Genomic DNA, 141318 nt, shown 5'->3' with positions numbered 1-141318 from the left:
AGTCATTTTGCCAAATAACTGTGGTTTCCTTTATTGGGAAATAATATTCATAAACTAGAATTTGGATGATAGGAGCACTCACTGTTACTGGGCTGTCTCTGTTTTGAAATATTTTCTATTTATGTATTTATTTAAGATTTCATTTATTTATTTGATAGACAGAGATCACAAGTAGGCAGAGAGGCAGGCAGAGAGAGAGAGATGGGGAAGCAGGCTTCCCACCGAGCAGAGAGCCTGATATGGGGCTCAATCCCAGGACCCTGGGATCATGGCCTGAGCCGAAGGCAGAGGCTTTAACCAACTGAGTTACCCAGGTGCCCCTTGAAATATTTTCAATGGACAGAACTAGGAAAGATGTAAGAATATATTTAAAAACAAATCAAAAGTTTGTAGTAATATTTTCAATTCAAACAGAAATTTACAGGATGATTCTATACCTGTATTTATTGTTTCTCACCCTAAAATCTTTGTCCTGAATGACATAAACATATTATTTATTTGCTTTGTTCTGCGCCATACTTAAGATAGTATAAAAGTAACATTATCAATGTTATGATTAAAAATAAATCTACTGAATGCAGCTTGTGATTTCTCTAGGCCTACTTTCTCCAAGTACTACAAAGAAAAACAAATTAGGTAAAGGGAATGGAGAGAGAGAAAGAGGTGAAAGAAAACTTTCTTGAGCATCCAAATTCTAGGCTGGTGGTTTCAGAAAGAAGCAGGAACGTAAGGTCTTTCATTACCACAACTGATGGAACAGAGTTTCTTCAATGAGAGGAGTACAGACACAGATGACAGTAGCCTTAAAGAAGTGGCCTGCTAAAAGAGCATGAAGAGGTTGGGGACTGTAAAATGGTTGGGAGAAATGGAGCCTTTGAGTGGGCATGCCTCCAAGACCTAAAGAGGAATCTTTTCCTGCCCCATCCCTACTCTAGTAAGTGAAAACGTTGAGAAGGGACTGCCCGACAGGAGTCATGGTCAAAAGGGTACAGCTACTTCAGAGATACTTCAACCCTTTGTCATCCCATCCTTGGATCAACTGCCAGCTTTTCATAAAGTCAAATACGATGAATAGGTAGTTAGCAAGGAAATCTGTAGGGATTGCCTCCTGGAGCAGGGAGCAGGGCAGAGAAGAGCAGCCTGCTCTTAAACCCTTTCTGAAGCGTTCCCTCCCCTGATTATGCTGCAGCCTTCCCTGCTATGAGATGTGATTCCACGCATAGGGATGTGCTCAGGATTCTACCTAAGTGCAGCTGGAATCTACATTGGACTGCCCACTCTCAATCATGCTGAACCACAGAGGATGCAGGTATGGTAGACTTTGGGTATGCTGTCTAACAAGCTAAAAGTTCTTCTACTTGAGAGTGTTATTAAAAAGATGTGTTTTCTATCTTTTCCAGATAATTGGACTCTGTACTGAAGAAGGCAACTGGTTAGGCTTCTTAGGAACCAAATCTAGTATCTAATCACCATTGGTTCTGAGGGCTCAATCCTTGCCTCAAGAACAAGTCTTTGTTGTTGCAAAAGAAATCCATTCCCTCTTATTCAGTTCTCAGTGGGGGAAAGGAATAAAATCCAATATTTTCTTCACAAGGGCTTTAAATCAAGATTTAAATAAATCTTTTCTCCCTTTGTACCAAAAAGCATAACCACATTTAATCTCAGATCTCCTATAATTAGGACATCATTGGCAGACACTTTCTTTTTCCTTTTTTGAAATATGTTTCAATGATGAAAAGGATATATGTTCAACATTTAAATATTCAGAAAGTACACAACTTAAAATTAATGCAGGTTATTTAGGTTTATACCAACTTGAGATAATCAGTATTATTGTTTTAGCATATGTCCTTCAATTATTTCTCTGCTTCTGTCTCTCTCTCCCCACCTTATTTGTATTGTAATTTTGCTTACAAATTTGGCATTAGTTAAAAATACTTTGAGCCCCACACCTTAAGCACATTTGTAATAAACTTTTTACTTTAAAACAATTTTAGATTTATTAAAAAATTGTGAAGATAATACAGAGAGGTCCTGTAGACCCCACACACCCAATTTCCCAATTATTAATACCTCACATTAGTATGGTGCATTTGTCACATTGAAGGAATGTATATTTTATTATTATTATTAACTAGTCCATACTTTATTTGGATTTCTTTAGCTTTTACCTGATGTCCTTTTTTCTATTATAGGATCTCATCCAGGATACTCCATTACATTTAGTCATTATGTCTCCTTAACTCTTGTCTGAGACTGTTTGTCAGGCTTTCCTTGTTTTGATGACCTTGAAAGTTTTGAGGAGCAGTGGCCAGATATTTAGATTAGATTTCCACATTTGGCCATTGGGCTTTGTCTCCTGTTTTTTCATGATAACCCTGATGTTATGGTATTTTGAGAGGAAGATGTTTTTGGCAATGAGAATTGCCATTCTCATCACATATTATCAAGGGTACATGCTATTGACATGATTTATCACTGTTGATGTTAACCTTGATCATCTGGCTGAGGAAGTGTTTCTCAGATTTTTGTAAGGTCGTTATGAAGTTATTCTTTCACCCCTTTCCTTCATACTCTTTGGAACAAAAGCATGCAGAGCTCACACTCGGGAGGGGCGGAGTTACTCACTCTCTGCTGGAAGGGAGGCACCTATGTAAATAATTGGGAATTCTGCACCAGAGTAGTCTATCTTCCCTCATTAATTAATTAATTTAATCATTTATTTGTATCCGTATGGGCTCATGATTATTTATTTTATATTTTCATTACAATCAGATATTTCTTCCTCCCTCTCTTCCTTCCTTCCTTCCTTCCTCCCTTCCTTTCTGGTAGAAAAACTGTTCCAGTTTGACCATTAGGAGCTCTTTCAGTGGGCTTTTTTATTATTTCCTAAATTTTTGGCACTGAAAGATGCTTTAGAGTTATTTTGTGTATTTCTTATCCCAGTCCTAGAATCCATCATTTCTCCAGGGAGCCTTCTTTAATCTTAATGGTGTTAGTCAGGGTTTTCCAAAGAAACAGAGCCAAGCAGATACACACGCGCATGCATGCGCACACACACGCACACACACACACACACATATACAACATATATATGTACAAAAACACATTATAGATTTATGACATATACAATACAGATAATTATATATAAATACATATAGTTATATATCATTAATCTATAGTAAATGTTTTATATATATAATAAATGCTTTTTATATAATATATAATCACATGAACTAGTTCCTTATAATATATCTTTTTTGCATGTATCTATATCTATATATGATATTTGTATGTGCATATGTTATATATATATTTATATATAAAGTGATTTATTACAAGCCATTCACTTGTGTGATATGGAGGCTGGCAAGTCCAAAATCTGCTTAGTTGCTGTTCAAGTTCAAGTCTGAAGGCTGGCAAGCTGTTGAAGAGCCAGGAAATGCTGATGTCCCTGTTTGAAGGCCCTCAAAGCAAGAGAATTGATTCTTTAGGGGAGGGTCAGACTTTTGTTCTCTCCAGACCTTCAGAAGACTGGATAAAGCCCACCCACATTATGAAGGGCATTCAACTCCACACAAACTACAAGTTTAAATGTTAATCTCATCTAAAAACTTTCTGATATAAATACCCAGAATGAATTTTGGCCAAATATCTGGGCACCTTATGGCTTAGTCAGCTTGACGCATAAAATTAACCATCACACTTATATGGGTCATGGTATTAGAAACCAAGATCTGGGTGCTAGATGTGCCACTAGAGTGTCATTGTTTCCAGGTGCCCTTAGGTGGTGGAGGTAAAAAAACCAATGTGTACATTCTAGCATTTCCTGCATATACACATATCTATAAATGTTACCTTATGTAACCATCTGTATCTATGCTAAACTAACCATAAACCCATGCTGATGTCTACATCTTTAATTTTTATCATAAAGATAATTTTAGCTTTTTCCTTTGCTTATATGTAAACTTGCACCAACAGTGAGAAACCTGGCTCTAAGCATACGCCATCCATTTATTTAATTTTTTAATGGCAGTATATGTGTATAGCGGCTTCACAATTATTATACCTTATCCCTATGGAAATCAACCTTATCAACCATAGCATGTATGTATAGTTCCTCTTAGCCTTTAGTCTTACAGATTCCACTCATTTCCAAAGTTGTTTAGGTTAGGCTTTATCTCCAACCCCTTCCGTGAGGTTGTTTCATACATCTGTGATACAGTAGTTCTTTTTTCCACATTTTACATTTCATCTTGGGATTGCTCAATCTTATAATTATTCCTTTTTAATTTGCACACAGAGAGAGAGAGAGCAAGCACAAGCAGGAGGGCCATCAGAGCGAGAGGGAGGAGCAGGCTCCCCATCGAGCAGGGATCCCAACATGGGGCTTGATCCCAGGACCCTGCCTGAGCCAAAGGCATATGCTTAACCAACCAAACTACCCAGGCACCCTCTTTTTAAATATCAAATATTAAATTTCACTCTTTCAATACAAAATTCTGTGAGTTTTTAACAAATTCAGAGTGTTGTTAATTCACCATTACAGTATCACAGAGAAAAGTTTAATGCCCTCAATACGTCATCCTGTGCTTCACTTATTTAACCTTGCAAAAGTCTTTTGCCTTTCCATATGAGACTATGGGCTCTGGAAAACAATCTGAGGGTTTTGAAGAGGCAGGGGGTGGGAGGTTGGGGTACCAGGTGGTGGGTATTATAGAGGGAACAGATTGCATGGAGCACTGGGTGTGGTGCAAAAATAATGAATACTGTTATGCTGAAAATAAATAAAAAATAAATTAAAAAAATGAAAAAAATTTTAGCATCAACTTGTTGATAATCAACAAAAGATCTTGCTAAAATTTCAATTGAAATTGTGTTGAATCTATATAGCAAATTGGGAAGAATTGACATCTGAATAATACTGAATCTTCTAATCCATAAATATACAATGTCTACTCTACACTTACACTTTTGATTTCTTTCATCAGTATTTTATAATTTTCCACACACAGATGCTCTTAATATTTTATTAGATTGATACCTAAGTACTTAATCTTTTGGTACTACTATGAATGATACTTCTTAAATTTTCAACATTCACTTCTTTACTACTGGTATATCAAAAAGCAAATGACTTTTTATTTTATTTATTTTTAAAAAGGTTTTATTTATTTATTTGAAAGAGAGAGAGAGACAGAGTGAGAGAGCATGAGAGAGATGGTCAGAGGGAGAAGAAGACTCCCCATGGAGCTGGGAACCTGATGTGGTACTCAATCCCAGGACTCCGGGATCATCACCTGAGCTGAGCCAAAGGCAGTCACTTAACCAACTGAGCCACCCAGGTGCCCCGCAAATGACTTTTTAAATAGTAACGATGTATACTACAACTTTGTTATACTGGCTTTTATTCCAGGAGATTTTTGACAAAATCTTTCAGATTTATACATTGACTATCATGTCATCTGGGAATAAAGACAGCTTTATTACTTCACTTCTAATCTGTATAATTTTTATTGCTCTCTCTCATCTTACTGCACTGGCTGGAACTTCCAAGACAATGTTGAATAAAAGTGGAGAGAGAACACATGCTTGTCTCATTCTCAACCTCAGAAAAAAAGGGTCCAGTCTCTCACCAGTAAGTGTGATATGCGCTATAAGATTTTTTTTAATGTTCTTTATTAAGATTAGGAACTTGTCCTCTATTCCTTGTTTGGTGAGTTGCCTTTTTTAAAAAAAATCAAGAATGGATGTTACATTATGTTATGTAATTTTTTTCTGCATTTACTAATATAACCATATGATTTTTATTCTTTAGCCTTTTCTATGGTGAATTACACTGATTGATTTTGAATGTTGATTCAGCCTTGCATGTCTATAATAAGCCTCATTCATTGTGGTGTAGAATTCTTTTATACATCATAGGACTCAATTTGATAATATTTTGCTGAACATCTTCATGTCCAAGATCAGAATAAATTTTGGAGTGTACTTCACTTTTCTGGAAACATCTTTATCTGGTTTTGATATTAAAGTAATGCTGTCCTCATAGAATGAGTTAGAAAGTGTTCTTCCTGTTTCTATTTTCTAGAAGAGATTGTCAAGTATTGGTACCATTTCTTTTTTCATTGTTTTGGTAGAATTAACTCATGAAAATATCCAGGCCTGGCACTTTCTTTTTTGGAAGGTTATATATTATTGATTTGATTTCTTCAATAGGTACAAGACTATTATCATTATCTGTTTCTCCTTGTGTAAACTCTGGTAGTTTTGTGTCATTCTAATTTGGCCAATTTCATCTAAATTATCAAATTTGTAAGTATTGAGTTGTTTGTAGTTTTTCTTGATTATAGTTTTGATGTCCCTGCACCATATGATTTTAATTTAAATCCATATATGCATATACAGGTTTTTTTAATTTTAATTTATTTTTCAGCGTACCAGTATTCGTTATTTTTGCATGACACCCAGTGCTCCATGCAATCTGTGTCCTCTGCAATACCCACCACCTGGTTCCCCCAACCTTCCACCCCCCTCTTCAAAACCCTCAGATTGTTTTTCAGAGGCCATAGTCTCTCATGGTTCACCTCCCCTTCCATTTTCCCTCAACTCCCTTCTCCTCTCTGTCTCCCCTTGTCCTCCATGCTCTTTGTTATGCTCCACAAAAAAGGGAAACCATATGATAATTGACTCTCTCTGCTTGGCTTATTTCTCTCAGCATATACAGGTTTTTAACTTCATTTCTGTGTATTGCTATATCCCAGATAAAATTCTTTGCCAATTATTTTTTTAGTTGTTTTTAAAATTTTTTTTAAATAAACATGTAATGTATTTTTATTCCCAAGGGTAAGGGTACAGGTCTGTGAATCGCCAGGTTTACACACTTTACAGCACTCACCATAGCATAGCACATACCCTCTCCAATGTCCATAACCCCACCACCCTCTCCCTCCCCACCGCCCCCCAGCAACTCTCAGTTTGTTTTGTGAGATTAAGAGTCTCTTATGGTTTGTCTCCCTCCCGATCCCATCTTGTTTCATTTATTCTTCTCCTACCCCCCTAACTCCCCATGTTGCATCTCCACTTTCTCATATAAGGGAGATCATATGATAGTTGTCTTTCTCTGATTTACTTTTTTCACTAAGCATGATACCCTCTAGTTCCACCCATGTCATCGCAAATGGCAAGATTTCTTTTGATGGCTGCATAGTATTCCATTGTGTATATATATACCACATCTTCTTTATCCATTCATCTGTTGATGGACATCTAGGTTCTTTCCATAGTTTGACTATTGTGGACATTGTTGCTATAAACATTCGGGTGCATGCGCCCCTTTGGATCACTACGTTTTTATCTTTAGGGTAAATACCCAGTAGTGCAATTGCTGGGTCATAGGATAGTTCTATTTTCAACTTTTTGAGGAACCTCCATGCTGTTTTCCAGAGTAGTTGCACCAGCTTGCATTCCCACCAACAGTGTAGGAGGATTCCCCTTTCCCTGCATCCTCGCCAGCATCTATCATTTCCTGACTTGTTAATTTTAGTCATTCTGCCTGGTGTGAGGTGATATTTCATTGTGGTTTTGATTTGTATTTCCCTGATGCCAAGTGATTTGGAGCACTTTTTCATGTGTCTGTTTTTGCCAATTATTTTACTTTCCATTATTCTTCATGGGAATATTAGTTGTGTGGTGAGTGGGCTTAGATTTTGGAAGCCAAATGTCATAAATCTGGTATTAGATAAATCCTGTGCAGAAAGTGAGTCAGTGCCTAAATGAAAGGCTACCTCTGCTCCCTGCAGGAATGGTTAGAGGAGAACACAGCAAAGTACTGATACAGCGGGATCCAGAAATACCTTAATAAATTAGCCAATCCTTGAGAATTTCTCTTGTACTGAGAGTTGGGGTTAGGGGCGTGGAGAAAACGGACTGGAAACAGTAACTGGCCCTCGGGAAATAGAAGTTAACAGACCATCCTTGCACTGTATCCTGTTTTCCCTTAACCATTCTTAGAAGTCAAAGCGGGCCAGGGCACACCTAGAAGGGATGTGGGACCATCTCGCCAGAGCAACAGGACTTGGCTTCTTTGAGCCACCATGAAAGCCTTATGAGTTAAGGAAGAGGGAATTTCTATTCTCGTTCTGCCTTCACATTTCAAGAAATCCGCATATAAGTTTTGTGCCTGCATTTTTGGACCCTTAATTTGTCCAGCTACAGAGTTTTCAATTTTTTCATATTGTGAAGATCGTTGGAATTCACATCGACATACATACACCCTCCTGCATTTGTACTATTTTCTCAGGATACATTTCTAGAAGTATAATTCCAGTTCAGGGATATACACATTTTAATTATTCTTCATACACCTTATCAGGCAAGTTTCTAGGTCATGAAGGCAATTACAAGCAAAAATCAAATATCTTATTCTCTTGCCAATGGTCTTTTGCTGTAATTGGGAAAATAACATATTTCTTTGGGCATTATGGGTAGCCACTGGGCAAGTGGCAGAGAAGTCTTAGAGACTAAGTTAGAGAAACAAAGCTACTATTACGTAATACAGGCAGTAAAAATAACTTTATAATGATGGTAGGCCAGATCCTTGCCACTCCATTTGCCAAAAATGTATATGGAATCTGATCTGGGAAGGAATTCTGAACATCAGGATACCAAACGGCAGTTTGTTGAAACTGTCTGAAGGAAGAGAGTAAAGTACATGGGTATTGGGAGTATCTATCACATGATAAGACACTTGTGCAATGAAGAAGCTAAAGATTTAAAAGTGATAAAGCAAGACAATACTACACCATAAATTATAATATAAATCTGCTTTATTGCAATTAGAAGAGAGCAAAGAACAGAAAATGTCACAGAGATATAAACCATGTTTATCACACACCTGATTACTTGTGCTTTCATAACCATTGTGAGGGAGGATCTCAATGTTTGAAAGATGGGAATTCCTGGGCCAGTAAAAGCAAGAAGTTGCCTTATTCTGAACCAAGATCCAGGCAGTGACCTTCTGATGGGGAGCAATGGAAGCTCAAGTGGGGCAGGTAAAGACAGTGAGGTGACATGAAGGTGCTCAGCAACTTCAGCTCAAACTCAGAAAGTAAGAGAAATCAGAGACAAGAGAGAAGAGGCCCAAGAGAGGGCAATGCCGCTATAGACGGGGACAACGTGGGACCAAGAGCCAACGGCAGGACTTAGTGCTTGTAGCTCTTCCTGCTGGAAGATGAGGTGGTGGTGTACTTGATGGTGGAACTGCTACCTCCAGAGGAGCTGAAGCCACCCCCCATGCCTCTGCCACTGCTGGAACTGAAGCCAGCTCCAAGGCTGTGGCCACTGCCATAGGAGTAGCCGCTGCCTCCGCCCAGGCCTGAGCCACCGCCCATACCGCTGGCACTGCCATAGCCACCAGCACTGCCATAGCCTCCAGACACGGTGGACTGCACCACAGCTGTGAAGGAGAGAGGGACAAAGACACACAGGACACAGTGAGCTCATTCTGCCAGCTTCAGTCCAGTCAGAGGAGCACAAGGGCAAGGGAAGAAGGTGAGCAAAGGTACTTACAGATGTTGACTTGTCCAACGCCTTCGCCACTCAGCCTAGGAAGGGAGAAGACACGGGGGGACATGAGACCTCAGAGAGCTACCAAGGGACCAGAATGGGAAGCCTTGATGTGAGGATAGCCCATGGGGAAGCTGCCTTGGAAATGGTTCTCTGAGAGTAGCCGCTATGGCCATAACTAGGGTGCCTTCAACTTGTGCTCATGGCCCAACATCCTAAACCTGGATCCAGGATGTTTGAGGGGCTTGTGTGGTAAGTTACCTACCTGCACTCCTCGCCCTCCAGCAGCTTCCTGTAGGTGGCGATCTCCACATCCAGGGCCAGCTTAACATTCATCAGCTCCTGGTACTCCTTCAGCAACCTGGCCATGTCCTGCTTGGCCTTCTGCAGGGCATCCTCCAAATCAGCCAGCTTGTTTTTGGCATCTTTGAGGGCCATCTCCCCACGCTGCTCAGCATCAGCAATGGCGGACTGCAGGTTGGCACACTAGAGGAGGAACATAGGCAGAATGAACTCGAGATTTAGTCCTCCAGAGGAGACTAACCACACTTCTTTCTAGTGAGGAAGAGTTCCAGAGTCCAATATCATAGAAAGGGCCTTCTTCCTCTTTTTGCCCAGTATTTCTCTGTTCTGCACAAATGAGTTAGTCTGGGAGCCACATGAGAAAACCTGTGCCCTTTTTTAACCTCCCTGCACTATACTGGACAAAATGCCAGCAGATTTGGAAGAAATGGTCCTACTCATTTCTTTTGAGTGCCATCTTCAAAGCCAGACAAGGATCTCTTCTGGTGATCTCACGTGGATGCCACACTAACTTATACAAAATTAGGAACATCCTCATTTAAGCAGATGAGCTTCACATCTAGCTGTGGAGATCTTGACTTCCTCACTCCTAACAGATTCTATCACACTTGGGCAACACTGATCTTCACCTTTGGTCCTTGCTCAACTTTCTTTTTACGTTGAATCTTGAGCAGATTTGAAGCAATCTTGCCTCGTCCTGACCTCTTTTCTTTACTGACTTGTTTCATATATTCCTAAAACAACCTTTTGTTTTAACTAATCTCTTTTAAAAGCCCCAAGACTATCTTTTTACATCTGACTGACTGGGATTATTCTTGAGATGTGACTGTATCATTCTGTAGAGTTGGATCGATGTGCCCTGATCTGTGGGAATTCTCAAAGGTGGGAGCTGTGTGTTCTCCGCTCTCTCTGCTGTTCCCTCAATTCCGAGCATTTCCCAAAGGTGGCTGACGACCACCTAGTGGTGTTGCAAGGAAAGGATGTTTTTCCTCTCCAGAGCCGCCCACCATACCTGCTTCTTGACATGGTCGATCTCGGATCTCAGCCTCTGGATCATGCGGTTGATCTCAGAAATCTCCTGCTTGGTGTTGCGCAGGTCATCCCCGTGTCTGCCTGCTGTGAGCTGAAGCTCCTCATACTGAAATCCAGGGAGAGAGAGAGAGAGAGAGAGAGAAAGAGAGAGAAGATGGTGTATATGGGTTTTCACATCCCAACAGTGGCTTGCCTTCCAAACAAGGCATTTAACACATTTGGACCATGAAGCCAGTGGTTTCTCCACAAGGGTTTTTAGGGAAAGTTGACGTGGTCCAAGGTCATTGGATACTGTACATTGATCACAGACCCTCTCTCTAATGGACCACTGTCTGCCTAGTTCATTTGTGGACCAACAATGTTCTGTATCCTGTTTCTGAGAGCCAGGATCAGGGAAAGGACAAAAGCAAAGAACACTAGGTCTTTATCTAGTGACTTGGGTTCTTGACTTATCAAATTTGGACATAAATTCTGTAAATGCCTGGTCTAAGAGGGCAGGGTACACATCTTATGAGAAAATATCAGTTTCATTATAGCAAATTTCCCAGCAAAGTCCATAGCCTCACTAGTGATCAGGTAGGGGACAGGGGCATTCCTGGGCGGCTGTCAACTCAAGGCTCACCTTGCTCTGGTACCAGGACTCAGCCTCAGCCCGACTCCTCTGAGCGATCTCCTCATATTGGGCTTTGACTTCAGCGATGATGCTGTCCAGGTCCAGGTTACGGTTGTTGTCCATGGACAGGACCACGGAAGTGTCTGAGACATGGGTTTGCATCTGAAACAGTTCCTGCAGAACAGAAGATGGTCAGATCATCTTTTCCTGTGGCACTGACTGATGTATCCAGTCCCAAGATTTCCCACCCTTTGCAGAGTCCCATCACAACAAATAAAAGAGGAGTGGTGATGCTTACTGCGTCATACAGGGCTCTGGTGAAGTTGATCTCATCTGTGAGAGCATCTACCTTGGCTTGCAGTTCAACCTTATTCATGTAGGCAGCATCCACATCCTGGGGAATAAGCCAACAACTTGGAGTCAGCTGAGCCCTCCTTCCCAGTCTCCACACCTTTGAGTCTCCCCCTCTATTCCCCTCTTGGATGTGTGCAGAGACCCAGAGTCCTCCCCCTCTACAAAGGAACATGATCCCCTGATCTTCATCAGCTCACCTTCTTCAGAGTCACAAATTCATTCTCTGCTGCTGTGCGCTTGTTGATTTCATCTTCATATCTAGAATTAGAACAAGGTAAGACATAATTGAGCCAGAGATGGAGATAATACAGCAAGATCAGCCTGGGATCCCCACTTTCCACAAAACAGATAGGTCCAAATTGAGTTTTCCTGCCACTGACCCCCCCACACACCTTTTGTGTGTGTGTGTGTGTGTGTGTGTGCGTGTTCCCCCAATTCCTCATATCTTTTCCTCTCCCACCCACCTCTATGGCCCATTTGTTCTTTGGGGGTTGTTTTGGGACAATGATTGTGATTTTCATTTCCATGGACCTGTTTCCATACGGAGCCATGCCCACATCTGGACCTGGTCACCTGGAAGTCTTCAAGCGTCTGCTTCAGGGAACTAAAGCCCCTTTTCTCCTTGAACTCACTTGTTCTTGAAGTCCTCCACTGTGTCCTGCATGTTCCTCAGCTCTGAGTCCAGGCGGCCCCTCTCCCCCAGGATGCTGTCCAGCTGTCTCCTGAGGTTGTTGATGTACTGTTCAAACAAGGGCTCCAGGTTCTGCCTCACAGTCTTGGTGCCCTGCTCCTGGAGCAGAGTCCACTTGGTGTCCAGGACCTTGTTCTGTTGCTCCAAGAACCGCACCTGGAGGAAGACAAGGTGATTATTTGCCGGAGAAAGCAAAGGAGAAAGAGGTAGGCATTGTCAGGTGCCCAGGCACGCCTGGGGTGTCACCCAGCACGCACCTGGGCTACTACACAGCATATACAGAGGCTCAGGCTGACAGTGTTGGACCCAGAAACCTATTGCCTTCCCACTCCAGTGATGCTGTATGAAATTCTTCCATGGACATATGAAGTCTTCTCACTAGGTAAGTTATGCTGCTTATCAATGACGTTTAACAGTTCTTTTCTTTTCATTGAAAAACACAATCATATATTTCCCCATTATGTTGCACAGTTTTTTTAAAATCGTACTTCAGCTAAAAGCATATTAAATGTGTAGAATCTAACAATTAAATCCAATGTAGCTAATGAACGGACTCCAGTAACTTCTGTTTTAGTACATGGTTGCCCTCTACAAGAAACATCTTAATGGTCATGCTCTGGTTCTACACAGTTAGTATTCCTATGGCTATATAAATGTTTCTAGGTCTTTTTCTTCTAAGCCAGGCAGATGTCCTTTTCTTTTTCTTTTTTTTTTTTTTTTCTGACTCTTTCCTCATGCCCAGAGTCCTCGAGGAGATTTCTGCTGGCATTATTTTTTAATCTCTAGGAATCTCCAGAAGGGAAAGCTAACCCATTCCATTCTCTCACTGCCTTCTTTTGCTTCATGCTTATCAAAAGTAGAATATTCTTCCCTGGGAATGATGGATACTTAAGAGACCCAGTGGTTTTAAATGATTTCCATCACCTTCTGCCTGTTGTGAACATGGAGCCCAACTGGCATCTCAGGGGAGAGCGAGTCCCAGTCCCCTTCTCCCTCCCTTCCTCCTGAGTCTCCCCTAGTAGGACACTGGTTGGTTGTCTAGTTTGGGGACTCTGGAATCCCAGTGGAGACAGGTGCTCGTGGCTCACCTTGTCAATGAAGGAGGCAAACTTGTTGTTGAGGGTCTTGATCTGCTCTCGCTCCTCAGTCCTCACCCTCTGGATGGTGGGGTCGATTTGCAGGTTCAGAGGAGTGAGGAGATTCTGGTTGACGGTGACCTCTTGGATGCCTCCAGGAGGGCACACAGGGAAGCCAGAGCCCCCATAGCCACCAGCAAAGCCAGGTCCACCACCGAGCCCAAAGCCACCACCAGCTGCACCACCAAAACCAAATCCACTTGAGGCTCCACCTCCATAGCCAAAGCCGCCTCCAACTCTGCCACCATATCCGCCACTGATGGCACAGCTGCCCCCTCCGATGGAGATCCTCTTGGAGCCACCCAGGCCATAGAGGCTCCTGCTGCCAAAGCCGGCTCCTCCACACGCTCCACCGAAGCCACCACTGCCCCTGGAGCGGGACACGGAGACACTGCTGAAGCCAGAGCGGCAGACCCCTGGGACTCTGGCTGAGCTGGCGCTGAAGCCACGGTGGCTGATGCTTTGGCTCCTCATGGTAGATTTGCTAGACATGGTTTCTGAAGAGGAGAAGGCTGAAGAAAGTGTGAGAGGCTGAAGGGTAGCGCTGAGAAGAGCAGATCTGTGAGATGAACCTCCCGGCAGCAGTTTATATATGGTGGAAATGGGTTGGGCTCCGTCCTGGAAGGTGAGCTTGCAGATTGGGAAGGGCTGATCTTTACAAATAGTGAGATCAGCCCCAGCCTCTTAAAGGTATGAAACATGAAGATTGCTTCTTTGGCTTCCTTTAGTCATGGAGAAATTCTCTTGCCTTCCAGCCTTGATGATCCCAACACAATAAGCCTGGATGTGAATTCACTGAAGTCATGAGTTAGTCATGTTCTGAAACAAAGGAGACAAGGAGCTGATTTGTGATAATTGTCCCTTCCTTCTGCTTACTCAGACACTCCTCTGTGTGCCCCCTTCCCACACAGGTTTTCTCCTCTTCAAGCACCACCCTTCCCATCAGGGTGGGACTGACTCTTGAGTTCTTATAGGCATTTGCCCAAAGGCCTGCACAAGAAGTGGCCTGCAGTGTTTTTCATCATGTTTCTGCCTGTCCTTCTGTAACTCCTGGCTTCTTCCTGGTGGCCTGGGCATGAATATGGGGGCTATACTGGGGACGTAATCTTCCTTTGAAAAACAAAGGGCCAGAAGAGTTGGGTTTTTACCCTGTGTAGTCAGCATTTGTTCTCTGTCCTATGTGATAAGCTCACCAATTGGCAGTTTCCTGAAAGGACAGGAGACATCACCAAAGACAACTCTGTCTAGAGACCTGACTTCTGCACCTCCCTCCCCAATTTTTGCTTCCCAATGACTTGTTATTATGCAAATTTTTTGCCCAACTGGAAACCATAAACACTTTTTTCTCTCCTGTTTTAGAATGATCACTTAGAACTTAAGAAATCTAAAATGAGTATGACAAAAATTATTGAGGAATTTACTGAATTTTGATTCCAACACACTTTGACACTTCTGAGGAATAAAAAAGCAGACACCTTAATGGGGTGTGTACAGAAAGTTGAGGGGCATATGGAAACAGTGAATCATAATAATGTGCCCTTACATGTGTGATTATGTCACATGTAAATTCCAAATTTATATTTCTAATCTCAGCACTTAAAATCTGAAATGGCTATACACCTCAGAGGGAAAGAAGGCTGTGAGTGAGTGTGGTGTTTGGCCTGAAGAGGAATAAAGTCCTTTCCCCCCAGCCCACACATTAGGTGCTGAGCACCAGGAGCACTGAGGGCAGTTTTAGGCATGCTGTTCTGTGAGAACACATGGGTCAATGGCAACTAGCAGAGGAAGGACAAACTCGCACATTGAGATGACCAGAGAAAAGCTCCTGTTACTATCTTAGCAATGTCTCATCTCTCCAGTGTTTTGGGGTGCACAATATCCAGGAGAGCAGGTCATTTCCTGCCCAAACGAGGTGCTATCTAAGCATAGGGAAGAGATACCTTCTCAAGACAACGGAAACAGCTCCCTTCTCTCCACCCTCGTTGCACAATGTGCTTCCACCCATTTCTGGGAAAGAAGTGTTCCTTCCCATGGCATGGTGTTCTGCTCTGTTCTACTGTCTTGAGATGGAAGTTTGGCATCGATGTTGCAGGAAGGGTAGGAAGGATTGGCAAGTCAGGTGGGAGCAGCACACATTTTCCCCAGTATTTATATCTATAGCTGCTTTCACAGTGCAGTGGTGGAGTTGGGTGGTTGCCACTGAGTGTGCATGGCTTACAAAACCTAATAGAGTTACTATGTGGCCCTTTAAAGAAAAAGTATATCAACCCCTGGTTAAGAGCATAGGCTCTGGAGATGGAGTGCTCAGGCTCCTAACTAGGCTCATGTGTGTCTTTGAAAATTATTCATTTTTATAGTTGTAAAGTGGGGTTGAAAATAATATCTACCTCACAGTGGGGACTGGAGGAAATAATGCAGAAGCTTTAGCATAGGGCCTGCACAGAAGTACTCCATTAAGCTGAGTTAATATCACTATTACAATGCAAGTAGGAAGAAGATTGGTGAGTTCAGGGATACATGAGAATCCTCAAGAACTGGAACCACAGGTACAGCTGTGTGTGTGGTGGAGGGGACGGAGACAGAAGAAATGATGCCAGCACCGAAGGTCTGTGTCCTATTGGTAAGGACCTGGAAGCCACATATGGGGGTTTGCACTTGCTCCCAGAAGCAGCACAGCACCATGGAAGTCAGAAGAGCCACAGAAGCAGAAGTATGATTTATAAGTTTGCTGGTGCTCAAAGCAACAGGACAGGGGAAATTTCTGCTCTAGTGCAAATGCAGCTTCCTACCCAAGTGGTTGGAAGGAAGCAGTGGCCAGAAAGAAGGAGGATCTGTGTCTTTGACAGAAGCTGAGCAGACTGCTCTCTCTGTCCTGTGTGGGGTCAGTCTCCCTTGGGCCATCCTCTGCTGGGCCCTCTTCTGTTCTCAGGGCTCTGCATGCAGGGACAAGCTGCCATCAACCAACATGGATGACCAGATCAGTGCCTCCTTTAGTACTAATTTTATATCTACTCTAGGGTGGGAGAAGACTCATCCCTGAATAAGTGTGTAATTCAGTAGTAGCAGCAGAAACTTCACATTCAACCAGTTATCTGGTCAGAGGATGGTTTGTCTTGAACATTTTACCCACTTCCCAGCTTGGCATGTGCACCAGAGAGCACCAGCAATATAAACTATTAAGTTTCATTTCCCCACACAAGTATTTCTCTTATCAATAGATTTCTAAGACACTCTGTAACATATTATTTTATATTATGTTCTCTCTAAGATATATATAAAGATACATTTTTTCCCCAAGATTCGCATCACTACCTGCCAGGGAATGATGCCTTAAAACCAATTCTGGAAATGCTGACCATTAGTGAAGTCAGCTAGGAAGGCTCATGAGAGCGGCTGTAGGCTCCTACGATAGCAGAGGAGGAGTTACAGTGGAGGGGCCCCATGGCAAGTCCATTTCTGATTTCACTCTTTTCTTTGTACTTGATTCATTTGCCCTTGATTTTCTGTATCTTTGACTGCAGGGAGGTGCCCTCTCTTCTGCATTCTAGTTTGACACTGCCGTTCTGGGATAAGCTGTCCTTTTTCCTCCTCTACAGTCCAGTCTTCTGCTCTCTGCTCCTGCTTCCACACTCAGGAGAGGGATGTGCTCACAGGGGACCTGCTGGATGGTTAGAGAATTGATTTCTTCAATGAAATCTCTCCAGCGTTCCTGAATCATGTCCCGTGGTGGTTATATTTTCCCAGAGGAGCAGGGTGGAGAAGGCCAGACCTTCATAACAAGATTGAAACAAAGGGTGATAGTTCAGGCAAATATGTGAGAGAAACTAAAGCAAGCAACGTGAGTAACACCGATGACAGCTAGCCTCCTCCCCAGAAGGCTGCCGAACCCAGCCTCTTTCTTCTGCCAGGACATCCTCCATTCATTGCTGTTGTCTGTTGGTCTTGGAATGAAGAAGGCCTTTGTTCTAGGGCCCAGGGATTCACCTGCGCTCCTTGCATTTTTCCCAACATGGAGGAAGGCAGCAAGGAAGCCCAGAAGCCCGAGTCCATGCAAAATCTGCCTCAAGAGGAATTTGCCTTGTCTTTCTGCCTCCCTGGGTGGAGCTGGCAGATGAGACTAAGGGCTAGGCTATTGTCATTATCCATCAAAAATTTAAGACTCAGTGCCTAACCCTGCCAGCCCCAGCGCAGGATGATGCTGTTCAGAGGGAATCCCACAGACCCAGTCCTGTCCCTAGGGAGCACCCACTGAAAGAAAAACACATGCAGCCACCTGTGTAAAGACTGTAGACAGTAGCACCCAATTGGAGTAGAAAGGCAGCCTTCTATGATCTACAGAGCTGTTCAGACAATATGAAAACTTCCAAAGCTTCACGACTTCGTAACTAAGTAACTGTCGTGAACATATAGTTGCACTAAACTGTAGAAATTCCCTTGTATTTCTCAATTTCCACACACAAGGTGCATCCATTTTTGCAGAGAATACAGTGACAGGGTCATATATCTGGACATGAAATCTGAGTGGCTTTACCCACAGCTGCTGGAAGTTTCTGACAACTCCTGTCTTCCAGTGGGATGAGGCTCTACTTCAGGTTAGTCATGGAGTCCAGAGGTCACTAAAAGAACACCTTCCACAGTGCTCAGTGAGATGTTCAGTTCAGAGCATTGCCTGTCTGTGGAACTGTGGTCCTGGACCCCCTGACACCACCCCATGTGACCTCTAGTATAAGTTGAGAACCTCATATTTGTCCTGCTTCTTCCTCACAGCCTGGAAGTAATGAAGGGAAGCATTGTGGCTATCATTTCAACCACCAAAAGTAATATGCACAAAAGGTCTGGGATGAATTGGGTTACAATTACTAGCATTTAGGATTGATGCATGTCATGTGCTTTGAAGGACACAAATTGAGTGTTTGTACAATTATAGAAAAACTCTGATGTTCCTTTAAACATTGATTTTGGTGCATATTCCTATAAAACCTAGTTACTGCATAACACATTTTTGAAAGTGTTCATTTCTTTTTGACTCACGCTGTACACACTGGTCTTGGGTCGGTAAGGGCATTTGAATGGTTGAATAACTGAAAGGCGCAAAATTAAGCTGGGATTGGGACAGATTCAGATGAAGGGGACAATGCTTGCCTTCCCTGATCAACATGGAGAGACAGTAGCACTCAAGTTGGAGTAGGAACACAGCCCTTTATGACATATAGAGCAATTCAGACAGTATGGAAACTGGAAGAAGTGAAACATTATGAGGCTCTGAGGCAAGAAGCAATTTTGGAGGCAGAAAGATCTTTCAAAAAGATTTGAGAAGCCTTACAGCAGGGCTGGTGTAGATCAGGCCTGGGATGAGCAGGGTGAAAGGGCATGGGTGGGGAGCCTCCTCCTATCATGTGTATGAGGTCCTCCATAACAACCGGGGTTGAGGAGAGCTTAGCCAGCCCTCCCCAGGCACCGACAAAAGTTCTAGGTGGCCTGGCACTGGCAAAATTTCTAGGTAGCCTGGTTTCTGCTTCTCTCCACCATACTCCCTCATGTCCCCCACCTCCTATCTGTATCCTGCCTCCTTAACACTGAAGTGTCCACCTCACTAGCCTCTGTCATAGAAACAACAATGATAGTTAGGTAAAAATACTCCAACAACCCTCCAGCGAGATGCACAAAGACCTGGTTTAAATACTGTAAGTGGTTGGTTGAGATGCAACCTATGGGATGATGTCTTACTACATCTGCCTATTGGTGAGACATCCTTAATGTCAGTATGGGGGGGAAATACATCTAGTTAATGATGGGTACGTTGGGTAAGTCCCCCCAATTCAGGATGATTTGCAGTAATTCCTACTCCCAAAAATGCATCTCAAAATCATCTGGCTCTTATTATGAATATCCTAGAGAGCAAACATGCCTCAGAAGTGCTCCTCTGAGATTTCTTGGCATTTAGTGGCAACTTCCATCTGTTAATCCTCTGCAATCTCACTTTAAGCCTGGGTTTAGGATTAGTGACAGATCTTCAATGATGTGATGTGGGCTGGGAGCAAACAGTCAAGAAAGAATTCTTGAAATGTCTTCGGTGCAAAAAGGTGCTTTTATTACCGCACAGGGACAGGACCCGTGGGCAGAAGGAGCTGTTCTGGGGTCATGAGGAGTGGCTGATTATATCCCTTCTAGTTATTGGTGGCTAAGAATAGTGGAAGTCTCTAAGAAATTTGGAAACAGGGCTTTCAGGACCACAAGGGACTAACCACTGCTAAGATAAGGTTATTTACTATTGTCTAGTAAAAGTCAGTCTTGACACTCTTCAGATGTGTATCAGTGGCACATATGCCCTGGAGGTCATTGACAATAAATTCTCAGGAGCATTTGCAGCAATCCAGAAGAGGGACACTAACAAGAGCAAAGCTACAAGGGTAAAGCAATGAAGCAAGTCCTTGAAAGAGCTGTAGGACTATTGCAATCCATATGCCTCAGGAATTCTGCCTGGAGACTGCCAGCCATGTCTGGCCCTTGCTTCCTTTTTCTCCCCTCAATAGATTCTTTGGCACAAGTCTATGGAACTAATGTGCTGAAGGAAGCCTCGGGGGGTCTGATAAGTTCAACTTCTTTCCCATTTTCCTCTAAACTTTCCTCAGCTGCTTCCAGGAAACAGCCTGGATTTTTCCAAATAGGCATAGAAGAACAGAGCATTTGTACCCTGTGGTAGAATCTGTTGACTGGGTATTCTAGAGTCCATTCCCAGTTCCATACTTTCCTTCCCATCTCCACTATAGAAACTTGGAAAGTGAGACATTCTTTTTCTCAAGATCATTAAGAAGTTTATTAGATATAATTTATGTACAGTGAAATGCACAGATCTTTAGTGGGGGGTTCAATCAATTTTAACAAACCCATGTACTTCTGTAACCCACACAATATCAAGATAGAGAAGATTTCTGTTATGCCAGGAAATCTATGTCCTTTAATCCCACTGCTCCCAGGCAATCACTGTTTTGAATTTTTCCATCTCAGATTAATGTGTTCATTTTAGAACTTTTAAATGGAATCAACAGTATATACTTAAAATACATATTTATTGCTATATATTTATATATTGCTATATATTTATATATTGCTATATATTTATATATTGCTATATATTTATATATAGCATATATATATAGCTATATATTTATATATTATATATTATTTACATGTGTGTGTGTTTGGATTTGTTTACTCAGCAAAATGTTTTTGAGATTCACCCAGATTGTTGTGATAGTTCATTGTTGATTGATAGTTCAGTCTCTTTTATTGCTGAGTGATGTGCCATGATATAAATATACCACAGTTTCTTTACCCATTCTGACTGATGAGTATTTCCAGTTTATTACCTTCCATAAAATGGTTATGAACATACTCGTGAGGCTTTGTGTGGACATATGTTTTTAGTTAAAACAAATAAATACCTGGAAATAGAACTGTTGCATCAAAAGTAAATGTATGACCAGCCCAGCCAGGTACATCTCACCGGTACCATAAACATGTGCGCGCGCATGCGCGTGCACACACACACACGAAACATATTTCAGTCTCCCAAAATGATTGTACCATTTTTAAAAATTGGTAATTTTTTTAGTTTTAATTTTTTAATTTTTAGAGTTTTAAGTTCATAGCAAAATTGAGTGGACAGTACAGAGAGTTCATATATATTGACCCCTCACATATATAGCCTCCCTTACTATCAGCATCCCTTACCAGAGTGGTACGTTTGTTACAGTTGATGAATCTATGCTCTTATCAACATCACATGTAGGTTTTTGTATGGACATAAGTTTTCAGTTCATTTGGGTAAATACTGAGGAGCATAATTGCTGGATAATATGGTAAGAGTATGTTTAATGTTGCAAGAAACTACCAAACTGTTTCCAATGTGGCTGTACCATTTTGTTTTCTCATTAACAAGGAATGGAGTTCCTGTTGCTCTATGGTCCTCATCAGCATTTGGTATTGTCGGGAGTTTTAGATTTTCACTATTCTAAAAGGTGCATAATGGCACCTCATTGTTTTACATTCCCCTAATGACATGTGATGTGGGCGTCTTTTCATATGCTTATTTGCCATCCGTGTATCTTCTTTGGTCAGCTGTCTGTTAAGGTCTTTGGCCTATTTTCTAATTGGGTTCTTTGTTTTCTTCCCCCCCCCCCCCTGCCCCAAGATTTATTTATTTTCTTTAGGAGGGGAGGGGCAGAGGGAGAGTGTCAGGCAGACTCCATGGCAAACACAGAGCCTCACTTGGGGCTCAGACCCCATGACTCTGAGATCACAACCTGAGCTGAAACCAAGAATCTGATGTGTTAACTGAGTGCATCACCCAGGTGCTCCTGGGTTGTTAGTTTTCTTACTGTTGAGTTTTAAGAATTCTTTATATTTCAGACAACAGTCTTTTTATTGGATGTGGTTTTTTTGCAAATATTTTCTCATGGACTGTGGCTTGACTTCTGCCTCTTGACAGTGCCTTTTGCAAAATAGAAGTTTTTAATTTTAATTAATCTATTTTATCAACTATTCCTCTCATGAATCATGCCTTTGATATTGTTTCTAAAAAGTCATTGCCAAACACAAGGTCATCTAAATTTTCTCCTATGTTGTCTTTCAGGGTTTATAGTTTTGCATTTTATGTTAGGTTTATGATGCATTTTGAGTTAACTTTTGTGAAAGGTGAAAGGCGTTTAGAATCATTTTTGCACGTGGATGTCTGGTTGTTTCAGCACCATTTGTTGGAAAGATTGCCTCTCCATTGTATTGCTTTTGTTCCTTTATCAAAGACCTATTGGCTATATTTGTGTAAGTCTACTTCTGGGCTCTCTATTCTATTCCATTGACTTATTTATCTATTCTTTGACCAGTGGCACACTGTCTTAATTACCATAGCATTATAGTAAGTCTTAAAGTTAGATAGTATCAGTCCTTTGACTTTGTTCTTCTCATTCAATATTGTATTAGCTATTATGATTTTTTTGCCTCTCTATGCAAACTTTAGAATCAATTTGTCAATATCCACAAATAACTTGCTGTGAATTTGATTGCAATTTCATTGAATTTATAGATTAAATTGGAGGAAAAACTGGCACCTTAATAATATTGAGTCTTCTTATTAATGAACATGGAATGTCTCTTCATGTGTTTAGTCCTTTGATTTTGTTCATTAGAGTTTTATAGTTTTCCTCATATAGATTTTTTAAATTTCTTTTCAGCGTAACAGAATTCATTGTTTATGCACCACACCCAGTGCTACATGCCATATGTGCCCTCCATAATACCCACCACCTGGCTCCCCCAACCTCCCACCCCCCCGCCTCTTCAAAACACTCAGATTGTTTTTCAGAGTCCATAACATGAACCATGAGAGAGATTTTTTTTTAAGATTTTATTTATTTATTTTACAGACCGAGATCACAAGTAGGCAGAGAGGCAGGTAGAGAGTTAGAGGGAGGGAAGCAGGCTCCCTGTTGAGCAGAGAGCCCGATGTGGGGCTCAATCCCAGGACCCTGAGACCACGACCCAAGCCGAAGGCAGAGGCTTAACCCACTGAGCCACCCAGGTGCCCTGCCTCATACAGATCTTACATATACTTTGTCAGTTTGGGGGCTGCTAATGTAAATGGAATTGGGTTTTTAATTTCAAATTTCAATTTTCATTGATGGTATACAGCACAGCAATTGGCTTATATATTAACTACATACCTTACAGCCTTTCTATAATCACTTATTAATTCTAGGAGTATTTTTTTAATCAATTCTTTTGTGTTTTCTACATAAACAATTAATCTTCTGTGAACAAAGTTTCATTTCTTTCTTCCTGGTCTGTGTACCTTTTATTTCCTTTTCTTGTCCTAATGCATTAGCTAGGAACTCCAGATATTAAAAAGGAGCCATGAGGAGGAAAATCCTTGCCTCGTTCCTGACCTTAGTGGGAAAGCTGCTAGTTTCTTGCCATTAACTGTGATGTTAGCTGTAGAATTTTTGTAGATGTTCTTTAACAAGATGAAGAAGTTGCCCTCTATTTCTAGCTTGCTGAGAGGTTTTTTGTGTTTTTTTTTTTAAATCATAAATGGTATAGGATTCTGACAAATGGTTTTTCTGAGTCTACTGATAAAATTGTGTGATCTTTTTTTCTATAGCCTATTGATGTGATTGTTTATAACCATTGATTTTAGGATGTTGATCCAACCTTATATATACACTTTAAATAAATCTCACTTGCTCATGATGTATAATTCTTTTCAAACATTGTTGGATTCAATTTGTTAACATTTTTCTGAGGATATTTTAATCCATGTTTATGAGAGATTTTGGTTTATAGTTTTCCTTTCTCATAATGTCTTTGTCTGGTTTTTGTATTAGGTCAATGCTGGCCTCATAGAATTAGTTAGGAAGTGTTCTTTCTGTTTCTTTATTTTGAATGACACTGTGCAGAATTGGTATAATTTCTTCCTTAAATGTTTCATAGAATTCACTAGTGAACTCATCTGGGCCTGATATTTTTTTTATTTTGGAAGGCTATGAATTATTGATTTGGTTTCTTCAATAAATAGAGACTTGTCAAGATCGTTTATTCTTATATGAAATTTGGTAGGTTGTGTCTTTCAAGAAATTGCCCCATTTCATCTAGGTTATCAAATTTGTGGTTATAGAGTTTGTCCATAGTATTCCTTTATTATCTTTTTAAGGTGCAGGGGATCCATGGTGATGTTCACTCATTCATTTCAGATATTAGCAACTTACGTCTTTTCTTTTCTTTTTTTTTCTTAGTTAACCTGGCTAGAGGCACATTAATATTTTTGATTTTTTTTTTTCCAAAGAACCAGATTTTGGTTTCATTGATTTTTTCCTATCAATTTCTTGTTTTTATTCCATTTATTTCAGCTCTAGTTTTTATTATTTATTTCCCTTTGCTTACTTTGGAATTAATTTACTCTTCTATTTCTACTTACCAAAGATGGATACATAGAGTATTGATTTTAGGTGGTTCTTCTTTTCTAATGTATGCACTCAGTTCTATAAATCTCTTTCTAAGCACTGCTTTTGCAGGATCCCACAAATTTTGATAAATTATATTTTCATTTTCACTTAGTTCAAAATATTTTAAAATTTTTCCTGGTATTTCTTCTTTGACTCACATGTTACGGGAATGTGTTGTTTAATCTCCTCATAACTGGGGATTTTCCCATTATCTTCCTCTTATTTGGTTCTGATTTACTTCTGTTGTGGTTTGAGAGCATAGATTGTATGACTCCTGTTCTTTCTATCCTGCTGAATGTTCCATGTGAGTTTGAGAAGAATGTGTATTCTGCTCTTGTTAGATGAAGTATTCTATAGATGTCAATTATATCCAGTTGATTGATGATGCTATTGAGTTCAATTATGTCCTTATTGATTTTCTGCCTACTAGATCTCTCCATTAATAATGGAGGGTTGTTAAAGTCTCCAACTATAAGAGTACAGGCATCTATTTCTCTTTGCTATTCTATCAGGTTTTGCCTCATGTATTTTGGTGCTCTGTTGTTGGGTATATATACATTAAGGATTGCTGTATCTTTTTGGAGAATTTATCCCTTTATCATTAGGTAATACCCTCTTTCTCCCTGATTATCTTCCTAGCTCTGAAGTCTGCTTTTTCTGAAATTAATACAAATACACCAACCTTATTTTAATTAGTCTTAGTATAGTATATCTCTCCCCATCTCTTTACTGTTACTCTGGGTATATCTTTGTATTTAAAATGAGTTTGTTGTATTCAATCTTCACTTGGGTCTTGTGGCTTTGATACATTCCAATAATCTCTCTTTTAATTGATGTATTTAGCTTATTGACCTTTAAAGTGATTATTGATATAGTTGGATTAATAGCTACCATATTCGCTACTCTTTTCTAGTCATTGCCCTTGATAGAACTCCCAGAGTTAAAATTCACAAAATGTGGTTGTCCCCAAAAGACTGACCCCCATTTGTATGTCTTCATTGGAGAAGTGTCTGTTCATATCTTCTGCCCATTTTTTTATATGATTGTCTGTTTTGTGTGTGTTGAGTTTGAGGAGTTCTTTATAGATCCTGGATATCAACCTTTTGTCTGTACTGTCATTTGCAAATATCTTCTCCCATTCCGTCAGTTGACTCTTTGTTTACTTGGACTGTTTCCTTTGCTGTGCAGAAGCTTTTGATTTTGATGAAGTCCCAAAAGTTCATTTTTGCTTTTGTTTCCTTTGCCTTTGGAGACATATCTTGAAAGATGTTGCTGTGGCTGATATCCAAGAGATTACTGCCTATGTTCTCCTCTAGGATTCTGATGGATTCCTGTCTCACATTGAGGTCTTTTATCCATTTTGAGTTTATCTTTGTGTACAGTGTAAGAGAATGGTCGAGTTTCATTCTTCTCCATATAGCTGCCCCGTTTTCCCAGCACCATTTATTGAAGAGACTGTCTTTTTTCCACTGTATATTTTTTCCTGTTTTGTCTGTCAAAGATACAGATGTAGTGAAAGGAAGGGCCATCTGTACCCCAATGATTATAGCAGCAATGGCCACAGTCGCCAAACTGTGGAAAGAACCAAGATGCCCTTCAACGGTTGAATGGATAAGGAAGATGAGGTCCATATACACTATGGAGTATTATGCCTCAATCAGAAAGGATGAATACCCAACTTTTGTATCAACATGGATGGGACTGGAAGAGATTATGCTGAGTGAAATAAGTCAAGCAGAGAGAGTCAATTATCATATGGTTTCACTTATTTGTGGAACATAACAAATAGCATGGAGGACATGGGGAGTTAGAGAGGAGAAGGGAGTGGGGGGAAATTGGAAGGGGAGGTGAACCTTGAGAGACTATGGACTCTGAAAAACAATCTGAGGGTTTTGAAGGGGTGGGGGGTGGGAGGTCGGGGTACCAGGTGGTGGGTATTATAGAGGGCACGGATTGCATGGAGCACTGGGTGTGGTGCAAAAATAATGAATACTGTTACGCTGAAAATAAATAAAAAATAAATTAAAAAAAAAGACTGGATCCCACTGAAATTTTTTAACTCTCAAATTTATTCACACTGAGCCTCCAACAATTTTAATTACAGTTCAGATTTTTCCACCCAGTACTAGTTTAAAAATAATTACTAAAATCTCAAAACAGTGTTGGTTAAAGACTTTGTTTTGAAATGCCATTGACTAAAAGATGAAATTGAAAGATGGTCCATGTTGACAGATGACACCCAGATTAGCATCAGGGTGGTTCTGACTGGGGAACATTCTCCTTTTGTGGTAAAATATTTAAAAACCATTTTTAACATAAATTTTATATACATTTTGACAAGCAAGATCAAATCTCCCCAGATATCAGTCTCATGGACATAATTTTGACTTTTAAACAGATATGGTCTTTTTCCCTTTTAAGGCTATGTTTATACAAGTTTACTCTAGAATCTGGATAATCAGACAATCCATACCATGGCTTACCTATATGCCAAATAATAAAATGCAGAAAAAAATTTCACAAGAACAACAATAACCAATTCTGTTATAATAATATTTTGCTAATTTGAAGCCACAGAAAAGGTTTTCTCCCCCACCCCCTGCTCATGAATTATGCTGCAGTCTAGGTTTATTCCATGGTTGTCCACAGGTGGGCAATGGTCTTGCTACTGAACAGGTTAGGTTGCTAGACAGAAGCTTTGGTGTTGAGGGAAACTTTTGAATATTAGTTACCTCCCTATCCTTCTATTATGCAGCTCTAGAAATTTGAGGTCAAGGGTATGGTGGAAGAGGAGCTTAGGAACTGCCATGCTGAACAAAATCCCAAAAGCTGACAGGGAAACTTCTAATGAGTCAGACTTAGACTCTGGTTGTCCTTCCCTGTTTGAGAAGCTCCATAACAGCTGGTTACCCTACAGGCCTCCCTCACATCCTTGAGTAAAGCCCAAATGAGTTCCAATTCTATGGAGGACAACTACTTACCAGCAGGTTTGATACTCAGGGCAGACATTACTATCCCAGTCACCTATGAATTGGGCCATCCTGCCAAAACAGAGGACATATAGTTAAATTTCAATTTCACATAAACAACATAAGAAATTCAGTATGTCCTAAATATTGCACAGAACATACTAACACCAAAAAATTATGTGTCATTTATCTGAAATTCAAATTGAAGAGCACATCTCATATTTTTATTTTCTAATTCTGGCAACCCTGATATACACCAATATAGATCTTCCCTCATGTTGAACTACAGATAAAGGCACTGGTGATTGAGCTGCTGCTCTGGATTTCTATTGTAAAGGAGCAGGCAATAGGTAATGATTGAACTTTAGACCCTTTCCTTTAAACTATTCCCTTATAAACTACCATGGGTTATTTAGCAGTATTTGTTTTGGTATCCAAATAATTAGGATTTTTGAGATATTTCATTGTTTTTTATTTCTAACTTAATGTACCAGTTATAAAACAATCCATATAATTTCATTTTTCATATAATGTCAATCTTATAAAACTGGCTCAGAACATGGTCTATATTTGTGAATGTCCCATGTATACTTGAAAAGAATGTTGTTGTGGATAGTTTTTGAATATCATATAGATATTTTATGTTCTGAATCCAATTACTTGGAGAGATATATGTAATGTAAATATCTTTTCCTGGGTTGTGGCTTTCTTTTTTGCTCTTTTTATGTTGTTTTTTGAGTAGAAGTTTATACCTTTGGTAAGGTAAGCACTTTTTATGATGTTTAGAAATATTGTTTATCCTTAGGTCATCATGAAAAATTTGTTTATTTTACATACATTATCATTTTCTCTTTCACATATAAGACGATTTAATATAGTTAAATTGATTTTTTTTATTTTAATTTTTTATTTTTTATAAACATATATTTTTATCCCCAGGGGTACAGGTCTGTGAATCACCAGGTTTACACACTTCACAGCACTCACCAAATCACATACCCTCCCCAATGTCCATAATCCCACCCCCTTCTCCCAAACCCCCTCCCCCTGGCAACCCTCAGTTTGTTTTGTGAGATTAAGAGTCACTTATGGTTTGTCTCCCTCCCAATCCCATCTTGTTTCATTTATTCTTCTTCTACCCACTTAAGCCTCCATGTTGCATCACCACTTCCTCATATCAGGGAGATCATATGATAGTTGTCTTTCTCTGCTTGACTTATTTCGCTAAGCATGATACGCTCTAGTTCCATCCATGTTGTTGCAAATGGCAAGATTTCATTTCTTTTGATGGCTGCATAGTATTCCATTGTGTATATATACCACATCTTCTTGATCCATTCATCTGTTGATGGACATCTAGGTTCTTTCCATAGTTTGGCTATTGTGGACATTGTTGCTATAAACATTCGGGTGCATGTGCCCCTTTGGATCACTACATTTGTATCTTTAGGGTAAATACCCAATAGTGCAATTGCTGGGTCATAGGGCAGTTCTATTTTCAACATTTTGAGGAACCTCCATGCTGTTTTCCAGAGTGGCTGCACCAGCTTGCATTCCCACCAACAGTGTAGGAGGGTTCCCCTTTCTCCGCATCCTCGCCAGCATCTGTCATTTCCTGACTTGTTGATTTTAGCCATTCTGACTGGTGTGAGGTGATATCTCATTGTGGTTTTGATTTGTATTTCCCTGATGCCGAGTGATATGGAGCACTTTTCATGTGTCTGTTTGCCATCTGGATGTCTTCTTTGCAGAAATGTCTGTTCATGTCCTCTGCCCATTTCTTGATTGGATTATTTGTTCTTTGGGTGTTGAGTTTGCTAAGTTCTTTATAGATTTTGGACACTAGTCCTTTATCTGATATGTCGTTTGCAAATATCTTCTCCCATTCTGTCAGTTGTCTTTTGATTCTGTTAACTGTTTCCTTTGCTGTGCAAAAGCTTTTGATCTTGATGAAATCCCAATAGTTCATTTTTGCCCTTGCTTCCCTTGCCTTTGGTGATGTTCCTAGGAAGATGTTGCTGCAGCTGAGGTCGAAGAGGTTGCTGCCTGTGTTCTCCTCAAGGATTTTGATGGATTCCTTTCACACATTGAGGTCCTTCATCCATTTTGAGTCTATTTTCATTTGTGGTGTAAGGAAATGGTCCAATTTCATTTTTCTGCATGTGGCTGTCCAATTTTCCCAACACCATTTATTGAAGAGGCTGTCTTTTTTCCATTGGACATTCTTTCCTGCTTTGTCGAAGATTAGTTGACCATAGAGTTGAGGGTCTATTTCTGGGCTCTCTATTCTGTTCCATTGATCTATGTGTCTGTTTTTGTGCCAGTACCATGCTGTCTTGATGATGACAGCTTTGTAATAGAGCTTGAAGTCCGGAATTGTGATGCCACCAACTTTGGCTTTCTTTTTCAATATCCCTTTGGCTATTCGAGGTCTTTTCTTGTTCCATATAAATTTTAGAATTATTTGTTCCATTTCTTTGAAAAAGATGGATGGTACTTTGATAGGAATTGCATTAAATGTGTAGATTGCTTAGGTAGCATAGACATTTTCACAATATTTATTCTGATGGAGGCATTTTTGATGCTACTGTTAGAACTAAACTTTCTAATTGTTTCTTGCTAGTATATAGAAATCCAATGATTTTTATATTAATTTTCTACTAACTTTGATAAATTTACTTATTAATTCTAATAGAGAATATTTTCATTTTCAACATACATAATCATGTCATATGTGAATAACTGCAGCTTGTTTTCTTTCTTTCTAATCCTTAAGATGTTTACTTCTTTGTCGTGCCTCATTGCACTAGCATGATCATTCAGTATGATATTTGCTGGTGTGTGTGTGTGTGTGTATGAGAGAGAGAGAGAGAAGGAGAGCATTTGGTTTCTCTCCTTTTATTCTGTTAACATTGTGTATTACATAATTGTGTGCATGTTTTTTTTAACTTTATTTTATTTTTTCAGTGTTCCAAGATTCATTGTTTATGCATCATACCCAGTGCTCCATTAAATATCTGCCCTCCTTGGGGCGCCTGGGTGGCTCAGTGGGTTAGGGCCTCTGCCTTCAGCTCAGGTCATGATCTCAGGTCCTGGGATTGAGCCCCGCATGGGGCTCTCTGCTCAGCAGGGAGCCTGCTTCCTCCTCTCTCTCTGCCTGCCTCTCTGCCCGCTTATGATCTCTCTCTCTATGTCAAATAAATAAATAAAATCTTTAAAAAAAGAGTATCTGCCCTCCTTAATACCCACCACCAGGCTCATCCAACCCCCCACTTCTCTCCCCTCCAAAACCCTCAGTTTGTTTCTCAGAGTCCACAGTCTCTCATGGTTTGTCGCCCCCTCCATTTCCCCCCAACTCACTTCTCCAATCCATCTCCCAACATCCTCTGTGTAATTCCTTATGTTCCACAAGAACCACCCTTACTGTAATGGTATTTGACAACTTCTAAGCCCTATTACTACCTCTACTCCTCTTCCCAAATCTGAGAAAACAGATAAGAAAGCCTGGGTGTTCCCTTTTTTTGATCAGTGAGAGCTTCAAGCCATGTGTGGGAATCCTCAGCCTGGCCTCACACCTAGTTACCATAAAAACCCCACTCCATCTCCATTATCTGCTCTTCCAAGCCACATTTGGATCAGCTTGTGAGGCTTTCCCTTCTCTCCCCGGAAAGCCTTATTATATTAGTGATGTATTTTCATACCATGTTGGGGTGTGTGTGTGTGTGTGTGTGTGTGTGTGTGTGTACTGTCATCAGTCTCAATAGTTGAACCAAATTTTGAGTGGAGATCCATTTTGCCTCTTTAGGGGGGGCCACAGTGATTGGTACTGTGAGCAGGTTGTCTCGAGGATGACTGTTACCATTGAGGTCTTTCTTTTCTTGCTTTGCTTTGTAATGTAGCTCTGCTGTGTACTTGTGAGCATTCAGTTTGAGCTACAGCTTTCTATCTAGTAGGTTCTTTGAGTCGTATTGCTGCATGCTCTCAAACTTGCATTCTGAACTACACTCTTTTATGCTACATTTACTTAGTTCTACCAAGACATCTGTTACAGACTTAACTGACTTATGTCAGAAGTGTCAATAATTGTCATTTAGAGACAAGAGTGTGGGGCTGGGGCCCTCCTTAAAATGGCATTGGGCCATGCACTCAGCCCAGACCTGTCTGTATGTCTTATATAGAATTGTATTTCTCGATCCTCCCATAAACAATGACTGATGCTAAGATCATGAGAATGACTCTTACCCTGTGAATATTAGTGTGTGTCTCAAGCAGATGTTGGTCTCCATCCTGTGAAGTGCTCAAAGGAAAGATCAATAATCTGTGCAATATATTGTCCCATCAGGTGATCACTTATGTGGAGAAAGAGCAGTTCCTATGTGGCATGCTAAGGCTACACTATGAAAAGCAGGTGGTTTACTAGGACCCTGCAAAATGACTTTGATGCTGCTGCTTCTCATTACTTGGTTGCCAAAAAAGGTCCTCACCTTCAGGGCTATAGGGGAAAACACATATGGTACAGCTGTAACACAACTAAGGGGTTAATTCAACTATTTCCATGAAGGAAGCCCTAAACCCTGATGATATCAATTTGAAGTTCTCTGGAGGAAGACAGTCATAGATTTGAGCAAGGTAGGGAATAATCCCTCTCTCCCCCAAGGATATCAAATAAACACAGCAAAGAAAAAAAGAGAGAATGGGAGGGATAAAGGAAGGGAGGGAGGAAGGGAAGGAACAAAGGAAAGAAGGAAAGAAGAGAGAAAAAGAGAAAGAGAAAGGAAGAAAAGGAGATAAAGAGATGAGAAAGAAAGGATTGAAAGAAAAAATCTGGAAACAAGGAGGAAACAAAGAGCTGAAACACAATCTGATGCAACTAGAAATTCAGTTTACTAAAAGAATTTATACATCAAGAAATTTTTTTTAAAGGCATGAATTGGCTTGTGCATCTACCATATAGGTTCTGAATTAACTTTAACATCTGAAATACACTAGCTGGAAAATCTTCATGGTCTTAATTCATACTAGAGGTCAAATTACACTGCTGCTTGGGATCTCACTAAATTTAAACAAGGTACCCGTATAATCTTGGGGGAGTTTTTGAACCCAAAATAGAGAACAGGCAGATATGCCTCACCTTAATTATCAGAGCTATTGATTTGCCTAAATTTCGTTCAGGGACGCTAAAACTTCTCACAGTGGTTATGCACACTTAAAACCAATAAGTAACAAACTAAAATTAAATCAAGTCCTCAACACTTACACATTGGCTTGAAAAAATGGGACTCCATAGACCTTCCCCTAGTTAAAAAAAAAAAAAAACAGTTAATACATCCCAATGTAAATTAGAACAGGGTCTTCAAACAGTAAAACCCATTATATGGGATCTGTGTAGAGAAGGGGGATTATGTTCACTGTTTCTCCATCAACAACCAACTTGGTTTGGTTTCAAATGTGGAAAGAATAAAGGTATCTCACAATGGATTACCACAGCCTTAATCTAATGGTCACATCCATTAAGGCCCCTACCCAATACTAATGAAATTGCTGACTCTACCCAATCAGCAACTGGTAAATACTTTGCTTTTATGGATTTGGCTAACAATATTCTGTTCAGTACCCATTCCCACAGCCTTTCAGCCACAGTTTGCCTTCACCCCTGATGGGGCACTATACATCTTTAACTCAGATGTTCAGGGAAAGCCTCCATAACCCTGCCATTGCACACAATCTTTGCAGGCAAGATCTTAAATGCCTGGACTTTCTCCAGGAGCACAGGTATAATATTACACTGATGAATCCTCCTTGGAAGAGATTCATTGGATACATTCATTCAGAACATGCAAATACAAAGAAGGTCACAAAGAAGGATAGGTCACTTCTCCACACACAGTTCAAATTCTTGCTACCTCAGTTAAAAACCTGGAATTATCTGGTAATCTGAAGGCCACCTGGACACTGTCAAGAAACAGCTACTGACTTGCTTGGCACCCACAATACTAGAACAGGCCTAACATATTTGAGGCCCTTTCTGAGTTGTGAAAGTAACATATTCCTTATTTACAAATTTCACTTAAGCCCATTTAAGCTATTACTTATAAGTCAGCCCACCTTGAATGGGGATCCTCTTCAACAAAAGCTCTAAAATCTGTCCAAATTGCAATATAGTGGACATTACCGTTCATGCCCCCCAGACACTACCTCATTCTAGAGGTTTTAGGAACTTTCTTTCATGCCTCTTGGAGTCTCTGGACCACCCATGTTGGCCACTGGATCTTGAAGGTCATTCTATTCTCCCCATGAATCATCAGAGGAACCAATCACATCTGGACAAATTGACCCTCATGGGGTCTCTAGGCTGGTTGTAGACCTTGAAAAAAACTGATTCTTCACAACAGCTTATATTATAAAAGCATTTTATTGAACACACTCTGGAGGTAGTCAGAACCAAAATAAAATTTGTGATTTGAATGGGGACCCGGTTCTGAAGGTTTAGACACCAGAAAACTTTAGATTCTTCTCTCATCAAGGACCATGCTATAGAGACCCACAGGCTGATTTGAAGCAGAACATAGAATCACAACATGGGAGACTAGAGACCGAGGATTAGATACTGCCAGGAACCAAGAATGTTGCTCTGCAATACAATGGTCTAGACCACACTCCAGAAAAAGAAAACTTGGCTTGGGCAGCCACCTGGAAGAGGCAGTCACCACAGGCTGGGTTGCTGCACTTGGGAGGCAGTGACTTGCAGCAGACTCTTAGCTCTTGAAGCTCTTCCGGGAAGAGGAGGTGGTGGAGACAAACTTGACACTGGAGCTACTGCCCCCACCGCTGCCAAAGCCCATCCCCAGGCTTCGGCCACTGCCTGCACTGAAGCCAGAGCTCCCCACACTGAGCCCACCGCCCATGCCGACACCTCCACTGCTGCTGGAGTAGTAGCTTCCGCTGCCACCTCCTCCAAGGCCACCACCAAGACCTCCACCTAGGCCACCGCCAAAGCCACTGCCGCCGCCATAGGCAGAGGACACGCTGTTTGTGATGACAGCTGCAGAGAAAGGAGGGAGAACTTGGTGAGACCAGCATGCTCGATTGATCATACACATCCAAATTATTTGATCCCACTAGTGTTAGCACTGTACCTGGCCTCTTTCACAGAATAGCAAATGTGGCTCAGGACTATGCCATTTAGTTAAGGTCCCTAACAGAGGCTGGTGAGCATAGAAGGCAAGGGATGGTCCTCAGGAGGTAGGACAGTGAGGGGAGAGGGTACAGGATGTATGGAATACTGGGTCTATGCTTTAAGAAATAAGACATGAGCCATGTTGGTTCATGTCTGAATTTGTGCTCTTTTCCCTCTACTACGTCCCTCTCTCTAATATACTGAATAACTATATACTGAGATGGGAGTTTCTGGTATGTTGTAACAATAGGATTCTGAGTTGTCACCAAATACCCACATATAATCATCATTGTTAAGGTTTATCCAAAGTTACTTACAGATGTTGACTGGTCCAACTCCTTCTCCACTCAGTCTAAAACAGGAAAAATTAAAGTAAGAGTTAAAAACTCCCCAAAAAGACAGTAGTAGTCATGGTTAAAGCTTGTCCTACAAGCTAGAAGCCTGCATACCCCAAAGCTGCTTAAATCAGAGAAAGAGAGCCCTTTAGAGTGACTTCCCAATGAAGAGGAGTATCAGCCTGTTTGACCTGAAAACAGGTTATTGGAAGAAGATTGTAATTCACATTCTCCTCCACCCATTATAAGGAAAACACGAGTAAGAGGTTATGGGAACTATGCATATGTATCGAGCAGTTTTGGCCTGGTAGGAGCTTACATTCTTTGAGGGAATTTGGCATGGACAGAAATATTTCTAACAGGAAGGATGCAATGGGTAGTGTCAGAAGATTGCAGAAAAAGAGTAGTTTGAGAATCCAAAGGCAAGTGAATTTAAGTCAGTAGGAGTGATCATGAAAGATTTCCTGAAGGAAGGGGTACTTGAAGAATGGGGAAGACATTTGTTGAGTTGTTTGAAGGAGAGGAATCTGGTGGTGGGAACAGGGTGAGAAAGAATCCTAGTGGTGGGAACAGGGTCAGAAAAGTGAGTTGGGGTGACCAGGGGTCCCCAGGTCAGCTGTTTGCCTAGGTGTCAGATTGAAACTGGATTAGTGAAGAACAATTATCATGTACAAGATAGTGCTCACTCGTGTGTGTGATTTATACCCTGTAGTGGAGAAGAAGCTCCATTTTGTCAAATGGGGGGCCATCCTGGGCTTGTGAAGTTAGTCATGATGCCCACCTGCACTCCTCGCCCTCCAGCAGCTTCCTGTAGGTGGCGATCTCCACGTCCAGGGCCAGCTTGGTGTTCATCAGCTCCTGGTACTCCCTCAGCAGCCGGGCCATGTCTTGCTTAGCCTTCTGCAGGGCATCCTCCAACTCAGCCAGCTTGTTCTTGGCATCCTTGAGGGCCAGCTCCCCGCGTTGCTCAGCATCAGCAATGGCATTCTGCAGATTGGCACACTACAGAGGGAAAGAAGTGAGTGGAAACCCTTTAGTAGCTGACCTAAGCCTGAAGTGTCTCTTTCTGGGATCCCAGGGAGAAGCCAGCACATTTTTCCTGTGGAACTTTGGTCATGGTGGAACATTGAAATGCTGGTACTTGTTCCAGCTCTGGGGTGTGTGTGTGTGTGTGTGTGTGTGTGCGCGCGCACGCGCGTGTGTGCACGCGCATGTGTGTGTGTTTATAAAAAGTAAAATAAAACAAATGGGTCTCATTTTCAGAGCTCAGGTCCCTTCCTTGCCTTCTTGCAACCTCTCCCTACCTGCTTCTTGACATTGTCGATCTCAGCTCTCAGCCTCTGGATCATCCGGTTCATCTCAGAGATCTCTTGCTTGGTGTTGCGGAGATCATCCCCATGCCGGCCTGCTGTCTGTTGCAGCTCTTCATACTGAAGCCACCAGAAAAGAGGAAAGACCCCATTTGTTTAAGAATGGAAACAATTTATCAACACTCACAAACAGGAGCTACCAAGAAGTGGCAAGTTGTATCCTTATCTGAGGGCTGTGGCTGGTTTCAGCTTTGTCCAGGTGGTCCTGGTCTTAGACACTTTTCCCCTTAGTGCCTTTGCTTTCATGGAGACAGAGGTGTGGGATTCAGAATGAGATTCTTAAGGTTCTTAAATTTATGTGGCAAATGTCATGCATGACTATTCCCGTAAGTCACCCCACAAGGCCTCACTCAGCAGGTTTCAGGAGCCCTATCCTTAACATTTTGTCAATGGCCTGGAATCCTAGACACGTGTCCATCCTTCACTCAGGATGCATTTGCCACAGCACTCACCTTGGTCTGGTACCAGGATTCAGCTTCTGTCCGGCTGCGGTTGGCGATCTCCTCATACTGGGCTTTGACCTCAGAGATGATGCTGTCCAGGTCCAGGGAACGGTTGTTGTCCATGGACAGGACCACAGATGTGTCTGAGACATGCGTCTGCATCTGGGACAACTCCTGTGGGGATATTTGAAGTCAGTCATTTAATGTTGGGTCCACTCAAATCTTCCACTCATTGTGGTATGTCAACTTGAGAAAAGAAATAATAACCACCTACATCAAAAATTAAGATAAGTCAATAAACAATCCAGATTATGACTCAACCTAGTTTTTTAAAAAAACTTAAACAACTTTGAGTTTCCAAGAAACCCCTCTCATGTAACCTCTCAGACTCTCATCTTCTTGGACCATAACATATTTTTAGAATAATCTAGTTGCATGGATTGCATGCTAGGTGAAAACAGAGAAGGGATGCCACTCCAAAAAGGAGAGGTGGCCAGGAAAGCCGTGCCTTTAGTAATGCACTTCAAACCTCACTCTGCACAATGACTGCTGAAGACATCTTTTGCTTTAAATTTAACTTTCTTTTTTTGAACTGTTGGCTTCATAAGTAATAAAGTGTGAGTAGTACCAAAGGGGAAGGAGAGACACTGAAGTCAATCCTGGAGCCCCTAATTCCTGGTGACGTCCCATGTCTCTAGGTCCCAAATAGGAGGCATTTCTTACCGCCTCAAAGAACATCTTCATGAAGTTGATCTCATCCATCAGGGCATCAACCTTGGCCTCTAGCTCCACCTTGTTCATGTAGGCGGCATCCACATCCTAGAGAAACAGGGATTGTTGGCACTGCACCCGATTTTACCCTGCCTTAAATGAATGACCCCTTAAGACAGCATAGCCTTGGGCTGTGGACTGTCTTCTACCCACGCACCTTCTTCAGCATCACAAACTCATTCTCAGCAGTGGTACGCTTGTTGATTTCATCTTCATACCTGATGGTAAAAAGGATGGGAATTGCTGATCAGAGAATGAGGGACAGGTGGGGGTGGGGTTTTTGTTGCATGAAGACCACTGTCAGCCTGCCTTCATGCTCAGAAGGATCTTCTCACACCATACAGCCAGAGAGGGAGAGAGTGCTGGTTGTATGAGCCCCTCAGCATGGTCCTCACCTATAGGGACATCAGTTTTTCTGCGACTGCTTACCAGATCATCATTACGTTATTGCTATCATTCAGTTGGTTCAAGGATATTCCCATAAAGAAGCTGTGTTATTTCCTCCCCAACTCCATATCTAGTCAATTTCCCTAGTGCTTTTTTTCAACTTTCACAGCCTTGTGAAAAAAAAAAAAAACTATCAACCCAGCTGCTGCTCCATAAGGACTAAAGAAATTATTTGAGTCACTAAGTTGGGTTTGGGGAAAATCTATCAGAGCGCCCATGCTGTGGACTTTGGGTATACTGGGGAGAAAAGCCCCCAAAGAATAAGGATTACATTATGGCTCATTTTACCAGGCAGTACCAAGGGCACTGAGCCTCTTGCTCTGACTGGTGGCTAAGTGCTGGTGGTACCAAAGGACTGAGCTTGGGGCTGGTACTTTATAAACATGGGCAGGATTTTTTTCCCCAGTGCTTTAGGTACCCATGAAACATACATGCATCTAGCCCGTGGGGAAGGCATAAGTGGCAGCGTGTTTATAAAGTACATCTGGTGTCAAGAGGATATCACCCGCCCCATCTCTGCTCCCTGCAACCCACTTGTTCTTGAAGTCTTCTACCAGGTCCTGCATGTTCCTCAGCTCCGAGTCCAGGCGGCCCCTCTCCCCTAGGATGCTGTCCAGCTGTCTCCTGAGGTTGTTGATATACTGTTCAAACAAGGGCTCCAGGTTCTGCCTCACGGTCTTGGTGCCCTGCTCCTGGAGCAGAGTCCACTTGGTGTCCAGGACCTTATTCTGCTGCTCCAGGAAACGCACCTGGAGAGGACAGGGTTTGAAGGTGGAGAAACCTGAATTTCATGTTTTGATGATCAGTTCACCAATTTCCCTCCCATTTCATGCTGGTCCCCTACTCCTTCCATGTACAGTGCCAGACCCTGGGCCGCAAGAGTGGAGGTCCAGAGTGAGGTGCTTGGCTTCACTCCTCTATGGGAGACAAGACTCCCAGACTGCACTGGACACAGCTGGGCGGCTGTAAAGACTCTCAAGCTACTGCCGGATGAGCTCATCTATCTTTTTGTTCAATCAGCCCTGTTATAGGGAGCATAGAACTCTTCCCTTTGCCCTATAGTCATCAAGAAGCCCTTATAAGGTCATCTCAGAAGGGGAAGAAATAAGACCCTCTCTCTTAAGCAGCCAAGGAAGCAGTCTAACTAAGAAAATGGGCCACAAATTCAGGACACAGAAAAAACTGTAACGGCCAACTATGGAGGTCTTTGCACAAAGTCAGAAAATCTCCCGTCTTCCCACTTTCTTTGGCATTTACTCCACACGTATGGTGGTTTTTCACAAACAATCCCACTCACCTTGTCGATGAACGAGGCAAACTTGTTGTTGAGGGTCTTGATCTGCTCCCGCTCCTCAGTCCGCACCCGCTGGATGGTGGGGTCGATTTGCAGGTTGAGGGGAGTCAGGAGGCTCTGGTTGACGGTGACCTCTTGGATGCCTCCAGGGGGGCACACGGGGAAGCCAGGACCACCAAAGCCGCCTCCAAAGCCAGCGCCGCCACCAAGCCCAAAACCTCCACCAGCTCCACCGCCAAAACCAAATCCACTCCCGGCTCCACCTCCAAAGCCATAGCCACCTCCAGCACCAGCACCTGCTCCAAATCGGTTCCTGAAGCTGCCACCACTTGTGCTGATGGAGATCCTCTTGGAGCCTCCCAGGTTGTAGAGGCTCCGGCTGCCATAGCCACCAGCTCCACAGGCACCCCCCAGGCTGACCCTGCCAAAGCCGCCACCGCCACCCCCGGACCGGGACACAGAGGTGAAGCTGGTGCGGGAGACAGACGGGGTAATGGCAGAGGCAGCGCTGAAGCTACGGCTGCCTCCGCTCCGGAAGGATACACTTGACTGGCGGGACATGATGGCTCGTTCCTGGTGGAGCAAGAGTACCGGGAACTTGGGGTTGGGAAGTGCTAAAGAGAACAGAGCTCAGCAGGATGCAGAAAGTGGCTCTGTTACCCAGGAACTGCAATCCCCCCTTTTTATTCTCTAGAACTGGGTTGGGCGGGAGAGCTGTCGAGCTGTGAATGATTAAGTGGGCTGGGCATGCCCAGGGGGCAGCTGTGAGCTCACCGGCACACCTGCACAGTGGTACGGGGAGCAAACGCTTGCTTCCTGGCAGGCTGTGCTCAGTTAGGAATAACCTTGCCTTGCAGCGCTGATGTCTTGGCAGAAAGTTGGCGATGTTGCCAGCCAGTCTTTCTCCACCATGGGGGCCTGGGGCTGCAAGCACCCAAGAAGGACACTAGAAAGGCAGGGTACATTTGGCCAATGTCCGGAAGGCTCCTTACAGGACTGGGGATATCGTCAGCCATCTCAACATGGGGCATACTGTCCATGAATTGGAGGCCAAGAGAGTCTCCCACTGCGAGAGATCTGCTCTTTTTACTCTTTTAGGCAGAGGGTTGTTGCAGGGACCTTGGCACTTGGAAAGGCAATGTGACCTGACATCTCAGCTATGTGCTAGAGGGGAGAGTAGACTTCTGTCCTTTACTGCAGAATTCCCTTTCCTAGGGGGAGGTGAAGTTATCATCCCAGAGCCCACTCGGCAGATTCTCTGGCAGGATTTGGGCCAGGAAATCTCCCTAAGCCACAAGCTCCAGAAACAGAGAATGTGGGACATTCTCAGTCCCAGGTCTATAGGTCTACAGGGCCAGGCCAATCCCTCCACATCTCCTCCTGATTCAGTATTTTCCGTGGCTTTGACCTCTCCCCTTGCTCTTCAGCCTCTCCAGGACCCCGCGGGGCCTTAGCAAGCCCGGGGTCCCCATGCAAGCCCTCATAAAAGGTCCTTAGACTCAGCCTGGCAGTTATGTCTCTCTTCAGAGGGAGCTGTTCTGCCCACACCCCCAGCCCCCCAGGTGTGTTCCAGCAAGCCCTCAGTTATTCCACTAGGGAAGAAATGAGTCATCGTATCTGTTGATACAGGCTAAAGGCTGCCACAAACACATACCTGCGGGAGCTCCTAATCTCATCAGGAACATGTTGAGAATCCGCCGGCCTGTTATAACGGAGAACCACCCCGTTGCGAGCAGCGGGGATGGCTATACTCTCTCTGAGCGCCAGCCCAGAGTTTCCTTGAGGGCTGGGGGCATGGGAAGTGGAATTCTGAGACTGTGGATTATCCTGCCAGTTAGGCCCCGTGGAGCCAACTTGGGGGACCGGGCCGTCGGCATCACAGTCTGACACAGCTGCTTTAGGGAGGACTCCTGCTAGTCCCCTCTGCTGTGCTGGTCCCGGTGGGCACCACGTGGTGCTTAGGTTTGAGCATGTGTCTGTCTTAAAGCACGTGGCCCTTTTAGCTGTAGACATGAGTGAGGCCACCTCTCGGCCTCCCTAATACAGAAACAGGACTCTAAGTCCACACAGCACTGGGCCATTAGGAGCTGGGACAGGTCCAGGGGGCTCCTGGGGAAGTAGGGGATGGATCGAGAGCCTTGGGGCCGAGGAAGTACATTCTCAAGAGTAAAGGAATGAGAACCCAGCCCAAACTGGAGAATCTCTAGTCAGGCTTGTGGTTGGCTCCTGGGAAGCCACAGCTGTGGGAAAATGACTCTAGGCTACCGGGGATCAGCTAAGATGTGCTTGTTCACCAGAGGGCTGTGATGAGCAAGCAGTGGACAGGTAAATCCAGACAGACAGACCGATAGCCAGAGTTCACCTCCCAGGTCTTGGGCAATGAGGTCTGGGTTGCCTTGCCACCTGGAGAATTCCTGAAGCTCTCGGAGATTAATTTTACTGAGTTTGCCAATTTCCCACTTTGTTCCTTCTTGGGGGACCAATGTGAGTGTTTAGGGACCCTGACAGGGTCATCTGGTCTGAGAGACCAGATCCAAGCTGAAAGCAGGATCTCCTAGCATGGTTCTCCCTCTCCACTGGAAGATCACCATCAAGCTATGCACCCTGCACCCCCGCACAGGTCCTGGGTTCAGTCCGCTGCCCTCGGGGAAGCCCCACCCCTCCCAAGACACTGGGACATTCTCTTTCCTCCATCCCTCCTCCTCCCAGCTGTGTAGAGGAAAGAGAAGGACTCAGTGGAACAGGAATGCATTCTGGCCAGTCTGAGAATCTCTAGAGTGTGCCAAGCTCAGATGCCAGGGACCAAAGGTGTGTGGGTGGCGAGTAACTGTGGCAGGGAGTGTTTAGGTGCCTGACTTGGGGTGGGGGGGGGGAGGCGGCACTTTTCAGTCCGAGTTTTGTGGGAACCCTCCTCCCAGCAGGTAAGGTGGTCCCTCCTGCAGTGCCAGACCTGGACAGCTATAAATATCGGGGGTGGGGAGCCAGGCACTGGTAACACCGCAGTGTGGGAGAGTCCCACCCCAGCCCGGCATTGGCACTGTGGCAGGAAGGGAGGGATTACAGCGAGCTCACTGAGCTGCTCTGCCGGGCACCCACGGAGGGAGTGACCAAGTCATGGCAGCACACGTTGCCTAGCCTTTCCCATCAGCAAAGACGAGCACAGTGCTAAGTAGGCTGTAGTGGCTGGCGCTGTGGGTCTGCCCACAGAGGGGGCAGGACACCTAACCTCCCTCAGAGAGCAGGCAGTGAGAAGGATAAATCCAGGTGTCCATGGGCAGGGATTGGACTCATCCTGCAATTCCAGCCCAAGGTTCCCTCCTCGGAGCCCCATTGCAATCTTTAAGCCTCTCAGGAAATGTGAGGAGTAGACCCCACAGGTAAACAGAAGATGGTTTTGCACACAGCCTCTGGGTCTCACTGAATAGGACATGCCCCAAGGTTAGGAAACACAGCTGGCTCCCCTTCACATTTACCACCACACGTTCAGCCCAGCCGGACACACTGAAGGTGCTCAGCAAACGTTTGTTGAATTGACCTGGCAGACATAAGGCATTTCCCTCCATTCCTTCCCCAGATCTTGCTGTGAGGCTCTCCCTAGCCCCATGCTGTGTCTCTGAGTCCCATCCATCGGCTTCCTTCCCTGGGTCCATGTCCAGAAGGTGGGCCCTGGTCCGCTTTCGTCTGGGCCCCCTCTGACGGCAGAGCTTATGACTCTTCGTCCTTTGCCCTTCACTCTATTCTCCTTCTACCACCTCTGGCCCTGTGAGCGCTCAGCACCTGAGCTCCCTAGCTGCCCCTATGCCCTGCCCCAGCCCTTCCGTACCCCTCTGAGAGAGGAAAAAAGTGGTAGCGTCCTCGCCTTTGCAGGCTTTCTATCCCATGCGTGTTCAGCACAAAAAGTGGGGAGCAATAGTCAGAGCATGAATCACCCTATTCACTGGGCAGCGGCTGGCAGCCCCGTCTGGGAGTACAGAGCCAGATTCAGCAGGATGGGCAAGGGCAGAGGGACCGTGTGCCAGCCCTGGCGCCTCCTCACACAGCCCTGCCTCGGGGAAGAACCGAAGGAAGATTTTTCCTACCTCCACCCAGAGTCAGTGGCATCCTGCCCCCCACCTCAACTCTGGGTCCCGGCTTTGATCTCGGCTAGATTCTCGGGACTGCAGGGCCATCGAGGAACCCAGCCCCTCTGCAGACTGGGGAGCTGGTGACACCAGCCCACCCTCCTGTGGCCATGTGTGCTGGGGCTCCCCATGCTGCTGAGAGGGCCTCCCTACCTCTCTGCGACTGTCAAACCCCCAACTGGAAACAGACCTGGCTAGGAAGGCAAATGTCCCCAAGCAAAGCAACCACTTTGCCTTGGCGTGGGTGGTTTTCAGAGGTGGTGTCCTGTTGCTGTTACTTGGGTCATGGTCATAAATGGGCCCTTGGAGCTGACTTTTCTGGCACAAGGGCTTCACACAAGCTGTGGGCTACAGTTTAGGTAGGGAAGTTTGTGGGCCTACTCTGGGCTATGTCTAGGTCCACAGGGAGCCCTTGCACTGTTGGGACCCCGGACACATAGCCTGGCCTTGCACTGCCGTTTCCCCCATCACACTGGGAGGAAGCACGGTTTGCAGATGCAGAAGGAAAGGGGCCGTGCAAGTTGGAGTTGTAATTTTGAGCTGGCTGGGGTTGGCAGGAAGGGTGGGGCAAACATTCAGGGGGCCCTGGGAGCAGCCTTGCCCTTCCCCCTCACACTGAGCAGGCGATTGGCGCTTGTGGGACAGAATGCTGAGCTGCCCTCTGACAGGCCTCTGCAAGTCTGGGGAATGCTCATTCCTCATTTGAAGGGTATTTTGCCAATGACATACCAAAGCCTTTGAAAATCCCCCTGGGTTGATTGAAACTATGGACTGGAAATCAACAAATACTTTAATTAGTCAGAGGGACTTAAAAAAGGATATACAGCAAAACCCTCTGTGTTTGGTTTTCTCATGGAGGGTGGTTTTATTTTTTTAATAAACACAGAGTCCTCACCATTTGCAAGGCACTGTCCTACAAACTCCGCATTTGTACATCTAAAATGGTGAAGAAACAAAGAAGGGCTTTTTACCACTTTCTTGGCATTCGCTTTTGTCCTCACACGTGGGTATGAGTGTGCCTGGAACTCTGCAAACTCACGGTACTTTCTCTATGAAGGAGAGGCAGGGACACTACTCACTGATCCCAGGCTTCTATCTGATGGGGTCAGAAGAGGCAAGGAGCCCCACTTGCATCCCTAACCTGCACGTTCTTTTCCTCCCTGATCCTTCCTCCTCCCATCACAGCAGCCACAACTAAGGAAGGGAAGGCGGAGGCAGAGGCTAGAGCTGTCCTCTCCAACGGAGCCTCTGCTAGGTGCACTGCCTCCTAGTCCCGCCCTAGAGCAAGGCCTGGGGACAGAGACAGACTGGTTTCCATTGGCTACCCCCCCACCACCACTGCCAGCTCTGCAAGAGCTATAATCACCTGGGGTGAGCCAGTACAGAAAATGGTGTAGGGGAAGCAGAGAGAAGACCCGGGGCTGGCTCAGGAAATACACTGGGCGTTGGGACAGTCCTGGAGGCACACCAACACCTTCTGAGCCCAGCTGCACCCTCCGCGCGCGCTCCCAGATCCTGTCCTAACACCGTATAGGCATAAACTGCTGGCTTCGCTCACTGGCCACTGGGACTGACAAGCACTGTCAAGGGCCCATGGAAACGGGTCAGCCTTTTCCAAGAGAGACACAGTGTCCAAGGCAACTGCAAAAACACTTGTACCAATTATTTCATCATTTCTTCATTTAACACGAGTGTTTTGAGCTGTTGCGGGGGTTCCATGCAGTGAGCCACCACCGTGGGAGTGCAACAGTGAACAGGACGGGCCTGTGGGGTAGACACAAGGTCTGAGGACAGGATTGGGTCCCCCGATCTCCTTGCCAGGCCCAGGTTGGTGACCCCTATCTGCTGCCTGTGTTCAGTCGTGCAAGGGCTGGGTGGAGACTGGCCTCTGAGCCAATGTCAGCACCAAGGCCCTTTCTCCTGAAATCATCTGCCCCTGCCAGGCCTGGTCCCTCCAGGGGCTGGTGCCAGAGATGATGAGGAACAAGTACTGGAAACCCCTTTGCTCCTGCCCTTCTCCCATCCCTCCTCCCACTGATGGAAGGAGTGAGAATCACACACTGTTCACCTATGTCCAGACCACATTGTGCACTCAGCTAGCTGTCTACTCAAATCCATATCCTCTGGAGTCATTTTCAAGGGCTCCTGTTGTCCCTCATCCCACCCAATCCCTGGATTCCCATGGCCGTCCAGCCAGCCAGGTGGATCCATTCACACCCCTACCCCTGGGCCCACCTTCTCCCTGCCTTTCATGCTAAGAGGGGCAGTTACCCTGAGTGTTGCCTCTGTCTCTCCATCTGTCTCTGTCTTTCTGTGTCTCTCTCTGACTCTTCCTCTGTCTTGGCTTCTCTGCCACAAAACATGAGACAGAGACCCAGAGGCTTCTCAGGCAGTCTGTTCCAAATGGGTGCCTGACAATGGCTAGTTGGGGTGCCTTTCTGACCCTGGACTTGTCCATGATCCCAAACCACTCAGAACATGGGATGGATCATGCTCAGGATGTGTTCTGTGGTATGACAGAAGACAGTAACCATAGGCACACTTAGCACCGGCTGAGGGCCAGGCCCGGGTCTCGATAGTGTAACTCATTTAATCTTTACAACATCATGAGGTGAGCCAGTTATTATCCTTATTTTACAAATGAGGAAATTGAGGCCCAGAGAACATAAGTAGCTGTTAAGTGCCAGAGCCTAGACATGAACATGGGCAAGTGTGACACCAAAAGCCCTTGTCTTCACCGTTGTTGATGTTCAGGTTGTTGGTCGGTGACCCTGACTTGACCTGATGAGGACCTCGGCAGCGTCTCTGGTCTCCAGGCAGCCTGTGAGGGCAGCAAACACAGAGGGCCACTCAGCCGTGAGTGTGTGTCAGCATCTTGCAGCAGCCCTGGTGAGGAGGAGTGTCCATCCTTGAGTGGGGATAGAGGGGTGGTCCTTGGGGAGAACTCTTCCCGCTTGGGACTGCTAGGACCTGGGGTAGGGCAGCTGGGACTCTGGGGCAAGACTCCAGAGGACTGGGGTCATCCTATACAGTGTCCCTGGGATGGAAGCTTGGGGATCACCTACTACCACTCCTCTCCCTACATCCCTGGCACCAGATGCACGGCAAAGGCCCAGATGCCTCTGTAGCTGTCTATTCCGGATGGCCAAGAGGTGTCTTTTCCCAAGACCACATGTGTGACCGAGTGTCTTGGTTTGACCTCCAGCCTTTCCCTCTATTGCTCCTCTTTCCCATCCTTGAAACTCTCTACGCCAAGACACCCGGATAGTGTCCCCCAGAACTTTTACTCTTGTTGAAAAGAGGCCGTGAAGACAAGTGGATAAGAAGGGGTGACCCAGCCTGAGAGTTATTTGGCATTTTTGATTCTTGGGGGTGGATGGGCTACCAAGTGACCTCATAGGGATTAGACTAACTCCTTGAGTTAGGCCACACTACTCAGAAAATAAATGAACCCCATCTTCCCATCTTATTCAGATGTAGCCTCATTTCTTTTGGTGACATTGGACCTGATTTCCTCTCACTCTTCTTTGAAATAAATGGCTATTGAAGCCTCACTGTGTGCCTGAAATTGTGCTAAGATTGAACATACCTTGTCTTATTTACTACTCACATTATCATAGGCAGTAAAGCCATTATTATCCCTGTTTTCTGAACCTCAGAAAGGAATTGTGTCTTCTGTAAGGTCATCAGCTAGTAAGTGGCAAACTTGAGATTTGACCTCAGGTCTGGCTGTTCCTAATGCCTATGCTCTCAACCAGCATCCAAGTGGTGATACCCAGGGGACCCCAAGGAGCCCAGCACAGCCGTAAACTCCATTAGCAGCCCACTTGACCACACACCAACGCCTCCTCAAATCACCATACCACCTTAATGAAAATGGTTTACTGCTCTGCCCACCAGCTCTGAGCCAGCCCTGTCGTCCCATCGCCCCTTTCCAATCAGATCACAGTTCTTAAGCCCCAAGCCCTGCTCATGGAGGCACCCTTAGGACCACCAACACCATGATGCTCCCGCAAGGTGAGACTTACTGACTCCCTGGATCTATGAAGCCTGGTTCTCCATTTACCCATCTGCCTTCCCAGACAGAGTATGTGTTAAGGAGTGAACAAAAGCTTCATTCACAGTGACCCCCCCCCACCCCCACCATGCCTTACTTCCCTCCTCAGTGGCCCAGGAGCCCCAACCGGTTCGAGTCTGCCTCTAGGGCCTGTCCCACCCATCGACCTCCTCACCTTCTAGACCTCCTCAGAAAGGGCAGTCTCACCATTCAGGACCAGGGAGACACTCGGTGGCAATCAATATTTCCCAACCTTCTACCCAGCCTCTCAGGCAGTCCCTAGCTCCCAGCTGACCTAGGCATCCCCGAGGGCTGGGGCCCCTCACTCTGGCACCAGCCATGGCCTCCTGCAGGTTGGCACATTGCCCTCAGCAGAGAACAATAACGTGTTATGGTCTGCAAGACCTCAGACATAACATGGCTTCATTGTTCTGAGTCTGGAAAATGATCTCACATTAACCCTGAGAATTGAAGTTATCCCCCGGTTACTTGGTAAAGCATGGCCTTCCTTTGCTCGAGAATGCACAGTAGCTTCCTACTGGCCTTATACTCACCTCCTCATTGCTCTGGATACCCCTTCCTCACCATCCCTACTACCATCTGGTATAGGCACAGGTCCATGCCCTAATGCCCACAACCTGGACAATGATATGTTACCTGGCAAAGGGAAATTAAGGCTGCAGAAAAAATTAAGGTTGTTAATCAGCTACCCTTAAAATTAGGATAGTTACCCTAGATTATCTAGGTGGATCCAACATAATCCCAAGGGTCTTTAAATGTGGAGGAAGGAGGCAGAGGGGAGGTCAGAGTGACATCAAACCAGAAGACCACTATGGCCATTGTTGAAGAAGGGACAAAGGGACCTGTGAGCCAAGGCAGGTGGGTGACCTCTAGAAGCTGCAAAAGGCAAGAAAATGAATTCTCCCCTAGAGCCTCCAGAAGAAACACAGCCCTGCCCACACCTTGCTTTTAGCCCAGCAGATAGCCCTTTCTGACTCTGACTTCTGCAGCTATGAGATGATAAGTTTGTGTTGTTTCCATCACTGAGTTTCTGATTGTTACTGCAACAGTAGGATACAAATACACTGTCTCTATCCAGATTCTGCTTTGGTCAAAGAACCTACTCTTTATCCTCCACACCACACCCAGTTAACCCTCTCCCAATCTCAAGACCTCACCCCTGCCTCTTCCACCCAGTCCTGCCCCACCTCCCTTCCAGTTCCTCTTCTCACAGCCTTCTTGCAAAAGCTGCTCACAGCAGACGACCACCTTGGGTCTCATTTACTTGCCCATTTCCCATGTTGTGCCACCAGGCACTGGACTAGGTCCATAGAACAGCACCATCCCCTGTAGTTCCTCTGCCAGATACATGTTTTTCTGACCCAGGGACTATATACACTCTGAGTTTTTGTTCACTGATTTCAGTTGGAGAGGTCACTCCAGATGGGTCCCTGAGTCCATCTTCCTCAGTACTGACCTTTCCCTTTTGACCCCTCCACATTGCCTTGCCCCCAAGGTGCAGCAGGAGCAATGCCTGGCACAAACTGACAGTCACAGGTGCTCACTTGTTGGTGGAGGATAGGAAGAACCTGGGCTGGAATTAGACCCATCCCTTGGTTACTATTTGATATCTTGAGCCTTCAAGTTCACATCTGCTCCATCCTGCAGTCTGGCCTCTTGGGCGGGGCCCAGGCTGCTTGGTAAAGATCACTCCACTTTGCCAGGCTTCATCCTGGTTGTCTGGAGGGGAATGGTTTTGACAGCTCAGTGGCCTCATTTCCTGGTCACTTGACTTTGCTCATTCCTGTTTTTGTCCACCTTGGGTTCTCCCCCTGTCACTAGCTATAAGTCTTCAATGCTGGTGTGACCAAGAAAGGCAAGAGGCCAATTTGTAGGGAAGTCTCAGACAGTTGGTGAAGAATGTGTCTTTCCTGGAAAATGACACCACAGCTGGTATCTCCCTGAGGACTTTGGCCTCATAACAAACACTGACATTTCCCAGTGGTCCGGTTCCTTGTGAAGGAGGCAGTGGAAATGGCCCCACCCTTTCCCAGACATCCCCAGAGGGCTTACCCCAAACAGAATGGGCTTTGTTCATCCTCCCAAAGCCCCAGTTTTCTTGGTTGGCCAAAACAGAGACTGCCTTTTCTTTGTATTGGGATTTTTTTTTTAAGATTTTATTTATTTATTTGACAGAGAAAGAGAGAGAGATCACAAGTAGGCAGAGAAGCAGGCAGAGAAAGAGGGGAAAGCAGGCTCCCCACTGAGCAGAGAGCCTGATGCGGGGCTCAATCCCAGGACCCCGGGACCATGACCCGAGCCGAAGGCAGAGGCTTTAACCCACCGAGCCACCCAGGCACCCCTGTATTGGGATCTTGACTGAAGTTCTACTCCTTGAGAAGAATGGGGCATGCCTAATATGAAAATAGCTCTGGATTCCTTGCTAATTCTGCCCTCCCTGTCACCTTGCACCCTCATGAGAACTCCTATATCCTGGTCCTCTCCACATTCCTCCAGGGAAATGAGCATGGCTGGCTCATGGCTCTTCCACTGTTGAAGGATAGCCCCAGATGGAAGTGGAAAGAGTAGAGTAAGTGATGTCTTAGTTTTGCTCCCTGAGGAAACCCAGGCAGCATTGCTGTCCTAACACCCAAACACAGGGTTCAGATTGCCAAATTGGGCCCCACCTCATGAGTCAGTTGGGCAGACACCTCCAAAGGCCTCCAGCACCGACAATTACCTGCCTCAGTGTCGTACGGGGATTCAAGCTGGGCCTCAGGCTGGGCAACAGGTTGGCCACGTTCTTCATTCTGACACGCTCAGCTCCAGGCTGTGGTTGTTTTCCGTGGACCAGAATCTCGAGATGTCTGAGGCAGGGCCTCCATCCGAACATCTCCTGAGAGCTGAGGCAAGAAGCACATTCTGTCAGGTTCCACAGAGTCTCACTCTCCCTGTTCTCATTCATTCCATTCCCAACAATCAAAGTTGGCCTCAACTGGCCATGAGCCTCTTCTCAGCTGCCACTGAGAGCGTGGTGGTCATGTCCCTCCCATTTTGCCTCATTGGAGAGTCACACTGGACTTGCTAGGAGGAACCCGAGGGGAGGAGATGCCCTTCCCCAACCCTACTGGAGGCCAGTGAGAGGACCACTCTTCCCTGGCCCAGGGCCCATTTTCAGACAGTTCCCTTTAGAAGAAAGTCCTTCCTCACTGCATGTTGAAGTCACCTCCCCCCAACATATACTTCTTGGTTGTGGTTCTGCTCAATAGAGAGACACAGATGAGGCTCAAATTTCTCTTTCCCTTTGCCAAATGTTTCTGTATTTGGGGACATTTCTGAGTCTCTATCCCCTCTCTGACTTGGAGGACACTTATTCCCGAGGAGAAAAATGTGGTTCTATCCCAAGCTGTCTACACCGTGGCAGCTTGCCCAGCCCTGAGCTTCTCACAGCCCTCAGGAGCTGGCCCCACCCTGGCAGCCAACCCAGAGCTGTGCTGGGATAGCTGGCCTCTGCCAACTGTGCCTGTTTGCCCCTCTCTAACATGTACATGTCTCCTCCAATATTTCCCCATCTACAGCCATTCAGGTGCCACGTTGGATTTTGCCTGTATCTACAAACCACTTGGACTGTAATTTTCTTAAATATTTTTGCTTTAGATGAGCCTGCAAATTTACTCAATATATTTACTTTTAAGGCAAATTTTTAAACTATTGGTTCACCTCCCCTTCCAATTTCTCCCAACTCCATTCCGAAAAACAATCTGAGGGGTTTGAAGTGGCGGGGTGGGGTGGGAGGTTGGGGTACATGGTGGTGGGCATTATGGAGGGCACGGATTGCATGGAGCACTGGGTGTGGTGAAAAAATAATGAATACTGTTTTTCTGAAAATAAATAAATTAATTTATAAAAAAATTTTTTAAACTATTGAATGACATCTTTCCTAATACACCTCAAAATAATGTCAGGACTATAAAACAGGCGATGGCAGAGCCTGGACTGATTTCGTGTGCCAGCACAAGCTGGCATCTGTGCTTTGGGAAGCAGCCTTTCACCTGTCTGCAGAGAGGGATCTGGGTTCCAGGGTCCCTCCTGCTCATCTCAGCCCCATCCTCAGGCATCTGCCCCGACTCCTTGCTAACATGCCTCCAGGTTCCTCCTGGGGCTCTCCAAAATAGGACTAGACCATCCACTCTATTTCCTGGCTCCCTGCATCTATTCTCCACCACAAGTCCAGGTCTTGCTCTCTGTTCTCAGGCCTCCTCTCCCACCAGGTGAGGAGGAGACCCTTCTGTGGCACTTAGGGCAGGGGCAGGAGGCAATACCTGGGCTGCTTTCTGTCCTCAGAATGTTCAGCTGCAAACCTTGGGCCAACAGGTACACCTGACCCAGAGTCAGGGAGGTGGCAAGTCCATTTCTGTAATTATACCATCGAGTGTCTGGAAACCACAAACGAGCACTTAGAAAGCGCCAAATTACAGTCCTTAGAGGGCGAGAAGGTGAATGTAGCAAGCAGCAGCTTCTGACAGGGCAGTCAAAACAACTGGGGCTGTGGCCGATTCAGCCCTGGTGTGTTTTGGGGAGAGAGGACGGCTTTGGCACCTGGCCCTACCCACCTGGGATAGGTGGTGCCTACCTAGAGATACCGAGAGCCACTGTCACTGACCCCAAGCAGGACCCAAGAGAAATTCCTAAAAAGCTTCTCCTTTGGAAGCATTTGCCCCCTCCCGCACCACCAGGGGACATTACCATGGCCACATTGGCCATCCCCTAAAGATGACCTTGACCATGTGGCACTCGGGCCCTTGCATGTCCTTGAGCATATCTGGCAGTCCTGCCCAGTTTGCAGGACTGGCTCCAGCCTCACCCTTTGCTCTCTCACACCCGTATCTTTGGTCCCAGAGTCCCCAGCTTCATAGTACACCTCTCCCAATACCAGTGTCTCAGACCTGGCTTCTGAAAACAGAACTAAGGCCTGGGGCAGAAACAAGAGGGAAACAGAAATTCCCTCTGCCCAATCTCTAGCACACATGCACCATCCAGGTAGGAGAGTGTGGGGGCCACTTCTGGTTCATGCCCCAAGTGCATTTCATAGTCTCTTTGCCCCTAAGTTTTTTTAGTGTGGGTCCTTATACTAGGTCACGGGGGCCCCTGCTCTGGACCCTTCTTTAGCAGGCCCTGTTTTGGTCCCTCCCAGCTGTCCTCTCCCCACAGAGCTAGGAGTCTGTAGGGTCACTGAGACAAGCTCATCTGCAGCCACTCTCTTCTATTAGGCAATCCAAACCCCAGAATTCCCTGCCCACTACCCCCAGCCCACACCCAGACTTATACAGGCCTCTTCCCTAGGCCCATCAGACTGCTTTGCTGGTGGGCTCTTCTCTGGTCTATCTGCAGCTCTGGTTGGAGCTTGGAATTGAAGGCTAGTGTTTGCATGAGGTCCTTACAGTGAGGACAGAGCCAAGGGTAGAAAGACAAGGGCAGGCTATAGGAGGGGAGTTGGGGGCCCTCTCTGTGCTGCCATATTCAGACTTGGAGCTCTGAGGAGTCTAAGAAGACTCCATTTGAGCCTGACCTGCTGGCCCGTCTGTTGCAGACCCAAAGCCTGGATCAAGAACAACTCCTATACGCTCCTGTTCAGTGTGTAGGGAGGTTGGGGCTATCTGGGGTGCTTGGGGCTCTCAAGAGGTCCGACAGTCAGTCTCCTTGGTACTTCAGCTCTGTGAGGCAAGGATAGGGATGCAAAGAAGACGCTACTGAGGTCTCCCCTTGTGAGAACAGATGCAAGGCCAAGGTGTCCAAATATACAGACCCTTTCTCAGAGAATAATGAAAGCTACTTATTTAATCAGCTGTTCTCATGTTTTTTCCTCAGGAATTTCATAGTATTCTTCCCATTCTCCCTGCCATTTTCTGAAGTTGCCTTTCTGAGAGACCTGGACCACCCCCCACCCCCAACCCCATCAATGCATCTGGAAATAAGTTGCTAAGCAGGATAATTACATGACTGTGTGAGTTTGGGCATGAATGCATAAATTAAAAAACATACTTATCTATATCAAGTCAAGGGGACCTGATTTTTCCAGCTACTAGCTGTGTGACCAAGGGCAAGTTCTTTGACGTCTCTAATCCTCATGCTCCTCATCCACTAGATCTCTAAATAAAATCTAAGAACAAAAACTCTAAACCAACTCTAAAACTCTGGCGCATGCCCTCTTTGCTCTTCCTTCCCCTTTATTCTGCAGTCACACCAAGGTAATCATCTCCTGAGCAAAGTGTCCTTCCCATTCCTGCCCCTAAAGTATGACATCATCTAGGAAGCCACCACTGCTCTTGTCATCTGAGAATACACCTCAGCAGTTGGAAGAGAAACTTCTCATTCAACACAGAGGAAGCTGAGGACAAAGTGAGGCAATGACCTGAAGACAGAGCCAGGCGTCCTTTTACTTCTTCACCTCTGGGGTCCACAGCCCTTCGGGTCACCATTAGAGCTTGCACAAGTTATGGTTTCTGCAACCATATGTGCCTCCCTTAGATCTTAAGACCTCTGAGGGTCAGAATCATATTCCCACCCTCCCTTCCCTACACCAGCCCTCTTACACAATCCCTATGCCAGAAGGAACCTCAATGTTTTTGTCAGAAAGAAACAAACTAAAAAGATATAGGCAGATAGATAGACAGACGGATGGATGGATGGGTGGATAGATAGATAGATAGATAGATAGATAAATAAATACAGACATTCATTATAGGGAATTGGCTCACATGACTGGGAAGGTTGAGAAGTTCCAAGATCTGTAGTCAGTAAGCTAGTGACCCAGGCGAGCTAGTGGTGTTGTTCCAGTGGGTGTTCGAAGATCTGAGAACCAGGAGAGCTGATGTGCAAATTCTAGTCTGAGGGACAAGACCGATGTCCCAGCTCAAATAGTCAAGCCAGCAAAGTTTCTTCTAACTCAGCATTTTTGTTCTATTCGGGTACTCAGTGGATTTGATGAGGCTCACGCTGTTTGGGAGGATCATCTACTTTACCCAGTCTACAGATTCAAATGTTCTCTTCATCTAGAAACACCATCACAGACACACCTGGAATAATGTTTGACCAAATGTCTGGTAGCCCAGTTGAGCTGACACATAAAATTAACCACCACTCTCAATAAATGCCTGTTTAATTCAACAAAGAGAAATCTTATTTTCATTTCTGCCAAAACCCATTGGCCCCTTTGAAGCCTTTCTTTTTTCTTATCTCTCTCCAGTGTTGTGCTGGGGCAAGTTCAGTGGGCTGACGACAGCCAACTGCTAGATTTTTAAGAATTTGTGGGCTGCTTATTATACAGAGCCATAATTTGACTTAAATTATCTAAACTTACAATTAGATAAATTAAACTAAAAACAAAGTTAAGAAACGTTTAAAACTCATAACTTCTTAGTTAAGTTACTATTATCTAAGCTCTTGAGATGACTTACATCTCTTGAATCAGTATGGTGGAAATGCTATGCAACGATGTACACTCTGTAATCAGCAGCATCATATTGGTGATGGAAATCACCATTATGGGAATATTTACAACAAAGGAATCACCAAACACTGCAAATCAAAGCTTCATTCATTTTTTTTATAATTTTAAAAATTGAGATATAACTGACACATAACATTATATTCGTTTTGAGTGTACAACATAACAACTCAATATGTGAACGTATTTTGAAGTGATGTATTGTTCTGTTTATTGTCTAAAGCCATAATGTCTGCTATAATTGCCAGTAGCCCCACCTGGCCACTGAACACTTGAAATGTGGCTAGTCCAGTTTAGATGTATTGTTAACATAATACACACGCCGGATTAGAAAGTCTCAGCCTGGGAAAAGAATGTAAAATATTTCATTTACAATTCTGACATTGATTCCGTGTTAAAATGATAATATTTGTGTTAAGTATAATATATCATGAAAATGAATTTGAGCTTTTTTTTTAATGGGGCTACTAGAAAATTTTAAATGATATATATGGCTTATATTGCACTTGGGTTGGACAGTCCGGGCCTAGATTTAATTATTAGAGAAGATGCGGTGCAGACTAAATTTAAAAGTGTGTCATTTCTGTAGCCATTACATGATAAACAGCAAAAAAATAAAAAAAGAAAGAAAGAAAGAAAGAAGGAAGGAAGGAAAGAAAGAAAAAAAAACCCTGACAGAATAATCTTTCAGTATCCAAAAACTATGCCCTGATTCGCTGACATCATCACTCCCATCTCTGAGGAGCGAGTGAAGTCTCAACATCCATCCTCCTTGCTTTGCTTCCATCTTCAGCATTAGGATGACAATAAGGACCAGCATCTGTACCTATTTACATACATATGTACATATATGCATGTGTATGTATATCCATGTATACACGTAATTTTCAGAGAGCTGACAAAGCTTTTATCAGCACACGGCTGTCGCCAACCCTCCGGCTGCCCCCTGCCCACCCCCCAGGCCCTGTCCTTTGCAGGGTTGGCCAGAATGTCCCTCCCTGTGCTTCATTTCCACATCTGCAGGCATCAGAGGTTAGTTTCCCGAAGGAGGCAGAGTTCAGAAACACGGACTCAAATACAAGAGCCTGGGGTACAAGATGAAGACAGGAGGAGACGGGCACTCTCGCTGGCGGGAGAGCAAATTAGGATCAGAGTTTTCAGGGAAGCCCTAAGCATTACCCAGATTTCCTAGATGGTTACCACTGTCTCAACAGTAGTAGTGAGAATAATAATAATTAATAATAATAGCAGCTCAGATTTACTGTGGGGCTGGCATTTTATGTCTCAGTTGCAATGGTGCCAGGAGGTAACACTTCTTCCCCTTTTTGCAGAAGAGGAAACAGATGGAGAGAGGATTATGAACTTGCCATAGGGCATGGTGCTGCCTTCTGCACCTGGAACCAGAGTGACTGCCCAGCAACCGCTCACAGCCTCGTCTCTGCAGCGTCACACCCGCATCACTGCAAACACTCATGCTGGGTCCCTACCAGCTTCCTTTCGTTATTCCTTCTGACAATTTTGTAAACACTGTGTAGTTGACAGAGTGATTTTATCCTCCTTGTTGAGACGAGGACACAGAGATCACAAAGAGATGGCAGCTTGAAGGGGTTTTCCCTTGTCCTGTGCAAACAGAGGAAAGTTAAGAAGGGGCAGTATGGGTTGTCACGTGGGGCTAACTTGACTTACAGGGTTGGACTTCATTCTGAGAGGCGTCCTTCCCACTGTTAGATTGTCCTTTTCCTTTATGAGATGATGAAAGTAGGGGATGGTAATTGTTGCTTTTTTTTTTTTTTTTTAATGTCCCATTTTGGCAAAATGAAAGGCTGGCCACCATAGTATCTGATTTGAAATCCTAACACAGAGTGGGCTCTCTGCATCCTGCCCTCCGGTCCTGGAGCGCAGGGGTCCCAGAGCTCTCCATGGCATCCCTCTTCCAGTCTGGCCCATTTACCCGGGGGCTCCATTGCTGCTGACAAAGTGTGAAGTATACTCAAAGGGGAGTGCCCAACCTGCCTCCCACGGAGCTGGGAAGACGCCCTCCGTTACCCTGGACTATGAAGGGGCGCATCTCAGAGAGAGCAAGGGGCCTGGGCTGACCGGGCCATAGACGACGTGCAGAGGGAACACTCTGGGCTTTCTGGCTTCAGAGAGTGAGTATCCCCACCAACCCTCTTCAAATCTCCCCCTTTCCCTGCTGCTCCACGTGTTTGTCTGGGGAAGAACGTCCGGCAGGGATCCCCTCACCACCTACCCTTATCCCCTCCCTTCCTTGTCCTTGTCCTTTTCCTATCTGCCCCGAAAGCCATGATTCACCCACCTTGTCTTTCTTTTGAGGATTTTCCACGGCCGCCTGGAGGCCCCTCCCTCCTGATTTGGCTAGATTCCAAGACAATCAAAGAGCCACTCAAACAAACAAACAAACAAACAAACAAAAATCAGGGCCATGTGAGGAGAGCTAGTTCCTAGAGGATAAACATTTTCTGTTTCTTATAAATGGAAAAAATCCTTAGGTCATCGGTGCTTCTGAATGACCTGTTTCATGGCTCATTCTTCATTTTTGGGCGGCTCTTTCCCTCCTCCACTAGCACCCACAAGGACACGGACCGTATTCCAGTCTAGCGTGGGGGGCCGGGAAATAGCCTGGGCAAAGGAAGGTAGAAACTTTGGTTCGAAAGATAATCTTCCTTTCTCCAGCTGTGCTGGGATTAGACCCCACCTGACAGAGTGAGCACAGGAGAACCAGGCCAGCCAGGGTGGGCGGTGGGACCTGGGAATCTCCAGCCCTGAGAAGGGCAGCTGGGGAAGGAGTCAGACAAGGAACAGTGTTTATCGCTGGGCAGGACAGTGCATCCATGCCAGGGAGCCGAGGTCCTGTGTATCTGCAAGACGGTGGTCAGAGGCAAAGCAGAATTTTCCTTATGCCAAGTTTGAGACACGAGGACTCCAGAGCCTCCTCAGAGTGCTCAAGAAAAGCAGAGATGTCTCTGCCAGCAGTGGTGGCTATCTTTGCTGGTTGGGTTGGACACCGTACCATTGTCTGGAGAAAGGAGAGCACCCAGAAGAGCCCACTCCCATGAGCATGGCCACCTCCTTCGTGCTGCTTCAGATTCTTCTTGCTGGTCTGGGATTTTGTTTTGATACTTCTGTTCCCAGAGCCCAGCCATCTTCTCAGGATAAATTGTCCACCCCAGTCAGCTTCAGCCCATTCCCTTCAAAAGCACCCCTCCCCACTCACTAGGTCTGTCCCAGGCCACCTCTACCACCTTCTTGAGGCTCCCTTCTTGTCCCCTCCTGCTCCTACTCCGGATCCAACACCACCCAGCTTTCCTGGTCACCTCTAGCACAGGATACCAGAACTTCAAGGGGGGCCTTGATCTATGTACTGCTTTGAGCACCCCCAACCCCCACCACAGAGGGGATCCACTTCTGTGACTGGCAGGTGGCAATAGGGCCACAGCCTCCGTGGGCAGCCTACAGTGGGGAAATCTGAGATGGGTTATAGGGCAATTGTAGGCATAAAAGGAACACTGCTCAGTGCCCGGGACACAGAGCTATCAGGCTTCAGATGATGGAATGTGTTGGAAGTTCCAACAAACCATGGGCAGGGAACCCTCAGGCCATCAGAAAGCCTGGGAACGCACAGCAGCTGGGTGGGCAGAGGCAGGTGGTTCCCATACCGGGAGGCAGGGCGGCGAAGTGGAAAGAGTGTGGGCTTTGGAGAGGCAGACCTCATGGAATTCTGGCTCCATGTTCTGGCTCTGCAGCCGTGGCTATAGCAGGTGTCTGTCTCAGGAATAATAACTCCCACCTCAGAGAGGTGACACAGGGGACATGCCCAGCTCAGAGATATTCCAGCCCATGGTAGGTGCTCCGTAAACATCAGTCTCCCATTTCTTGGGCCCCCATCTCGTGTGCTGGGCCTAAAATACAGGAAAGGGCCGAGGAGGGTGAGGCTTCACGGATGGAGAGGAGTGAGTAGTGATCAAGGCAGGAGGCCTCAGCCCCCTTGGCAGGCACCCTAGGAACCCTGTGGGACCCCTTTTGTTCCCCTTGCCCTCCAGAGACATCCTGAAGGTGCCAGCTTGACCCACAGCAGTCCCCCAGCTGGACTGATGCTGTGTCTGGCTTGGCCTGTTGCAGGGTGCTATCCAGGCAGTGTCCCCAGGGCCCGCTCCCATCAGTAGCCACAGCAGCAGCCTGGCGCCGGGGTCCCATGGGGGGTGCAGAGGGCTAGTGTGGTCCACCAGCTTGTGCTCAGTGCAAATGGTGTGCCAGACATAAGAGTACAAAGGTGAGGACAGTTTAGGCCCTGTCAATGGCTTTGGGGGAGGGGATACAAAGGACAAATAAGGTGGGCTGGGGACTTGATTCACTGGCACCACCTTTTCCTCCACCTAGATCCTTCCTGAGTGGTCCACAGGCCAGAAGGTTCCTGAGAGCGGGGATTGAAACTTCACTTTCTCTCTTTCCTGCATCCACTCCACAAGCGTCCCTTCACTCTGAGGGGAAGAAGGCAGCCTCGTGCCTCAGACCTGGAGACAGGATGTGGGGCCCGTCACAGCACTCTTACCAGCTGTCCCTCAGCCTCTGTTGGCGCCCCATACCACCTCTCACCCTGTCCCTCAGCACATGGCCTTGCACCTGACTAAAGTCTAGGCTATTAGGCGTAAGTGTTCTCAGTGCCACAACCCCATGTCCCTCTCAGAGCCTGTCCCGCCATCTTAATTCCTTGGCCCATCTCCATTCCATTATTCCAAAACCTTGCTCCATTTGCTAGGGGTTTGGTTCTCTTTCTCCGCTGATTATATTCTCAGCTCTTAATGTTGCTAGAATCCCTTCCCTGACTTTCAAAAGTTCCCCATGAGCACCCAGGCCCTACTCCACTAGACCGCCTTCACTGGTCTGGAGTACTGGCTTAGACCTCTGTATTTTTTTCAAAGTTCCCAGGTTATTTTTGAGCCTGTGTAAAGCACCACAGTTCTTGGCAACTGGGATCAAATGGCCACTTAGACTCATGGGACTTCATGGTCACCATCCCTGTGAGTCCTTGTCCTTACTCTCTCTCCTCAGAGCCCTCTCTTGTCCCCCAAGTCATCCATCAGCTCCTGCCTGGTCTGTAGCCCACAGCCAGCTGAGCCCCCTCACTCTAGCACCTGCCAAGCTCCGAACTCGGTTCTCTGCTGTGGGCTCTCACGATCTCCCACAGGAAACCCGGCTCAGCCTCCAGCACCTTGGTGAACTGTTCAGGAAGAAAAATTCCAAACCCATGATAAGTCTGCCCACCTGGAAAACCCCTGTGAGCTCTAGGGCACAAAGAGATATGAGAGAGTTCTTAACTTCTTCCCCAAATCTGGGTGAGAAAACAGTAGCATCTAGAGAATTAGCCTCCATCCCTCCATTTGAGAAGCCAGTCTTCTTCTAAGCCTTTCTACTTCCTTTTGCTATCCCAGCTCAATTCTTACTGTTGCAAAGGTAGCAGGGGCAGTGGTTTTATGTGGGTCCTTTGCTGAGGGAGTGACAGTGTCTCTACCCAGTTCTGAAAACACACACACACACACACACACACACAGGCTTGGCCTTGTTGACCAGGGAAGCAAACTTGCCACTGAGTCTTGAACTCCTGGCCCTCCTCCACCCACACGGTGATGTTGACATCCAGGTTCAGAACGGTGGGAAGCTCTTGTTAATAGCCACCTCCTGTGGCAGGGGGTTGAGCCTGGTCCTGTGACCTTGGCCTGCACCCCAGCCACTACTCTGAAGTTCTGTCTGCCAACCTAACCTATTCATCCCTTTCTCCAATCCCTGTGCCTCTGATTTTTTAAGCTCCTCAGGCCCCCAGGGACTTCCTGGCTGAGGTTTGCTGGCTCATGCAAGGTCGCTGGGTGATCTGTCTGTCTGTCTTCCTTATATTCCTCCTTACTCCAGGACAGACAGGTATCTGGGCCAGTGACTGACACTCACAGGCTGCCCTGACCCCCGACTAACTTCACCCTCGTCTGGCCTCAGGGTCTCAGAACTTGTTCCCTATCTTAGCATCCCAGCAGGCCCAGCGTGTGGTGTCCCCCTTAACTCCACCCTTCCTGGGTGACACCCCACAAGCCCAGGCCTCTGTGCAGTAAGGAAAGGATTGAAAAATACAGATCCCTGCCTGCCACACCCCCAGCTTTCCTCTAGGAAAGACCCAGTTCTTAGATGGAGGCTAGGGTCCCTGTCAGGAGCAGGACCATTTCTGCCGGTAGACACAGGTACTTCTTTTGTTGAAAGCCACAAACCATGCTACACATTCACCCTTCCCATGTTCTTCCTTTTTTCTCTCCCTCCTCTTCTTCCTCCGTCCTCCCAAACTCGGCCCCACGCTTTGTGCATGCTCTGTTTTTTCGGCTCTACGGAGAAAATTCCCCTAGAAACACAGGTTGCACAGGCAATCCGCAGTGTGTTCGGTGTGTGTGTGTCTGTGTGTGTCTGGGTGGTGCCTGCTCCTGTGGGTTCTGGACTGAGGACGTGTACACACCTTGACTACTCAGAGACCAAGCCGTCAGATCGTGCTGTTTATTGAGGATGCAATGGGAGGACCTCTAAGAAGAAAGGAGATGTGGAGGGCTGCCTCTTCTGTTTCTGGATACAGGAGAGCCAAGAGAGACCTGAGCCGTGAGATGGGGCCAGGTGGTGGGGACTGGCCTCTCTTGTCCTTCGGCCCTCCCAAAATAGGCAGTAGTTGGGACTGAGGGCCCAGTGTGAGAGGGGGCCTGGGTCTGAGACACCAGAGCCGGACAGAGTAGTTAGTGACTGAGCGGGGTGTTGTGTCCAAGGCAGAAGGCCGGGAGCCTGGAGCTGAGCCCATCCCTGGCTGGGGGACCTCAGCCAAGGAGCTGAATGCCAGGCACGTACCAGGAGGAATTTCACCAAGTTTAGCCATCCACACCTGTCCAGGCTCAGGAAAACGCAGGCTGGGAGAAGTGTGGTGGCCAGAGGGACAACGGCAGGGCAGGGGGGAGAGGGGGCTGACAGCAGGCTGGGGGACAGAGCATGTGGAAGACAGCTGCGGATGCAGGGGTGGCGGGAGGGCAGGGAGCAGCCCTCTCTACCTGCTGGCTTTCTTGGAGGAGGTGCTCTGGCTGGAGCCCTTCCCCAGGGTATCTTTGTAGTCACTGCTGCTGCCCCTGCCCCGGACGTCCCCGCCGCGGACGCTGCACACGCCAGAGATGCAGCTGCTGCTACTGGCCACGTAGCCGCCGCTCACGGAGCTGGGCCGGAAGCCATAGCCGCCGCTGCCACTGGTGCTGCTGATGATAGCTGCGGAGGGACAGCGGGGGTTGGTACCCTCAGGGGCGGGGCTAGGGGAGGCCCCAGTACCCCGGGGACTCAGGATCTCTTGGAACAATGGGTTAGGTGCCCGCCCCGCGGCTCCGCCCCCTCCTCTGGGGAAAATAGCCCAAAGACAGCTTCCCCCATGTCCTGCCCTTGCCATGCCCCCCTTAGACCCAATCTAGATGATTCTTAATTCTCAGAAGCCCAACATTTTGGTCTAGGTACCAATCCAACCACCTGTTATTCTGGATACACACCTCCCTCTTCTATTAGCCTTTTTGCCAAACTTCCCCTCCAACCTTTCTTTCCCTCTCACTAGCTGCCCTATAAATGGCATCTTTTAGAGCTCCGGTTAAGTTCCTAGTCCTGCTGAGAAATACAGAGGTCCAACACTGTAAGCTTATGCTCTGAGGTCCCCATTCAACAATTCCCTCAGCCGCCTCTAATTCTCCAGCTCAGGGCTGGTTGCAACTTGTGGCCCTGGTGCTCCAGGCCTCACAGACAACTCATTCTCTACTTCCTCTTCTAGCTTTCCTAGAGGCCATCCCCTGGGAGCAGGGAGACAGAGGAATAGGGAGGAAGAACTCTGCTCTGGGAGTCAGGAGAACTGACTGCTGGCTAGGCCTCTGCTATGTGGCTGTGTGATCTCAGAGTTTTTACTCTCTGGTCCTGAGTTTGCTCAGCTACACACACGGGGTGTGACTAAGACCCTTTCCTGTCTTCAGATTCTATGGTTCTAGGGCCCAGCACACAAGTACTTACAGATGCTGACTGGGGAGGGAAATTCTCCTGACATCCTGTAAGGGAGAGAAATAAAGTAAGAGCAAGCAGTCATCCAACCTGCAGTCTATTAACCTCAAAGCTAGAGTCCCCACCGACCTGTTGTGGGTTTTTGAACCCAATAGGCACCTCTGGAAATGTCCTGGGCTTTTGGTGAAAGCAGAGCTTAGGGAGCTGTGGCTGCAGCCCCTGAATCTTTGGGAGTAAGCAGGCAACAACCTGAATCAAACAGTCGGCACAAGGTACACATGCAGGCTGGCATGCACACGTCCCAAGGACCGGCTTTCTTAGCTGCTGAGAACATTGGGGAAGCTGGAATGGTTGCCCTGGGACACGTCTGATAAGCTCATCTTATTTCTGGACAGGTAAGGATGATGGAACAAGAAGGCCTAACATAGTAATGGGGTGGGGTTTATTTTCTTATTTTTTGGTTGGGGTTGGGGGGGTGGTAGTATGCCGAGGTATACCCAAGAAAATGGAGTAAGATGGAGTGAGCTAATCACTGAGGCGCAGTGCTTGGCATGAGTGAGGGCTCACGCAGGCGTAGGTATTATTTATTACTGTTATTATTCCCATCATCACCACCCCTTCACTCCTCCCAAGGACTCATCTTTTCTGGATGAGTGTGTTAAGCATTCTTTTTTGTCCTTCTCAAGCCCCCCTCACCACTCCCCCGCCTTTCCTGCCAGATCACCGCCCCCACCTGCACTCCTCGCTCTCCAGCAGCTTGCGGTAGGTGGCGATCTCCATGTCCAGGGCCAGCTTCAGGCTCATGAGCTCCTGGTACTCGCGCAGCATCCGGGCCAGCTCCTCCTTGGCCTGGTGCAGGGCGGACTCCAGCTCGTCCAACTTGGCCCGGGCGTCCTTCAGGGCATTGTCACCCCTCTGCTCGGCATCGGCGATGGCCGTCTCCAGGTTGGAAGCCTAAGCAGGGAATCAGAGAAGCTGGAAAACTGGACGGGGTGATTAGAGTCATCCAAATCCCACTAGTGCTTGGAGACTCCTGGGTGGGAATGCCCACTTCTATCTTTCCCACCTCCCACTCCTCTAATAGGCTGGAGCCCCTTCTGGGGCCAGCAAGTCCTTCCTAGCTCTATCTCCACTTGCTTATATTTAGGCATTGGTGGTGATAAACAATAGTGCACCCTGCCCTCCTGCTCTCCTGTGATTGTGGCCAGCTCAGTACCACGTCAGTTCATGAGGAAGACATTTACTTGGCCATCCATGTGCCAAGGATACAGAAGAGCTTTCTGCTCTTGAGTTGTTTCAAGTCTGGGATGAGAGATCGTTAGAATGTTGTGTTGTGGGTACAATGAGAGTGGCCACCCAGGTACATAGGACCACAGACAAGGGGCACAGGGAAGGAGGTTCCCTAGAACTAACTATTACTTCCCAAGTGTTTACCATATGCCTGGCACTACCCTCAGCCCCAACATGCCTTTTGCATGTCTTAGCTCATGTAGTCCTTAAACTCGCCTGTGCAGAGAGGACAACTAACTTGCCCCATGTCATGGAGTCACTAAGTGTTAAAGCCCCTGGAAAGGTGGAAAGAGCACTGGACTAGGAGTCATAGTGGGTTCCAATCACAGCTCTGCCATTCGCCAGCTTGTAACCCACTTAACCTCTCTGAGGTTTCCTCATTTGTAACAATGGGTAGCTCTTGCCTCATAGAATCTTTGAGACACTTCTGGGTGATAAAATTATAGGAGCCACCGCTGTTGTTATTCTATAACCTCATCCTGTCTCCCCATCTACTCAAGCTAAGACTGCGGCCTAGAGCCCTGGGAAGAGTTTGAGCAAGGCCTTACTGATAGTTAAATAGTTACAGAAGGCTCTTGAATGGCGCTCTCTGAGCCCACTTGTCAATCATTTCATTAACAAATGTTTATTAAGCTGCTACTATGTCCTGGCACTGTACTAGATGCTGGAAAAGCAATGGGGAATGGAACAGCCAGCTTCCTGCCTTCCTCCAGCTCCATGGAAGAAGGGACAGGCTGGTGTGGGGCAATCACCAAAGTGTGACAAGGACAAGAGAAGCACAGATGCCAGAATAGCATGCGATTAAGGCAGAAGGCACAGGGGGGTGTGGTCCTACCCCATTCTGGGGAATGAGAGAGACGGCTTCCTGTAGGAAGGACATCAAAGCAGAAGTTCTTGGGAAGAGTGGGAGATGTGATGCCCCAGGGATGTCTGCTCTAAGTATTTGAGGCAGTGACCTCATTGGTTCCTTTCCTTTCATGGGCAGAGATTTGAGAGGCTGATATTCTTGACCAACTCTTTCCCCCTCCAGTTATGCCCTCCTGCCCCAGGCCATGGGTAACCAGTTCCCTCACCTGCTTCTTCACATTCTCAATCTCTGAGCGGATTCTCTGGATGAGCCGGGTGAGCTCTGAGATCTCATTCTTGGTGTTCTTGAGGTCATCCCCATGCCGGCCAGCTGCCAGCTGCAGCTCCTGGAACTGGGACCCCAAAGCACAGAGCATGGTGAGCATGCTGGATGGTCATAGGACCACATGATATCTCGGGATTGTTGATGTCATGGACATCAACATGAAAGGACATGTTGGACACTTAACTAGACATGGCCTCTGTTTTGAGAATGATCAGGCCCAGTCCTCATGCCTGCTGGGGTTGCCCTCCCCAGTCCTGCTTCAGCCCAGCTCACCTTGGTCTGGTACAGCGCCTCGGCCTCGGCCTTGCTTTTCAGGGCGATCTCCTCATACTGGGCACGGACCTCATCAATGATGCTGTCCAAGTTCAGGTCCCGGTTGTTGTCCATGGACAGGATGACGGACATATCGCTGATATGGGACTGGATCTGAGCGATCTCCTATATGGGAAACAAGCCTGGTCTCACGTCTTGACTTTCAGAGGCTAACAGCCCTCCCACCCATTCCTTTAAGCAAGATAAGCAAATCTGGGTGATGCTAACTTAGAGGCTCTGGGCCAAAGCTGTGGCTTCCTGGGCAAATTGAGTTTCCTCCAGGCCGCAGATAGATTCCTGCCACCATGAAGCCAGGACATGGACCATTTCCTTTCTACCCAGAAGGTGGAGACTGGGAGCCTCTAAGGGCTGAAGTGGGAGATGAATGGCTAACCACGGGGTCTCCCTGAGATCAAAGAGCCTCTCTCAGCCCCCAGAACAGAGTTTTACTCACTGACTGCCAGCAGAGGCGGGGGTGGAGACACAGACTTACGGCTTCATAGAGACACTTGAAGAACTTGATCTCCTGGTCCATGGAGTCCACTTTGGCCTGAAGCTCAACCTTATTGGCATAAGCAGCATCCACATCCTGGAAGATGCCCCCAACATTCCTCGGTCACTGCCAGTGCAGCAGAGAAGGAAACACCCACCCCAGCCTGGGTGCCCGGCACACTGAAATAGTTGCCCTTTTCTCTCTGAGAGGCTCATGGGAGAGGAGACAACGGAGCAAAAGGCCCAGCCTTGCCCCATCCTGAGAATCTGCTCCTTCAGCAGGGATGGGGTACCCCTCTAAGGAAGGGAGCCCCAGTCAGGCTGCTGTCAGCCATCCCTTTGTTGTGTAAGTTGGGCCCTGTGGCTACAGGGGAGCCCCTGTGTGTCATCTTCTGCTGTTCTTTACTGTGGACATGAAACACTCAGAAAGGCCATCATCTCTCTGCCTTTTCATTCCCTTTCTGGATAGTACATTGTGTTTTTCTTCAGCCTTTACGTCATTAGTTTGGAATCAGCTCTTTCACTGAGGGCAGAGGATACTGGTAAGCTCAGCTCTTCCTGGTCCCAGGCCAGCCCTGGACTCAAGGCCTGTCTTGCCTCTCACCTTCTTGAGCAACACAAACTCATTCTCTGCAGCTGTTCGCCTGTTGATTTCTTCCTCATACCTGCAAGAATGCCAGAGCTTTGTCAGTGAATATGTCTCACTTAGAACCCTCTCACTGAGAACATCTTTCACTCAAAGAAGATTCTAAGAGGGAGTATGGCCATTTGAGGGACAGATGCTAATGGGCCACAGAGTCCTGGGCTAGTGAGGCCACCAGGCAAAGAAGGCTTCCTGGAGGAGAGGACATGGTAACTAAGTCTGGAGGGGGAAAAAAAGGTGATTATTGAAGATCCAGCTAAAAAACTGAGGTAAGAGCATGTGGAGCAAGTGTTCTATGGGAAATAATACAGGAAGCAAGAAGCAAGCTCTTCCTTGAAAATTTGAATGAAGCCTTACAAATGAATGGGAGTGTTTCTTTAGTTCCTCCTCATAGCCATTCCTCCAGTGAGGACCCAGAAGCTCCAGGAGATTATGAGTAGCTTAATCAAGGTTTCCTTATCCAGGCAGATACGGTCCTTTGACCACTGTTCAGCTCAATGGACATTTGTCCCAAGGGCCAGACCAGAGGCTGGAGGAGCAGAGAGCAGTTTCCAGAGTTGTGTTGGAATGATTCTACCTGGTAAGACGAAGAACAAAGCCCCTCATCTCCAAAAAATTTAAGCTGGGGATAGCTGCCACTCCTGCAGAAGGAGCTCAGAGGGAAAGGGACAACTGTCCAGCTGCAGGGGGATCCCTTCCCCACTCGCCTCTTCTTGTAGTCCTCCACCACGTCCCGCACACTCCTCAGCTCCGAGTCCAGCCGCACCCTGTCCCCGGACAGCGTCTCCAGCTGCTTCCGCAGGTTGCTGATGTAGCCCTCGAGGATGGGCTCCAGGTTGTTCTTGCAGTTGTTCAGGTCCAGCTGCTGCAGAAGCTCCCACTTGGTCTCCAGCACCTGGTTCTGCTGCTCCAGGAACCGTACCTGGGATCCAAAGAGCAGAAACTGTTGAGCCCCCTTGGGAATAGTCATGCCTGTCATTCACAGGGCTCTGTGCAAGGTGCTCTGCCTGCATTTTCTCCTTCACCCCCTCACAACAGCTGCACAAGGTGGGCAAATTGTTAACCTCATTAGATAGGAAGGAAATGGAGCCATAGAGAAGTTGAGCCTCTTTCCAAGGTCTACCAGTTTGTTAAGAGGGGGAGCCCAGAAATAAATCCAGACTTGTGTCGCATAACTCATGCATCCAGTCACTTAGAACCCCATTATGGCCAATCCAGCTCAGGATAGGGGAGTGCCTAAAAACTACCAACATGGGGTCAGGCTGGGTCCATCTTTGGAAAAGTTGACCGTTCTGCAAAAGGGAATCTGCTCTTCATTTTGTAGCCTATCAAACTCAGTGAGGCTCAATGGGCCAAGAGCTTCTGGGTGTTCTAAATTTCTGCATCAGGCTCCAGCTCCATCATTGCTCATGGCCTCCTCCCTCTTCCCTAGTTCAGCCCCTTAGAAACATCTTCCATAGAGCAAGCCTGGAACGTGGGGCAGGATGGATAGATAGGGCTCCCTGTGCCACTGTCACCTCACTGGGCCAGGAAACTGACCAGAGGGAGTGGATCTACATACTCTTCTCTTGTGCATTTTGGGTGGCAGGGCAGGACTTTTAAAATATGACTTAATCCATATGAGCACAGCCATTATCTAAATAAGGTTGTGTTCTCTATTATCATAAGCACAGGACCTCCAAAAACTGGCTGGGATTCAGCGTTGAGATGGGAACAGCTGCCAAACTGCTTGCCCCCTGCAGATCATCCAGTCTTGGTTTGGTTTAATCAGTCCTGACTCTTTCACATATATCCCTAAGACTGAGCGTTAGTCGCAGAGTAAACCCTACACCCAGGACGCCACAACTGGCATCTGGGCTACACGTTGGACTGTCAGGATCACAAATATGTTGTGTCCTCCTTCTGAGGAATAAAATCACAGGGACAGTGCTGGCCTCTGAGGTGAGCAAGGGCTGCTCGGAGCAGGAGTCTAGAGCTGGGGCTTGGGGCAGGGAGATGGTGAGGCTCCAATGGCCAATGACCATTTCAAGCATAGGCTTTGTCCTGGATTGACCCACCCTTGGTGCCTTATTGTCATTTAGTCAACATAGCCCCCAGCACCCAGGACTGGGTCTCAACTTCCTCCCTCCTGCTCCCGCCCCAGATGCCATACCCTGGCAAGGCATGTCCCTCCATGCTTTTGCCGACTCATAGAATGAGAGTAATAATTTCTCATCTATCAAAAGTCAGGGGCATCTCTGGCTTGGATGATGCCTTGAGGCCTCCTCCAGACCCTGGATCCTCCCCTTCTCAACCCTCCTCCCCCGTCTCTCTGAAGATGAAAATGATAGTAACGCTAACCATCCCTTCGGAACACTTCCGTCTGTGGGAGGAGGCACTGTGCCAAGATCTTCGCATGCATTTTCTTTTATCAACCTGACAAAACCCCGGAGAAGCAGGCTATTATCTGCATTACAGAGATAAGGAAACGGAGGCGCAGACAGAATAAATAACTCTCCACACAGCTGCTCCATGGCTGTCTTAGTCAAGACCCAGCTGGTAAGTGATGGGGCCAGAGCGGAAGCCAGGTCTGACTTCAGAGTACTGTGGAGGCGTCCTCCCCACTGCACTCTCTGCTTCTCTCTTGGGTCCTTAGCCAACTGAAAAAAATGCCCATGGCCGAGCCATCTGGCAATGACCCGTCAAATGACTAGTGGATGAGACCTGCTGATAATGGATGAGAGCAAGACTCTGGGGCAGATTCCCTCTCTCTGCTTTTTTTTTTTTTTAATTTTTTTTTAAGACTTTGTTTATTTATTTGACAGAGAGAGATCACAAGTAGGCCGAGAGGCAGACAGAGAGAGAGAGGGGAGAAGCAGGCTCCCTGCTGAGCAGAGAGCCCAATGTGGGGCTCAATCCCAGGACCCTGAGATCATGACCTGAGCTGAAGGCAGAGGCTTAACCCACTGAGCCACCCAGGTGCCCCCTCTCATTGCTTTTTCCACACACAGCCTGCACGGACCCCTGGCTTAGCAATGGCAACAAGCCAACCCTCGAGTAAGAGACAGAGATCTTTCCTTCGGAGGTCCTGCCAGTAACCCCCATCAGCCTCTGCCAGTAGAGACAGACCTCCCTCTGTGTTCTCTTGAAAACGACTGCAGGGAACCATACATAAGTCACCTCGATGAAAGAAAACATCTGCTTTATCCACATTCAGTGCCTCCTCATATCTAACCTGAATCCCTGCTCCTGTAACAGAAGCTCATGCCCTGAGAAGAGAAGGTTAGACCCACCTTGTCAATGAAAGAGGCGAACTTGTTGTTCAGAGCCTTGATCTGCTCCCGCTCCTGGGCTCGCACTTTCTGGATCTCCGGGTCCAGCTCCACATTGAGGGGGGCCAGGAGGCTTTCGTTGACAGTGACCTGATGGATGCCCCCTGGAGGACACACAGATGGACACACGGGTCCCAGGGCCACACTGCCAAACATGCTGCCAGCAAAGCCACTGGCCCGGCCTCGACCAAACCCATAGCCTCCACTCTTTCCGCTGCCACTGGCCATGTTGAAGGAGATATTCCGGATGCCCCCCAGGCTGTAGAGGCTCCGGCTTCCAAAGCCCCCGCTGAGCCCTTTGCCCCCTGCCCGGTAGGAGGATGAGCTGCCCCCTGAGAGCACCGCTGAGCAGCCACTGAAGCCCCCCTTGGTGGCAGCTCCTGACTTGCAGGTGAATTGGCGGCTCATGCTGGTGGTGGAGAGAGGGTTCAGATGCAGGAGGGATGAAGATCAAATCCTACACAGGCTCTACAGGTTGCAGTGAGGACCGGCAGGCTCCCTTCCTTATATGTGCTTGGCGTTGGGGCTTTTGGATGGGCAGTCAAGGGCTTAATTCATGGGTTTGGCTTGCCTGGGAGCAAGAAGTCATTTTCTCTATGCTGAGCTAGAGATCAAGCCCTCCCCACCTCTGAAACAACATGAAACCTTCAAATTGCTGGGCTTGCAAGCTTTGCTCATGTAATTTGGGTTTTATCTAATTAACCTACTGTTATAGGGTAATTTGCCCCAGGCCCCAGCCTCTCCAGAGGGATGTCACTGGACTTCACCATCCCTATCTTGATTAATCTCTGGGTCATGGACTTCCTCCTGGGGGCTCAGGGAGTTAGAAAGGGATAGACCCTCGGACAGGGCAGACTCCTGGGTATAGTATCTGGGGGCTCCATCCATAGGTGTGTCCTCCTTTTTCCTGGAAAGACCCCCTTCATTCAGGCCTCCCAGAGAGATACCCCACTGGTGCCCCCTTCACCTAACCCACAGAGGACAGTGGCCTTGTCTGCTGAGCGGTACGGAGTAGAGTGACCTTCTCCCTGGCACAGGACATGAGCCCATGGGGAGTCATATGCTTTCACCAGTTGTCCAAGAACTGGGATCTCCACACTTGACCTCTCTCAAACTCCTACAAGGCAGGAGGGAGGCCGCACAAGTCACGGTCATTGTCTGGTCCAAATGCTGGACAGAGCGAAGGAGGCTGGGATTGCTGCAGGTGGGTGAAAATTCAGGCAGTCAGCGCAGAGGAGGCAGGGAGATGGCAGAGAGGCTCACCAGGGCCTGGAGGCTTCGAGGGAAGACTTCTGAGGGAAGAATCCTGGACCAGTGGGGGATGACTGCACATTTCTTCCTTCTGATGTGTATCTGTTAGTAAGAGCAGCAGCAGCTGAGGACAGGAAATATTTGTTTGTTTGTTTGTTTGTTTGTTTGGGACCATCTCTTTAGAAAGGTAATGGAGGAGTTGCTGTCCAGGTGACATTGAACCCTGATGCCTCTCTCCAGACGCATGTGAGCCAGAGGTTTAGGCTGGCTGGGAGCCCTCCCGAGAGCAGGCATCTCCACAGTGACTCTGTAGGCTGCTCCCAGGAGTTCCCTCTGAAGGCTGTGTCATATGTCATCTCAGTGTTCCCTTGTAAGGAAAGTAGATGGTCCTTCGGCTCAAAGACCCCCTAGTTACTCCTCCCCACCTTCCTCCATCCCTCCTTTTTCCCTTCGGTCACCTCTATTGAAAGCTTCTGTGTGCCAGGCAGGTGCCCAGTGTAGGGGACATGGGGGCTTGTGGTCTAATGCTAAAGGCTTTTCCTAGCTCTTGGAACCCATCCTAGCCCTATGTCCCCCTCGATGGCTTCGCTGGCTGTATGGCTTCACTGGGACGTGCGTAACAGCTCACCAGCCTAGGCTTCGACATCCCCACAGCTGCCGCCCTGTCCCATCCTGCCCACGACTGTCGTCCTGACTGTTCCCTGCCTCAGCCAGGGACAGCTCACCCACATTCCTTATCTCCAAATATCTCCTTGGTTTTGCCACACTATCCCTATGCGGCCTGAAACACCTTTTCTCCCCAACTCTTCTGATCCAAATCCTCTGCTCTTTGAAAACCCCGCTTCGAACCCTGTTTTAACCCCATCTCCTCCTCTGTGTGCTGAACTCTTCTGTCCACTGAGACCTGAGCTGCTGTGTTCCCTAGGACCTGGGGTCTGGGTGAGGGTCCAATGTCTCCCAGTCAGCTCCTCCCTCTGTACCTTTCCTCGGGGCCCAAGACCAGCCTCTGGACATCCCTTCCCACGTGCCAGAGGACTGCCGGTTGTTGGAGCAGCGACCAAACAGCAGGGACAGTGCACCTTCAGGGAGCCCCTGGGCCAACATCCAGCTAGAAGGCCACCAGGTAGGAGCTCAGACTAGGAGCTGGCTGCAGGGGTCTGAATCCCACTCCACCACCCAGTAACACGTAACCTCTGGAAGCTTCCATTTCCCTGACATAAATGGGATAATATACTCCTCATAGGGTAGTAGTGACAATTGCAGGCACTAATCCGTGTAAAGTGCTTGATATGTGCCTGCTGCTTTTTCAGTGTTTAACAGATATTTCAACGACCAAAAGTAGGGAGTAAAGTGGAAGTTGGGACTCAGCCTGTCCTCTCCTCCTCTGCTCTCTCTCCTTCTTCCTGTCCTCTGGAAGAGGATGTCTGGATCAACACATCTCCATACGGTGTCATCTGCTGTTGGAGGACAAGGAGGGACTGATGCTCCCAGAGACCCCAGGCTTAAGGAATATCTTTCCATGTCTCGTCATGGAAAATTCGCCATTAGAAAGAATCATAATAGTCGCTGTCTAACAAGTGTCCGCCAAGTGCAAAACTCAGTAGGAAACACTTTTCAAACATTAGGCTTCTCACAATTGATCCATTTATCAGATACTTACTGAGCACCTACCAGGTGCTGAGGGGAGCAACACTAAGTTCTTAAAGAACTTCGTTTCTGGATCCATCCAAAGGCAGGTGTCCCTGGGAAAAGCATCTCATCAAGCTATTAACAAGTCATTAACACCTTAGCGTGAAGTAGTTAATCAGATACTGGCCATCGGGAATGAAACACCCAATGTTGTTGATGAGGATGATGATAGGAGAGGAAGGTGGAGGGTTCTGGGCCACCCACAGGAAGGGTGGGCCCATGTAGGTCTCCTAGGGTGCTGTGTTTTTGCTGCAGGAAAAAGGGAGGGACAGAAGGAAACCAGAACAGAGCCACAGTTCAGCAAGGTTATGAAGGCCCTGCCCTAGCTTTAAGTCTCTGGAGAGATTCAGGGGTAGGAGGAAGCAGAGCCTCCTGCCTTGGGATACCTCTGCCACTGGCAGGGGAGACTGGAGACAATTTCCTACCTCCCATGTCCCAGCTTCATCTTCCCTCACACCCTTTGAGGTATCAGGATCACTTGGTTTTCTAGGCGAGAATTAAATTTGGAGCCAGGCACGGACATCTCTGAGTCTCAGTTTTACTCATCTGTGAAATGGTGGGGAAGTATGTCATATTAGAGAATCAAACCCCCAAGTTTCCAGGACCCCATAGTTTTCCTTAGACATTCAAGGAAAATTTAAATTGCTTGTTAAATAAATGACATTTGTATGGTTCTTGATTTTATAGCCAAAATGTTTTATTTTATTTACCTAAATAATTTGTAGCTTTTTTGGGGGGTGGTCTTTGTTTCTACATTGTGGCGATCAGTTGGACATGCTTGTTGTGATCCCATGGCCCCAGTCGAGACCTATTGACTCCTTACTCTCAGCCTTTTGGGTCTGATAAACGACAAGAGAAGGTCTTAGAGGGAGACAGGCAAGAAATCTAGTATAATCCAAGAGAGTAATTGCTGGATGAGAGAAAAAGAAAAAACACAGAGGAGAGGGGACGCTGAATCCACAAGGGCTGCCTGGAGGAGGGGGTTAGCGTTCCAGTCTGTTAGGGAAAAAAGCCTTGGGTAGACTGGCAATGCGGAATGGCAAAAGCAGTCCAGGAAGGGCATTTGTGAGGAAAGGACCCTCCAGCTGCAGCAAGCGCTAGTGATGACAACCACAGGTGATGACTCATAGAGCCCAAGCTCTGTATGTGATAGGATGAGCTATAGGGAGCCATTGAGGGCTCTTGAGCCAGGCAGAACCTAAGCAATACAGTGTAAGGAAGCAGAATGTGGCTGCTGGTGGGTAGGAGTAGCGGGGGTGGGGAGAGGCTGGAGGCACTGAGAGAGGGGCAGGTGGTTCTCTGAGCAAATAATCATCTCCAAAATTAAAGAGAATGAGCTGGGTTATTTGGATGACATCAGCTCTGATCCTGCCAGCTCTGCTCAGCAGACTGACTCAGGAAGGGAACGTGCTGCCGGTGAGCCCCCCGCAGGGGTCCCTCCTCGTACCCTTGTACCCCCTGCAGTTCCAGGCAGGTGAGGCACTGAGCCCCAAGCCAGCTGGATGGAATGCAGTCTCTGGGGGACTTGGCTGCAATCAGAGCCACTCATCTGGGGGCAGGATGGCTGTTCAGCAGGTTTGCAGCTGGCGAGGCTGAAGGTGAGCTCATCCCAGAGGAGCTGGGGTATAAAGGACGGAGAAGGGCTGTCCTGCCAGGCACTCAGCTCCACTCCCACCCACAGTGTGGCTGCCAGAGAAGCTTACTCCTCACTCAGCTCTGGGGCCAGGAGCATCTCCTTTGAGCTTTGCTGACCATCTTCTTCCTCCAGTCCCACCCTAAGCTTCTGGTGAAGGGTGTGGATTACGAGAACCTGAGGACCCAGGTCCAGGTCCTGCCAGGTGACCATGGGCAGGTCTCCCAACTTCCTAAGCCTCTGTTTCCACATCTCTAAAAAGGGGGCTGTTCATACCTACTGCACCTGCTCCCAGGGGTGGATGGGAGACACCACTTAAATAATCATGATGATGCTGATACTACTAATGATAGCTACCACACGCTGTGAGCTCTGTGGGGTACAGCTCTGAGCACTTCCCATGTAGTAACTCATTTAGTCCTCTCGACAGCTGTGTGAGGCAGATACTATTATTACCCTGTTTTGCAGATGGAGATACTGAGGCACCAAGAAATTAAGTAACTCACTGGAGGGCACATGGCCACACGGCTCATGAGCAGAGGGCTCAATCCCAGCAGCCTGGTGATTGTGCATGCTTAGCCTCTACGCTGTTCTGGCTTACTCCTGTGATGTCCAGCACAGGTGCCTGCCCGTTTTCAGGTGCATAGGACCAGCTCTAGTCTCCCTCAAGCTCCAGTTCTGTGACCCTGCTCTCCCTCCATCATCCGAACCTCAGCGTGATGAAATGTGCTCACCAGGACCGACTTCCTCCCACTCCTCTTCCTGCCACCACAGACCCTCCAGACAGTGGGATCTGACCCCAAACTCTCCTTCTCAGCCTTCTCAGCTCTCCTGAAGAAAGTTAATGTAGTGTCAGGACTTGGGTGAAGATGGGTGGCGGGAGCCTATGAGGTGGTTCCGTGTTTCTCACACACAGCAAGGCTTTTCCCTGATGTCCTGCTCTGGGCTGTTCCCCCAGCCTCCTGCCCACTAGGGCAGCTTGTCCCATCCTTTAAGACAAATCAAGACACACCTCCTCTAAGAAGCTCCTCCCCGGTCTCCACATCCTCCTTCTCAGGGTCCGTTGCACCTCTCTGCACACGCCTGATTGCCCAGGTGCTGTGTGCATCCTTCCAAAATGATCGAAGAGGTTCCTCCGAGGTCAGGCAATGCATTTTGCTCCTGTGGCCCCAGGCTCCAGGGCTTGTGCCAGCTGATAGATGTGCTCTAGCACGTGTCAGAGGGCGCGTGTGGGTGCGTAGCGGTGTGGGGGTGGTCATGGATGTGAGCACCGTGGGTATCCGGCCTCTAGGGAGTGGCATGGCGGTCCCAGTGATCTGCGGCTGACAGTTACTGCGATGGGCCAGACGCTAGCTGTATGGGCCTGCGAGCCGCTGGCATGTGTCTGAGCACATATACACTGGCTTCTGGTGACAGCCCACCTGACAGTGGGTCCCTGTCAAATTAGCTCACTGTTCTTCTCCGTTAGTGGCACATGGGGGACAGTTCCACCTTCATCATATCTTTTTTTTTTTTTTTAAGATTTTACATATTTATCTGAGAGAGAGAGAGAGAGTCTGCACAAGTGGGGGGAGAGGCAGAGGGAGAGGCAGGCTCCCTGCTGAGCAGAGAGCCCGACGCCAGGCTCGATCCCGGGAACCCAGGACCATGACCTAAGCTGAAGGCAGATGCTTAACCAACTGAGCTACCCAGGCCCCTTCTTTCTTTTTCAATAATAGCCAAGGGGGGAAGCATGGTGACTCCCAGCTGATGACCAATTGAGGGAATCAAATTCATTTATTCATTCATTCATTCATTCATTCATTCACTCAACATCCCCGAAACCATGAAAATGAGAGGTTCTAGCTAGCTGGGCCTGAAAACTCATCCTTTCCTAGGGGCAACAGGATGGACAAGGGGACTTCTCAAGGTCACAGAGCATCCATTCCACTGAGACCTTCTCTACCAGAGAACACAGATGAATCAGTGAAAGCCTCGCACAATACCAAGTTTGGAAGCCAGGGAGAACACGTCTACAGGTGAGAAAATGAGAAGGTTTGAGGCCAAGGGAAAGGCACAGGGAGGAAAGGCTTGGAAGAGTGGCGGCTCCAAGAGGCAGGGCACATACATTGTGACTGCCCTCTTTCACATTGTGTGATTCATTCTCCAATTACAGAGCAAGCACTCTGGGCCAGAGGAAGAAGGAGGCTGGCAAATTCCCGGGCTTGCCCTTGGCCAATCAAACAGAGCACTAGTTATTTCCATGCCCCTACTAGCCCCAACTGCTCCCCCATCTTTATTCCAGGTTGCTATTCTCCATATGGTGGGAAAGGCCAGGAGCGTGTCCAAGGACATGGTTTCCTGGGTGTCTTCCTTGCTACCCCTCTGCCCCCAAATTTTATTTTTTATTTGCGTGAGATTCACGTAACATATAATTAACCATTTTAAAGTGAACAATTCAGTAGCATTTAGTGTATTCACAAGATGGTATAAGCACCACCTCTATCTATGTCCATACATCTCATCACTCCAAAAGGAAATGCAGTACCCCGTAGCAGGCACTCCCCATGCCCCTATCCCAGTCTCTGCCACTGCATAGTTTCCATGGATTCACCTGTTCTGGACATTTCATATGAATTGAGTCATGCAATATGTGACCTCCATGTCTGCCTTCCCTCACTTAGCATCACGTTTCCAAGATTCATCCATATTACAGCACGTGTCTGCACTTCATTTCTTTTTATGCCTGAATAATACCCTGTTGCAAAGCACATACTACAATTTTTTGTAACCATTCATTGTGGACATTTAGGCTATGTCTCTGTCCTATCAGGCTGCTACAACAAATACCACAGACTGGCCCCTTATAAGCAACAGAAATTTACTTCTCACAATTCTGGAAGCTGGGAAGTCCAAGGTCAAGGCTCTAGCATGGTCACACTGCCGAGGGTGCACAGCCAGCAACTTCTCCTATGTCCGCATGTGGTGGGAGGGGCTAGAGAGCTCTGGGCGGTCTCTTTATTAGAGCACCAGTCCCATTCATGACCTAAAACCTAAGTACTTCCCAAAGGTCCCACCTCCTAATACCACCATCTTTGGGGATTAGGGTTTCAACATGTGAATTTTGTGGAGACACAAACACTTAGAGCATAGCAGTCTGTTTCTACCTTTGGTTATTGTGAACCATGCTGCTGTGAACATGCATGTACAAGAATTTGTTTAAGCACCTGTTTTCAATTCTTTTGGATATATAGACCAAGGAGGGTAACTGCTCACATGCTAGTCCTATGTTTAACTTTATGAGGAAAAGCCTGACTTTTTCACAATGGCTGAACCATTTTACATTCCCACCAGTCACATACAAACGTTCCAATGTCTCCACATTCCTGTCACCACTTTTTATTTTCCTTTTTTTTAAAATTACAACTGTCCTAGTGAGTGTGGGGTAGTACTCCACTATGGTTTGGGTTTGCATTTTCCTCATGATGAGTCACGTTGAGTATCCTTTCATGTGCTTTTTGACCATTTGTATATCTTCTTAGAAATAAAGTCCATTAAAGTCCTTTGCTCATGTTTTAACTGGGTTGTTTGTCCTTTGGTTGTTGAGTGCTATGAGTTCTTTATATGTTCTGGATGCTGGACCCTTAGCAGATAGATGATGGGCAAAGGTTTTCTCTCATTCTTCAGGATTTCTTTTCACTTTCTTGGTAGTGTCCTTGGATGTACCGAAGTTTTTAAATTTTGATGAAGTTCAACTTAATCTATTTTATCATTTGGTGCTTGTGCTTTCGTGTCATATATAAGAATCCTTTGCCAAATCCAGGCTCATGAAGATTTATCCCTTTATTTCTTCAAAGAGCTTTCCAGTTTTAGCTCCTATATTTAGGTTGTTAATTGATTTGACATAATTTTTGTATATAATGATAAGTGGGAGTCCAACTTCATTCTTTTGCGTGTGGCTAACCAGTTGTCCCAGCATATCCAGGAATGGTGTAGGCATCTTTGTCAAAATGGCCATAAATGCATGGGTTTTCTCCCCCAAATCTTTTAAATGTATTTGTGCTAGGTAAGAAGACCCTACAAGCCCTATCCCTAGGTGTCTCTGCTAAGTGGAGCTTCCTTAATTGGAAAGCCCAGCAAAGAATAAAGCCAGTCCTTGCCCTCGAGGCCCCCAAGTCTGGCACTGATGGAATCAGTCACACAGAGAGATCATCTCAACTGCATGTGGAAATGTCATGTTGGATGTAAGCAGTGGGCATAGCAAGGTCCTAGAAAATAGACACTCAGGCCTAAAGATTCAGAAAGATTTCCAAGAAGAGTACCCAAATGGAATATCAAAGGAGCAGTAAGAGTTGTCCACGTAATAAAAGGTGTAAATGGAGGTCTCCATGCCCAAAGACCATGTGAGCACAGACATCACCCAAACAGATGACTCAGCCCCTAAGTGGACATTTGCTGGAGGTCTACAGAGAGCAAATGAATAAGATACTTATGCTCCCAGACAGTGTGGACACTCCTTCACTCTCCATTCCCCTAGACTGCACTCCAACCAAAACTTCCATGCACATATCTTCCTTCCGGTCTCTTTGCCCTGTGTACTGAAGTCAGACCCACAGAATTTAAGTTGGCGACCATGGTCCAATCTCTATGACTTCCTCTCTTGGGCTTCAAAGGAGTCCAACTGAGTCATAAAGCAAGAGCAAAGTCATCCTTGTCCACTTCTCAGGATTTCAATTAGACCCCAGATTACAAAGAATTTCTCCATTTCTCAGGCAGATAAACTGCAACCAGAGGGGTTGCCCCTCTGCCCTCCTCAATACCCCAGCATAGGACATGTTCCCTCAGTTCCCCAAAATCACATCTGCCTAGCCTCTGGGTCCTTCACTGTGCACCCAGCACCAGGCACAGCACTCAGGCCTCGTAACCCAATGGCACACCGGCACTCTGGTCCTGGAGGAGGCAACTCCATGGATGGCTCATGGGTTCCTCTAAAGGCTGTCTCAGGTTGTAGATCCGATCTGCCCATCCCTTCCCCCATAGCCCCTCTTACTGGGTCACTGGGAATTTGGTCTTTGGGGAAAGGCAGAGTATCAGTGCTGGGAAGGACCTTAGGGTTTTCTGGCCCCGGGGTTCATGACCCAGGGAGTCCATGGGCTTTGGAGAGTTTGCAAACCTCTGAACAGGTAGACATCATTCTCTACCTTTTTCAGAGGGAAAATGTCCAAAGCTCATCTCAGTTGGTCTGAGTGTAACAGGTGACTGGTTAGTGTCTGAGCCAGAACAGAACCCTCTTTAAGTCCCAGGGCATTATTCCCCATAGTCACCACAGCAGTGACATCAGAGGGAGGCATTTGGGCAATAAGCCCACCAGACTCTTGGGCTCTTGTGCTTCCCAAGCTTTACTGCATCTTGGCACACAGAGGAGGACCTCCATAATACATGAAAGACACAGTGAGGCTAATGGAGGTGGCAGCTTGGGGCCTCTCGCCCCTGTCTTTGGAAGACCAGCCACTATTACCCTGAGGGATGGAGGAGCAAACAGCTCAGGACACCCATGTTACTAGATGGACCAGAAAGCACGTCCAAGGGCTGAATTCTGCACACCAAAGCTGAGGGACTAGAAATCCCACCCAGCCCCGCTATCCACTTCAGAAAATCTAAGATCTCCCAGCCCTCACCAAAATAAGCACATAAAACCTGTCCCCAAACCTATTGTGACAGTGTGATTTAAGTTCTCTCTCCAGGAATCTATGTGCCCATCTTTCTAGTTATTTGATTACACTTTCCTCCTCCTCCAGGAGGCCTTCCTTGTTTAGCTTCTACATCCTGGTCCCCAATCAGCGATGCCACGTAGGGCTTCCCTTTCCTGATTTGTACCAGGACATGGTTTTATGCATATGTCCATCTCTCCCATCAGCCTTGAGATCACGTCCAGAGCAGCCTGCTCTGATCTGCCTCCAGACTCCCTAAAGGCTTGTACACGTGTGTGGGCCGGAGCCCATTATCATTAGGGGGTGGGCAATTTGGTGAGATTGACACACTGACAAGACTGACACACTGATATCACCAAGGGCAGTTTATTGAATGTACAGCAGAAATCCTGAGTCCTTAACTCAAGTGATGGAGAGACTGGGTGTTGCCATTCTTGGGAATATTTACACCAAGAGTCATGACTTCCAGGCTGGACAGTGCCACCAGAGATGGATCAAGCTCCCCTCACTGAACACAACTCATAGCAACAGGAATTGAGGATCACAAGCACTGCAGGATATGGCCCTAGCAAGAGGACTAAAGATACATCACATACCACAGTCCTTGACAAAAAGGCAACATAATCATGCTACCCTCATAAAAAAAAAAAAAAAAAAACCTAGCGTTTGAAACAATTCCCTCTGTTACAGAGGCAGTGATATGCCATGGAAAGAATATAGACTGTGGAGTCAGTTAGACCTGGGCTCCACTCCCAGCCTGGGGAACTTAGTGGGTGACAGGGACGGGTTCTGCAGCCTCTTTCTTGGAGGCTGGGACTTCTCCTCTGTCCTGAGGTTGCCAATTGCACCCACCTTGCAGGCTGGGTAAGCATGAGGGGCAATGCATGCAAGGAGCCTGGCACATAGCAGCTGCTTATCATAGGGTAGTATCTCTTACCAGTAGTAGAGTGGGTGGGTGACACAAGGTGGCAGGAAACCCCCAGTTCTCTGTCACTTGGCTTTGTGAAGCTGGGTACAGCTGGTGGTCTGAGCATATACATCTTTTCTCTTGAATAAAGGGGTCATTCAGCAAAGAGCTTTTGGAGGGGACAGGCAAAGCCTGGCTGACCGTGCCCCTCCCGGTGTGCCCACACACCTTCATCCTCACCCCCGAAGCTCGGGTTGTTAGGGGGAACTTCCCAGACACCTGCTGATCCAGCCTAAGCCCCAAACAAGACTATTCTTCTTCCCCTCCCTCTCTGCCTCCCTCCTCTTCTCTCCCTCTGGGGAGGACCATAACTTCCCAGAGCCAAGAAGGCAATTATAGCCTGGGTCCCAAAGCCTTCTGCCAGCTGAAGGCAGTAAGGAAAACAAGAAGTCAGTGTCCACACGGGACCTGAGAGGATAGAGAGGCGATGGTGCCAGTCAGAGCTGGACAGCGAGGGGGGCCAAGGCACAGGTGGTCAAGTACACTATGGACAGTCCAGGACTCAGGGGGTGGAGGATGGGGAACAGCAGACATCTCTGGGCGTGGTGGCGGTGGCAAGGGCATCTCTTCTCCCAGATCCGGAGGGGAGTGGGCCCTCGGTCTTATCGGGCGGCTTTCCTGGCTGGGGTACTGGCAGAGGTGCTCTTGCCCTTGAGATCTTGGGAGTCCTTGAGGTCTCCTCCACGGGCCCCTTTGGCCCTGGACTGCCCAGCCCGAGAGCTGCTGTAGCTGCCCACCACGCTGCTGGCCCCGGCGTCAGCACTAGAGGAAGAGCGGGGATGGTAGTAGCCGCTCCCACCGCTGCTGATGACGGCTGAGGAGGAAGGGCCAAGAGCAAAGAAGAAGGGCAGCAAGGATCAGTCAGAAAAGGAGCCATCCTCCCTTGTCCCCAGCAACCCTCAGCAGCCAGGAAACACCATCAATATGAACGAGCACCCTGCAAAGTGCCAGGCTCTGGGTGACGTGAGGACCACATGACACAGACGCGATCTCTGCCCTCCTGGAGTTTCCTGGACCATTTGACACTGACACCCCAAGTGTACATTTGCAACCTTCTCTCTCATTAATAATGCCCCGGGGAGAGACAGAGAGGAAATGCAGTGGGAATGACTTCAGCCACTCTTTCCATGGGTCTAAGGGAAATAGGTTTCCTTTGAAGCCAGAGAAGTTTCAAAAGACAGTAACGGAAACTTCCCAATTGGGGGAGACTATGAGTGGAGGGGGCATCGCCCTATCCTGGGGTCCCCGCCTGCCTACCCAGCCAGAATCCCCACCAGACCTATCTCTCAGGTATACTTACAGATGCTCACAGAGGATGGATTCTCACCAGACATCCTGTAAGACAGAAAGTTAGAGAAGGATAAAACCTCAGTGAAGTGTCTACACTCAGCTACAACCTTGATGGGCACCTGCTTTACCATGTATGTTATTTTTATTCATCCTTAAAACACTCTGTGAGATGGAGATTATAATCCCATTTTATAGGTGAAGAAATAAAGACACAGAGACACTAAAGGATCTGCCAGAACCACAGCTTGTATGTGCCAAAGGAGTGAGGAAATCTGTTCTGTCTGATCCCACTTGCCCTTTGACAGCATCACCTGTGCTGCCTGCTTCATGTTTGAGTTTCCCTCGCAGGGAGCAGGAGCTGAGCTCCCCAGTCAAACCAGCACTCTGTCCTTATATCTTTTATCTTCCACTTCCCAAATGTCCCCCGCCCAGCAGGGAGCCACCCACAGCCCCTTCTCTCCAGAGTTCCCCTCCACATCCCCCTCCAACCTGCACTCCTCGCCCTCCAGCAGCTTGCGGTAGGTGGCGATCTCCATGTCCAGGGCCAGCTTCAGGCTCATGAGCTCCTGGTACTCGCGCAGCATCCGGGCCAGCTCCTCCTTGGCCTGATGCAGGGCGGCCTCCAGCTCATCCAGCTTGGCCCGGGCGTCCTTCAGGGCACAGTCGCCCCGCTGCTCAGCATCGGCGATGGCCGTCTCCAGGTTGGCACACTGAAAACCAAAGAACAGAGAGCTCATCAGAATGCAATATAGTTCTCAGATCTTCTGGGCTCAGTAGCAAAACCCCCTCACTTCCCAGTTGAGACCCAAGGTGAGAGTGAGTAAGGCTCCAGGGACAGGACTATAGCCCAGCCTCCTCTATTTTCTATTGCAGATGGATTTTCTGTGAGAAGCTATTGAAGTAATTGCATTTCACGAATATAGGAAGAAACTTGTGATGTTTGCGAAGTTGACTAGTTCCTGCTCTTGGAGGCCACCAATGGCTCTAGGCTGAAAGGATACCAGGTCCAGGAGAATCATGCTGAGACCCCAGCCAAGTCGCCTCTAGGGATCAGACAGCATGACAAGGCACCACTATAGTCGGATTCCTGTCTGCAGGACAGCTCCCAGTGGGGACCTTTGACCTGTTAGCACCAAGAGTGAGCGTTTCTGGAACACTCCAGGGTTTTGCAGGAGGATCTGGCTAAACACTCCCCTTGTCAGCTTGAATTGGGTGAGGGAGGCTTCCCTTAGAGCTGGAGATTAAAGGCATGAAATCATACCTCAACCTCAGAAACTGGGTTCTGACAAACATCTAGCAGCACTAGGATGCTTTGTACTGATGGAGAGGAAGGCTGTTGCCATGCTCCGAACATTGCCTGGCGTGGAGGTTGTGGGGACACAGGGAGGAAAATGGGCTCCGATCTTTCACCTTGGTGTCCTATCACTAGTAGAGTTGACCTGGTTCTTTGAGGAGGACAAAGAAAGAATTCCCCACCTTTTTAATATTATCTCCCCGCTGCCATGGTGGTTAAGCTTTGCTGCCTTCAGGGAAGACAGGATTCCCTAGATGAAGTGGACATGGTATCATGATACAGGGAAGGGACACCCAGGAGGGCTTCATCTGCTGCTGTCCCCCCTTGGTCACCAGGATGATGCCCCACCTTAAGGGCAGGAACTTAGAATGGCCACAGAAGAGTCTGGGATACATTCCCTCTGCACTCCTCCATATGTATTATGTGTATAGTGGGAAGAGAAGGCATGGGACCTGCCATCAGGGGATACGTCTGAAGGGAATGTAGGACAGGTTTGTTGCTCGCAGAAAAGGTCTGAGTAAAAGGAGGAAAGAAGGAGGAAACCTGACTTCTGTCCTGACTGCTGATAACAGCTGGGCAAGTCACTTCCCCTCTCCTCATCTGCCCATCTTCTTTATCTGCAAACTGGGAGGCAGACAAAGTAAGCTCAAGGCACTTCCCAGCTCTTAGCAGAGTGCCAGCTCTGACCAAAGGTACAGAGGCAGGTAGGAAAGAGAGACATTAGATGGCTGAGGGGCTCCCAAATCCAAATTGGGAGATATGCTTTCTACTAAACTGGGCTCCAGTTTCTCCACCGCAGAGGATGAAATTGAACTTCACAAAGAACCTGACATTCTTGGCGAGGTTGCTGCCCACCTGCTTCTTTACACTCGCAATCTCACACCGGATCCTCTGGATGAGCCGGTTCAGCTCCGACATCTCGTTCTTGGTGTGTTTGAGGTCATCACCATGCCGGCCTACTGCCAGCTGCAGCTCTTGGATCTGGTTTCCGAGAGATAGAAAGTTGGTTATGAGACAGGACTGCACCTCCACCCCCGAATCGAAGTAGTGGAAGAGTCCTAAGCAAACAATTCCATGGCTGAGGCCAAACAGGGGAGGTGTGTCCAGGACAGGGCGTGATGGAGCCGGAGCCTGGGCATCCCTCTGGCTGTGTGGTGGTGGTTCCCACCAGGAAGTCCACCCACTTCTCTAAGTGGAAACTGTGCACTGGACACATCCTTTCTCTTTGCCCTGCCTGCAGTCTTTTCCGAGCTGGCTGAAAGAAAAGTGCAGGTCACATTTATTAAGCACTTTTGAAATGTAAGACGAACTCTCTACTCATTAAGCATCTCTATATAGAGGCCTCTGCTAAAGGCCAGATTGTACTACTCGACGTGCTAAGGATGCAGCAATGAGCAGGATAGGTGAGGTCCCTGCCCTCACAGAACATGAATTCTCCTGAAACCCTTTCTCAGTGGCAAGTGGAGGGCCAGAAGCTGAGGGCAGTGTGTACACTTGGGGTGGTTGGATTGTTAGCTCAGGGTTTGTAGCTCATACCTTCCCCTCTTCCTTGATCAGTCCTCCAGAGAAGAGGGGATGGCATATCCATGGACAGGGGATGAGGAACCTATGATCTTTGCTGTGGGTGGGATTTAACAAATGTGAAAAGGAGTGCCAGAACAGGGCAGGTAGAAAGCCCTGGAGAGCAAACAGTAAAGGGTCTTCTCCAAGCATTACTCCCAGTACCCAGAAGTCAGATAGACTTCCACTTCTTCCTCTTGGAAATCTTTCCATATTGTCCAGAAAAGAGCTCATGGCTTCCTTTTCACTCCTTACCCCACCCTGGATTTCCCATAGCAGCTCTCCATCATATTTGTTACTCTCTTTCCTTCTGCCCCATGATGACAAACCCTAATCCCTGGAAACATATTTGTTCTACAGCAGAAACACCTATCTTCTTTTCTCCATCAGATGATTGCCTGTCCTTTTCTATTGAATGTGCCCATCAATTCATCTTTGATAATAGTCTCTACTGAGAATTCTTTTTGAATAGAATATCATTAAAGCATTGGTTATAACCATTCTTTCATTCAACACATCTACAAAGGTTGCTCTTACATTCCCTGGTGGAGGTATCCCTTCCCAGGAAAGGAGAAGCTGGTGGAGGACAGAGATTCCCCTGGTGCCCACCTTGCTCTGGTACAGTGCCTCGGCCTCAGCCTTGCTCTTCAGGGCGATCTCCTCATACTGAGCTCGGACCTTGGCAATGATGCTATCCAGGTCCAGGTCCCGGTTGTTGTCCATGGACAGGATGACTGAGGTTTCACTGGCATGAGTCTGAATCTGGGCCATCTCCTGAATTGAGAGATGAGGACAGAGTCAGTGTCCCCTAGCCTCCCTTGGTTGCCTATTCATCTTCTGGGCTCAAGTGGTGGGAAGAAGTTCCTGCTCCAGATCTGAATGTTGGAGCCAAAGGAGAAGGCTCACAGCACCAGAATGCATCCTTCATGAGCAGTAGGCAGTGAGAGACATTTCCTATAATTCACAGAGTCAAGAGCCTGTGCTTGTATAGGACCTCAATGGGTCATTGTTTTCTGCCTGAGTGAAAGATCACTGTCAGCCCAGGTGGGATTGTCTCTTGCATGTATCTTTGGGGACCAAGATCCTACAATTCCATGGTCTCCCATGCAGAGTTTTGCACCTTCCTATCAAAACGTCCTTCATTCTGTTATCCTAAATCCCTCTTACTGGCATCTCCCCAGAAGAGCCAAGTGAAGCCCTCAGCTGAAAAGGGGCGGGGTGGGGGAAATTTAGGAGCATCCTCACCGCGTCATACAAACACTTGAGGAACTTGATGTCTTTGTCCAGAGAATCTACTTTGGCCTGGAGCTCCACCTTCACTGTGTAGGCTGCATCGGCATCCTGACAAGAGACACCCCAAACATTCAGTCAATACAACCCTCATCTTGTGAGCTTTCCCTGTCCCTGCTCCCAGAGCCATCTGATTTCCTATTGTTTGCCTGCAAAGGGAAGCATATGGATGAATAAAATTATTCAATATTGCTTTTTCTCATACTCAATGGCTCTTTGAAAATAGAGAAAGGGAAAAGTTGTTCTGTTCCACTGGAGGAAACAAAGCCCAGGGAGGTAGAATGAGTTTCCCCAAGTCACACAGGAAGGCCAAGCTGGACCAGAGTTTCCCTTTTCCCAGAAGAGAATTCTCTCCTGTCTGTTTCTGTCCTTTGCTTGGGTGTGTATCCTGCCTCTAGCTAGAGGCCAGAACCATGACTCCATTCCAACTCAGGCATCTGCCCCTCTCCAGAAGGCCTGAGCTGGAGTCCTGAGCATAGTTAGTTAGGAGGGGGATGCAAAAGAGAGCATAAGCTCTTTGTTCCCTTACCTTCTTGAGCACCACAAAATCGTTCTCAGCTGCTGTGCGCCGATTAATCTCCACCTCATACCTGGGGGCAAAGAGAGAAGTTAGCAGATCCCTACACGATCTCCTAGAGGTGAGTGCCACATAGGCTGCGGGTGGCAGGACTCTGCCCCTGAGTTACCTCATATATATTCCACTCACTGGATCCTAGGAAAATATCCAAATGCCTATTAGGTTCCCCAAACTGGCCACTGAACCAATCACTGGATCAAAGAGCAAGAAACTCCTTCTGATTAACCAGGTAGGAAGTTCTCATCAAACAGGGCAGACTCTTCCCCCACAACCAAGGGAGGGGTGTGAGCCCCTGGCGCTAGCTCTTGCTCTCTCCTCTCCTAAAATGTAGGCACAGAGATCGGGCTTTCCCAGGAATCTCTGGGAACATGACCCACGATCTTGGTGGGGCCTGCTCACCTCTTCTTGTAGTCCTCCACCACGTCTCGCACATTCCTCAGCTCCGAGTCCAGCCGCACCCTGTCCCCAGACAGAGTCTCCAGCTGCTTCCGCAGGTTGCTGATATAGCCCTCAAGGATGGGCTCCAGGTTCTTTCTGCAGTTGCTCAGGTCCAGCTGCTGCAGCAGCTCCCACTTGGTCTCCAGCACCTGGTTCTGCTGCTCTAGGAACCGCACCTGGGACCACAATGGAGGTGACCATGTCCATGGACATAGACTATTGACTCTCAGGTTACATAGATTTTTTAAAGTCATTAGCCTCAGGTGTTGACTCTAGACTCTTGGAATTCCATGCAAACTAGACCTTGTACGAGTGCCCATCCCATAGCTTTCTAGACAAAACCAATCCCTGAAAACTCATGGAGGAAGGAAATACCATAATTTTCTTTCATTGTCTGACTCAGCACGCAGGAGATGCTCCTCCTGATGACTCAGCCAAGTGTTTCTTCTGTACTGTGAGCCCTCCCCTCCCATTGGTGTTGCTCAGGTGGTGTTGTTCCTAGAGTCAACACTACCAGTTCTTCATCTTCTTTAAAGAGCTGGAGATTCATCCAACTGTCCTCCAGAAACCCAGTACTTCTTTCTCAAGGTGGGGCTATACTTTACTCAATTTTCCACCCTTCTCTGCAAAATACCCTGCAGAAGCAACATACTCATTTATTCCTTTGTGCTACCTAGCTTACAGGATGTTATGATGGAGGAGCCCCAGCTGCCACCTTTCCATCCACAGTGCCCTGTCCACTCCCAGGCAGCAGGGAATTGCTCACATCTCACTGAACTCTCTCATCCTCCTCCCGTGAGACCCACCTTATCGATGAAGGAGGCAAACTTGTCATTCAGAGCCTTGATCTGCTCCCGCTCCTGGGTGCGCACTCTCTGGATCTCAGGGTCCAGCTCCACGTTGAGGGGAGCCAGGAGGCTCTTGTTGATGGTGACCCGGTAGATACCCCCAGGTGGGCACATGGATGGGCACACAGGCCCTGAGGCCACACTGCCAAACATGCTTCCAGCAAAGCCAGTGGCCCGGCCTCCTCCATACCCAGAGCCAGGCCCAAAGCTATAACCTCCAATGCGAACACCACCACCTGCCATGTTGAGGGAAATACACCGATTCCCTCCAAGGCTGTAGAGGCTCCGACTGCCAAAGCCAGCCCCAGGTCCTTTGCCAGCTGCGCGGTAAGAAGCCGCACTGCCCACAGCCTTCCTCAACACCACTGCTGAGCGCCCACTGAAGCCACCCTTGTCACCACCAGATTTGATGTTCAGTTGCCGACTCATGGTGGGAAAGATGGAGTTGACAGAGTTGGAGGAAAGCAGTCACTAAGGGATAAAGAATGAACGCTCTGATGACGCACGCAGAGTGTGGCCTCCTTTTATCCTGTCAAGCCCAGGACACCGGAAAAGGGCGTCTCTCCATTATCTTCTTTCCTTGTGCCAAGGGCCAGGAGCCATGGGTAATTTGTAGAACAGAGATCTCCAACCTCTTTATGGCAACAAAGCGTTTCCGATAGCCGGCAGAATATGCTGCACTTGCAGACTGGGGTGGTCTAATCAGGCATTTATCTGTGCTCTTAATTAGGGACCTGGGGACTTATCCCCTTCTGAGATCTCCTAGCTTTCTTTTTCCAGGGCTACCTCCTTCTTGCTTATCTATCAGCAAGGAGCAGGGGAAATGTCTGGCTTTATCGAGAAAGGGCTCCTCCAAAAACCCAAGGTTTCCTTCCAAGATAATCCGTCTCCTAGTATCTGGTCTTGTTGAGGAGTCAAAGTGTTCATGCCAGAGAAAAAGAGACTCGGAAACGTGAGGGGTGTCTTCAAAGATCTAGATCCAAGACAGAATTTCCAGAGTCACTCTTTGGGTCTCTAAGAACCCCAGCTGCCCAGCGGTAGAACAGACCCCAGGAAGATCGTGGAAATGACCCCACAGAGTCTGCATGGTCCTCAGCTCGGGTATTGTCTGGGGATTTCCGTGGGTGAGACCTGGGTGGTGGTGACCTTGAAGTTGCCTTTTCAACAGTGAGAAAGTTTTCAGGCAGCTGGCAGTTCCTTCAGCCACGTTTTTGCTCCTGAACAAGATCTGCCCCATCCTGGGAGCCCAGGCATTAGTTCTTCCCTCCTTGGGGAGAACATCTTCCCAACTCTTATGCTCCCTTGGGAAACATTCCATGCCCAGGGACCAAGAGAGAGGGGTCCCTGAGCTTCATTCATGGGTTCAGTGTGGTCTGTTCTGCCAGTTTCCAGATCACTTCAAGAAGTTACTCAAGTTGGGGACATGAGAAAGCAGTCCCTTGTTAGCTCAGGTAGCCCTGGCAGGTGAAATGTTACAAAATTACTCCAAAAACAGGCATCTGGTAGCTACCATAATGCAGGACTCTGACCACTTCCTATAAGTAAACTGAGCAGCTTTAACCCATTTGGATCAGCCAGATAGTGGTAGACCAGTGTTCCCACTGCTGGGGAGGAGGGTGGAGATGGTGCTGGCCAGCAAGCTGGAGCCTGGACTGCTTCTCAGAGGGTCTTCCCTTCACATGGTGTTCTCCTCACATCCCAGAAAGTGGCAGTGGGAGTTCCTTCTCTAGGAACCCGGTCTCCCCATCTTCCCGGCAGGGCCTAGCCCTAAGGCATAGGAATGCATAATTTAAATGGTTTCTTGGGGCTTTCTAAGCCAAACTGAAAGTGCTGGTGTGTGCATGTCAACAAACGGTGTAATTCCCCAGACCAACATATGGCCCCAGTCCCCAAGGAGGCTCCAGACCAAAGAGAGGGATCTACATAAAGAACTGAATCTGGGGCCCATGCTCCAGACTGACAGAAGAGCTTTGTGAAGCACGGATTTGGAGGTATGCTGGGGAAAACAGGCTGATTTTGATTGGGGTTTTAAAAACGTCCGGAAGGCTGGGCTTGTACCCCCACCAGCACTCATAGCAGGGACTGCTTCCCGGTAGCTTCCCCCTGGGAGTGGGGACTGACATACTACTTGTAGTAGCAGCAATGGTGGCAGCAATAGTACCCACCATAGTGATCATCACAGTCATAACAAAAAGAGTCCACATCCATTGTTCACACTGCATGAGCTAGGCATCGTGCTGAGGACTACTAAGTTGTCTATTTCAACCCTGATGTTACTAACTTCCCTTGACAGGTGAAGAATTGGAGGCCTAGAGATGTTAAAGAACTTGCCCAAGGTCACTCAGCCAGTTCATCAGAGCTAGGACTGGAATCTGAGGGTGTCCGATCGCAAGGTCATGTTCCTAACCAGCACGTTACGTGATAGGATGACAGCTAGAGGGAAGACACAGGGCTTTCTGTGTGGGGGGCCAGGAAGTAAAGGGGGCAGTGATGGTGATGATAGTGACTTGGTGGTAACTGTGACACAGAAGGAAGAGGAAGAGGCAGAGGGGGATTTCCTGACAAGGGTCATCATGGTGGCCACACAAGGTGTCCCTCCTAGATAATGCTAGGGGATGTAACTGCAGGGGATTGTCTCTGCCTACCCAGTAGGATCTCCAGCAGTCCCAACCTTCGTCGCGTTGGTTACCTTCTAATCCGTCACCACACTCCAGACCCCAGTCTTTGGGTTCATTGGGCTAATGGGTGTTCCAAGTTTGGAAGAGATCAGTCATTCAATAGCTATAAAATTAAGCGCCTACTGTGTGGACTGCTCTATGCTGGACAGTGAGAGAGAAACATCTAAGACACTCTCCTTCTCCCCTAAGAAATTGAAATTGGAGTGGACACAAAATACAAGCTTGTGAAAGTTGTTTTGTTGTTTCTCTAGTTGTCATTTTCACTCGACGTGCTTGCATTGGATCATGAGTGACTCAGACAAGCAGTTAATGGAATTCTGATTTCTTAAAAAATCAGAATAAAATACAGGGGACTTTCTGAGGTAGGGTCAGGAACCAGAAGGCAGGCCAGGCTGCACATGGGCAGGAGAGAAAGATGGTGGAGGAGGCCGAGACACCCCCTCCTTGCAGAGAGTATGGAATCATGCGAGGGTAAATCACACGTTAGGTTAATGAACAGGCTCTGTGTTGCATGAGATCATGACAGAGACAGATACCCAGGGAACCCCAAGGAAGCTGAGCCTGTGAGTACCATGATCTCCTGCCGTCTTGGCTAAGGATGCTCCTGGAGGTAAGAGGCTCACTCTGCAGGGCACACCACACTGGTGGTAAATCAAGAGAAGGGCCTTGAATAATCCCAAATGGACATAACCAAAGTCGTGTCTGCTTGGTTTAAGAATGGATACCAAAGGCCATTTTTCTCTAGTCCACTGGCCTTTTGTCTACCTCTCAACACAGTCCAGGAGTGCAGTATTCTGTAGATAAAGGTCATCGATAGAAGAGGGCACCTGAAGGATCCTAGAGGTAACTTTGGGGTGACAAGACCTGGAGACAAACCACAGCACCTTAGAAGCAGGAAGGACCTGAAACCAAATTCTTTGATTTCCCTTTGAAAGTGAGCTCAGAGCAGAAACCTAATACTTTCAACCTGTCTGAACCAGTTTGAAAAGAGGCTGTTTTCCCATCCTCATCCAAATTTAGCTAGCTCAAACAATAGAGTTCATCTGCTTTTCTCCCATGCTCACGACACCCCCTCCTGGCACCCTTCCCCTCCCTGACGTGAAATGCTCTGCCTCCTGGAACATCAAGTCTGACAGCAGATGGGACATGCACCTATGAGTTGGGGCACAGCCCACTGTGGCAGTCTGGGGCTCTAGACGCAGGACTAGATGCAGAGGGGCAGGTGATATGGAGGGAGTAAGGCAGAAAGTTCTGTGTTAGTGAGAAGGGGTCCAGAACATGAGGGACGATTGGGAGTAACCAAAGACCATTTTGTAGGGAGACCAACTATCCCGTTTGCCTGGGACTGAGACGTTTTCCCTCAGGAAAACCTGGATAGCTCTGGACCACCTGGACAGTGGATCACACTAACACCCCCCCGTTTGGCACAGTACAGAGTTGCAAATTCTCCCGTAGTCCATAGGGATCACTGAAGTGACATCTCTCCCAGTCTGTAAAACTTTAAAACCCAAGCAATGCTCTGGTTTCTCTCCATCTGGGCTGGACTCCCTCCCCACCCCACCCCCACACATGTTAGCATGAATTCCCCCAGATTGCTTTTAGCACATCCCGGGCCATGTCTCACTGAACTTCTCCATTCCTGTCGCTTTCTTTCTCCCTGCGTTCTGGCCCCTAAGGCTTTGGTGGCTGGAGAGACCCCCAACCCTTTAGTGTAAATCAGGTACTTTATAGCTCTTGTCTCCCCCTCTTTTTAAAAAAGAAAAGCTCCCTGAACTCGCCACAGCTCCACCCCACCACCTACCTAGTCATCCTAGGGAATTTTCCTCTCAGCCCAAATGCACAGAGGTATGCGCAGACAAGCACCGTCTTGCTCTGGAAAGGACATATTTTCTTCCATTCGCTTGTTTCAAAATACCACCAGGCTCCCATTCCTGTATTTCTTCGTCCATCTCCTTACCTCAGACCCCTCCACCCAAGCCCCTTCCGGAAGAATTTTGGAAAGTATTTCCTGCCCCCTCCCTGCTTATTGCCTGATTCTCTCTCCCTCTCTCCCCCCACCCTTTTTTTCAAAGACAATGGAGAGGCTGGGGGAAATGAAATGCCTTAATCTTTTGATCGTGACTATGAAGTTGGTGCTTGATCCGCCTCTTCCTTTGCCCGTTTCCAAAGCAAACAAGCTGGGCTGTGTGGTGGGCTATAATTAAGCCAGTCATCACTAATGACATGCTCTCTATCTCCCATCGGAGCACAGCACAGCCCTGTCCAAACAGTGGGGGGAGGACCATTCCCTACCCCCATCAGGAGTGGTGGTTTGAGCCTGGGGGGGCACCTGCCTCAGGTGTGAGGGGAATGGCCATCCCCCTTCCCTGTGTCCACATCATAGCTGAGCCTACGGGGTCCTGGGGAAGGGAGTTGGGAAAGGGGCAGGAGAAGAGGAGAAGAATTCAGGCAGGACCAAAGCACTAAGGGGCTTGGGTGACCACAGGCAAGGTAGGAGGTGGGAGGAAAATTGTAAAGGTGGGATGTCCAGAAAGAAATACAAGGAATAAGAAGTCGGTGTTTTAGGAAAAGGAAACTGGAAAAGATTGGGTCAGTGGGGACGGATGGGTGGGTCCTGTGGGCAGGGAGCTAAGGCATAGACAGTGTGAGGAAGAGGCTATAGACAGAAGCTTGAACTGAACCTTCCACCATTCCAGGAAAGGCAAGTCCATCCAGCCCCAGCCTGGGTAGAAGGAGTGAGTTACCTGCTGGCTACTGTGTGGAGGGACCCTAAGCACCACCCTCCAGGATGCAGCCTGCCAGGGACAGAGAGGCTCAGGCAGGTGGGGCTTAGGTGATGTCTAGCGCTGGCACTGAGGTTGGGCTCAGAGCTTTATTCACAGCGGAGACCCAAGTGGAGCCCCCTTGTAAGATTCTGTCAACTTTCCCTTCTAGAGCAGGACATCTAGAGACCAAGTCCCCATCTCTCCAGTGTCACGGGTCCCCACTGAGGCATGTGAGACTTGATGGCCAGGCTACTAGGTGTGACATGCAGCTGTGTGTTCATGAGGCTGGTTGGATCTGCCCTGCAGATCAGAGAGTGGGGGACAGGGACACACAAACCAGGACCCAAACAGTCTGGAAGTGGGAGCCAATAGACACAGGAGACTGGGGCCCAGCGGCCCAGCTGGGCAGCATGAAGCAAGAATGAGGGCTGTATGTCATGACCTAGAACCAGGGAGAGGGTTGGAGATCAGCAGCCTGGTTGCCTGGGCAACACGGAAGCTGAGGCCACCCTGGGCATGCTAGAGAGTGAAAGGGCATTTCCTCCAGCTGGCAGCCCTGTGGTGGGCACAGAACCTGTCCAAGATTATCCCCAACCCCGGCCAAATGTGCACCCACCCCAGGGAAGTCTTTCCTCACCACCTTGGGGACAGGAGGTGCAGTACCTGGGGCTGCTGGCAGAGGGCAGTGTGTGTGCACAAACTACAGGCGCCAGAGAGTTGTTTCTCCCATTTAGAAATTAGCAGTCTGGGGTTAAAGCCTCTCTGCCTTCGGCTCAGGTCATGATCCCGGGGTCCGGGAATCGAGCCCCGCATCGGGCTCTCTGCTCAGCGGAGAACCTGCTTCCTTTCCTCTCTCTCTGCCTCTCTGCCTCCCTGTGATTTCTGTCTGTCAAAATAAATAAAATCTTTAAAAAAAAAAAAAAAAAAGAAAGAAATTAGCAGGCAGTGACTACAGGGGAATGTGTCTCCATAAGAAGATCCAGTGCCCTCCATCCTGCACTCAGCCCGTCAGCCAGGTCCCTGGGCACAGTCCTGCTGTGGATTGATGGGTCTTGAACCAGCACACGGCCGGCAAAGAAGGCCCCTGCACACAGGTTAATAATAATTATTATAATAACGACTAACATCTCTTGGCTCGAAACTGTATTTCAGGCACTGTAGTACTCCCATTATCCCCTACCATAATCTCAACACTCTTCTACGATGAGAACTTTGTCAGTTATGAGGTGTCCTATCTGGAGGTACGGGCTCTGCCATTAGACTGGGATTCAGCTCCCAACTCTGCCATTTACTACACAACATCAGTTGGTTTCTTTTACCCCTCAGAACCTCAATATTCTCATTAGTGAGATGGGCATTAATATAATTGCACCTTATAACAATAATACCCATCAGATTGCTGGAAGAATACATTGAGTTGCTAGCTTTGAAGCGCTCAGAAGTGTCTGTGCCGAGAACAGTGCCTGGGCCAGCTTGTATCAGTCCTATTTTGCAAGGGCAGGATCCCACACTAGGACACAACTAGCCATTGGAAGAGGCAGGATTGGAGGCCAAACATATGACTCAGCCAGTACTAGCAGGTGGGCCCTTTGCCTGAGACTGTCCTGGCTTATGCCGGTCATCTGAGAATCCCGTTCAGCCTGGGTCCAGAATCAGTGTTCCAGTTTGGTCAATAAATTGTATACACTGCATATGCACAGATGTATGTCAAACTCAAATTTATTAACACAGATGTGTTTCATCACGCACAAGCCAAGTCATTGGGACACATGTGTATGCCCCGAGCTCCTTCTTCCCACCCAGGGTGGGCTAGACTAAGCCACGTATTCTTGCAGGAAATGTATATTGCATGCCGTGAGCCAGACTGGGGACCCTGGAACAAGGGGTTGAAGGGGAGTGGGATGAGGGGACAGACGACTCGACACCAGGAAAATAAAGCCCCAAGTATAATGCATATTGGGAACCGGTGTCATGGGTGTTTGGGGCTAAGACCTTGGGCAGGGCGCTGAACCATCCAGGCCTTTGCTTGCTGGCCTATAAAGTGAGGGGACAGGGAAAGGGAGAACAGTCACGCCACCAGTTCTAATGCTTCCTCTCATTTAATGCTCAGTGACTTTACTGGAGTCCACCTGGAGGGACCAGAAAAAGCATGAGCAAGGCAGGTGGCATTTCAGCGGGCCATGAAAGATGAGCCGGCTTGCAGTAAAAGGGGTCTGGGCGGCTCTACAACTGAGGATGCTCGCTGCTCTCGGCGCTGGGCCCAGCTTCCTTCAAAATGTCTACTTTTCACGAAATTCTCTGCAAGCTCAGCTTGGAGGGTGATCACTCCATGCCCCCAAGTGCATATGGGTCGGTCAAAGCATACACCAATTTTGATGCTGAGCGTGATGCTCTGAACATTGAAACGGCCATCAAGACCAAAGGTGTGGATGAGGTCACCATTGTCAACATTTTGACCAACCGCAGCAATGAACAGAGACAGGATATTGCCTTCGCCTACCAGAGAAGGACCAAAAAGGAACTTGCATCAGCGCTGAAATCAGCCTTGTCCGGCCACCTGGAGACAGTGATTTGGGGCCTATTAAAAACACCTGCTCAGTATGACGCTTCTGAGCTGAAAGCCTCCATGAAGGGACTGGGGACTGATGAGGACTCCCTCATTGAGATCATCTGCTCAAGGACCAACCAAGAGCTTCAGGAAATTAACAGAGTCTACAAGGAAATGTACAAGACTGATCTGGAGAAGGACATCGTTTCTGACACATCTGGTGACTTCTGCAAGCTGATGGTTGCCCTTGCAAAGGGTAGAAGAGCAGAGGATGGCTCTGTCATTGATTATGAACTGATTGACCAAGATGCCCGGGATCTCTACGATGCCGGAGTGAAGAGGAAAGGAACTGATGTACCCAAGTGGATCAGCATCATGACTGAGCGGAGTGTGTGTCATCTCCAGAAAGTATTTGATAGGTACAAGAGCTACAGCCCTTATGACATGTTGGAGAGCATCAAGAAGGAGGTCAAAGGAGACCTGGAAAATGCTTTCCTAAACCTGGTCCAGTACATTCAGAATAAGCCCCTGTATTTTGCTGACCAGCTGTACGACTCCATGAAGGGCAAGGGGACTCGTGATAAAGTTCTGATAAGAATCATGGTCTCTCGCAGTGAAGTGGACATGTTGAAAATTAGGTCTGAATTCAAGAGAAAGTATGGCAAGTCCCTGTATTACTACATCCAGCAAGACACGAAGGGCGACTACCAGAAAGCGCTGCTGTACCTGTGTGGTGGGGATGACTGAGGCCCACGACGGTTAAGCATCCAGGAGTGGTGCTCCTTTGTTTCCAGCTAACAATTCTAGAAAGTAACTTATGACTAATAGTCCCCTTGCGCCCGTCCCTGCAGGGATGGCGTATCACCCGCTCCCCATCCTTAATGCAGTTGCCTAAGCATTGCCTGCCTCTCCTGTCTAGTCTCTCCTTTTAGCCAAAGAAATGAATATTCCAAGGAGTTGGAAGTGAAATCTATGATGTGAAACACTTTGCCTCTTGTGTACTGTGTCATAAACAGATGAATAAACTGAATTTTTACTTTAAAAAAAAGGGGGGGGCCTGGGCACCCGCGAGTGAAAAATCCTATTTGTAAAGGTCCTTGGGAGTGAAAAGGCCTGGCCTGCTGGCAGAAAGATCAGAGGATAAGGCTAGGGATGCCGGAGGAGGAGAAAGTGTCACGGGCACCTTGAATGCCCCCCTCAAATGAGGCTCATCCTTGGAAGGTGGTCTCGCCCTTGAGGATTCTCCTGTTGAGCACCTTGAAGAAGTCAAATGTGGAAATGGATTCTGGGAACACAGACACCCTTGTGGAAACACACGCACGCCTCAGAGAGCCCCCTTCTTCACGTAATTTCCCTTCAGAGACGGAATCGCCGCTTGCCCACATGTTACGGATTATCTTTGCTAGTTGCTTATTTTCCCTCTCCGCATGGACTGTAAGTTCTATGAGAGCAACGTCTGTGCCTGTGGGTTTACTCTGCTCCTCCCAGTGCCTGGATCACCTCAGTGTGTAACTACTGTATATACACAGCGGACATGGACGCATTCAGAAGCCTATGCGTGTGCAAGCCTCAGACTCTCAGAATGGGCTAGAAGAAGAAAGCAGGGCCTTTGTGGGGGAACAGGGTTGAGGTGCATTGGCAGGAGAGCCAAGAGGTAAGGAAAAGGAGGGACTGACCACTCTGGAAAAAGAGGTGCTAAGTGTGGGGCTGTGGGTACTTTCGAGAAGTAAAAAAATCCCATGCCTGCTCTCGGCATGCCCCAGCTCCTTGCTCGCTGCGAGTTTACATACACGCCTTGCACTGTGTGGACGGGTGGCCCAGTGCCCAGGAAGCCCCAAGCTGCCCAAAGGCATGTCAGTAACAAACTCAACCGCTGACCAGGAACCACCCTCACCAGTCCCTACTGGGCCAGAACGGGACAATGGAGACTCATGTCCACCCAGAGACCCAGAGGGAGGCAAGAGTCAGATGGAGAAAAGGCAGAGGGGCGCTGTGGATGCTGACAGCCCGGGCAACATATTTGACACTGAGAATCCAATGGCTCTGATTGTTTATTGCAGGAGAAGCAGAGAACTGGACACGACCCAAAGCAGAGGACAAAGAGAGCGCCCTGGCTGCAATGGCCACAGAAAGGCATGGGGACAGAGGAGTTCACACTGGCCACAGGGAGACATCCACATAGCTGTGTTATCTCTGTGTTGGGGGCAGTGACCCAGTGAAAAACAGCCAAGGGGGAGGTCACCCCCTGGGATTTCTCACTTCACAGCATGCACTGCGTGGAGTACCACAGGACTAGGGGATGGCACGGGGATTGCGGCCACAGAGGAAGCACCTCCTGGCCTGGACAGGGCAGGGGCAGGGGGAACAGCTGGACCCTGCGGCTTTCTGCTCACAGAGCCAAGGGTCACCGCCAGCCCTTCACCTCGAGGCCTTCCTGGCTGCACAGCTGCCGCCTGAGCTCTTAGGCAGGGGATCCTTGAACTCGCTGCTACAGCTGCCTTTGGTTTTGACGTCCATGGCTGCTGGCTTGAAGCTGTAACTGCTCGAGGCGCCAAAGCCCACGCTGAAACCAGCCCCTCCTGCCCCTGCACCCGTGTTACTGATGACAGCTGAAACAAGGAGAGAAAATGCAGGATTGGGGGTCTTTCTGGGACATCCCGGCCCACTCCCTCAGTGCCTACCCTGTGGGGACAGAGTCCCTCTGCTAGGCTTTTCAGTGTCCTTGGAGGTTTTTGGCAGTATGGATCATTTCTCAAGGATTTGGCCCCATGTATTTGACCTCCTGTTAGTCTGTGTCCCTCCACCAGCATCAGACTTGGAGCCTTTGTGGGCTCTTTCAGTGAACCTCCCCCACAGGACAGGCCACATGAACCAAGGCCCTCATGGAGGCCTCTGGTGCTGTCCCCGTGGAAGGGGCTGCGGGCCGACACCCCCTCTCCTGGGAGAGTGCCTCCCTCTGCACCTGCACTGTCTCTAGCTTTTCAGTCTGCAGAAGGCTGTTACGGCCCGCCCTCAGTCCCTCTGACTCCCCAGTTCCTTCTTACTACAAGCTGGAGCCTTGATTTCGGCCTGGCCTCAAGAGAAATACAACGTGGCCAGTAAGCCTCATTTTAAAGACTTTGGATTGATACACTGTTAGATATCCTTTGATCTCTCTATAGGCTTTACTTTTGTATTTCATGGTATTATTTTTCTCCATCACTGCTTCTCATCGGTGATTCAAGCCAGCTCCCTCTTGCTGCCCCTGACTCTTTCCTGAACCCCCTCTAGTGTCATGGAGTTGGAGGCTCAGACTTCTGGAAGGTGACCACCCCAAACCTGGTCCTGCAGGTACTTACAGATGCTCACAGAACTTGGATGTTCACCAGACATCCTGGAGAGAGAGAGGAAAGGCAGGTAAATGCTCTGTAAAGCAGGACGGCTTCTCTCCAGGGGGTCACAGAGGTGCCACGGTCCCCCCCTTCCCCCCTCCCTTCCCCCTTCCACACACACCCCAGTGGGACGTCCTCTGGGAAGGCTCACTTCTCTAGCCATCAGAGTGGCTCTGGGTGATCTGATGGGTGGGGTCATTGTGGAGGCCCTGCTCACCTCTATTATGCCAGTGGTCTCACACAATTAAGAGGAATGAGTCCACCTGCTCGCTGGGTCCCAGGCTTTGCCAGAGTGACCTTACACTTAGCTGACTCTTGGAAGCCATCTTGCCCCTCCCCCCACCTCCCTAAGCGTGCAGCACAAAGGGCCAGGGAGGCTCTGTTTCTCCAAAGCTGCTGATGTTCATATTTCCTCTCCCACCTCCTCTTTGGGATTTTGACAATGCAGTCCTTCCTGCAGCCTAACTTTGGTCTTTCCTGTTGTACCATGTCAAACCCATTCCCTATAAGGTGTTACCCAGTAGGACCTGAACAGAACCAAACTGTTTGCCTTCAGTCTTCCTAAGCAAAGAGGTAACTGCTCCAAATAAAAGATATCTGGCCCCTACCTGCACTCCTCGCCCTCCAGCAGCTTGCGGTAGGTGGCAATCTCCATGTCCAGGGCCAGTTTCGTGCTCATGAGCTCCTGGTACTCGCGCAGCATTCGGGCCAGCTCCTCCTTAGCTTGGTGCAGGGCGGCCTCCAGCTCGTCTAGCTTGGCCCGGGCATCCTTCAGGGCGCAGTCGCCCCGCTGCTCAGCATCGGCGATGGACGTCTCCAGGTTGGAGCACTGAGGGGCAAATGCATTTAGCGCTTTGAGTCAGAACACAATTCTGAGATCCTGGCCAGACATCCCCTCTCGTTTGGTACTGACTGATAGTGAATGCATTAAGGTCCTCCTAGTTTCTCCACTTTGGCACATCGCTAGAGATGAATCTGTCCTTCTCCTATCTCCGGGCACAGTTCACCTCCACTCGTGCATTGTCATATGAAGATGGCCCTTCCCTCCCTTGGGAGAGAGACGAAAGGCACCGAGAAGGGGAGCCTCCTGGGCCTGTGGCTCCTGTCCTCTTCCTCCCAGTCTGTAACACTGGCCACAAGATTCCATGCCACCCTTGAAAACTTTTGGGGTAACTAGCTTAATTCTGCACCACAGTTGAGGTTGTCTTGAGAGATCCTGCAAATTGTAAATAAAACAAAAACCAAAAACGAGAGAGAAAGAAAGATAACAAAGGGGGGGATACTAATAAGGTTACTACTAATAAAATTTCTGTCCAATAAACCTGCCACAAGGAGACTAGCTCCCAAAATTCCACAGAGAATCCTGGTATGGGGCAACACTCTCAAAAGATACTTTTGTGAACAACAGGTCTCACTAGCTTACAGACACCCACTGTTAGGTGGGAAGGGAACTTGCAGTATGAAGCTGGGGATATCTATGAGAAGGTGCCAGGGGTTTCTTGAGTCTTTTAGTCTTGGGAGGTTTTTCCCATCACTCGGCCAAGTCTTGGTGGGATCTAAATATGGCTTCTCTTTTCTGGTGTGTCCCCTTCCTGTGGAGTCAAATTTGTTTCACCCCAAGGAGAGCAGCCGGTCCCAAGGCTAGACAGAATTCTAGACTATTGCCCGGCCGGTGCCTCCCCCTCTGCCAGGCAGACCCCCCAACCATGCAAACACCCACAGTGTCTGGATGAGTGGTTCACAGCCTCTGCAGAGATGCCTAGGACCCAGCTGTCTGGCCACAGAAGGCCATGTCCCGTCCTCGGGACCGTGGAGGTCTAATCATTCAGGGGATGGCCAGACACTCTGTGACCTGAATTCTATCAAACTGTGCTCTGCTCCTTTTCACTGACCGAGGTCCTACAGGGTGAATCGGGGAGACTCCTGGGTCTTGTGAAAGTGGCTTAAGGTGAGAAGGCATGAAATCTGGGCACCCTTGGGAACAATTATCACATGGATCCTGGGATCACCGAATGCCAAGAGGGTCTGCAGGTGACACCATACACTTCTTCAGTGGAAAAGCCAGAGGGCAGGAAACCACCTTGGCTGGGGGCCCTCAGTAGGAGCTGCGATGGGGCCTAAGAATCAAGAGTGAACCCCACTGGCTCCCCATGGAGGACATCTTCCCTGACCTCCCTGATGGCATTCTGATCACAAAGTCACTTTCTAGTAATAAGTTCACCCAACCGTGAACATGTAACATTTTATTAAATAAAATACTATAATTGGATACTGAGGGCGGCCTCAAACACCTTGTGTTTTTCTTTCATTTATGCAGAAATTAATTAAATGAAAACACCAAGAGTTCTTATTTAAGAGGTCTTTTTTCTTCCCCTCACCATGAGCCTGGTGCACAGAGATGATGTGTGTGCATGTGTCTGCATGTACATGTGGGGCGTGTGTGTGTGCGCGCACGCACAGGCCAGGGAGAGTCCACTGAAGAAGAGGACATGGGGACAGGGCCACTTGAGTTGTCTGGAAAGCTCAGAGCCTTTGTGCCAGCCTCCACAAACTCTGGGAAATTCACGAGTTTGCTTGCATCAGAAACATCAGTGAGACCAACACTGCACCCAGGGTCATGGGGTCACTCAGTGCCAGGCCACCACACACAGCACAGCCACGGGGGTGGACAGACACAGAGCAGAGCCCTGGGCCAAGCCAACAGAGGAAGGCTCTCTCTCCTCCCCTCTTCTAAACTCCATGGCTGGGCTCTCCCTCCAGCATGGATTCATCACGTGAAACCTTCAAACGGCTCCTTTTAACCTCCTGCATTGGGTCTAAACTCCACTGCCCCACTTCGAAGGTGCCCCTAACCTGCCTGTCCTGTGTAGTGATGTCCTGCCACCTGCCACCCCAGCCATCGTGGAACTTCTGCTTGGGGTAGGTGTCTTTACTCCCTGCACACACGCGATGCAGTGTCCACACTGGACCCACTGCTCCTGCTGGCTCCCTCACCAGGACCCCTACCCGTCTCCTTCCTGCCCATGCATCCCACCTCCTGCAGGAAGCCTCACTGGGGTCTGCATTCTGTTCTGGCCAGTCGGGATCCTTAGGGAGCAGGCTGCACAGTGGGTGGAATGCTTCGCCCTTCTATGTGGGCTCGGGCTGTTCCCTCCTGAAGGATTACACATGCCCTAAGGAGGGGCTATGCCCTGTCCTTGTTCCGCATTTAGTCTCATACCTTGGGTGCGCAATAAACCCACTAGCTGACTCATCTCATGGAACCCACCTGCTTCTTCACATTCCCTATCTCAGAGCGGATCCTCTGGATCAGACGGTTGAGCTCTGAGATCTCAGCCTTGGTGAGTTTGAGGTCATCCCCATGCCGGCCTGCGGTGACCTGCAGCTCCTGGATCTGAGGTTGGGGGACAAGAGAAGAGGAGCCCAGCACAGTTGGGAATTCACCTCTTAAGTGTGTGGAACATGGGGAGTGGGAGGAGGACCACATGCTGTTCTCATGGCCTGAGCAACAAATGCACAGTGAGGAGGAAGAGAGGGGAAGGAGGAGAGGGGAGGGAAGCGCGTGGGGGAACCACCTTTTCCTTCTCCACAAGAAAGCCCTGACCCAGCTCAGGAGGATCTTCGGGCTCACAAATGTGAAACCCTTGGTGGAAGTAGAATATTCCTCATTTTGACAAAGCAGGAAACACGAAGCAAAGCCAGGATAGATGGATTATGCACAGAAACGGTGTCAGAGTCTCCCCAGGGTTGTGGCTAGTGTGGCCTCTGCTGTCAGCAAGGGCAACCGCAGGGCGAGGGTTGAGCCCATATATGCCCCCAGCACACGCCGAGACTGTGAGGGACCTCTCGGCCCCAGAGAGGGAGACATTTCCACAAGGCCCAACTCCAAGACAAAGGAGGTCTCAACCCAGCCTGGTACACACACCACACACGCACATGCAGGCAGGCAAGAGGAGAGAGAGGCAGCTGGGGTCCCTGGGCCTCGGCACACCTGGCATGCAGCCCACCTTGGTCTGGTACAGTGCCTCGGCCTCGGTCTTGCTCTTCAGGGCGATCTCCTCGTACTGGGCACGGACCTCATCGATAATGCTGTCCAGGTCCAGGTCCCGGTTGTTGTCCATGGACAGGATGACGGAGGTGTCGCTGATGTGGGACTGCATCTGAGCGATCTCCTGGAGAACAGTTAGGGAAGTGGAGCCACTTAGAGGGTCTCCACGAGGGGAGCCCCTCTCCTGACCCTCCCTGGCAAATCTCTTGAGGCCCTTCCATGGTGGTTGAACTCCACCTTCAGCAGAGCCCGCCAATGCCGCTGCCTGCCGAGAGCAAGGTGCCCGCATCTGGCTTTCAGCCCCAGTGTGGGACCCCCCTCTCCATCCTGCACTCAGGACTGCTCCCACCCCTGTTCCACGCTCTGTAGCAACGGCCACCCTTCATCTGTAGAATTAAGTCTGATCTCCTTAGGTGGCCTGCAGAGCCCTTCCAGAGTCTCCAACCACCTTCGCTTCTCCAGGCCCCACTCACTTGACACAGCTCAGACCGCTCATCGCGCTCCCTCAGGCTGCACGCCAAGCCCTTCTCAGCACCCCTGAGATCTTCCTCATCCTTCCCCAGGAATCTTCCCTGACAGCTCGGACAGAATTCCCTACACCTTCCTCTGCTCTCCCAGGCCTCAGCCACAGACTGTGACTTCCTAGGGGACAGGAATCATCCCTTCTTCTTCATGGCCTCCTCAGAGCCCACCTCACTGCTCCACAAACATCAGCTGCACGGAGCTGCCAGCCTTTGGTCCACACATCCATGCAGGCCAAGGGAAAGGAGCCACTCATGGGAGAAGCAGACCATGCAGGAGCTCCGTGGAATCCTTACCCCTTCATAGAGGCACTTGAAGAATTTGATCTCATCCGTCAGGGAGTCCACCTTGGCCTGGAGCTCCACCTTGTTCATGTAGGCGGCATCCACATCCTGGGGGGCCGAGAAAGAAACCAGCTGCCTTCCCCTGCCCTCCCTGCCAGTTGTGAGGAGACTCAGGTTCCCTGCTCTCCCCACTCCCCTCACCCTGTGCTTCCCAGTGGCTGAGCGCAGACCAACCGATGTGCAGGGCAATGGCCGTGCCAGGAGTGTGCCGAACGTCTGGATTCTAAGCGGGCAGACTCTGGGAGCAACACGCATCCCAGGCAAGGGGACTCAGACAGAGGAACTGAGAAATGAGAACCGCAGCCACCCCTGCCCAAGGGACTGAGTGACCCACAGAATCCCTTTCCTCAGCCTACCAACACCACCGTGTCAGATACTCAGGGAGACTCCAGGTTTCTTCCCGCCCTCCCTGTTTCCCTCTTACCTTCTTGAGTACCACAAACTCATTCTCGGCAGCTGTTCGTCTGTTAATCTCCACCTCGTACCTGTGTGCGGCAAGAGAGAGGCGGTGGCATTGTCGTTGGGATAATTCAGTTCTGCAAACACTCGCTGAGCAGTCAGTGAGCACGGCTGTGCCAAGAGCTGCATGGCCGTGACCTCCACACTGGAGTTCCTGCATCCCTGGGGTATGCACAATGATCAAAAGGGACCTTGACCAGAGTAGGTTTAAAGGAATCAATGTGCAGCTCCTTAGTTCACATGTAACCTACCCTACAATGCCTCTGCCCAGGAACGCACCTGTGATGGGCTTCCACCATCCCTCATCCCTTTCACAACTACCCCTCCCTTGTGACAGCAGAAAGACACCCCTTCTCCCAACAGGGACATTAATTAGTACAGTGCATAGCCCAGGGTGCAAAACCTCTCAGACACCAAACAAACACTATCCCGACCTTTGAGTTGTATGTTCTGCTTGTTTTTTATACATATTTCTGTTCCAGGTGAAGCAAGGTCTTAGAAACAGGATGTTTGGATAGGGCCGGAATGTTCTTCACACAGATACATTGTAGACTGGGGAGATGGGAGTATTGATCCCTTACAGACCTCACTATTCCAACTCTTATTATTGTCAAAGAATGTATTGCAGGATATTTGCATTGGGAAATGAAATAGAACCCTGGAAAGAAATAACTAATGCTAGCAACTGGTTTCTTTCCATGCCCTGTCATATGAGCTATCCTTTTTAGCTTCTTACTCCTTCCTAAGGCAAGCAGCTGGCTGCCAAAGGGGGGAAAGCCTTGTCAGATGACAGTACAGGCTAACGAAGTGGGTTATTTTAGAAATGCAACAGGAACATTTTCTGAGACTGCCAAATTGTGTTAGTTACACTGGATAGTACACACAGAAAACAATTCATATGATTTATCTCAGATTCCAGGTGTGTTATTTAAAAGGTAAATGAATACTTTCTTGTATCAAATTATATTATGATAGGGTTGTTTCTATTATAATTATCATTATCTCCTATTATCTCAGAAAATACTCCATTTTTCTTCCTCCTGTTAATAAATAAGAGCATATGCTAGTTGCAGACTAGTTTTTAGCTTATCTTTTTGTTTCATAAAACACACAGAAAAAGTTTGGTCATGATGGCTATCAAATTAATGACATTTATTTGTCGTAATTTTTCTTTATTTACTTACTTCTAGAGACTAAACACCAGAGCATACACAGATACACACATTTATAAAGAAAATCAATGCATTTTTAGTACTATTGACTTTATCAATAACCCATGATTTGTAAAATACATTACGATGCACAATTAAAAGTTAAGCCATAACAAAGTGCAGGTTAATTTTGCTTGTCTTAGAGCACAGATGTATTAATTATATCAAATCGACACCACTTTAATCTCCAGTGCTTCCAATAACCTATTGTACAAGATGTTACCTTTAGTTTGCAGCTAACAATTCTTAATTCATTTCCTTATTTCATTTCACCCCACAGCAACCCTATCAAGTAGATCCTATCATTATCATCTCTCAATTTTATAAGCAAGGCAAAGACTTTTCCAAGGTCACAAAGCTTGTCAAGCTAGGATCCCAGTGACATCAGGGAAACAATGCCTTAGATTTGCCTAGAACTTCGGTTCTTTAAAGAGATGATGATAATACATTAGTAACAGCATTACCATCTCAACAGCTCTTTTAGGTGGTAAGGCAAGTGTCAGTTTCTGAATTTTACAAATATTAAAACTGAAGTCCACAGAGAACCAGGAGGCTCACCCATCATCAGCTCAACTGAGTGGTATTTCCAGAACACCTGGTCTTCCAGAGGCAGCAAGACCTTTGGCGGCCTCCAACCTGACATTTGGGCTGTGCCTGGAAACCCCCTCTTTTTTTTTCCAGAATTTTGCTCCACACTGTATTCACGGTGTGGATTGAGATTGATTTAGGCTTCAATTTCCCTCTGAATGCCATTTGATCGCAATCCACACTGTATTCATTTCACTTCCTGGGGGCTCTCTGAAAGTGCTTGTCAAGCCTGTCCCCAATCTGGATGTTTTCCGAGGTGAGAGACCATGCCACCTCTTCCCTCAGGACTCAGAACAGAATTCCACTTGAGGGTAGTTCAGAATAGGGACGGCCCGGCAGACTGAACGTGGAACAAGAGAAATCGCTCAGCTCTGACCAACTCTATCCCCTTGAATTGTGGAAGAAGTTACCTTTCCCTAAAAATCCTGGCACCTGGAAGCAAACTTCCAAAATATCAGATCATGCTAAGCAGGGATGTGTCATGCTTTCCTCACTGGCTCAAATCCAGGAGAAATTATTTCTGGTTTCAATGCCTTAGATTTGCCTAGAACTTCGGTTCTTTAAAGAGATGATGATAATACATTAGTATTATCTCAATCCACTTTAATGGTGGGATTTTCAATCTTTCTCTTTAATGGTGGGATTCAGCAGCACAGAGACACCTCAACATGAAAAAAGTTTTCAAAACTTCTATTTGCTTAGCTTTAGGATTTGTTCTGGGATCGGTGTTATGGTTCACATTCTAGGTACTCCCACGGAAGACCTCACTCAGGAGGAGCTACAAAGCCATCTGGGTCATCCATCTGGTTTTGAGACAACTCTCCTGTACTCACTTCTCCATTTCCAATGTTAAAAGTTGGGCACACCATTTCCTAGAAATTCAGGGCACCACCCTAGATAGATCTTTTCTCTTCCTAAGCTCAACCTGTCTGGATCTCCCCGGCTCCCCTATGAAAAAGGAAATAGCAAATGTTATAGTAAGGGATCGAAAAAGGCAAAAATGCTGACTCCAAATCGAAATCTCATCTGTAATCAAGACCCTCCAGGGGCAGATTCTCTGCCTTTCCACTCACCTCTTCTTGTAGTCCTCCACCAAATCCTGCATGTTCCTCAGCTCTGAGTCCAGCCGCACCCTGTCACCTGTCTGTGTCTCCAGCTGTTTCCGCAGGTTGCTGATGTAGCCCTCATAAATGGGCTCCAGGTTCTTCCTGCAATTGTTCAGGTCCAGCTGCTGTAGTAGGTTCCACTTGGTCTCCAACACCTGGTTTTGCTGCTCCAGGAACCGCACCTGGGACCCAAAGGTGGTCATAGCCCAGAATCCCCACGCTGTTGCCTCTCAACAGTGGGGAGATGGCCCCAAAAATCAGATACAGTCATCCTACAGTGGGAGGCAGGAAAGAGCAAGATGCATCAGAGAATAGATTCAGCCATGAGGATGTGCTTATCTGGGTCTCCAAGACAAGAAATAAGACTCAGTCTAAAAGAAATCAAGGAGATAGGTTTAAGCAATGCTATCAATGAATGCCACCATGAGTTATCATGTGATGCAGGTAGATTCTTTTGCTGTAAATGCTGGGGTTTTCAGAGTGAAGGAAGATGGGAACCAAGGGAGAAACAGTAATGGGGGAATAGGACGGAAGGTCATTTTGGTGGTTAACCTGTCCTCTCTTAGGTGCAACCTCAGTTGCTCTTGGTTGGCTGGTTTCTTTGGTTTTCATTTCAAAGTGGGTTATCACTTTACAAGGTTCCTGCGTACTTGACAAAAGGTCTCACACGTTTGGACTCAGAAACTTCAAGCCTCTGCTACTCACTAGCCTTCCTCTTCTTCCCTTTCTCTAGCTTTAGGGAGAGAAGAGAGTGTGAGGGGGAGGAACAGACTCTGAAGAGGAAAAATGAACCCTATCTCCTGGGATAGCAGCTCTGTTTCTTCTACTCCTGCCCTCTCACCTCCGTCCACCTCCCTTCCCCTTCCCAGCCAAGCACAGTGGTGAGGGACACAATCTGCTGTTGCTGTTCTATCAACCTGGGCATGTTTCTTAGCCTCCCTCTGTCTTGGTTTCCTCATCCACGAAGCAGAATGATGACAGAATCTTGGGTCACGTGTGATATATGAGGGCCCCTTGGGACAGCACCAGGCACTAACTAATGTCAGCTTTTATCTGGATTATGTCCCCTGTGAGTCATGGTCTAGATCTTTTGCCCAGGCTTGGATATAGAAACCTATTCCTTCTCTGCTCTATATCCTTTGGGGTCACTGCCTCTGAGACACCAGGAATATCTTCCCTTTTAAACCCTGCATGTCCCCCTCCCCTCAGACACACACAAAATCCACAGATGTAACTTGACAGGCCCTCCTCAATAGCCCCACCCTTCCATTTTCTGGTCCTTTTCTCTCATCTCCTCCAGAACCCTTCCTGGCTTATACCCCCAATTCCACTTCCTACCTTTTAAGTCCTTTCCCTTCACCAAGCATCATGTCCTGAGATACTCCCTCGTCAGTATCCCTCTGGTGCTCCTGTCCTGGATATGTGTCCCCATCTCCCTGTCTGATATTGCCAACTCTCAGAGGGTCATTCCATATGTCTCCTGCCTGTGGTGCACCCCCTTCCATCCCAGGGTCTTGTCCCGGAAGGAAAAATTAGGCTTCTGTTAATCATGGGGTGGGGATCGAGAGAGTGAGTGAGAAGCTCTGTTCCAATCCCTTTATAAACATCCAGTTCATCCTCACATCATCATGTGAGGTAAGAGCCACTGTTGTGCCCATTTTATAGATAAGCAAAGGGAAGCTCAGAAAAGATAACCAGGTTGCCCAAGTTTTCAAGCAACTGTCAGTGGCAGAGGGAGTACCCCTGGGCACACTGGTAGCTGGGGGCCAAATCCACATCTGAGGACCCACCTTGTCGATGAAGGAGGCGAATTTGTTGTTCAGCGCCTTGATCTGCTCCCGCTCCTGGGCGCGCACCTTCTGGATCTCGGGGTCCAGCTCCACATTGAGGGGGGCCAGGAGGCTTTTGTTGACGGTGACCTGAGGGATGCCGCCGGGCGGGCACACGGACGGACAGACGGGTCCCAGCCCCGCGCTGCCGAAGACGGTGCCCACGAAGCCGCCCAGCCGGCCGCCGCCCGAACCAGAGCAGTGGCCCAGCGCGAAGGCGCCGCCCCGCCCGGCCGCGGCGCACAGGGCCAGGCGCCGGCCGCCCCCCAGGCTGAAGAGGCTCCTGGAGCCGAAGGCGGCCGTGCCCTTGACGCCGGCCCGGAACGAGGCTGAGCTGGTGCTCACCCGTCCCGAGATGACGGCCGAGCACCCGCTGAAGCCTGTGCGCTCGCCGGCGGGGCGGTGATGCAGCTGGCGGCTCATGCTGGGGGGACGGGCTGCGGAGCGCGACGCGAGGTAGGACAGGTGCGCAGAGGGCGGCTCCGCTGGCCTGACTCGCTCCCCCCAACCCCTTAAATAGCCGGCTGCAGGCAGCCTAATTTGTAGGTCGGGAACATCTATTAGCTACATGGGGCCTCTAGGTTCTCCGTTTAGGAAATTACCACTCCTCCCTGAGATTTTTGTCTCCCCCACCCTGAACTCCTCACGAATTCCCTATAAAATGGCCCTGAACCCTGCATTTGCTTTGCTTACCTCCTGCATTATAATAATTTGGCTACCTTATCTCCACTTGCTGCCCTCCAATTACTAGGGTTATCACGGCCAAGATCTATGGTAGAAGCTTCCACTGGGTCTGCTCCCACCAGGTAGAGGAGCGTGGTATAGGGGAGCAGATGTCCAGGCCAGCTCTGCTTCAGAAGGACATGAACAGGATCAAGAATATTCCAGAGAATCATCCTTAGCCTGTCAGCTAGCTACTGCTTCCCCCAGACATCCAGAAGAGGATGGCTCTATCCTGAGTACTGGGTCCCAGAGGGTAGAGACATCTGGCCTATCTGCAAGGAATTCTCAGTCTGTTGGGGGAAGGCCAGACACAGGGACAGAGTTCAGGCCAGTAAGAGCTCTGGTCACAAGAGCTGGGGCGGGGGTGGTGAGGGGCAGAGGGGGGTTATTTTGGGCCAGAGCTCAAAGAGTTCTCTAGAAAAACATTTCTGTGTTTTATAAATTATATATATATATATAATTTATAATAAATAAATAAAATGAGGGAGATACTAACTGGGAAGAAGGGAAGGGGGCCTGAGGAGCTGGTACAGGAAAGTGGTCTGGAAGACAGTCTTACATGAGTTTGAGTTTTTTCTTTTTCTTTAATTGCAGAAGAGAATCATCCATCCCATCCCAGGAACCCCCAATCAGAACATTCGTTGCCCTGGCATTTCTGATTTTGGATCAAAATGTGACTGAGTATTAAGAACAAGTTAAGAGGGGCACCTGGGTGGCTCAGTGGGTTAAAGCCGCTGCCTTCGGCTCAGGTCATGATCTCAGGGTCCTGGGATCGAGTTCCGCATCGGGCTCTCTGCTCAGCAGGGAGACTGCTTCCTTCTCTCTCTGCCTGCCTCTCTGCCTACTTGTGATCTCTGTCTGTCAAATAAATAAATAAATAAATCTTTAAAAAAAAAAAAAAAAAAAAAAGAACGAGTTGAGAAGGGCCAAGAAAGACACCTCCAGTCTGAAAAATCAAGAACTAGATTCTTGAACTTCATTCCAAATAAGCTCATAAGTATCTTTTCCAATACAACCCACTTTCCTTTTTCCAATTTAAGTTGCCTTTAATTCTCCTCTTCTGTCAGAAAAGCCCCTTCCCATACGGCTCTTCTGGTACCCAGGTGGTATTCTATTTCATCACTCCTATTTCTCAGTCTGTCTGAGTCCTGGGTGTGTGTCCCATTTCCACCATCAGATTAATAGGTGCCTGGATTAACCCTTCCCTCCCCTGCTCAGCCAATGCTCAGCCCTGGCCTCGGCACCAGGGACATTCAGGATGAGTGTGAAACAGACAAGGCTCATCGCTGTGCCCCCAGTTATCCCCTGGGGCCTGGGCTCTTCTTGGAGCCCTCATGGGGTGGTCAGGTGGCACCTGAGGGTAATTGAGTGACACAGCCTCAGCTGAGCCAATAACAGAGCATAATAACAACCAAGGTGTTTACCCCACAGGGAATGAGGCTGGGAGGGAGGGGGGGAGGGGAGGCATCGGTGAGTGATCAAGATGGCGCCAGCCACAGATGAACAGATAGAAGAGTCTGGAATATCCTGGGTGGGAAAGATGGTGGGCTCTCTATGCTTCTTCAGGGGAGACCCTGTAGTCCATTTCCTCTGGATAGGGAAGAGGCAATGTCAGTGAATCTGGGCGATCAGCAGGCCCCTCAAGAAACTCAAGGTTGTACTTCCCATTATTTCATGAGATGCTTCCTACAGCCCATAAATTTAACCAGTTTTCTTTCCACAAGTACAGAAGAGAGTTTATTAACTCTGGTCATTGAGAATAGAAAAGCGGAAAAGTATTTCAATTGAAATAGGAGAAACTTACATAAGATTGTCTTTTCTTTTTTTTTAAATGGAAAAAAAATTCACTTTAATGACTTAAAGATTTAATGTTAAATGACAATACTCCGGTTCAAGTTTCCCTACCAGAATCCCAGCTGCTTTTTTTTTTTTTTTTTTTTTTTGTAGAATTTGACAAGGTAATCCTAAAATTCACATGAACATAGAAGGAAGCCAAAATAATCTAAGTAATCCTAAGGAAGAACAAAGATAATTCACATATTCTGATTTCAATACTTATTAAATGGTTACAAAAATCAAGACACTATTATACTAGTGTTAGGATAAACATATAGACAAAGGTAAAAGAATTAAGAGTTCAGAGATAAACTCTTAAACTTATGATCAACCAGTTCATAAGATTGTCTTTTGAAGGAAGCCTTTGAAGTCTCCTTTTTTCTGGAAACTTCTTAAGAATTTGAGATACCCATTCCTGTAGAACCAAGCCACTTCTGCCCAGGGTCAAGGAAGAGGAAGGACAACCTTTTCTTATCTTCCTGTGAGGGAGTTGACAGACTGGATGAATCAGGAATTCCTGAACCCACAGGCTCACCTTTCTTATAGACACAGACCAAAGTGGCATGTCCAGGTTTCAGAGGCATTGGATGTATGGGGACAAGGCCAGATCAAAAGGTGGCTGAAGCCTGGGAGGAGGGCTTCTCATGGCAACTGCCTCTGACAGTGTCTTCCTGTGTCATCTTGGGCCCCATGACTAACTCCACCATTAGTACTGGGTGAAAGCAGCTCAACAAAAAAGATAGACAGATGGCTCCTCCAAGCAAGGATTTGCAAACATGCTGTGATTAAACAGGTTCTTGTTTGCCCTGAAACACTGGTTCTTAGGAGAGTAATAGGTATCATGCAGGGAAAAAAGTGTGGGGATGGATTCCCTGTTGGGTTTAAAAAAAAAAAAAAGATGAAGCCGGCATCACATTGCCATGCTTTTTCAGTCCGTCACTGTGGACCACTTAGGAAAGCTACTCTAAAGGATGCTACAAAACTCAGTTCTTTCCAAAGACGGTGACTGGAAATAAGGTCATTAAAAAATGAGGGTTTTTTCCTACTTTTTAATATTTCTGAATTTTCTCATATGAGCATATAGTGTTTTTACAGGTGAGTTATTTTAAAAACAACTACATTTTTTCATGTGTCTCTTAGCCATTTGTATGTCTTCTTTGGGGTTCATCATCATTAGCCATGAGTGAGATTCAAATTAAAACCACATTGAGATACCATCTTACACCAGTTAGAATGGCCAAAATTAACAAGACAGTAAACAAGTGTTGGAGAGGATGTGGAGAAAGGGGAACCCTCTTACACTGTCGGTAGGAAGGCAAGTTGGTGCAGCCACTTTGGAAAACAGTGTGGAGATTCCTTAAGAAATTAAAAATAGAGCTTCCCTATGACCCTGCAGTTGTGCTACTGTGTATTTACCCCACAGATACTGATGTAGTGAAAAGAAGAGCCATCTGTACCCCAGTGTTCATAGCAGCAATGGCCACAATTGCAAACTATGGAAAGAGCCAAGATGCCCTTCAATAGATGAATGGATAAAGAAGATATGGTCCATATATACAATGGAGTATTATGCCTCCATCAGAAAGGATGAATACTCAACTTTTGTATCAACATGGATGGGACTGGAAGAGATTATGCTGAGTGAAATAAGTCCAGCAGAGAGAGTCAATTATCATATGGTTTTGATTATTTGTGGAGCATAAGAAAAACATGGAGGACATTAAGAGAAGGAAAGGAAAAGTGAATTGGGGGAAATCAGAGGGGAAGATGAACCATGAGAAACTGTGGAGTCTGAGAAACAAACTGAGGGTTTTGGAGGAGAAGAGGGTGGGTGGTTAGGGGAGCCTGGTGGTGGGTATTAAGGAGGGCACGTATTGCATAAAGCACTGGGTGTGGTGCATAAACAATGAATTCTGAAACACTGAAAAGAAATGTAAAAAATAAATAAAAATTTTTAAAAAATAAAATAAATAACAACTACAGGGGCACCTGGGTGGCTCAGTCAGTTAAGTGTCTGCCTTCGGCTCAGGTAATGATCTCAGGGTCATGGCATCAGCCCACATTGGGCTGCTTGGTCCCTGCTTGGTAGGAGTCTGCTTCTCCCTCTCCTCCTACTCATGCTCTCTCTATCTCTATCTGTCTGTCTGTCTCTCAAATAAATAAAATATTTACCAATAAATAAATAAATAAATAAAACTAGAGAAGAAAGGAGAGGTAGGCTGACTTTAGTATCAGAAATAAAGTAATTGTTATTGTTTAAAAAAAAAATCCAGTGTCTTCTAAACCTTTGTTTGATCATAGAGCCCTCTTTTTGGCCAAATATATCTTATAGGAACCAGGGTTTCAAGGAATGTACTTTAAGAGACACAGAACAGGGGCACCTGTGTGGCTCAGTGGGTTAAAGCCTCTGCCTTCGGCTCAGGTCATGATCCCAGGGTCCTGGAATCAAACCCTGCATTGGGCCCTCTGCTCAGCAGAGAGCCTGCTTCCCCCCTCCCTGCCTGCCTCTCTGCCTACTTGTGATCTCTGTCTGTCAAATAAATAAATTAAATCTTTTTTTAAAAAAAGAAAGAGACACATAACAAGTTCTCTCTATTTCACCATTAGATAGACTAACATTTCCCAAATCCAGAAGACTTACAATATCTCCTTAAAAACATGAAGGCAAATGAAATATAATTACTGTAGTGTGTGGCCTGACCTAGCTTATGGCACTGTGCCCAGCATTACACTGTTAAAGCCAAAGGCAGGTTGTTTGCTTGGACCAGAGCGCCTGTGCCTGCACCATCCCAGCACCGCTCAGGGGGAAAGAATTCTCTGGCTGGTGACCGATGTTGGGGATCTACACTGAAGAAGGCTGTGCCAGAGACTTCCAGGGCTTATTAAGTATCCTCCCTCTCCTCCTCATTTCCCAGCCTCCCTGGGGGATTGGTCAGGGCTTGGGGCCATGTCGGCCAGTTAAATGTGAGGGGCATTGACATGTGTTGATTCTAGGATGAGGCAATTAGCAGCCCATGTGTCTCCTTCTCTCTTTTCCCCTGTCCCAGTAACCTTGGAGACCATGTGTCCTGTGTGGCAGGGCTACAAGCCAGAAGCATGTAGGTCTGTGAGACATGCACTGGGAGAGCCACGTGGGAGAGCTGCCCAGATCCACCATGGACTGTGAGTGAGAAGTGGACCTCTGTTGCATTAAGTCAAGCCACTCAGACTTCAGGATTTGTCCTTTGAGGCCATCAGTGTTAATATTCTGGGTCTAAGTATAGAAGTCGGAAGGTAGAAATATCTCTCAATAGCCAATACTTTTTCTCTTGAGTTCCCGTTCATCAAATAATCTGATGGCTATTAGACCTTCTCTATCTCAAGTCTCCCTTAGGCTTTCTGAAAGACTCATCTAACCTAGTAATACTAAGAGAGTTAATAGTAACACTGATATAATAGTAACTATCTTGAGCATATACTATGCAGCACATACTGAATTAAATAGTTTTCATGCACTCTTTTGTTACATTTAATTCTTATTTAATTCTAATAATTAATAATTATTAATCAAATTATCTATTAAATAAATATTATTTATTTAATTTTTATATAATCTATTATTCAAATAAATTTGAATTTATTGTTTATATTAATTTTATTTTATTCATTTGAAATTTAATATTTATATTAAATTTAAATTTATTATTTAAATAAATTTAAATATATCTAACTTATTTAAATTGTTATTCTAGGGGCTCCCGGGTGACTCAGTGGGTTAAAGCCTCTGCCTTTGGCTCAGGTCATGATCCCAGGGTCCTGAGATGGAGCCCTGCGTCAGGCTATCTGCTCAGCAGGGAGCCTGCTTCCTTCTCTCTCTCTGCCTCTCTCTCTGCCTGCTTGTGATCTGTCTTTCAAATAAATAAAAATAAAATCTTTAAAAAATTATTATTAAAAATAATTAACTTTAATTAATTTTAATAAAATTAAAATAAAATAAATTTTAATAAAATAAATTTAATAAATAAAATTTAATAAAATAAATTTTAATAAAATTAAAATAAAATTCTGCCACTGTTAAGTGTTGTCCCTCTCTCCCTGCCCATAATCTGCATGTTGTTAAAGATTGCCTACTCCCTAGAGCATTGGCCTGAGAAAAGCATGAATCAAAGGTGCATCTGCTGGGGATGGCTGTTGGAGAGGAATCCTGAGTGTCGCCAGACCCACTGTGACCCTATGGTCCGTACAAGGATCTCTTTCCCTCAGATTAATTAATTTTAATAAAATTAATTCTTAATTAATTTTCAATCTCACAAGTTTATGTGGAAACTTCTATTATTAACTTTTTACTGATAAAGAATCTGAGCCTCATGGAGCAGAAGTGTTTTGCCTAAGTTGAACAGTTAGTGAATGACAGAGGAGGACCAAACCTGGGTTCCTCTGACACCCAAGATGTTGGCTGATCCCGAGAAACTACAACATAAAATCCCAGCTTCATAGCAGATTTTTTTTTTTAAAGTAGCCTCCACACCCAGCATGGAGTCCAACCTGGGGCTTGAACTCACGACCCTGAGATCAAGACCTGAGCTGAGATCAAGAGGTTCCACTCCATAAAAGATTGAAAGGACCTCTATGATGTGGCTGCTACCTGCCTCCCCAGCCCCAGACGCCTCTACTCCCTCCCTCTCCACCTGCTGGGCCTCTTCCAACCTGTAACTTCACACTCCAGCAATCAGACTCGTTTTCACCATGCTAGTGCCTCTGACCACAATGCCCACCCCCTCCTCTTGTCTGCCGGTAAACTCCATCATCTAATGACTCTGCACCTGTTGCTTCCCCTGACCTCCCTGGAGCTCCTACTCTCCTCTTTGCTGTCTCTGTATCTTCTTTGGTTGCCAGCATCTCTCCATGTTACAGTTAACATTTCTTATGGTTATGTCACCATCCAGGGCAGTGAACCAGATTTATATATCTCTGTATGCTCAACATTAATACATGCCAGACAAATGCTAGATATTCAACAAGTATTCCTCGAGCTGACCACAATTTCTTTACTGGCCCTGAGAGTGTATTCCCTGAGACTATTCTTCAACCAGTTCTCCTTAGGGCAATAAATAAACTGGCATATAGTTTATGAGATGGTGTCCTTAAAGTTTGGAGCTTGCAAATTGCTTCACCAGCACTAAACACCTCTTTTAAGTGACCAGATTTAGTCAAGTTTTTGAAGCAGAAGGATTTGAAGATAAGATTCTGTTTCCACTGAACGTTTATTAAGTATGAACTTTGTACCAGGAGTTGTATAAGATGTGTTTATGTCACCTCATTCTGGCCTAAGAGTAATACACAGGTGCTTAGTCTGTCTATTTTATAACTAAAGAAATGAGACTCGAAATGAAACCCTTGTACTCTTGAGAACTTTGCCCTTGATCCCCTGTTAGTTGCAGAGTCTGAACCTGAATTCAAAGCCATTGACTTGAACTCTAAGACTCCCTGGATCCACAGTGACCCTGTTCAGAGGCACCTGTGAGCCCCAGCCTGAATGGCTGCTGGTCTCTCCCTGGCTCTTTGCATCCTGAGAGCATCATCATGACCTTGGAACCTGACACACGTCTCTCAGCACAAGAGTGTTTTGGAAGCTGGGTGGTGGGTGTCACAGTGATGGTCAATGTTTCAACACAACTCATACTCATAGACATTCACTTCACCAAAGACCAAGGGGACATGGCTCATTACTTTAAAGAGACTCTACTTTGGTCTTTCCCCCAGAGAATAGGGAATAGCCATAACTTGAGCCCTAGGCTTTCCAGAACTGGCTTTCTGCTGCTTCTGGACCAGTTTTAAATTCTGCCACTGTTAAGTGTTGTCCCTCTCTCCCTGCCCATAATCTGCATGTTGTTAAAGATTGCCTACTCCCTAGAGCGTTGGCCTGAGAAAAGCATGAATCAAAGGTGCATCTGCTGGGGATGGCTGTTGGAGAGGAATCCTGAGTGTCACAAGACCCACTGTGACCCTATGGTCCGTACAAGGATCTCTTTCCCTCATATTAAAACACACTTAGGGGTGCTGTGGAACACCCCGGACCTCTATGCCCCAGATTCCAGACCATTGATCTCCACATATGGAAGAGATATGGCCTGGGATGAGGATCCCCTTGGGAGAGAGAAGCAGCCTGGTCCTGCATAAGTTTTATTAAGTTTATTGGTGAGACACAGGAGGCAGAGAGGTAAGGCCTAAACAAGGACAAGAACTCTCATAATGGAGGGCACAAATCCCTTCATGAATGGGATCAATCTTCAAGGCTACTCCCAGATCTCCATACCTGCAGGGGCCACACAAGATATAAGCTATAACCTGGTCTTTCACCTGAGCCAGTGTTGCTGTAACAGGAGACAGTCCCCGTGGATCTGTCAGTGGACCTATACTCTCGTGACCCCATGGAGCTTGTAGCCAAACAGCCAAAGCCAGGGCATGGAGGGGATTACGACTGAGGAGAAACCTTCCTCCAGGGGAAGCATGCACGCCAGAACAAGGTCTGAGCCGTCATTGTTGGCAATGCTTCAGGAAGGGGGGTCTGAGTTAGGGGGTCTCTCAGTATGGAAGCAGAAAGATGGGATAGAATCCTGATTCTAGATTGAGAAAGACTAATGTAGGATGTAGAGGAGAGGAAATGTCAGTGGCAGAGGAAAACAAAGAGACCAGGAGAAAGGTGAGACAGGAGTTTCCTGGAGAAGGGAGTCCAGAGGAAAAACAGGGTGAGGAGGACAGCTGGAAAATGGACTTTTGCTTTATCTTGTGGTCTTCTTGGCAGGGGAGCTCAGAGCCGAGGTCTTCCCCTGGGGTTCCTTGAACTCGCTTACACTCCCCAGCCTGGTTTTGGCCTCCCCGCGAGGGCTGCAGTTCCCACTGCCAGTGACACAGCCCCCCGGCAGCATGCCATAGCCCCCTGAGACAGAGCTGGGCCGGTAACCGTAGCTTCCAGTGCCGCTGAAACCAAAGCCGGCCCCAGCACCTGTGGTCCCCGCCGTGGTGCTGCTGATGACCGCTGTGGGGAGGCAGAGAGGAGTGATAAGTGTATGTCCCCAAAGAGGCCTGACCCCAAGTCCCCTCCAGTCTCCCAACTGCATCTAGCATAGATGTCTCCCTCTTAAGCAAACAGTTCATATCAACTGTGGACTCTAATGACATGCTCAATGCCTGAGTGGCTCAAGCTCTGGAAAAAATAGCCCAGATCCCAGATCCCAATTTGGGCACCTTCTCATTCTTTGGACCAACAGGAATAGCAAGAGCTTCCCCCCAAAGCTTCACATAAGCCAATAGGTCTTGCATTTAACTTCAGAATACATTCTAAATTTTTTTCAAAGAAATTCCTAATTGCCCAAGTTAGGGAAGATTTTGCCGGCCTGTTTTAGAAGGAGACCAGGCTAAAAGCTACAGAGTCAGCATTAACACAGGTGGTGCAACCCTGTGTCTGTGCACCGGTCTCCACTCTCAATGAGGAGGTAGACTCGGGAAGCTCACAGCTTCTGTCATGTAGGAAAGCCCGTGTGGGAAGGCAGAAGAAGGCAGGCTGGGAATTTCATCCCAGCACAGATGAGATTTCTGGGGAAGCGGTCCTGTGAAATATCGGAATATGATGGGAAGGGGGCAGTGGGAGATCCATAGAGGAAGAGACAGCAGGTCTCAGCAAGTAAGGCGATGGTGACCATGGTGATCTACCAGGCAGAGCCCAGGCTGTTCCATGGGGGCCTGGCAGTAGGTACCTGCTTACTTCTTATTCAGTGATGGGCTACAAATATTCCCTCAGAGGTGTGAAATACTCACAGATGCTCACAGAGTTGGTGTATTCTCCAGACATCCTGTGCAGAGAGAAAAGTGTAGGTGAATCTCCAGTGTGTGGAATCCGAGCTCCCCACACCACAGCTTGAAGTCAGCAGGCAGCCTAGCCCAGCCTCCAGCAGCCACTCCAGCCAGCCAGCTGGCCTCGGTGTACCTGCAGTCTCTGTGACCCCCACCCAGAAGGCTACTCTTCCCACCAGAGATGTGCCAACATGCAAACCTGTGGCCCCCCTTGGAGTCCCTCCTCTGTGCTTCTCTTTATCCCATTTGTTCATTCCTGCAAGGCTAGTGCTGGAATAAATACATGTGTGGAAATACTGGCATCGGAAGTGCCATTAAGTGTCTTTAATCGGACATTAATGTCTGATTTTACGACCCGTAACTTCTCCCCTGTGAGTCTCAGTAATATGGTGATGTTCAGTTAGAACAAGGTTTTCCCACACTAATGCTTCATATACACTTGTCTGACTGCTGTTTTGAACATGTACTGTTATATATTTAGTGCTTGTCATCGGCTCTGTGTTTTATAACCAAAAAATGCATTTTTCTTAAAAAGAAGTTATATATCACCAGGGTAAATAAAAAGCCAATGCTACCTGACCAAAAAAGGTGAAAAAAAACAGTGGTAATAAAAATAAATACAAAGATAAACTCGAAATGGATAAAAGACCTCAACGTGAGATAAGAATCCATCAGAACCCTAGAGGAGAATATAGGCAGTAACCACTTCAATATCATCCACAGCAACTTCTTTCAAGATATGTCTCCAAAGGCAAAGGAAACAAAAGCGAAGATGAACTTTTGGGACTTCATCAAGATCAAAAGCTTCTGCACAGCAAAGGAAACAGTCAACAAAACAAAGAGGCAACCCACAGAAAGGGAGAAGATATTTGCAAATGACAGTACAGACAAAAGGCTGATATCCAGGATCTATAAAGAACTTCTCAAACTCAACACACACAAAACAGACAATCATATTAAAAAAAATGGGCAGATGATATGAACAAACACTTCTCCAGTGAAGACATACAAATGGCTATCAGACACATGAAAAAATGTTCATCATCACTAGCCATCAAGGAGATTCAAATTAAAACCACATTGAGATACCACCTTACACCAGTTAGAATGGCCAAAATTAACAAGACAGGAAACAACATGTGTTGGAGAGGATGTGAAGAAAGGGGAACCTTCCTACACTGTTGGTGGGAATTCAAGTTGGTGCAGCCACTTTGGAAAACAGTGTGGAGATTCCTCAAGAAATTAAAAATAGAGCTTCCCTATGACCCTGCAACTGCACTACTGAGTATTTACCCCAAAGATACAGATGTAGTGAAAAGAAGGGCCATCTGTACCCCAATGTTTATAGCAGCAATGGCCACGGTCGTCAAACTGTGGAAAGAACCAAGATGCCCTTCAACGGATGAATGGATAAGGACGATGTGGTCCATAAACACTATGGAGTATTATGCCTCCATCAGAAAGGATGAATAGCTAACTTTTGTAGCAACATGGACAGGACTGGAAGAGATTATGCTGAGTGAAATAAGTCAAGCAGAGAGAGTCAATTATTATATGGTTTCACTTATTTGTGGAGCATAACAAATAGCATGGAGGACAAGGAGAGATGGAGAGGAGAAGGGAGTTGAGGGAAATTGGAAGGGGAAGTGAATCATGAGAGACTATGGACTCTGAAAAACAATCTGAGGGTTTTGAAGGGATGGGGGGTGGGAGGTTGGGGGAACCAGGTGGTGGGTATTAGAGAGGGTACGTATTGCATGGAGCACTGGGTATGGTGTAAAAACAATGAATACTGTTACGCTGAAAAAAATAAATAAATTTAAAAATATATATAATGAAAAGAAACTAATTTAAAATTTTTTGGCTAGATATTATTGTCTGCCAGAGGCTCTGAACCTGAGATCTACTGTCTCTTTATTAATAGGGATATTTGCAATGGTCAGGACACAACAGCAACAGCACCACACTGAGACTTTCTCCCGTCCTACTCTGGAAAGTCATAGGAGAAATGAAAAGGACATCACCATCTCATTCACTGACTGCTGCTGTTTCAAGCTGCTTGGGGTTGACGTGAGAAGTGTCTCCAGGCCCTCCAGCAACTTCTCCCACACTCTGGGAAACTGAGTCGGGAGATTCCAAAAGTTCTTCCACCCCCAACATTCTAAGAGCCCTCCCACCACCCACCTGCACTCCTCGCCCTCCAACAGCTTGCGGTAGGTGGCGATCTCCACGTCCAGGGCCAGCTTCGTGCTCATGAGCTCCTGGTACTCGCGCAGCATCCGGGCCAGCTCCTCCTTGGCCTGGTGCAGGGCGGCCTCCAGCTCGTCCAGCTTGGCCCGGGCGTCCTTCAGGGCACAGTCGCCCCTCTGCTCGGCATCAGCGATGGCCGTCTCCAGGTTGGCACACTGAGGGTCAGGAGGTAGTATCTTCCCATGAATTCTAGGGCTCTCTGGGCCTCCCCTGACCCCTCACCCAAATGAGCTGACTGTGGTCAGACCTTCCTCTATCTGACCCCACTTCCTAAAGCAAAGCCACATTCATGGTGAAGAAGTCCTGCCAACGTGGGTCAGAGAGGATTGTTACTCTCTGCTAGCAGGCTTTCTGAAAAGACCCTTCCAATTGTTCCAGACTCAGATGGGAGGTTAAGTGTTGGGGATGAGACCAGGGGGTCCATCTGAGAAACCAGGTTCTGAGATGGAGAACCAAGAGCAGGAGAGAGGCCCAGTGCAGTTACGTGTGATAAGCAGTTCACTCCTCCCTTGGGAGATAAGCCAGGACCCGCCAAAGCCCCTTCACCTGCTTCTTCACACTCTCAATCTCCGAGCGCAGTCTTTGGATAAGTCGAGTCAGTTCAGAGATCTCATTCTTGGTGTGTTTGAGGTCATCCCCATGCCGGCCGGCCACTAGCTGAAGCTCCTGGAACTAGGGGGACAGGGAGCAAAGTAGAGACCTCAACTCAGGGCCTGGCTGAGCTCAGCCTGGCAGACTGTGCTTTTGTCTTCAGGGTGTGAGGGGTGGATGGGGGACCTCAATCTCACCAGGCCTACCAACAGCCTCTCACTCAACCATCCACTCATTGAATATATGTTTGCCTTAAGCACAGTCACCTCACTGATGGTTAGATTTGGCCATAAGAACTCTTGAAAGCCTCTACTCTCTGCACTGCAACTTTAAAACACTCAACTCCAACTATGATGCTCCTCTACACACAGCCCTTCAAAGTCAAGGTCAAATTTAAACTATGAGCACGGCATCAAGGTGTTCTCAGGTTTGTCATCCACCAGTCTCTCCAGACTCCTTTCTCATTGCTCTTGCCCTTCATCTACTTGTCTGTACACCTGTGCCAACAGTTCCATGTTCCCTAAATGTCCCCTGTGCTCTCAAGTCTCTGAGTCTTTGCATGAGCCACTACTTCCACCTGGAAAACCCTTTCTCATCCATTTTCATCTTTTCCTTAGCTATTTCCAACTCAGCCAGGGCAGAGTCACTTCTTCCAGGAGGCCTTCTTTGATTTCCCAGTTGGGTGTCCTTCTATTTCCATAACTCCTGGCACTCCAGTCCATAGATCTTACCACACTGTACTACAAGCACAACTTTCTGTGTTTTCCCTGTCAAATTTAGCATGACTGGATGGCAGGGACCTGTTTTCTCTGTGACTTCTTCCTCTTCGTAGCTCAGCTGGGTCCCAGGCTACTGGAAGTCTTTCCGGTCATGAGGAAAAATTCAGAACTCTGGTGGCTGTGCACTGTTTCTCTCTGCTCCTGGTACTTGGCCTTGGGGGTTGTCATATCTGACCCTAACAAGGTCCTAGGTTCAGGATTCCTCTTAAAGGTTCCAGGTCCCCTACAAGGCAGGGGGGATTCTCACTATGATCCTATGTTTTATCTTTGGTGCTAATCTTGGGATGATAAACACTGGGGCAAAACAAGTGGTCTTTTCCTGCTTTTCTGCAATACTGTGTGAGCAGGATGGCTCCCCCTACACACCGACAGAGAGGGAGGCACTAACTTCCCCAGTTCAAAGCAGTATCCTTTTGAAGCCAACAGGTGAGCATCCTTCTCTGTTCCGCTCCTAGCCTACCCCAAATCCTCACTATAAACACTTCTTACCAGAGTCATGTCCTGATCTTTTGTCCAAACACTGTGGAATTAGCAGTCAGTCATCTAGATTCAATCCAGTTCCATCACTTACCAGCTAAGTGAGCTTGGCAGGTTACTGACACCACATGAACCCTGGTTTCTTCATTTTGAGAGGGAAACAATAATAATAAGACCTCATAATTCTATTGTTAGAACTACACTAATGAAACTCTGGTCCTTAAATGCTTACCCGCAAATGAAGAAGTGCCAGTGTCACTTGCTATTTGGTAACCCCAAATAGCAAGTGACCCAAAAATCATGTCTGTGCAGACCGGCCTGACTCCTCTGGAAGGAACCTGGGGTTAGGCACTGACCACTGAAAATCCAGAATGGCTGGGCCACATGGCCACATGGCCATCCCAGACACTGGCTTACAGCAGTCACATGAAGGGATGTGAGGAACTAGAGTCTTGAGTTTGAACTTTTTTTTTTTTTTTTTTTTTTTTTTACATTTTTTTTTTTTAATTTTTTATAAACATATATTTTTATCCCCAGGGGTACAGGTCTGTGAATCACCAGGTTTACACACTTCACAGCACACACCAAATCACATACCCTCCCCAATGTCCATAATCCCACCCCCTTCTCCCAAACCCCCTCCCCCCGGCAACCCTCAGTTTGTTTTGTAAGATTAAGAGTCACTTATGGTTTGTCTCCCTCCCAATCCCTTTGAACTTTTATCAAGGATTAAAGTTGTGGTTGCCTGGGCCTTGAAAGCCTCCCTTCCTCTCAGCCCTGCTGGCCACATCCTTCTGTCCTTACAGTGTCAAGGAGGCAGGGGGAGGGACAAGATAAGTCCTCAAGTGTGTGAATCTCCCCTGAGAAGGAACTCGATAAGCAGCATGGAACAATTAGGAAGCTGTCATCTTGATCTGAGAAACCAAATTATCTAAAGAATTATTTCCCCACCCACAACCCATTAGAGGAGTTAAGATCTAAGGGACTCATACTCCCCCTTTATCCTTTCAGTTGGACTTGAATGAAAGGTAGGAATTACCTGATCTCAGATCACACTCAAGAGACCCCCTAATTTATTGTAATTAATGAGGGAGTTGAGATGCTAACTACCTATGTTTTGCTCCCTCTCAGACTCAGTTCAAAACCCTCTGCCTCCAGGAAGTCAGTCCTGACCTGCCCCACCTGGTCCCCTAACCTTTGTCTGCTCAACATCCCGGACTCTGTCTGTGCCACATTCATTTGTGCTTGGCTGTAGATGTCTTCCCATGGCTGTCCCAGTCTAAGTAGATCAGTCTAAGAGCTTCATCTTCTCCGCCTTTTGGGTTCCCCCCAGCACCCAGGACAGTTCTGTGCTCCCAGCAAATGTGTGGGAGATGGTGGGCCATGGACTCCAGGGAGGTGTGCAGCCCACCTTGGTCTGGTACAGTGCCTCAGCCTCAGCCTTGCTCTTCAGGGCAATCTCCTCATACTGAGCACGGACCTCAGCAATGATGCTGTCCAGGTCTAGGTTCCGGTTATTGTCCATGGACAGGATGACAGATGTGTCGCTGATGTGGGACTGTATCTGAGCAATCTCCTACATGGGAAAGAAGGAAATATGAAATGCCTTTTGTGTGCAGAGGAAGGTGCCAAGGTGATAGCCCTTTCCTAGCAGGAGATCTCTTAGGCCCTCCTAAATAGATGCAAGATACATTCCACCAAACCCCCCATTGATGTCTCAATACCACATCTGAAAACTGTTGAATGAGTTTGAAGCAGCTCAGGAAGAAAGAAAACAGCCTATATGTTTGTCATTTGAGACAAGTCAGGAGTATAGGAAATAGTGGGGAGACAACCTGGCCACAACACAAGAGACATTAAGGACACAGAAGCCCATATATGCTTGGCCAACAGGTTTGGGCTTGAAGCCAGATGGTCAGAGGCAGTAGAAAGGGTGTGAAGACTCCCTACCTCTGTCTCTGGAGATTCCTTCTCAAGACCCAGGGAGACACCCAAGGTTAAGGGAGAAGACAGGCAGAAATGAGACTATCCTTGCGAAAACCAGTGGGAACCCTGTAAGGACCCATGGCTTCCTGAAGGAAATGAGACTAGGACATCTGGAGGCCAGGCTAGGACTGATGGCACACATCATTTGGGAGCACTGAGATAGAAGTCATGCTTTCCTTTGGTCAACATGGCCCCCGGCATCCAAATGCTGGAGATCCCCTGGGCTCTTAAAGTTACTAAGGAATGAATAACCAACCACTCATTCATTCACATATCCATCCTTTCAGAAGACACAGCTGGGAATAGAACTGGGTGGAGCATTACACCTTCACACAGGCATTTGAAGACAGATCTGGGGGTAGGACTGGGGGATGGAAACTTACCCCTTCATACAGGCATTTGAAGAACTTGATTTCTCCATCCAGAGCATCCACCTTGGCCTGCAGTTCCACCTTGCTCATGTAAGCTGCATCCACATCCTAAAGGAATCCAGAGATGCCCTGACATTGCCATTCTCGAAGCCCAGACAAGGCTCTCCCAGGAACTGGCATCTGAGCACCAACACTGAGATTAGCAAGCTGCCCTCAGGGAATGGAGTCAAGACCCAGAAGGCAGGAACAGGACTTCCACCTAAGACTCACTGCAAGTCTCTGGAACTCCTCTGTGCCCCGTCCAAAATGGAAACTTGTTATTGCTCTATTTCTCAAAGAGAGGGTTTATGAGAGAGTGCTCTCTCCCACGCAGGGGTCATTCAGCAGTCAGAGCCCAGGACAGCCACGGTGCTTTGCCAGAGACAGGCAGAGTTGGAAGGTAAACCTCAGCTCTTCTCAAAGCATGTCCTGTTTCCCAAGCCAAAGTGGACACAACCTGGGCATTGACTATCCACATCTGGGCTCCTGCCCACTCACACCAAATATAAAAAGCAGACAAGCTGATATATTCTAGGTTAACATCAAAGGGTCCCAAGATGTCCCAAGCAGTACATCCCTCCATCCTCCTCTGGCTCTTCTGTTTGAGGTCATTCTACAAGGAGCACAGACCTCAGCCTCACCTCTGTTATCTCCCCTGCCCTCCATACTCCACCGCCTAGGTTACGACAAATATGCACCCCCTCCTCACCTTCTTGAGCACCACAAATTCATTCTCGGCAGTTGTGCGCTTGTTAATTTCCTCCTCGTACCTTCAGGAAAAGCATTGTGGTGAGCAAGGCAGGGTGCGTGTGTGTCCTCATCATGAAAGCAGAAAACTAGTTGCCCACACTATGTCCCATATAGCAGGTATTGTTCCATATCTTTGCAAACCTGTCCAACTCATTAGGACTTCTTAGCTGGTGCTACAGACAGGGTTTTCAAGCAATTCCCTCCCAGGCCAGGGACCAGATAATTTGGGGTCTGGATTTCCCCTGATACCTGGAGAGTAAGTAGGTCCTTCCTCTTCCCATTAAATTTCCAAATCACAAGAACATCCTGGTGTCTCTTTTAGCTGTGATTCCTATGTCACTCCAGCTGCCTGCAACCCCTGTTAATAACTTCACCCCATCTCAAAGCATGAGTCTTAAGGAAGCCAGAACTATCCCCTGGAACAGGAAGAGGGAACATGGCCCAAATGTCCACAACTTGAAAGAGATTAGAGGAACTTCAACTCCCTGCCCTGCTGGGTTGAGGCAGTGGGAGGTGGTTCTTGGAACTTGGGAACCCACTGAGCAAGCTTAGGAGCTGGGAGGCTCTCTCCAGTGGGGAGCAGGAGGGAGCATGCCAAGGAGATGACCACTTGCCATGAAGTCCTCTCACTGCCTGAGAGGCCGACTCTCCACTCTCCAGATTGCCCAGCCACCTAGAGACGGCCTCATCTTGCCTGGATAGGGGAACTCAGGATGGGCCACTCTCATCCAAGCTCCGTGACCCTGAGGTCAGTGGCAAGTGTCCCAGTGCCTGCTGGGAAAGCCCAGCTCTGGCAGGCCAGTCAGCCTAGGTGCAGGGTCCCACTCACCTCCTCTTGTAGTCCTCCACCACATCCCGCATGCTCCTCAACTCCGAGTCCAGCCGCACCCTGTCCCCGGACAGCGTCTCCAGCTGCTTCCGCAGGTTGCTGATGTAGCCCTCGAGGATGGGCTCCAGGTTGTTCTTGCAGTTGTTCAGGTCCAGCTGCTGCAGCAGCTCCCACTTGGTCTCCAGCACCTGGTTCTGCTGCTCCAGGAACCGCACCTGGGACCCAAATCAACAGGTACTCGTTCAGTAGGGAGGCTGTGTGGTTTCCTTTCCTGGACATTGGCTGTGCTGTCCTGTGCTACATTAGCTTAAAGGGTAACCCTCAGCCCTTAGGAAATATCCTTCACAGCCCTCCCCGACCCAGGGCCATTTGTTTGACCAAGGTTCCCTTTCTGGGGACAGCTCTATGAGCAGGCAGGACCGCATCTTCATTTCCTGCTACTCAGAGCTGTCTCCTCTGCATCTGTCTAAAATCCGCCTGGACCAGTATCCACGGGCAGCCCAGGCCACCTCTCTAAGGCAAATCCTTAGACACATAAGCTGGCCTGTCCTGGCCTTCACACTCTTGAACACCCCTACTCAGGGCCTGGTGGTCTGGCCTGTGCTTTGTCTTCTCTTCGTCTCCTCCATCATAGTATCTCCCAGCCCAGTCAGAGGCAGGTACTCAGTTGACTGAGGGTCTTGGGCCTTCCTACACTGCTTTCATGTCCAACTCTCTGATCTCAGAGCATTTCTCCAGGGAAAGAACCAGCATTCTCAAGTTGTAGCCTGCAAAGGCCATACAATTCCCTTGCTCAAAATGCCCTGGTGGTTTTCTATCATCTGCAGGACCGAATCCAAATTCCTCCCTGTGCTCTTCACAATGTGCCCACCCCTTCCTTCTCCTCCTTCACCATTCACCTGACTCTCACAAAGCCAAATTCTCCTCATGCTCCTGACAAGCCTACCATGCTATGTGGGGTGGCTCCCTCTCCCTAGGCTTCCTTTCCCCACCTCCAACCAGTGAACTCTTTCTTATTCATGCTCTGCCACCCTACTCACTGTCACCCCACTGAGCTTCCCCTGCTCCCCTGTGCTCAGGAAGTCTCTGTTTCCCATGGCCTTGTTACCCCGTTGATCCTCAGGGGTTCTCAAGCTCAAGTGGGCATTAGCATCACCTGGGGGCTCCTGGTCTCACTGGAGAGCTCATGATTCAGTAGGTATGAGACAAGGCCTGAGAATGTGCATTCTACACGTGCCCAGGCAATCCTAATGCTGCTGGTTTGGGGAGCACTTTACAGGACCACAGCTCTAGTACATCACTGATCCCCATCTGCCTCACCTTGTACACTGGGAATATTATAAGCTATGAGTCTGTCTTTCAACCAGAATCTGGTTGGTCTGGGAGCTGGTCTGGGTCTCATGAGAGGAGAAACTGAGTCCCATGACTTTATAGATATCTTAGGCTGCCATGGAGTTCTCCATTGTCCAGCTTCCTAGTTTCTTAAACTGTTACTCTCCAACTTTCAACTTTGAGGCCACTTCTCCTGCCTCCTGGAAACCTTCCCAAATCAAACTCCTTGTCTCCTCCTGCCCCTCTGACCAATCCCTACCACCACCAGCCCCTCAGCACTGATTTCAGGTTTGTCCAGTTCTTCCCTGCTCTGTCCTCACCATGTCTGCATCCTGGGGAGTGTCCTGCCTTCCTCTCCTTCAGACAGGGAGCCCCTGAGGGCAGTGAAAGTAGAGGAAGGAAGGGGTTCTATGCTTGGCTTGCTCCAAAAAGTCCCACCTTGTCGATGAAGGAGGCAAATTTATTGTTCAGAGCCTTGATCTGCTCCCGCTCCTGGGTGCGCACTTTCTGGATCTCCGGGTCCAGCTCCACGTTGAGGGGGGCCAGGAGGTTCTTGTTGATGGTGACCTGGTGGATGCCCCCTGGAGGGCACACAGATGGACACACGGGTCCCAGGGCCACACTTCCAAACATGCTGCCAGCAAAGCCACTGGCCCGGCCTCGACCAAACCCATAGCCTCCTGCCCGCCCACTGCCACTGGCCATGTTGAGGGAGATGCTCCGGGTTCCCCCCAGGCTGTAGAGGCTCCGGCTTCCAAAGCCCCCACTGAATCCTTTGCCCCCTGCCCGGTAGGAGGATGAGCTGCCCCCTGAGAGCACTGCTGAGCAGCCACTGAAGCCCCCTTTGGTAGCAACTCCCGACTTGTAGGTGAATTGGCGGTTCATGCTGAGAAGGCCAGAGAGATGGAATAAAGTGCTAATCCTTAGCTGAGATGCAATTCGCCAGCCTACAATCTCGGGCTCCCCATTTATAGGGCTCAGGAGGAAGCCACTGCCCTAATTTGTGGGTTTAGTTTGCCTGGGAGCAAAAAATCATTTTCTCCCAGGAAAATCAGAGACACCAGGTAAATAACTTGAAAACCCCCAAAGTGCTAGGCTTGCAAGGCTTGCTCATATAATTTGAGTCTTATCTAATTAACATGGGATAATTGGCCTGACCAAATTATCCCTAGAAAGATCTTGGTTGAGAGGTTTGTCACAGCCTCAATTGCCCTTCCTCAGGGAGGGGGGAGGCTGGATTGCAGGGGTGCAGAGGAAGACCTTTAATTGATAGCCTCACCTGTGAGAGATCTCACAACTATACCAGGATCAGATCAGGGACCCTGACTGAACTGCTTTTATGTGGTTACGAAAAGACTCTGTGGCCAGGCTTCCCAGGGCTCTTGGAGACAGGAATCCAGGGCCTCTGCTGTGGCCTTCCAGGCAAGTCTTCTGCTTCCCTGTGAAGCCAGACTGCCCTGCACACACCAGCTTCTTTGTTCCCGTGCTCTCCCACCACCCCACACTTGACCTTGAAATAATAGCATTGCCACCATTCACGATAGCTGACAGTAGTACAGCACTTCACAGCATTAAAAGAGCTCCTTGAGTACTGAAGCTCGCTTGATCCACTCAGTCAGCCTGGGAGGCATATGATAATCCACATTTCACAAATGGGAAAACAGAGACTCAGTTAGTTGAGGACAGCAAACATTTATTAGCCCTTCTTTTTTTTTAATTAGCTTATTAGCCCATTTTTTTGGTATGAATCCCAGAGGATGCAAAAAACCAACAAAACATAGGCCCCAGCTTTGAGGTTCTCTGGGCTGGCCTTCTGACCCTACATACAGACTGTGAAGGCTGTATTTGTCCATCTATCCACCCACCTGTCCACTGACCTACCCATTTCTTCATCCATCCTTCACTTAACAGTCTTCTGTTAAGAGTTGACTCTGTCCCAGGCACTGTGTTAGGATCTGGGGTCATAAATTAATAATACAGAAGCCTAGCTCACAATCTAGGAGGGAGAACAGACACTTGAATTTTATTAGAGTCTTGGCAACACCAAAGTATTTGACCCAAGTATTTCACAGTTCTCAAATCCCAAATATATACATAGTATATAATATCCTTCATAAAAATGCAATTATTTCACCAGAGTGCTTGAATGAAGTTTGCCAATCCCACTTTTCTATTTCTGTCCAGAGATTATTCCCCTATTCTGTATCGGGTAATATAATACACCAGTATTTTGCCTCTACTGTAGAACCAAGCAACTGCCAAATTATTAAGAAGAATCATTTCCTTAGATGGTCTCAATTTTGCTACCACCAGCAACAGCACTTAGCAATCTTTTCCATTTTTTTTCACTGGGCACAAAGGTTTTAGCCCTTTTTAATTTCTTCATAGGCATGATGAATGAAGACCAACAATGCTGTGCTGTGATGAGGATATAGAGTGTTCCAGCCAGAATTGCTCCATAATTGACTCCTTTCAGCACACCAGTATCAAAGCAGACATGATTCAGACCCATGTCTCGGCAAAACTTCAAACTGCTGTCACAGGCCTTGAGATCACTCCCTAAGGGCTGACAGCCAGTGGTCACACTGCGAACATCAACTCTGCAGTATGGTTGTGTGAATACTAATGCCCAACCAGCCCCCGTTCTACATAGCCTTCACTACCCATCTCCCGCCCTGGCCTTTCTTCTTTGTGAACCTGCCATATGGGTACCCAGGGAAATTTCTCTGGTCTGCATCTCAATCCAACTCTCTTCTCTGGCCAGCCTGCTCTAAGTGTACCTATTTTTTGCTCTAATTCAATGTTTCCTTGTGTATTCCAGGTTTGGGCTAATCTTCCCCAATAGCCAGAAAGGTTCCTAAGGATAAAACCCACCCTTATCCTCCCTGTTCACTGTCCAGAACCACAGGAGAGATGGACTCTCAGGAAATCATGGAGGGACATGTCCCTTGAAATCATTCCCTCTAAGGACAAGACCCTTGACATCTGTCTTTAAGAATTCCATTTTGTGGTCCTCTTATAGTTAACATCTTTAAGAATTCCACTATGTGGTCCTCTTATAGTTCACATCCTGACACTGCTATTGCCAGGGGAAACCCAATGCCAGCTGAATCCTTATCTGATCTTCACCCAGTTGCTAAGTCACCTCCGTCTCCCATAGAAGGCCAGTGCTGCCATTAGCCTTTGCTCAGGCCTCTAAGCAGGCATCTCTGATGGGTTCAGGACACAAGAGCAGGAAATCAACCTCACATCTTCCCCAGAGGCAATAAAATCATGTTGTAAAAGGATATTTAGTATTTTCTGTCCAGGAAAATGGAGTGGACATACTTTCCCCTTCTTCTGACACCGCTTTAGCAGAAGAAATAGCATGAACACTATTCTTCTATTTACTGCAACTAAGAACCCAGGAATTATGTATAAAACAAACATAAGAAGATTCTGAAAGGGAGAGAAAAAATGTCACACTGGATAGGGATCTTGGGAGCCAAGAAACGACTTGGTAGTGAGTTTCTTGGGTTTCTTGTTTCATATATCCCAGACTTGGAGCAAAAGAAAGCAATAGCCTGGAAGGGTACAGATTTTCCAGAAGCCTTACAAAAGTCTAAGCTTTTTAGCCAAATATCCAGGAATGGGAAAGCCTAGAAAGGAAAAGGTATAGAAAGCAACTACTCTACTCTAGCCAAGCACTACAAAAAGCACTGAGGTCCCATCCCCACCTACTCAAGTAAAAGTTGAGAAGGAGGGCTAGACTCACCAGACTATAATGAGGCACCCTGGGTGATTCCAGGGAAGGCCAAGGCAGAAGCTGGGACTTTCATCCCCCACCAGGCAATTGTCCCAGATCCATCCAACATGGTGGACACCATGGGGAGCTCTGACTGCCAGCTCTTACTGGCAGTAATAGGGTGGTACCCAGTTCTTTGCCCTGCTGGAGCAATGTCAGAAGAAGACAGCTAAAACAGAAGACATAAAAAAGATCCAGGGTCTTATAACATAATACCCCAAATGTCCAGGTTTTGATCAAAAATCACTTATCATATCAAGAACAAGGAATATCTCAAACTGAATGAAAAAAAGACAATAGATACTAACACTAAGATGACAAAGATGTTAGAATTATCTGATGAATATTTTTAAAAGATTTTATTTATTTATTTATTTATTTAAGAGAGAGAATGAGAGAGAGAGAGCATGAGCAGGGGGAGGGGAAGAGGCAGGGAGAGAGAGAAGCAGACTTCCTACTGAGCAGGGAGCCTGACACGGGGCTCGATCCCAGGACTCTGGGATCATGACCTGAGCCAAAGGCAGATGCTGAACTGACAACCACCCGAGAATCCTATGATGAATATTTTGAAGCAGTCATCATAAAAATGCTTTGGTAGCAATTAAGAGCATGTAAAGCAGATGGAAAAATAGAAATCTCAAAAAATAAATAAAAGGGCGCCTGGGTGGCTCAGTGGGTTGAGCCGCTGCCTTCCGCTCAGTCATGATCTCGGGGTCCTGGGATCGACTCCCGCATCGGGCTCTCTGCTCAGCACGGAGCCTGCTTCATCCTCTCTCTCTCTCTGCCTGCCTCTCTGCCTACTTGTGATCTCTCTCTGTCAAATAAATAAAATCTTTACAAAATAAATAAATAAATAAATAAAATATCAAAAACCAAGTGGAAGTTTAAAAATTGATAAATACAATAATCAAAGTTAAAAAAAAACTCAAAGGATGAGGTTAATAGCAGAAGAAAGGTGCCAGATAAAAGACTCTGAATTAGGAGCACCTAGGTGGCTCAAAGGGTTGAGCCTCTGCCTTTGGCTCAGTCATGATCTCTGGGTCCTGGAATAGAGCCCCACATCAGGCTCTCTGCTCAGCGGGGAGCCTGCTTCCCCCTCTCTCTCTGCCTGCCTCTCTGCCTACTTGTGATCTCTCTCTCTCTCTCTCTGTCAAATAAATAAAATCTTTAAAAAAAAAAAAGACTCTGAACTATAAGATAGAACAACAGAAATTACCCAGCCTGAGCAGCAAAGAGAAAAAATAGATAAGAAAAAGAAAGAAAGAAAGAAGAAAGAGAGGGAGGGAGAGAGAAAAGGAGGGAGGAGGGAGTAAAGAAGAAGGGGGAGGAGGAGGGATTGAGGAGAGGAAGGGAAGGAGAGAGGAAAGAAAGGAAGGTAGAAGAGAAAGGAAGGAAGGAAGAAAGAAAGAGAGAGAGAAAAGAAAAGAAAAAAAGGGAAAGACAAGACCAGACCAGACCTGAGCATCAGGGACCTGTGGGACTATAACAAAAGAGCTTGTATTCATGTTATTAAAGTTTCTTGAGAGAAGAAAGAGGACTGAATGAAAAAGTACTCAAAGAAATAAGAACTGAAAATTCCCCAAAAAACATAAATCTAAAGATTCAAGAAGCAGACAAATGTAAAGAGAATAAATCCCAAAAAATCCACACTGAGATAGAGCCTAGTCAGAATTCTGAAAATTATGAATTAAAATTGTGAAAACAGCAAAAGAGAAACAATACCCTACCTATAAAGGAAAGTATTTCAAAGGAAAGCCAAAGTCTCATTAGAAACCACAGAAGTTAGAATGGACTGGCACAGTATTTCTCAAGTGATTGAAAACAAAAAACTGTCAACATAGTTTCCTATACCCAGCAAAAATATCCTTCTGGAATGAAGGGGAAACCCTAACACAGATGAATGAAAACTAGAAGGATTTGTTGCCAGCAGACCTACCCTAAAAGAATGGCAAGAAGAAGTTCTCTAAACAGAAAGTATATGATAAAAGAAGTAATCTTGAAACATTGGGAAGAAGGAAAGAACATGATGATAAAAAAATATGGGTAAATTCAATAGACTTTCCCTCTCCTCCTGAATTTTCTAAATGATATTTAATTGTTCAAACAAAAACTATAACACTGGGTGGTCCTAAATGTATCTAGAGGAAATATTTAAGAAATTATATTATGAAGGAGGGGGGTAAAGGGATGTAGAGTTAGGGTTTCTTCACTTGCACTAGTCAAATGGTGACAGCAGTAAACCGTTGTGAGCTCTGTATGTGTCATACCCCCTGCAACCGCTAAAAATAGTATACAAAGACACTATAAATATATCAAAATAGGCTCTTAAAAATGTTCAAGCAACCACAGGAAGGCAGGAAAACAAAAAGAAACAAGAAATAGAGAACGTATAGAAACAAAAAAATAAAATGACAGACTTAAGCCTTAACATATTAATAATTACATTAAATATAGTCTAAATACATCAGTTAAAAGACAAAGATCATCAAGGCTCAAAAACATTAGCCAACTATATACTACCTACCAAAAAAAGAAGAGAAACTCACCACAAATATAACAATATATACAAGCTAAGAGTAAAAGCTTAGAAAAAGATAATATCATGCAAATATTAATCAAAAGAAAATAGGAGTGGCTATATTAACATCAGATAAAGTAGCCTTCAGAGCAAAGGGAAAAAATATGAAACAGAGGCATTATATTGTAAAATGTAAAAGGGTCAATCCACCAAGAAGACATAACAATGCTAATGTGTATATGCCAAATGGAAGAGCTGCAAAATATGTGAAGCAAAAGATGAGAGAATCAAAAGAAGAAATAGATAAATCCACAATTAAAGTTAGAGACTTCACTATTCCTCCCTCAATAATTGGTAAAATCACTAGAAAGAAAATCATTAAGGATATAAAAGATCTCACTGACACTCTCACCCAACAGGATCTAATTGACATTTATGAAATACCCAACAAAAACAATAAATATTCTTTTCATGTTAATGTGCTCAGAGCAGTACCAGGCACATATTAAGTGTTAGATAAATGTTGCAAGATCAACAGACACTTTTTACAGATAACTTTTTAGAGAAACCGAGGCACAGAGAGGTTAAGTTACCTAGATAAGACCACACAGCTGCAAACTGGGAATGGAAGTCAGGCAGCCCACTGTAGAGCCCATGCTCTTAACCACTACTGCCTGAAATATTTTTTTAAAACTCAACCCTGCAGTTCTTATTCAAAAGGTTTGGGCAGAGGGCCTGAATTTAGAGTTTCTTAAACTTCCTCACATTTTTCTCTTGGGAGACTGAACCCACTCTTAGGGGCTCTGCCTTTTAAGGGCACAGTCTGGAGCATGGTATGATTTCAACTCACATTCCACTGTCCATAATTTTGTTTCATAGTCGCAGTTATTTGTAAAGGAGACTTGAAAATGTTGCCCAGAGCTGGGTGGTGGTGTGCTCATCTGTTAATTTCTATTTCTGTTGAAGAACAGAAAGGATATTGGGGGACAACTGGCAGGCTCAGGCACACTCTGCTCAATAAACACTCTTGCCCCTGCATCACTCTACTGTTAAACACATTGGGATGGAGTCCAAACTGCTTGAGGTAACAAAGCGGCAGGACGACCAACCATCCCGGTTTCCTGGGACCAAGTGGGTTCTCAAACATGGGATGCTCAGTCTTAAAAGTAGGAATGTGCTGGGAAAACAGAACAAATTAGTCACTCTGCCCAGAAAGGTCTTCATCAACCTGGGCTGTCACACCTCTCTCTCAGCATCACCAGACTGCACTTCTGGAAAAGCCTGAAGAGCCAAACTCTTGTCAAGCTCTTTTTCAGTCCTTCAACAAATATTTGTTGATTACCTTCTGAGTGCCAAGCACTGCTCCCATCACCAGGAGATAGAACTTCTATCCCGCCCCCACTGGCTGACTCCTCCTCAATGTTTAGGTTTCAAGGTTCAGCTTGAGGGCTCCTCATCAAGGAAGTTTTCCCCCATCCTGCTAGTCTGACCCCTTGCTCCAGATAGGCACTTCCCCTAGACAACACTTATATCCTGTACTCTGCACATTCTCTCATCTTTCTTCCCAGTAGACATAGGTATTGGTCATCTTTTTGTATTAGTGTCAAGGACAGAATCTAGCACATAGGAAATACTCAATAAATAACTGTCAAATGAATGAATGCCTCTCTAGAAACCCAGTGTTTGCTCAGATGAGAATTTATGCCCATTGTCTCCCTGGCTGGCCATGCTCCCTCTTTCAGCACTTCCCAACAGTGCTCACGACAGGGAAGGGATAAGACCATCCTCCCAATCTCACACAGCTGGACTCCATGGGGTGTTATGCTGGGAACTACTTTCTGAGGGAAGCAGGAGACAAAGTAGCGGAGTTGCCCTTGTGACCTGAGCCCCCAGGCTGCTGCTTCCCACTTCACATCCGCTAACTATTAACTGAAAATAATTCTTATAATGAGAATGATAACAAGACTATTATCCTTTAATTAGGCAGTAATGACACCAGCTTGGCTGCCAAGCAAGTCTGGAAGACCTGCAGTTAATTGTTTTAAAAACAGATGCTTCTTCAATAAGGAGGGGAAAGAAGGGTCTCCCCCCCCCCACTCCCCCACTCCCCCACCCCCGGCCTTCCCAAGTGAAGTAGAAGTAATATGCCCTTCTGTCAGCATAGGGAAGTGGGTGTGGGGAGGAGAGTGAGCATAGATGTGTATGGGTGTGTTTCAGGGTGATGGTTGGGAAAGTGCAACATTCAGAGCCCATCTGAGTAAGGAATATTTTTGAAAGTTCCCAAATGAATGAGTTTCTAATGAAATTTATTGGAAAGTCTGGTGGGGTCGGTGAGGGGAGGGGAGGGCAAGAAGTAGGAAGGAGGTAGAAGGAGGCAGAAGGGAAAAATAGGTTATGAGATCTTTTCCTTAGATAGTAGGGCCCAGAACTTGCACACCCTCTAACCTAGCAGGTCGCACTGGGTATGTATTTTAAACTGGAATCTACCTGGAGTATAGTCCTAAGACATATTTGCTTCTGTCATATTTTTATCCCCATCCCTGGCAAAGAGGAAACCCATGAAACTCAGCTGCTGTCACACTTCTCTCCAGGTGTTGATGTACACGGCTTTCTCAGGGAAAAGGGTGGGTCTGGGCTGGCATGCTCATACCCTCCAGGTCCCCAAAGACCTTCTTCTCTACTCCTCCCTTTGGTAAGTACCCAGGGTCTGTGAATCTGTAGGAGACAGAGTGTCCTAATGTCCCAGAATGGGTCAGATGGGGCTTCAGAAAATCATCAAATCAAAGCAAGTTCTTGATAACCCTAGGTTGCAGATTATCGGTAAAATGAATGACACCCATTAAGGTGGATAACTGAGAATTGATAGTGATAGTAGAAAATAGGGTATGTGTATGCCTGTACTTCAGGACTGAGATGGAAGAAGAGATTTTGCTTCTGTACCATAGAAAAGGACAGCGTGGACTAGGAGCACTATGGGGATGCCAGGTAAGATAGGCAAGAAGGTGAGTGATTGCCCCACAGACCCACTGAGACTACATGTGAGGGGTTTCCTATGAGGTCCCCACCTTTGGATGTATGAAAAAAAGAAAGAATTTGTTTTGACCCAGAAGCCTGCCTTCAAATTGCAAAAAAATGAAAAAATTAAAAGGTGGTATACAGTCAGAACAGATATGAACAAGGTGAAATAGGTTAATGGACACCATGAGATCAGGGCCAGATATCGTTTTGCCTCTAGGGGGGAATTCTACAGGTTTCTGTGTGCTCAGCTGGAGTCTTGATTAATCACTGAACTGGACTCCTCATTTTCCACACCAAAACCAGTGTCTCCTGGATTCCCAACTTGAGATAGGGACCCTCCAGGGCTCCCACTGTGCCCTGCAGACCTCAAAGCCCTGCGCACAGCCCCAGGTGCTACACCAGATCCTCTGAAGATGTTGCCTCCTCTTGCAGAGACTCTTCCGCCTGAGCTGATGCCAGATGCAACCACATCAGAAGCAGAGCCTGTGCTTGACACCACAGCTGTGGGGAGACAGAGAGGAAGGTTTCAGGATAGCTCCGGGCATCCCTATACAATTTCTACATCCCGGAACACCCATCTTACACACAGCATTGAGGGGCTTCTCCTGAAGTGTTCCATAAAGGAACAATGGCCACCAATGTTAGTCCTCCTGCCCCACCCATCCTTCTGGGCCAACTCTCCACACGAGACTCAGGGGGTCCTAATGGCAGGATCTCTGTTTCCTTTACCTAGAGATGAGCATGAGATCCTAGAAGCAAAGGAAAACTTGATCTCGTCTAAGGAAAACTTGATCTCGTCTACTCGAATCCCCTTCTCGTCTTGTGGTCTGTGGGATAAGATGCACAGCCAGTGCCCTCAAAAGTGAGGTCATGGCTGCAGGTCTCCAGCCTCCTAGCTGAGAGCTCCTCCTCCTTAACTCAGGAAATGTCAGGGGTGACTCCTGACTCACCAACAAAGGAGAACCCCTCTTTATTCACAGTAGCTCACATTGTCAGTGACTTCTCCAGACAGCCAGTTGGCATAAAAACAGAATAATCAGTAAAAGTGATTCTTAATCTCACAAAACAAACTGAGGGTTGCTGGGGGGAGGGGGGTTGGGAGAAGGGGGTGGGATTATGGACATTGGGGAGGGTATGTGCTTTTGTGAGTGCTGTGAAGTGTGTAAACCTGGTGATTCACAGACCTGTACCCCTGGGGATAAAAATATATGTTTATAAAAAATAAAATAAAATAAAGAATAATCAGTAAATCCTCTGATGGGATCAGAGGAGGACAATTTCCAAAAGGAAGGATACCCTAGCTGTGGTCCATAAAAAGTGTAATTTAGTCTCACTCTGGCAAATATCTGGGCTCCAGAATTGCATCAGTTCCCACCTGGAGTAACAAAGGCAGCTGTGCTCAGTCTTCCCTGCCCACAATCCTGACTCTCGGTGGGTTCATTGCCATTGTTCCTCGACTCCCACAACTGATCCTCTCTCCCCAGCCCCCTCCATCCCAGAGTCCTTCTCTATGTTTTCCCCAGCTAGGGCTCAGGCCAGCCATACCTGGACTGAACCAAGCTAAGGAAAACTCTTTTTCCTCTGTCTTTCTCAATGGCAGGGAATTCTCCCCACTTTGCCTTTGGTCCAGAGGTTCAGAGGGAAAATTGGGAGGAGTTAGGGACTCCAGCATATAGGACTAGGACCTGCACTACTCAAGTGCACTCTGGACAAAGGTCCTGAGCAGACACATGAAAAAATGTTCATCATCACTAGCCCTCAGGGAGATTCAAATTAAA

The 141318-nt window shown here is 47.2% G+C and overlaps 7 protein-coding genes across 7 annotated transcripts; 1 reads left to right on the top strand and 6 right to left on the bottom strand.

The window, feature by feature from the left end:
• Nucleotides 1-8845: 8845 nt before the first annotated feature.
• On the bottom strand, nucleotides 8846-14275 carry LOC101671917 (keratin, type II cytoskeletal 6A). Its single transcript, XM_004774685.3, has 9 exons — nucleotides 13652-14275; nucleotides 12505-12719; nucleotides 12070-12130; nucleotides 11817-11912; nucleotides 11528-11692; nucleotides 10886-11011; nucleotides 9836-10056; nucleotides 9574-9608; nucleotides 8846-9460 (listed from the first exon to the last, which is right to left on the bottom strand). The coding sequence occupies exons 1-9, from the start codon at nucleotides 14189-14191 to the stop codon at nucleotides 9207-9209; spliced, it is 1713 nt and encodes a 570-aa protein (XP_004774742.2). The 5' UTR covers nucleotides 14192-14275; the 3' UTR covers nucleotides 8846-9206.
• Nucleotides 14276-34061: 19786 nt separating this feature from the next.
• Nucleotides 34062-40177, bottom strand: KRT5 (keratin 5). The gene is made up of 9 exons (XM_004774683.2): nucleotides 39509-40177; nucleotides 38746-38960; nucleotides 37922-37982; nucleotides 37717-37812; nucleotides 37003-37167; nucleotides 36485-36610; nucleotides 35962-36182; nucleotides 35163-35197; nucleotides 34062-34710 (listed from the first exon to the last, which is right to left on the bottom strand). Exons 1-9 carry the CDS (start codon nucleotides 40064-40066, stop codon nucleotides 34424-34426), a joined length of 1764 nt encoding a protein of 587 aa, XP_004774740.1. The 5' UTR covers nucleotides 40067-40177; the 3' UTR covers nucleotides 34062-34423.
• A 21558-nt stretch (nucleotides 40178-61735) lies between these two features.
• Nucleotides 61736-70889, bottom strand: KRT71 (keratin 71). The gene is made up of 10 exons (XM_045073244.1): nucleotides 70590-70889; nucleotides 70390-70532; nucleotides 67825-68039; nucleotides 67079-67139; nucleotides 66476-66571; nucleotides 65944-66108; nucleotides 65612-65737; nucleotides 63982-64202; nucleotides 63261-63295; nucleotides 61736-62483 (listed from the first exon to the last, which is right to left on the bottom strand). Exons 1-10 carry the CDS (start codon nucleotides 70834-70836, stop codon nucleotides 62272-62274), a joined length of 1521 nt encoding a protein of 506 aa, XP_044929179.1. The 5' UTR covers nucleotides 70837-70889; the 3' UTR covers nucleotides 61736-62271.
• Nucleotides 70890-81355: 10466 nt separating this feature from the next.
• On the bottom strand, nucleotides 81356-89670 carry KRT74 (keratin 74). The gene is made up of 9 exons (XM_004774746.3): nucleotides 88914-89670; nucleotides 88069-88283; nucleotides 87622-87682; nucleotides 87048-87143; nucleotides 86412-86576; nucleotides 85098-85223; nucleotides 83438-83658; nucleotides 82959-82993; nucleotides 81356-82472 (listed from the first exon to the last, which is right to left on the bottom strand). The coding sequence occupies exons 1-9, from the start codon at nucleotides 89382-89384 to the stop codon at nucleotides 82261-82263; spliced, it is 1602 nt and encodes a 533-aa protein (XP_004774803.1). The 5' UTR covers nucleotides 89385-89670; the 3' UTR covers nucleotides 81356-82260.
• Nucleotides 89671-96640: 6970 nt separating this feature from the next.
• Nucleotides 96641-97994, top strand: LOC123389971 (annexin A2-like). The gene has a single exon (XM_045073140.1). It carries the CDS (start codon nucleotides 96674-96676, stop codon nucleotides 97691-97693), a length of 1020 nt encoding a protein of 339 aa, XP_044929075.1. The 5' UTR covers nucleotides 96641-96673; the 3' UTR covers nucleotides 97694-97994.
• Nucleotides 97995-98990: 996 nt separating this feature from the next.
• KRT72 (keratin 72) lies at nucleotides 98991-110897 on the bottom strand. Its single transcript, XM_004774680.1, has 9 exons — nucleotides 110386-110897; nucleotides 108563-108777; nucleotides 105656-105716; nucleotides 105184-105279; nucleotides 104325-104489; nucleotides 103586-103711; nucleotides 100926-101146; nucleotides 100285-100319; nucleotides 98991-99555 (listed from the first exon to the last, which is right to left on the bottom strand). The coding sequence occupies exons 1-9, from the start codon at nucleotides 110845-110847 to the stop codon at nucleotides 99365-99367; spliced, it is 1572 nt and encodes a 523-aa protein (XP_004774737.1). The 5' UTR covers nucleotides 110848-110897; the 3' UTR covers nucleotides 98991-99364.
• Nucleotides 110898-119148: 8251 nt separating this feature from the next.
• LOC101670220 (keratin, type II cytoskeletal 73) lies at nucleotides 119149-131143 on the bottom strand. The gene is made up of 9 exons (XM_004774679.2): nucleotides 130659-131143; nucleotides 128889-129103; nucleotides 128019-128079; nucleotides 127283-127378; nucleotides 126325-126489; nucleotides 123613-123738; nucleotides 123001-123221; nucleotides 120781-120815; nucleotides 119149-120001 (listed from the first exon to the last, which is right to left on the bottom strand). The coding sequence occupies exons 1-9, from the start codon at nucleotides 131103-131105 to the stop codon at nucleotides 119745-119747; spliced, it is 1623 nt and encodes a 540-aa protein (XP_004774736.1). The 5' UTR covers nucleotides 131106-131143; the 3' UTR covers nucleotides 119149-119744.
• Between the last annotated feature and the right edge of the window lie 10175 nt (nucleotides 131144-141318).

Source organism: Mustela putorius, unplaced genomic scaffold (genome assembly GCF_011764305.1).
Source record: "Mustela putorius furo isolate JIRA1106 unplaced genomic scaffold, ASM1176430v1.1 tig00537227_pilon_pilon_pilon, whole genome shotgun sequence".
NCBI classification, from domain to species: domain Eukaryota; kingdom Metazoa; phylum Chordata; class Mammalia; order Carnivora; family Mustelidae; genus Mustela; species Mustela putorius.
This window is presented reverse-complemented; position numbering and strand designations above follow the sequence as displayed.

Coding starts and splice junctions, on each gene's coding strand:
- LOC101671917 (XM_004774685.3), bottom strand. CDS start 14,191: ATGTCTAGCAAATCTACCATGAGGAGCCAAAGCATCAGCCACCGTGGC. Junction 11,913..12,069: donor AATTTGTGACTCTGAAGAAG/GTGAGCTGATGA, acceptor CTTATTCCCCAG/GATGTGGATGCTGCCTACAT. Junction 11,012..11,527: donor AGTCCTGGTACCAGAGCAAG/GTGAGCCTTGAG, acceptor CCTGGATTTCAG/TATGAGGAGCTTCAGCTCAC.
- KRT5 (XM_004774683.2), bottom strand. CDS start 40,066: ATGTCCCGCCAGTCAAGTGTATCCTTCCGGAGCGGAGGCAGCCGTAGC. Junction 37,983..38,745: donor GTAGAAGACTTCAAGAACAA/GTGGGTTGCAGG, acceptor TTTTACCATCAG/GTATGAAGATGAAATCAACA. Junction 36,611..37,002: donor AATCCTGGTACCAGACCAAG/GTGAGTGCTGTG, acceptor TGGTGGCTTCAG/TATGAAGAGCTGCAACAGAC.
- KRT71 (XM_045073244.1), bottom strand. CDS start 70,836: ATGAGCCGCCAATTCACCTGCAAGTCAGGAGCTGCCACCAAGGGGGGC. Junction 67,140..67,824: donor GTGGAGGACTACAAGAAGAG/GCGAGTGGGGAA, acceptor GCATTCTTGCAG/GTATGAGGAAGAAATCAACA. Junction 64,203..65,611: donor TTGAGAATGTGAAGAAGCAG/GTGAGGGAACTG, acceptor TTCCCTGCTTAG/GCTTCCAACCTGGAGACGGC.
- KRT74 (XM_004774746.3), bottom strand. CDS start 89,384: ATGAGTCGGCAACTGAACATCAAATCTGGTGGTGACAAGGGTGGCTTC. Junction 86,577..87,047: donor TCAAGTGTTTGTATGACGCG/GTGAGGATGCTC, acceptor CTCTCAATTCAG/GAGATGGCCCAGATTCAGAC. Junction 82,473..82,958: donor TCCATCCTCTGTGAGCATCT/GTAAGTATACCT, acceptor CTTCCTCCTCAG/CCGTCATCAGCAGCGGTGGG.
- LOC123389971 (XM_045073140.1), top strand. CDS start 96,674: ATGTCTACTTTTCACGAAATTCTCTGCAAGCTCAGCTTGGAGGGTGAT.
- KRT72 (XM_004774680.1), bottom strand. CDS start 110,847: ATGAGCCGCCAGCTGCATCACCGCCCCGCCGGCGAGCGCACAGGCTTC. Junction 108,778..110,385: donor TCGCCTCCTTCATCGACAAG/GTGGGTCCTCAG, acceptor TTTGGGTCCCAG/GTGCGGTTCCTGGAGCAGCA. Junction 104,490..105,183: donor TCAAGTGCCTCTATGAAGGG/GTAAGGATTCCA, acceptor ACTGTTCTCCAG/GAGATCGCTCAGATGCAGTC.
- LOC101670220 (XM_004774679.2), bottom strand. CDS start 131,105: ATGAACCGCCAATTCACCTACAAGTCGGGAGTTGCTACCAAAGGGGGC. Junction 127,379..128,018: donor AATTTGTGGTGCTCAAGAAG/GTGAGGAGGGGG, acceptor GGATTCCTTTAG/GATGTGGATGCAGCTTACAT. Junction 126,490..127,282: donor TCAAATGCCTGTATGAAGGG/GTAAGTTTCCAT, acceptor TTTCCCATGTAG/GAGATTGCTCAGATACAGTC.